The following is a 144,179-nucleotide window of genomic DNA, read 5'->3' on the forward strand; positions in this document are numbered from 1 at the left end:
GATGTAAGTGTAAACTATAATATGTGTGGCGCCCCTGAGGTCCGGTCGCCACCGAGGTACTGCACCTCGGACGAGGTGTGGTTCTTCGCTGTCGGGTAAAGATGGGGCATTGGCCAAGAACCCACACACTTACATCCAACACCAGACCTCTCAAGGCCAGGGAGGAACTAGGTAGAGGGTGTGTGGAGAAAGTAGAGTTGTCATAGAAACAAGAGGGAGGAGTTAGTTAGTGAGAGTCAGAGACAGTTGGAGCTGGGGACTTGAGCAGTGAGGAGCTTGTCTCAGCAGAGAGAGAAGTTCCAGAGAGTGAGAGAGGAAGAAGGGGGCACGGTTAGTGAGCAATCCACCTGTGGGGCCCATATCCACGCCAACTATAGTTGGGTGGAGGGATCAGGTTGCATTGGGGAACCAGCCCCCAAGACTAGTGGAGAACTACAAGGCTCAGCTAGCCAGCCAGAGGCTGTGGTATCTGTATGTATCACAGCGACATCCACACATATTCGCTGAAAAGGCTGCCATATAGGATCAAGGGGACCAAGAGGACATCGCCTGACAAGATCCGGGGCTGCTGGCTTGGGACACTGTGTGTGAAGGCGCAGTGCAGGAAAGGTGGGAGCAAGCACAGCAAGACGGCCAGGATAGGAACATAAGAAGGGGGTTCTAGCAAAGTGTACCCCGAATTACCTGAGAGCGGACTGGACCACAGACACGGAGGACACAGCACCTGGCTGGGGGTTGCATAAAGAACTGTGAGTAAAGTGTGGAAACTGCACCTTGCTGTGTCCTCTGAATTTTTGCTGCACCACCTGCCCTGCACCACAACATCCACCATCACATTTAACACCATAACTGCCCTGGGGCCTAGCTCTACCTGTGGAGAGCTGTAACAACTCTGCTGCGTCACCAACTACCCCAGTATATCTGCACTGCAGCGTCAGCCATCCATTGCCGAACACCACGGGTGGCATCATGAACAATCTCCCCATAAACTTTATTCCTCTTTAATTTCAATTGACTAATATTGGATGCCCAGGGCCATGGACCGGATCACTGCTGTCATGACACATCCCTTTAAGAACCGCCCGCTACCGAGTATCCCCATGGCACTGGCGGGGGCTCCATATGAAGTTCACACCACACACAGACTTAATATATGGATTAAAGCGTAATATCACAAGTTGTAATAGATCTTGTAATATCTGTTCTTTATTACTCTTTAAATGGTATTTTATTTTCATATTCAACTTCTTGGGCATTGCCTTTAATCAATAACATTTATGTGATATCTAAAAATCAGATTTCCAATTTATCCCTTAAAATATTGAGTTTAATGCATTAGCCTTGTAACTCCTGTCCACAGGCAAGATCAGTGTTCTCTGGCCATGGACAGGAGCTGCGCAAAATTTCCTGAGCTTCTAGGTACCCCCAGTGCGGCATTTGATTTGCTGGCCTAATGCATGTGGTGCACAGGTGGGGACTCGCCAGCCTGGTTAATCATTAGCTGTTCTTGGGATTCCGTACTGTAATGAAATTTGTGTAGCTCCTGTCCTAGCCAGTAATTGAGTGCCCATTTACATTTATGTTTTCTTTATATATTAATCGTTTTTAATTATATAATATTTCAGTTTGTCAAGGTTCAATAAACTTTGTTTATAATGGAGAAAAAAATTGCATACTAATGACATCCCAGTCATATTTCAGATCTGTTGTACCATTGTCCAAATTGGACAGAAAACACTTTAACCTAAATTCTTGAATCACTGAATATTGTTGTAATAATAATAATAGTTGAACAAAAAGGAGATGAGATTAAGCTAGTTTCAGTATAGTATAACCATAGGCAGAATGTCCTGGCAGTCTTGTTAGAATTATTTTCCATACATCACAGATCCAGTGCCAAAAACTCAAGCTTCCTAGTAATAGCATAATGAACCCTGGTGTCGATGATACATGTGTTATGGCATACTGGCACTACACTCTTAACAAACACCATCTGTGGAGCTTGAAATGTAAAGCCGATCTCAGGCCAGGTTTGACAATGACCTAATTTGAAGTGGCCATTCTTCTCAATTATAATCCCTCCAACATGAAATATTCTATGCTACATGGCTCATTTTACCATGGCAAAATGTTACAAACTCATTTTTGTAATAATGTGGAACATATAGGTAGGTCAAATATAGTGAAAGGCTGTCTAATACAAAATATATAATTTACCATTCATCTTTATTTCTATGATGGAAAATCACAATTTAAATAAGTACAGATTATATCGTAGCTGGCAATATAATTCACTAAAGTTAATGGGTTATTATGATATTTTTAAATTGCTTTAGTTAGACAGCATAGAAATAGGCACATTTGCAATTGATTTGCTTTTTCTATCTGCTTTCAATCTCCTACTGTAGGATCTTTTATCTTACATAGCATGCACAATAGTTATATTCCAGAACAGGAGTTAACTCCTAACATCCCAGTCAGCTATTTGTAAACCACTGATTTCTATACTGCAGTTAGCTGCTCTTTTCATACTCCCTCCCTCTGAGGTTCTTCGCTTTTGCAAATTTTGCAAAACCACCAGCCACACTATAACCAGCTTCCAGAGCAACTCTTCTAATCATAGCTCTAATATTCCTAGTGCTTTTTCAAGTGCACTGTTATCTCTGTAGATGATAAATTTACACTACAGAACAAACCACTGGTGTCTGAATTTGTTACAGTAGAACTATAAAGCTCAGTTAATGCTACAACTCTGCTTCTGACAAGAAATGTCAATCAAGGAGGAGTGACCACCACCCAGAAACTAGGAAATAAGGAGACTGCAGTACTGTATGATATATGTTATATACAAAACATTTACATAAATTGCCTGAGAAATTATTAACAGAGAACCTGTCAGCACATTTTTACATATGGACGCAGATGTATAACTGTATAGGCACTAGTCGCCCACTAAAAATGATACAATTTGTAGCGATCTGATTTGTCAGTCATGAGAAATATAGGTTAGAAGCCATATGCAAACCAAGCTGGAAGTACATTGGGGGCTTGTCAATGCACTTGGAGACAGCAGTCCTAGTGTACCGTCATGCCCCAAATGCATTTTCAGGCTGATTTGCTTATAGCTTTTAAAATAGATTTCTCATGACTTAAACATCAGACCTCAACAAAATAGGCATTATATTGTTGAGGGGGAGGGGAGGACAAATACCTATAAAGTTATAGCTCTACAGTCAAATGTAAAATGTGCCAAAAGGTTCCCTTTAAAAGGAATTTGTCAGGAGAATCAAGCTGACTAAACAGGCTTTTTCCTATGCGAAATTATGGAGAATTAGGGAGACACTAGTAATCACATAGAAAAAGAGAAGCTGCTCTGTGATTCTTCTCCCTGTACACAACTATGGGCCCTTTTCATCAAAGCTTTCACTGCAGAATTCTGATATGAAAGCTTTGAAAAGTCAAAAAAATGTAGGCGCAACTCTGAGTTGCACCTACATTTTTTTACTTTTGCCATCTTCACGCCAGTTTCTCCCAGCTCTGCACTAACATATTAATAACAGAAAATCATGTCCAAAACACATTTTTTTAAATAAAGTGCACAACTTCAACTTATGCAGTAACATTTCATGACATTTTATGTACCTAAATAGCTGCCATGTTTATCAAATTGGATTGATATGCCTATTGGTACCTACCTGTTATATTTGTTTCATGTGGCTGATTGTCTTCTTCTGGCATGCTGTAACTGATGGCTTAGTTAGGGATTTTTTATCCTATTCTTTTTCCCTTTTCCTTTTTTCCTTTAATTTTTTATTTTAATTTTTATTTCATTTATTTTTTCACTACACACCCTTTTTCTTTTTTTATTTGTATTTTTTCATATCACCTGTCATTGTCATTCTAAATAAGGACACATCGTATCTCATAATTGTTTTAATGCCTTTTTGTTTATTATAGCATGTTGTTATACACTGCTCAAAAAATAAAGGGAACACTTAAACAACAGAATATAACTCCAAGTAAATCAAACTTCTGTGAAATCAAGCTGTCCACTTAGGAAGCAACACTGTTTGACAATCAATTTCACATGCTGTTGTGCAAATGGAATAGACAACAGATGGAAAATGTTGGCAGTTATCAAGACACCCTCAATAAAGGAGTGGTTCTGTAGGTGGGGACCACAGACCACATCTCAGTACCAATGCTTTCTGGCTGATGTTTTGGTCATTTTTGAATGTTGGTTGTGCCTTCACACTCAAGGCAGCATGAGACGGACTCTACAACCCACACAAGTGGCTCAGGTAATGCAGCTCATCCAGGATGGAACATCATTGCAAGCTGTGGCAAGAAGGTTTGCTATGTCTATCAGCGTAGTGTCCAGAGGCTGGAGGCACTACCAGGAGACAGGCCAGTACACCAGGAGACGTGGAGGGGGCTGTAGGAGGGCAACAACCCAGCAGCAGGACCACTACCTGAGCCTTTGTGCAAGGAAGAACAGGAGGAGCACTGCCAGAGCCCTGCTAAATGACCTCCAGCAGGCCACAAATGTGCATGTGTCTGCACAAATGGTTACAAACTGACTCCATGAGGATGGTCTGAGTGCCCGTGTCCACAGATGGGGGTTGTGCTCACAGTCCAGCAACATGCAAGATGGTTGGCATTTGCCACAGAACACCAGGATTGGCAAATTCGTCATTGGCGCCCTGTGCTCTTCACAGATGAAAGCAGGTTCACACTGAGCACATGTGACAGACGTGACAGAGTCTGGAGACGCCCTGGAGAGCGATCTGCTGCCTGCAACATCCTTCAGCATGACCGGTTTGGCAGTGGATCAGTAATGGTGTGGGGTGACATTTATCTAGCGAGCCGCACAGCCCTCCATGTGCTCACCAGAGGTAGCCTGACTGCCATTAGGTACCATGATGAGATCCTCAGTAACCTTGTGAAAACATAATATGCTGGTGCGGTTGGCACTGGGTTCCTCCTAATGCAGGACAATGTCAGACCTCATGTGGCTGGAATGTGTCAGCAGTTCCTTCAAGATGAAGGCATTGAAGCTATGGACTGGCCCGCTCATTCCCCAGACCTGAATCAGATTGAACACATCTGGGACATCATGTCTCACACCATCCACCAACATCACGTTGCACCACAGAGTGTCCAGGAGTTGGCGGATGCTTTAGTCCAGGTCTGGGAGGAGATCCTTCAAGAGAACATCCGCCGCCTCATCAGGAGCAGGCCAAGGCATTGTAGGGATGTCATACAGGCACGTGGAGGCCACACACACACAACAGAACATCATTTCCTTGTCTTGAGGCATTTCCACTGAAGTTGGATCAGCCTGTAATTTGATTTTCCACTTTGATTCTGAGTATCATTCCAAATGCAGACCTCTATGGGATATTAATTTTGCTTTACATTTGATCATTTTTATGTTTTATTTTTCTCAACTCATTCCACTATGTAATGAATAAAGATTTGCAACTGAAATATTTTATTCAGTGATATCTAGGATGTGGTATTTTAGTGTTCCCGTTATTTTTTTGAGCAGTGTATTATGATTCACCTATTTGCATAGCACTTCACAAGCTAAATTGATGCACTTTGGTGCTTGTCAGCTGCATTCAATCTGCCATTTGTTGCCCTCCCCCCCTGCCCATTGTGAAACTTCAAAGACGGCTGTGTTCTTCGGACGCCATGTTGCTTCCCTCAGAATATCTATATAGTGTGTGGATGTAGATGGCATCAGGTTTTTTTTACACACCATGCGTGCGATGTGATGATGGCTTGTGGCGGAAGCACATTATTTGGCACAGTCTTCGGTGCTCATACGCTGATTAATTGTCAGCATTTAGTCAAACTATATATAACTAAAACAGAACATGGTACTGTGCACTTCCCTTTGAGAAAGGAACACGCGAAACGCACGTTAGGGCAGTGTGGAGGGCTCATCTGTCCTGTGGTCACTATGGGTAAGCTATATACTGGATAATAATTTATGCACCTTCATCATGATATATGTGGACATATATGATATGTCATTATAGGATTTCCTGTCTTATGTCCACAAAAGCACTTTTATGAAATTGTATGCAATCTGTTTGTTACCTTGATGTACCATGAACTTTTGAAATGGCTATTGCACTTTTTTTCTCCTGAGTAGACTATTTTAACATTTTAACCTTTATAATATGTGTATACGTGTAATTTTAAAAAAAATTCTACATGTACTTTAGCGGAGGTTTTGTGGTTACTCCAATAGCAGTTCTTTGTCTCTTTGTTATACAATGATATAGGAGTACTCCATCTTTCAGCAAAATGATTTTATTGATTAATATGTTCCTAGCCTGGATATATAATTGGTGCTATATGATTTTTTTGTTGTTAATAGTATAATTTAGCATCACAAATTGATGAGAAAATTGTATCAACTTTTTAGTCTATCAGTTATTTTGCCTAATTAAATTATTATTTTATACAAAAATACAAAAATAAAATTAAATGGATTCAGAAACTAAGCCCTGCCTATGTATCTACCTGTGTCTCAGTAGTTAATCTTATATCTAACTATATGACTGAAGGGCAGGGGCATAACGACCACATTTGGTGAGGGGCCCTCTGACATCAGCAGAAAATTCAACTGGATGTGTGTCCTTGAACGACTATCTGTCAGGACTCTGAACATTTTTTACCTTTTGTGCATTACTGCCCTTTTCCAAGATGGCGTCTTTGGTCTCATGTGCACTGTGTCTTCCTGCTATAAAACTCCACCCCAGCCTTCAGTCTGTGCTAAAGTATTCTGCCTTGCATCCAGCTCCTGATCTCTGATTACTCCCTGGCTATACACCTGCTCCTGTGAACCTGTGTGGTGATCCTGCTACTCTGCTCTGAGTTCCTGCTGCATACACCAGTTTCCAGTAATCCTCCTTCATCTGTTGCTCGTGTTTACTTCCACCTGCATTTGCTGGACATGTAAGCTGTTTCTGCTTTGCATTAACCTGAGACTATTAACCAGGCCTCACTGGTTGAGCTAAGATATGATTTGAACTGCCTATAAGCACATCTATCTGTGTCTGGACTAAGACAAGGATTTATTCGTGTCAAGTATCCTCAAGAATAACTGTGCTTCATAGACTTTCTGCTTGATTGCATTTTGCTCTGAAGTTTCCTATAGACTGCTAAGTTGCATTTATTATTTGCACCAAGTGTTGTGGACTTGAGTTTCTCTCTGCACCTGTTTGAATCACCGTATGATAATATAGACTTTACCACTTACAAAACTGTGTCCTGTAGTTGTCTTGTTCCACGCAAAGAGTCTCCTGAGTTATCCCCTATAATTATTACACTATCCAATTGAAGTGTATTGCTGTGCAAAGATCCATAAGTTCCATGGGGGCAATACATGCTGCTGGCCAATCATAGGCCAGCAGTTGATGTCATCATGGATGTGACAGGGCATGTACCTGCTTCAGAAGAGGACACCGTGCGTCGGAGGAGCGAGAGAAGGTGAGTATAATGGTTTATTTTTTTTCTATGCGTTAAAGAACAGCAGCAGAACGGGGGACACATACCAGCATGAGGCACAGCATAATGGACATATTACCAGCATGGGGCTTATGATAAGGGACATATTACCAGCATTGGGCTTAGGATGAGGGACATATTGATAGAATGGAGCCGAGGATAAGGGACATATTACCAGGATTGGGCCCAGGATAAGGTACAAATACCAGGAGAGGTGATATATTCCATGGAGCTCCGGATAAGTAAGGAGGACATATACAGCTCTGGCAAAAAAGTAAGAGACCACTGCAAAATTTTCAGTTTGTCTGATTTTTCTCTTTATAGGTATATTTTTGAGTAAAATGTAAATTGTTCTTTTATTCTATAAACTACTGACAACATGTCTCCAAAGTTCCAAACAATACATTTATTTTCTGAAAATGAGAAATGGTCAAAATAACAAAAAAAATGCATTGCTTCCAGACCTCAAATAATGCAAAAAAACAAAAAACAAACAAGTTCATAATCATTTAGAAACAACAATACTAATGTTTTAACTCAGGAAGAGTTCAGAAATTAATGTTTTAATGGAATAACCATGATTTTTATTCACAGCTTTAATGCGTCTTGGCATGCGTTCCACCAGTCTTTCACAATGATTTTGGGTGACCTTATGCCACTCCTGGTACAAAAATGTAAGCAATTCTTCTTTGTTTGATGGCTTGTGACTATCCATCTTCCTCTTGATTACATTCCAGAGGTTTTCAGTGAGGTTCAGGTCTGGAGATTGGGCTGGCCATGAAAGGGATTTGATGTGGTGGTCCTTTATCCACACCTTGATTGACCTAGCTGTGTGGCATGGCGCATTGTCCTGCTGGAAAAAAAAAGTTGGGGAACATTGCCTGAGCAGAAGAAATCAACTGTTTTTCCAGGATAACCTTGTATGTGGCTTGATTAATATGTCCTTCGCAGAGAACAACCTGCAAAATTCCCGCCTCTTGAATGACACCAAACTACACAAAATTGAACTTATCACTAAACAATATCCATGTCCTAAATAGTGATGATTAATAACTTAGCAAGATAACAAGAGAAAGAATAGGATGAATTGAAATAAAAAAGACAGAAGCATAAAAACAGAAGAAGCAGAATAAAACAACAAGAAGAGGTTATGGTAATAGCTAGATGGTTAAGGAAGATATTAGACTACAAGTGGGTAAAGGTATTATGAAAATATCCATGGAAGTATACAGCATCAGTATGGCCATGATCATTAGGAGGCACGGTGGCTCAGTGGTTAGCACTGTTGCTTTGCAGAGCTGCGATTCTAGATTCAATTCTAACTATGGATAACATCTGCAAGGAGCTGATATGTACTCCCGAAGTTTATGTGGGTTTCCTCTGGGAACTATGGTTCCCTCCCAAAGACATACTGAAAGGGAATTTAGGTTGTGAGTCCCCAATAGGCACAGAGATAATTATGTCTGTAGCATATGATGCTGCTATAATAAGCAAAGCATAACATTTTTTTTTACTAACTAAATTAGTAATAAGATAAAGACATACATAGTTATGTCAATGTGTTGAAAGGGATTAAATGTATCCTTGGATTATTCAAGTAAAGTAGTTAAACAGTTAAACTCTCTTGATTCTTAGCAGGCTCCTTCCCATCTCCTTGCCATTATTATTGATTCAAGGAATCTATCAACACGTTGTTATGAATGGTTAAGAAGGGCTGACCTTTCCCTGGAAGGTACAAATAAGTAGTACTTCAGGGGCTAGAACTGCATGACAAGATAATTCTACCCATTTAATATTGAGCTGATGTTGATGGTATCATTCTTCTAATGTCTGAAGCCGAAAAGTACAGAAGGCCCTTCTGCCGGCTTCTTATTTCACTCCGCTGCAGCGTCTATGATGGATCTTCCGGCTGACTAATCGCTGTCACATTAACTTCCACTATTTCATTCTTTAGCGCTGTCAAGATAATGGTCATAATCAAAGTGGCTCATTGTAGGTAAAGGAAATTATAACAGCAAAGTAATATCATAAAACAGTGTTTAAATATGTGTAATTTCATTTGTCAGTGGTGCCCCAACACTTCATTACACATATAACCATCTCTCATCAGTAGAATTAGTGCATTATTCATTACTGTTAATTATTTTCACATAATGGCTGCCCTGATATATTTAACCTCCACATTATATCTCAGATAATAGGCCTGTAAAATTGAATTGTGTGTAGAGTGGAGTTCTGCAGCTCATTTACTGAGCATCAAAGAACAAAGAATAAAAAAAAAGATTTCTAAATTGTATATTTGGGCCAGCTGGCGCCAAACATTTATTCCTGCCTAATTTGCATAAGGCGTAGTATGAAGTAATGAGGGGCTGGTATCATGTATGATTCCTGCTTACATTAGAAACCAATTAGATTGTGGTAATAAGAGCAGGCTGCTCCGCTACTGTACAGAACTGACTGGAAGAAAATGGACAAAACTACTGAACACATCGAAATCTAATGTAGATTATTCGGCAAATAAACATATGCAAAACTTATCAAAAATATACTGTAGAGTTTATAGCTCCAGCCAAAGAAATGCAAGTGATCATGGTTCCAATTATGGCTCAGAGTTTATATTACTGTATGTACTGTCTAGTCATCCGTCAGTAGTGTCAGCTCTGGGATATGTTTGTGTTTGTTATAATGTCACCCAAAATAGTGGCATCCATAACATTTATCATGGGGCACTTCATCAATCTGAATTGTAGAAGAGGATGCTGGTATGACCTAGCCTGTTATTTGTATCTGACACTGGCTTGTAGAAATGACTGAGATGGCAAAGATGTTGTCTTAAGTACAATGAAAGACTAATAAAAATACTACTTTCAAATTAGTTACTAAACATATTGTATGTCTTGAGCCTGATATATTCATTGTACCCTTTATAATTATATACATTTATACTGTTTTCAATGTCAGGTTGATTTCAACATTATACTGGCTCATTTGCATTGACCATTAAGGAAAATGGTGCATATACATATATATATATATATATATATATATATATAATTGTCTAAGAGTTTTTCTGTCTGTCTGTCCTGGAAATCCCGCATCTCTGATTGGTCGAGGCCGCCTGGGCCTGGCGGCCTCGAACAATCAGAGACGGGCACAGTATCGACGTAGATGTCATAATGGAAATCCCGCGTCTCTGATTGGTCGAGGCCGCCTGGGCCTGGCGGCCTCGACCAATCAGCGACGGGCACAGTATCGACGTAGATGTCATAATGGTTGCCATGGCGACGATGATGTCATAAAAGGTTGCCTTGACCAATCAGCGATGGGCACAGTCTGCCGCGAATTCTGGAATCATCATTGTCCATATACTACGGGGACATGCATATTCTAGAATATGGCCTGGGCCTCGACCAATCAGCTACGGGCACAGTATCGACGTAGATGTCATAATGGAAATCCCGCGTCTCTGATTGGTCGATGCCGCCAGGCCTCGACCAATCAGCGACGGGCACAGCATGGCGACGATGATGTCATAAAGGTTGCCTCGACCAATCAGCGACGGGCACAGTCTGCTGCGAATTTGCCTCGACCAATCAGCGACGGGCACAGTATCGACGTAGATGTCATAATGGTTGCCATGGCGACGATGATGTCATAAAGGTTGCCTCGACCAATCAGTGACGGGCACAGTCTGCCGCGAATTCTGGAATCATCATTGTCCATATACTACAGGGACATGCATATTCTAGAATACCCGATGCGTTAGAATCGGGCCACAATCTAGTATATATATATATATATATATATATATATATATATATATATATATATATATATATAGTACGTATGCACCACTTATTATGCAAATTATATTTTTCCCTGATTTTCCTAAATGGTCGATGCTAATGAGCCAGTATAATGTTGAAATCATCAACCTGCCTTTGAAAACAGTATTTTTATCAAAACTCAAAATGCACTTTTCCAAGTTATTATGCACAACAGGGTTTCAAAACATTTTATATGCCATAAAGAATTGAAAACAGTTATGGTATTTGTTGAATTTGCAGCATTAATAGGTCACATTTATGGAAAGGTTTTCCAATTTAAAACATCTTAACAGGCCAAGATACATGTTAACATAGGTCCTCTTGTTTGATATCAGCTCCATAATTCTTGCATCCATTTAATTTTTGGATAGTTTTTCCCTGAAAACCTATGCATGATGTCAGAATAGCCTCCCAGAGCTGCTGTTTTGATGTGACCTGCCTCCCACCCTCAGATCTTTTGTTGGTGATACTCCAAAAGTTCTCAATAGGGTTGAGGTCAGGACAGCAAGGTGACCACATCATGAGTTTCTATCCTTTTATTCCCATAGAAGCCAATGACTCACAGGTATTATTTGCCATATGAAATGGTGCATTTTCATGTATGAAGATGATTTTGCTACGGATGGCACAATTCTTCTTTTTGAACCATGGAAGAAAGTGGTCAGTCAGCAACTCTATATACTTTTCCAGGTTCATTTTCACACCTTCAGGGACTCTAATAGGGGCCTACCAGTTCTCTCCTTGTGATTTTGGCCCCAAAACATGAATCCGCCCCGTCCTTGCTGATTTCACAGCCTTGTTGGGACATGGTGGCCATACGCTACTCCATCCATCTGGGCCATTCAAGGTTGCACGGCACTCATCAATAAACAAGACTGTTTTAAAATAAGTTTTCATATATGTCTTGGCCCATTGCAACAGTTGCTGGTAAGCAATGTTTAGAGGTTTATGCACAACTTTAGGCCTCTGGAGAATCCTACACCTTGAGGTTCACAATGCTCCATAGTCACCAGCAGTATCAAATACCTGTTTGCTGGTTTGTAATAATCTAAAGATTCAAGTTAAGAAGTTTTGCAAAGTGAATATATTGTACCTGATTTAATGCTTCTACCAGATAAATACACTATAGTACTTATGAATGTTTCTTAAGATAGTTGTTTGCATGCTTACTTCGCTAAAAGGGAGCAAAACTTATATAACTAATGTAAACATTCTAAAAGGGATGAGAAAAAAAGTTTTAGAAATATTTTAGTAAAGGTATTTAAAAATATTTCCCATGAATGCATGGAGAATATTTCCCCAAGATGTAGCATTAACTCCTCTATAAAGTCACAAATATCCCAGAGATTATCTTTAACCCTACAACATTCCTAATGTACACTAAGATCAATGTTCATGACTTCAATCTAAGAAAGCTACAGAAAATATTATGTATGAGGGAGGATCAACCATTAATTTAAAAAGGTACCACCACCAACAACAACACAGAAAGCAACTAAAGGCACCCATATATTTTAGGCAAATAACATCCGTCCCTCTTGATATCAGTGGGACTGGCCAAAAGTTTAATGTGTAGGGAGGCATGATGACTCTTTCTGACATGTGATGTTGAAAAGAGAAGTGTGATGGTGGTGAGGATATCCTTCTGTGGCTGCAGTTCCTGTTGCAGGAAAGACAGGATTAACTGTAAGGCTGGCCCATAGTGGGGAGGAGGATTGGGTTCGGTATTGTGGGTTAGTTACAATAAGAAAAAGTCAGTGAAATGTTAGCACGAAAAGAAGTAGGACACCTTCCAATCAAGGTGAATTCACTTGGCTGTGTGTGTGTATGTGTTTGTGTAAGAAGTCAGCAGAGGACTGACACAATACAAATATATCATTCATCATCCTCATGAACAGCACAATTATACTATCAGATGCGGTGGAGATGGGGAGATGGTATGCTGATACTTTCTTCTCTTTGAACTTGGAAAACGTGACATTGGTGATGAGTTCTACACTATAGAATTCTCCATTAGCATGTACACTCATCTGATGTTAAAGAAAACACTCCCACCCAATCTGACATTGAGTGTGCAGGGATGTAATGATCCTGTACTGGTTCCATCAATTAGAATAGTGCACAATACTTTCTGGCATGGCATGGTGGATTTGGAAAATGTTCTGCCTTGCATGCATCTGGACTTCTTCATGTCCAATGTCAGAAAGAGCAGATGAGTAGGAGGTAGACTTTAAACTTAAGATGAACTGTCATAGAAGTACCCAGCTATACAATTATGGAAAAAACAAAAGTATGACTAAGACAAAACCATATTTAAAAGATGTTAAACTTTTTTTTTTTTACTTGAAAGCATGTTGCATATGTCACAGTCCACTAGTTAAAAAAATAGTAATAACTTAAACATATACTACACGTTTTAAGCATGGAAGCTTATAGATAACGGATAGCTGACAGGTGTCCGATGAAGACGCCACCAGGTGTATACTTTTTTCATGTTTGTTTACGATCTCCTACCATACATATTGAGGCACATCTGTATATATGTTAGGGCTCTGTTGTATTCTTTTTCTAATAAATTACCCCACATGAACCTATGTAATATAACTATCAGTGCCAAAGTAGCTGAAGTACAGTAAAAGCAAACAATTGTTTTTCTTTCTATCATTTATTGAACTTGTCATGTACAATACTTTTATCATTATTGTATTTACTTTTGAACCTTTTAGAGTGCCAATTTTTAACAGTTCAGACAGACCATTAAGCTTTAATCTAAGCCCTACTACTATACACAAATCTATTCCACAATCTTTCTGACATTGCAATTCAAAATATCACCATTTTCCCGGTAATTGGCTTTCAAGAAAGAAAGAAATTAGTTATTTTATTGACCAATACTGTAAGTATAACAGCAGATTCCAGCAAGACGCACTATGTATTTGACATAAACAAATGTAATTGTGTCAAACAGACTATTTTTCAAACCACTCAATACTGTATTCAGGTTAACTGTACACTGGGTAGACTTGGAAACTGTTGATAAATTAACATTTGGTTAACATATAACCCCTGGTGGATAGAAAATCTTCAGTCAGCCCATCCACCTTGTTCACATTAGCATAAGCATGTACCTGTGAATTCAAGCCTGCTGTTGTAATGCAGGTATGTACAAATGCATTGGGAAATTGCCATGGGAGGCTTTAATGTGTAATTTATTTATAAACATTACATTCCTTTTCATGTAAAATTAAAGTCTTTAACTTGTATTTGGCCTAGTTACTTCCTCACTGGTCTCTTTGGACTCTTATCAGGTTTGTTACAAGAACAGAACAGTGTAACACACATATACATAACTGCAGGCGAATACTTTTGGCTTCAGTTTTCTATTTGGAAGGCTTGTTGATTTAACTACCTCGCTTTATTGATTTCTCAGCTTTGATAAGCCCATAAAACACAGACAATGTGCTATTCATTAAGCCTGTATACTTGGTATATCTACCAAAAAGTTTTGTGTTTTCTTGCGGTCTTTACAGACTACATGTACAATCACTTGAGCAGTTTCCACTATGCGGCATTGTGTTATATGTATGTATTGATTAAGTGTAATAGGTGTTTGTGAATTGATTCTTTTGTGCTGTTTCCAGTATCTGATTTCTACGTAAAATTTAGCAGAAAATGGTTCTTATTATTTTCTCGGAAATAGCAATATGGGAATTATTTTTCCAGGTACAAGATTTGCAAGCTTATGCTGAGCTCATGATTAAATGCCTTGCATTATATAGTATATAGACAAAAGTATAAAGACACCAACACAATACCCATACAAAAGCTTTTATCACGTCCCATCCTAAAGTTATAGACATTACATTGGAGATAGTCTTCCTTTGGAGTTATTATCCCCCCATGCTTCTTAAAAGACTTTGTACAAGATTTTCGAATGTGTATGTCGGAATTTTTCCTATGCAACCAGAAGAGCAATTGGGAGGTCAGACACTGATGATGAGAGCCTGGACATTCTATTTCATCTCAAAGCTTTTTAATGGCAGTTGAGGTCAGGATTCATTCAAGCTGTGGCCAGTCAAGTTCTTCCACACCAAAGTTGCCCAATCATGTCTTTATGGATCTTGCTTTGTGCACTGCGGAATAGTCATTCTGGAACAAAAAAGGACTTTTCCTAGACTGTACCCACAAAGTTGGAAGAATGCAATTGCTCAAGATGTCTATACTAAGCCATTAAGATTTCCCTTCACTGGAATTAAGGGGCCTAGGCAGACCCCTAAAAAAAAGCTTCATGGTATTTTTCCTTCTGCACTACATTTTACAGTTGGCACAAAGCATTCATGCTGCCAGATAAAAAAATGCATGATTCGTCACTCCTCAGAATGTTTCCAGAGTCCAGAGGTGGTGTGCTTTACACCAGTCAATCCAGTATTCTGCTAGCTCATGTAAGGTTTGCAAGGCAACTGCTTGACCAAGGAAAGACTCAGCCCACGAGACTCATGATGCAGCTTTTGTGCTGATTCTAGTTCCAGAGGAGGTTTGGAAATCTACAGTTTTTGAGTTAGCAGAGCGCTGATGGGTTTGATCATAGAATATTTAGGAAGAAAGAAATGGTGGTATTCTATTACAGGAATTCTCTTAAATTCAGCAAACTGTTTAGGATGGCCCATTAAAGGGTTGATAGTGACTTGTAGGATTGCTGCCAGGAGGAGCTAGAGGCTGAGCTTCTCCCTCTATTATCTACATAGAAACTTATCGGCAGCAGTTGCCATCTCCTATCTCAGTAATGGGAATGTCTGTCTTCACTGAATACAAATTTTACCTCAGAATTAAGATTTTTGATAATGACTGATCAATTTTGCCAGAGAAAGAAGATTTTTACTGATAAGATATATTACAAAGATATTTATTTCATGTGTACTATTGATTTATGAAATAAAAATTAAAATGAAGGTTACTCTTTAAAGGGCGTCACTCACATCTTCTTGGTCTTTCTGCGCCGCCCCCTCAGCGCTGTTTACGTTTTCAAACCGGCGCCTGCACTGTGTAGTGCTGTGCTGCGCAGGCGCAGTAAGCTCTGGCCGTCTGCCATCCAAGTCAGGCTTGCACACTGCGCCTGCACGGCAGTGCGGCCACCCACCTTTGGAATCCCAGCCCCGCACTGTGTTATGCATTATGCAGCACAGTACTACACAGCGCAGGCGCCGGTTTGAAAACGTAAACAGCTCTGAGGGGGCGGCGCAGAAAGACCAAGAAGATGTGAGTGCTGGCAGAGGAGCGTTTCGAGCTGGGGAGTGAGGAGCCGCCTCCCTGGCTAGAGACAGCAATGGTGGCTAAGTATCAAATAGCTTTTTTGGGGGTATACTTGAACCTAAAACTAAAAGAGCCACCTTGTTAGAATGCAGCATTACTGCTGCACAAGGTGACTCTTTTAGTTTATAACGGCTGGAGGGGGGTGACAGTGGCCCTTTAAGGCCTGTTCATGGCCATATTTTAGCACCTGCAGCACCCTCACAAACCACAGTAGTCATTAACCACTGCAGTTTTCTGATGTTAAACAATTAACTGCTTAACTTTGCAAGGTAAAAAATGTTTCACCCACAAATTGCATGGCTATTATATTTGACTATTACATTTAGCTGGACAGTTGTACAGGGGAAACAGCTGTTACCCCAAAATCAATGATTGTGTAAAAGCTCTGCTTGGCTGTACCCTTAATATATGTCATTGTAAAAGTTTAAGTTCTGCTCTGGACAATTAGACATCGGAGGCATTGGTTTCAAAGGGTTAATATTATTTAATGTAATATTCTGTATTTTCTATTAAGAAAAATAAAGTATATAGAGATACATGAAGTGCATGCATAAGGTTTGTTAATTGATTAATCATATTTAACAGGAAATATTGGGAAATTGGGTTACTCAATTTGGGGTTAGAGCGAGCTATACTTAGCAGAAACACTGGCACTAAGCCAGCAATGTTCTGTGACATTAAATATTCCACCTTGTGATAATTTTGTAACTTTTGTTCTACGCTCTCTGCTTACACCAAAAATTATCATAAAAATTTCAAAAATGTCCTCTGTGTAGAATATGTCCATAAAATATTAAATATTCAATTTTCTTCTATCATGCCTTGAAAAATTCATAATTACATGATGATCCACATAATAAGTCATTCTGAAAAGTCATATATGGCACTCCCCCTGTGACTGAGTTAATAATTTATGGCTGTGTGGGATTTTCACTGCACTGTTAGTCTTGGGAACATTTATTAAGCAAATGTTCATTTGCAAAGATCAGAATGTGAATGAAGAGGTAAGAATTTAATGAGAAGTGACAGACAGGTGGACGAAATCCATATTGAACTTTAATACCGGGGACAGACAGATATAGCCTGATCTTTCATTGCCTCTGCAGCCATATAAAATGAAATATAGCAGGCTGGTGGAAGCAGATGAGAGTTTCCTGAAAGGTCTAAAAGAAAAGACAAATCATAAGTCATGAATCAGGGGGAAGGACTCACAGAAATGTTCTTGTAAGTGACCATTACTAATTTAGTGTTGCTAACCTTTTAGATGCCAAGATTGGTTTAATTATTGGTTTATTAATATTGCTATATTGATTATCAGTTTAATCATAATATAACATAATATAATTAAAAGACAGTCTAATGACAATTATGATTTGTAAGAACCCCATCTATTCATTTCTATGGGATAATGTTTGAAATAGATTAGAAAAACATCCCCTTTATTGTCCATATGTGGCGCCCTGCAAAGACAGGCGTCACAAATGTCTGTGAACTCTGATGATGTGAGAAACCAGCTCTTCAGCCAGTTTTACACACACACGTAATTAGTGTAAGGGCTACTGTGGAGTCTGGCGGGTAGCAGCCCCTACAGGAGAACTTTCGAGCCCAGGAGGAGCAACCCTGCGCTCCTGGTATTGGGTGGTGCTAGAGATCAAGGAGGCCAGCCAGTTCCTTTGCTATGATTGTTGCCAGGACTCCAGTGAAATAAATGAATAAAATATAAATACATATCTTTATATAGTGCTAACATATTCCGCAGCGCTTTACAGTTTGCACTCATTATGATCCCTGTCCCCAATGGGGCACACAATCAAAATTCCCTATCAGTATGTCTTTGGAATGTGGGAGGAAACCGGAGCACCCGGAGGAAACTCACACAAACATGGGGAGAACATACACACAAACATGGGGAGAACATACACACTCCTTGCAGATGTTGTCCTTGGTGGGATTTGAACCCAGGACTTCAGCACTGCAAGGCTGCAGTGCTATCCACTAAGCCACCGTACTGCCCAATCTGCAAAATCTGTGCAATCACATGGGACAGTGGCTTGCGTGGCTCAAAAAGTGTCCAAATGCCAGACAATGTAAGATAGGGATCAGACGAAGGATGTCTTAATGCGATACTTAGTTGTCAGCAGTGGGAAGAAAGCTGAGGTATTTCTTGTAAGCCTGAGGTGCCGTGGATGTTAAGGTCCAGGCTGAGAGGAGATGTTTTGGTGCATGTATAGTGCTATATGCAGCGGGAGTGAGGAGCTGCTACACATTGCCAGAAAAGAGATGGGTTCATCACACCATGAGGTGTATCAGTGTACTGAATAACTGTGGATAGATGTAATCATCATCAACTACCCAAGTAAAAGCGAGTTTTTTTCCAATTGCACTTAAGGTTACTCTTTACATTTCTTATTGAGATCGGCTGATCCTGCATCCCTTCCACCACTTTCCCCTTTTTATTGGCAGGTGAGACTACTGTGACATATATTCTATATATGGCATTGGAGCTCGTCATCATTCACATCATTCTCAAGACAAAACAAACATTTATTTTTATCCATTTCTGTAGAATATAAGAAGATCAAATTGTTTAATTTCACTCACTCCTTGTACAGTGAGATGACGTACATATAAGTGAAGTCTGCTTCATCGTATAAACAGTCCATAAAGGACAAGCCAAAGATTCCTCTTCAAAGTTTCTCTCCTCAATGCCCTATGTAATGTTGAAATTTACTTTCCAAGCAGTCTGGGCTGGATCCTCTAGTGCTACTCCAACAGCTAGTTTATGAAACATTCCAGATGGATAAAATATACATTGACACCCCATAACAACATTTTCAGTACATTTTGTACAATGTGAATGAAATGGTAATCAAGCATGCACTCCACTCAAAAAGGGTACTGTGGAGCCCCCTCACTCTTCTGAATGGTGATTGTTTTCAGCAAGCATATATTCATCACTCATCCTGTGGATAGACAAGAAATGTATATAGTGGGAAAAACGCCTTAAACTGTAGTGATGTCTTTATGTATGACCATGGCATGAAGAAACAGATGGATGGACTGAACATCTTTTAGCATTCCATCATATGAAGTCTCTGCAAAAGGTCCTATGCATGACCAGCGGTCACCACAATTAAAGAGCTTCACAGATAACAGCTGGGGGAATCATGCAGACCCCAGCGCTGACACCAGTTTGTCAGGGGAACGCAACTCTGCCTCCAATCATCAGTAAAATTATGCAATTGACTGATAAATGATGCTTCCACTACTAGGCCATTTATGAGGGAACTCACTGTGAGCAGATGTATATACACTTATTTCAGCTCTTATAATATATACATTACATACACATATGTATACACCCCGGTACTTTCACTGCCAACACCACAATAACAAAAGGGAACTTCTAGATGCTATAGCAATTGTTTATACAGGCTGATTGAACACCCATAAGAAGCTAGCCTATTGCTTCCGGGGTGCGGTTTACATTGCAAAAGGAACATAGGTTTCAAATTTTAGATATTTAATTTGGAAAGGTAGGCACTTTTTATAAAAAAAAAATTACAAAGATGATAAAAAATGGAAACAAAAGAATACAATATATTATTACATATAAAAAGGATAACACATCAAAATTGCTTAGCCTGATGTCACGGAAATGGCCCAGGGCTTAGCAGAGGGAGGTTCTCCTTAGGAAAACATACAGAACCCACAGCAAGATGTACCTTCTAGGACTGACAAAATTCAAAAAACCCAAATTCTGCTAATTATTAGATCAATGTCACTCCCACATATCTCCCCTTGGTGAGCTCAAATGGGGGCCGGTAAATGGATGTGCTTCAGCAGTTTATGAAATCCCCAATTTTCAAGACATATTCGTACCTCAAGGTCCTAGGTAGTAGATTTTGTTGTCATGTTTCCAATTGCAATTTTATCTTTCTCTAGAGATAAAACTTGGCATGCATAGCATTATCCATTGGCTCAATATTAAGTTGGAGGGAGGTGTTAGAATGGTCTTACGGTGATATGAATGAATGCGATATGTTTGTCCCTTTGCTACAACGCCAAAAATATCTCCCATAAATATCAGATCAATGTAAACCCCAATATTCATCACTGACCAAAGTGTCTCAGACAAACCCTTTTACCAGGGGAAGCTCTTGCCTCAGAAGTCTACTTCTCCTCCTCTGAGTAAAAGAATCTCAGCCTTGGTGGCTGGTTCCAAGAGCAGATCTCTGCTGTTGTGATTACCTGGTCACTGCAGGAGGTCCCAAGTTCAATGAAAGTTAAAGTGTCAGCTCTCTCTCACTTCTCCAGTTCTAATTAAATTCTCACTATCCGAGTTATAATTAATACCATATGTTCAATGTGAGGGTGATATGTTGCCTCTCTGGAGATGCCTTTATTTATTTTTAATTTTTATCTACGGCAAAGAGGTTGTTCACTACTTTAACATTAATGACCTATCCTTTAGAAAGATCATCAATGTCTGATCATGGGGGTGCAACCCTGGTCACCCCTCTGATCAGCTTTTCTAGGTGCCAGCGACTGCTGGAAGTACTCAGTTTATGTAGCTGCTCCTTCTACTGAAAGTGGCCATGGCCAGGTACTGCACTTCCACCCTCTATTCAAATCAATAAGGCACATCTGTGCCCAGTGGACAACCTCTTTAACTATTTGCTGTTTAAGAAACTTCTAAATTGGAGAAGGTTATTTCAGAACATGTCATAATATATTTAGAAGGCCTGAAATGAAAGAAATCATTCTAATCTAGTGTTAGGATACTAATGGGAGGAGAGACAAAGAGGTCTATTTAACAAAATCATCAACGTATATGCTAAAAAAGCCTGCAATGTACAATTTTATAGCGAAATAATGCATAGAGCGAACTGTAATGAGTTAAATCTTGTTTGCAGACCAACCTTAACTGATATTTTCTTTGACGTGTTTAGATTAATTTTAGCTGCACAGATTGAGCTAAATATGAGACATATTAAAATCAGTCTCCTTTTATTAAAACATTCCACTGATTTGCAGATGGGAAGTGAATAAATTGCAAAGTTGGGCAAATGGCAGCGAGCCCTGCTTTGAATTGCTTAAGCATTATTTGGTTAAAGGGTAAATACACCTTGTACATAGTAATGAAAATTATATAGGTATGAATGAAGATTAACACTGCAGGCTATCTCCCGAATATTAATAAAATTCAATATATTTTCTAAAAGGTATCATTTATATTTGTGGAAATGAAAGCCTTTCTAATAAAAATCCCTCTGTCCTTCATTCTGTTCATATAATTTTGCTATAAATCATCCTGTACGATTTTTTTTTCTAAATATTCATACTGAGGAGATCCTATTTAAATAACCCCTTTTAGCAACACATTTTAGAATTAAAATTTCACCTAAAGCAATATTTCTTCCAATAAACCTGCTTCTATAGAATATTCTTGTGACTAAAACAATATTTTGTTGAAATATATTATGCTAAATGGTTCAACTAAGGTGAAATCTGAACTACGGTATATTAACAAGTGCTGAAACCTGTGAATTTTAACAAATCTTCTGTCTATATCAATTACAACCATTTTTATGTTTCCATGAATATTATTAAGTTAGACATGGTAAAAAAACAAAAATGTACATATTAGTGTAAACCTGATTTTTTTTTTTACAATAAATATGAATATTTAGAAGTAAATATTATAGTAATAAATACAAACTCAAAGGTGACAGCTAACAATGTAAAGAATATTAACATCAATAGTCTACAATGAACATAGAAATGTGAGTAAAATCATAAAAATAGTTTGTGGCTTTTTACTTTTGCATCAATACTAATATTTTCCAACAAATGTTATTAAAATTATTGCAACTCTTACAGTTGCAAACATAGGAATTTTACACGGGGTGCTAGGCAGAGGCGTTGCTAGCATCAAATATCCGGGGCTCCTGCCTCAAATGTTTTGCCTAGAGCCCAGAATCTTCTGACAAACTGCAGTGGGGGCAACAGCGAGACAGGTGAAAGTTACTCTGCCTGTGCACTGACTGCTGCCACCCCATTGCTGTAATCCCTGCCTATTAACTTCCCTCGATTTGGTGGTGCACCATATTATGGGTGTCATGTCCGAGCATTCCTATATGAACAGTTTCCTGGAAAGTGGATTGGTCGTCGTGGGCCAGTTGTATAGCCACCAAGGTCTCCCAATCTAACCCCCTTAGACTTTTATCTTTGGGGTCATCTGAAAGCAATTGTCTATGCTCTGAAGATACGAGATGTGCAGCATCTGAAACAACAGATACTGGAAGCCTGTGCTAGCATTTCTTCTGCAGTATTGCTATCAGTGTGTCAAGAGTGGGAGAAGAGGGTTGCATTGACAATCCAACACAATGGGCAGCACTTTGAACACTTTTTATAAGTGGTCATAAACATAAATAAATAAATAACTCATGACAGAATAAAGTTACATGAAAAACAAGCACACCATTGTCTTTCCTGTGAAATTCTCAATACGTTTGATGTGTCACATGACCCTCTTTCCATTGGAAAAAAATAAAGTTGGATTCAAAATGGCTGACTTCAAAATGGTCACCATCGTAACCACCCATCTTGAAAAGTTTTCCCTCTCCCATATACTAATGTACCACAAACAAGAAGTTGATATCACCAACCATTCCTATTTTATTTAGGAGTATCCATATAAATGGCCCACCCTGTATATATATATATATATATATATATATATATATATATATATATATATATGCCATATATACTCGAGTATAAGCCGAGATTTTCAGCCCAAATTTTTGGGCTGAAAGTGCCCCTCTCGGCTTATACTCGAGTCACGGTCGGTGGTGGGGTCGGCGGGTGAGGGGGAGAGGGCGCTGAGGCATACTCACCTAGTCCCGGTGATCCTGACGCTCCCCCTGCCTGTCACACTGTCTTCGGGTGCCGCAGCTCTTCCCCTGTTCAGCGGTCACGTGGGACCGCTCATTATAGAAATGATTATGGACTCCACTCCCATAGGGGTGGAGCCGCATATTCATTTCTCTAATCAGTGGTGCCGGTGACCGCTGTACAGGTGAAGAGCTGCGGCACCCGAAGACAGTGTGACAGGCAGGGGGAGCGCCAGGATCACCGGGACTAGGTGAGTATTTTATATTCACCTGTGCACGATCCACGCGCCGGGCGCCACTCTGTCTTCGCGTCCTCTTGTTCTGACTGTGCAGGTCAGAGGGCGCGATGATGCATATAGTGTGCGCGCCGCCCTCTGCCTGATCAGTCAGTGCGGAGAGAAGCCGGGACGGGACGCTGAGGAGCTGCAAGCAAGAGAGGTGAGTATGTGTTTTTTTTTTTCTTGCAGCAGCAGCGTTATATATGGCACAGATTTATGTGGAGTATCTATGGGGCAACGGTGCAGAGCACTATATATGGCACAGATTTATATGGCACATCTATGGGGCAACAATGAACAGTGCAGAGCATATATGGCACAGCTTAATAAGGAGCATCTATGGGGCAATAATGAACAGTGCAGAGCATATAAGGCACAGCTTTATATGGAGCATCTATGGGGCCATAATGAACAGTGCAGAGCATATATGGCACTGCTTTATATGGAGCATCTATGGGGCCATAATGAACAGTGCAGAGCATATATGGCACTGCTTTATATGGAGCATCTATGGGGCCATAATGAACGGTGCAGAGCGTTATATATGGCACAGCTTTATAAGGAGCATCTATGGGGCCATAATGAACGGTGCAGAGCATTCTATATGGCACAGCTATATATGGAGCATCTATGGGGCAATAATCAACGGTATGGAGCATCTATTTTTATTTTTGAAATTCACCGGTAGCTGCTGTATTTTCCACCCTAGGCTTATACTTGAGTCAATAAGTTTTCCCAGTTTTTTGTGGCAAAATTAGGGGGGGTCGGCTTATACTCGGGTCGGCTTATACTCGAGTATATACGGTATATACTCTACTCAAAAAAATAGAGGGAGCACTTAAACAAATCAAACTGTCCACTTAGGAAGCAGCACTGTTTGACAATCAATTTCACATGGTGTTGTGCAAATGGAACAGACAACAGATGGTAATTATTGGCAATTATCAAGACAAACTCAACAAAGGAATGGTTCTGCAGGTGGGGACCACAGACCACATCTCAGTACCAATGCTTTCTGGCTGATGTTTTGGTCACTTTTGAATGTTGGTTGTGCTTTCACACTCGTGGGAGCATGAGACGGACTCTACAACCCACACAAGTGTTTCAGGTAGTGCAACTCATCCAGAATGGCGCATAAATGTGAGCTGTGGCAAGAAGGTTTGCTGTGTCTGTCAGCGTAGTGTCCAGAGGCTGGAGACACTACCAGGAGACAGGCCAGTACACCAGGAGATGTGGAGGGGGCTGTAGGAGGGCAACAATCCAGCAGCAGGACCGCTACCTGAGCCTTTTTGCAAGGAGGAACAGGAGGAGCACTGCCAGAGCCCTGCAAAATGACCTCCAGCGTGCCACAAATGTGCATGTTTTTGCACAAACAGTTAGAAGCTGACTCCATGAGGATGGTCCGAGTGCCCGACGTCCACAGATGGGGGTTGTGCTCACAGCCCATGACCATGCAGGATGCTTGCCATTTGCCACAAAACACCAGGATTGGCAAATTCGCCACTGTCGCCCTGTGCTCTTCACAGATGAAAGCAGGTGGGACTATCTTACAGTGTATAGGGGATACTCAAAGGGTGCTTCTACTCAGTACTGAGCAAAGGGTCTGAATACTTATGACCATGTGATATTTCAGTTTTTCTTTTTTAATACATTTGCAAAAATTACTACATTTCTATGTTTTTCATTCAAGATAGGGTGCAGAGTGTGCACTAATGAGAAAAAAAATGAACTTTTTTGAATTTACCAAATGACTAAGGATAGACTGATGCCATGCAGCAATGCATCCAGCCCAGTTCCGCATGATCCATATTGGGTTTTGAGTCCTGTTTTTCCTGGTCTGGTCATTGCAAGAGTTAATCTTTCTAAGCCTCTGTCTGGGTTCAGGTTGGCTATCTATCGCTGCTGCTCCCTGCAGGCGATGTCAGTTATAGTTCTTGCCTAATGCTGCTGTACCTGACTCTGATTGTTCTGATTTGTCCTGCTGCGTTTGCTGTCTGAACCCCTTCTCTGTTTTCTTCTATATCTGTCTTGACTCTGTGTTGCCCTTTAGTGTGCTGACTCCCTGGTTTTGACTTGGCTTGTATCCTGACCTGCTTCTGTCTTTTGTCTTTTGGCTTATCCACTCCTGACCTTTACTGACTTCCTCGCTTGTCTCTGACCGTGAGTTTGCTTATTCCTTTGATACTGCACTACAGTTTAGGATTTGACCCGGCTTGTTTGACTATTCTGCTGCCACCTGTGGTGGTCTCACTGCTGCACTGCAGGTCAGCTCTGTTTAGTTGCAGTCCTGCTTTCACTCTTCTGCCAACTAGTGGAGCCTGCACCTACCTGCATTGCAGCAGCGTGACAGCGTCACAATTTCAACGGTATCTGCATCAGATCATATTGAATACAATGATAGAACAGGGACCCATCAGTTTCCTCTCCCATTATCCCATCTAAGCATCTGAGCTTTGAGTCTCAGTGCAGCAGATGTGATGATGTCACTACATTGTGCCCACTGTGCAGAGCCACAGTCTTTAACTGACAGTGACCTTAGCAGTGGGGGAACTGTGGTGGGTATTTGTTTTTTTAATTTTGACAATCAAAAGTAAAATACTGTGGGGCATCATAGCATGTGGTTGGCTGTAGGGGCCATCATACATAATGTTGGGGCTGTGGGTGCCATCAAACCTTTTGAGGGAATTGTAGGAGCCATTACTGTATACTGTATAAGGAACTGTGGGGGTCATTATACAGGTGTTTGTTGGTTACTGAAAAGGTAATACCCCTAAGTGGAAAAAGCATACAATGCCCTCCTGTGTTCCCTTAGCATGCCTAGCCTGTGAAATATATAAGCTGGGGATGCCTTTAATGTTTTCTAGGGTTTCGTACAGTCAAGTTTTACTTTTTTTTCAAAAACCTAATCCAATAATGCTAATTCCTTAAAGCTTGTTACATTTGGCCTGTATCTCGGCAGAGCAGGATGACTTTCTTTTTAACTCTCCAGTGATAATTAAGTGTTATTGTTGTCCTCTTTAAAAGAAAATAACAGTCAATCAGGGTAATAAAGCGGATGGAGTTGGGACTGGTTCATTAGACATATATTCGGCCCTTTTGCAAAGCCGCATGTCTATAACTAAGATGTTCAGTGTTTGCTGTGCTAAATTAAATTCTCCATCCTCCACAATGACCAAAGCAAATAAATTATGACCTACAAACGAGTTATTTGCATTCTCTAAAGAATTGCATGTTTTTCTTCCTTGGGGTCATACATCTTTGAACCTCTCTTCTCCATAACAACCTTCTGTTGCTCATTAGCATGCTGATCACCATTAACGCAGCTATAATGTAGCAATTTTCTTGTTCTATACTGAGAGGAAATGTTCATTTGAATTTTGTCGAGGGAAAAAAATTAAGTGCATAAATCTACAACATAAACTGGCGACCATCCAACTTCAGATGAGCCATTTCTTATTGACGACATCATAATCTCTCCTTCCTCTAATAGCTACAGAATGGAAACATCTTTGGTTTTATGTAAAAACAGGTTTACAGGAACTAAAAGCAGGAACTTGTCTTGATTTCAGCACCTCTATTATAGCAGCCGTCATGTTTATTGTGTTTCCTCTTTATACGCCTTTAATTCGCTCTTGTACTACGTAAGTAAATTACATTTGTAAGCATTAAATTGTACCATGGCAAATGAAAGGCGGCATTTATTGGTCAACATGATATAGTGGCCAGTCATTTTCACAGATGTTTGTAGATGTAATTACAAGGAAATAAATGTCTTATTTTATTTAGTTTTGAAAGGGTGTATAATAAGAATAGTCTACATTTTAATGATGCAAAATGATGACTTCCATTAACATTCTCCTGCAACATTGTAAAAGTGCTCAAAATTAAAAAAAGAGGGTTCTGTGCTGTCATATGTACTATCAAACACTCACCAGAATAGGATTACTACAGATTCTGGTATCAGTGTGGAGTTCTGTGAAAAATGAAATATTAGGCAAAATTGCTTTCACTGAATAACCATGAATAATAGGGGTGCATCGAGAAATTATATGGCATCCTACCATTTAGTTAAAGCACCACTCTAGTGAGGTTTTTTATCTCACCGCTGGAGTGGTGCAGCAAATCTAAGTTCTCTAACCTTAATATTATACTCACTATAGCCACCATTCTTCATTTGTTCTTGGCACCACTCCGGTCTTCTTCTGCAGGTTGTGACCTGATGGATTATTCCGGTGTTTGCTGGGTTAGCAGGAAGTCAGTACTTAATGTAAGTCAATGAGAGCCAGAACAAGACCACAACAAGGCTAACATAGACTTACACTAAGAGCTTGTGACCATTAACTCAGACTTTTAGTCAGTCAGAAGTTTTGGTCACAGGATGGCCGGTCAGGACTGAAGTGGTGCTGATAAGAATAAGACCAAGGTCAGGGAAAATGAATTAGTTGCATCACTCCAGAAGTTAAATAATAATTACACACCACACCACTGGGCTCTGGGCTACCACCCAGATTGACCCTATTATAATCCGCCCATGATCGGGCTATTCTGAACGCAGCGATACCAAATATGTGTAGGCTTGATTTTTTTTTTTGAATGGGGCGAAAGGGGGGTGATTTAAACTTTTATATTTTTTTTATTTTTTTCACTTTTTTTGAAAGGCTAGAAGCTGGCACAACTCGATCGCCTCTGCTACATAGCAGCGATCATCAGATCGTTGCTATGCAGCAGAACTGCAGGTGTGCTATGAGCGCCGACCACAGGGTGGCGCTCACAGCAAACCGGCATTAGTAACCATGGAGGTCTCAAGGACCTCTATGGTTACTCTGCAGAAGCATCGCTGACCCCCGATCATGTGACGGGGGTCGGCGATGCGCTCATTTCCGGCTGCCTGGCCTGAAGCGCCGGTTAAATACCACTGTCAGAGTTTGACAGCGGCATTTAACTAGTTAATAGCAGCGGGTAAATCGCGATTTCACCCGCCGCTATTGCGGGCACATGTCAGCTGTTCAAAACAGCTGACATGTCCCGGCTTTGATGCCGGCTCACCGCCGGAGCCCTGCATCAAAGCACGGTATCTGACCTCGGACGTACTATCCCGTCCGAGGTCAGAAATAGGTTAACCGCTTAATGACCCGGTGTATTTTCATTTTTTCGTTTTCGTTATTCGCTCCCCTCCTTCCGAGAGCCATAACTTTTATATTTTTACGTCAGTATGGCCATGTGAGGGATTATTTTTTGTGGGACAAGCTGTACTTTTGAACGACATCATTGGTTTTAGCATGTCATGTAACAGAAAACAGGAAAAAAATTCCAAGTGCAGTGAAATTGCAAAAAAAAGTGCAGTCCAACACTGGTTTTTTGCTTGTTTTTTTTGCTAAGTTCATCAACTGCTAAAACTGACCTCCTATTTTGATTCTCCACGTCATTACGAGTTCATAGACGCCAAACATGTCTAGGTTATTTTTTATCCAAGTGGTGAAAATTCCAAACTTTGCTGAAAAAAAAAAAAAAAGCCGCCATTTTCCGTTACCCGTAGCGTTTCTATTTTTCGTGATCTGGGATTGGGTGAGGGCTTATTTTTTGCGTGCTGAGCTGATGTTTTTAATGATAAGATTTTGGTGCAGATATGTTTTAATGCAATATCGCGGCGACCAAAAAAGCGTAATTCTGGCGTTTTGATTTTTTTTATCGCCACGCCGTTTAGCGGTCAAGTTAATCCTTTTTTTTATTAATTATTGATTCTGAATGCGGTAATACCAAATATGTGTATGTTTGATTTTTTTTTATACTTTTATTTTGAATGGGGCGAAAGGGAGGTGATTTAAACTTTTATATTTTTTTATCTTTTTCATTTTTTTAAACATTTTTTTTACTTTTGTCATGCTTCAATAGCTTCCATGGGAGGCTAGAAGCTGGCACAACTAGATCGGCTTTGCTACAAAGGAGCAAAGCTCAGATCGCTCCTACAGTTGTGGCCAAAAGTATTGACACCCCTGCAATTCTGTCAGATAATACTCAGTTTCTTCCTGAAAATGATTGCAAACACAAATTCTTCGGTATTATTATCTTCATTTAATTTGTCTTAAATGAAAAAAACACAAAAGAGAATGAAGCAAAAAGCAAAACATTGATCATTTCACACAAAACTCCAAAAATGGGCCAGACAAAAGTATTGGCACCCTCAGCCTAATAATTGGTTGCACAACCTTTAGCCAAAATAACTGCGACCAACCGCTTCCGGTAACCATCAATGAGTTTCTTACAATGCTCTGGTAGAATTTTAGACCATTCTTCTTTGGCAAACTGCTCCAGGTCCCTGATATTTGAAGGGTGCCTTCTCCAAACTGCCATTTTTAGATCTCTCTACAGGTGTTCTATGGGATTCAGGTCTGGACTCATTGCTGGCCACCTTAGAAGTCTCCAGTGCTTTCTCTCAAACCATTTTCTAGTGCTTTTTGAAGTGTATTTTGGGTCATTGTCCTGCTGGAAGACCCATGACCTCTGAGGGAGACCCAGCTTTCTCACACTGGGCCCTACATTATGCTGCAAAATTTGTTGGTAGTCTTCAGACTTCATAATGCCATGCACAAGGTCAAGCAGTCCAGTGCCAGAGGCAGCAAAGCAACCCGAAAAAATCAGGGAACCTCCACCATGTTTGACTGTAGGGACCGTGTTCTTTTCTTTGAATGCCTCTTTTTTTCTCCTGTAAACTCTATGTTGATGCCTTTGCCCAAAAAACTCTACTTTTGTCTCATCTGACCAGAGAACATTCTTCCAAAACGTTTTAGGCTTTTTCAGGTAAGTTTTGGCAAACTCCAGCCTGGCTTTTTCATGTGGGGTCTTCCTGGGTCTCCTACCATAAAGTCCCTTTTCATTCAGACACTGATGGATAGTACGGGTTGACACTGTTGTACCCTCGGACTGCAGGGCAGCTTCAAATTGTTTGGATGTTAGTCGAGGTTCTTTATCCAACATCCGCACAATCTTGCGTTGAAATCTCTTGTCAATTTTTCTTTTCCTTCCACATCTAGGGAGGTTAGCCACAGTGCCAGGGGCTTTAAACTTCTTGATGACACTGAGCATGGTAGACACAGGAACATTCAGGGCTTTGGAGATGGACTTGCAGCCTTGAGATTGCTCATACTTCCTCACAATTTGGTTTCTCAAGTCCTCAGACAGTTCTTTGGTCTTTTTTTTTTTCTCCATGCTCAATGTGGTACCTACATGGACACAGGACAGAGGTTGAGTCAACTTTAATCCATGTCAACTGGCTGCAAGTGTGATTTAGTTATTGCCAACACCTGTTAGGTGCCACAGGTAAGTTACATGTGCTGTTAATTACACAAATTAGAGAAGCATCACATGATTTTTCAAACAGTGCCAATACTTTTGTCCACCCCTTTTTATGTTTGGTGTGGAATTATATCCAATTTGGCTTTAGGACAATTCTTTTTGTGTTTTTTCATTTAAGAAAATTAAAGGAAGATAATAATAACAAAGAATTTGTGTTTGCAATCATTTTCAGGAAGAAACTGATTATTATCTGACAGAATTGCAGGGGTGTCAATACTTTTGGCCACAACTGTATGTAGTAGCTTTACTGCATTGCTATGAGCGCCGACCAGAGGGTGGCACTGATAGCAATCTTGCATCAACAACCATAGAGGTCTCAAGGAGACCTCTGGTTGTTATGCCGACAATTCGCTGACCTCCGATCATGTGACGGGGGTCAGCGATAAGCGCATTTCCGTCCGGATGGCCGGAAGCGCTAGTTAAATGCCGTTGTCAGAGTTTGACAGCAGCATTTAACTAGTTAATAGCAGCGGATGAATTGCGATTCCACCAGCTACTATTGCGGGCACATGTCAGCTGTTCAAAACAGCTGACATGTCCCGGCTTTGATGCGGGCTCACCACCGGAGTCTGCATCAAAGCAGGGGATCTGACCTTGGACGTACTATCCCATCCAAGGTCAGAAAGGGGTCAACTTCACTGGTCCATAGGACTTGTTTCCAAAATGCATCAGGCTTGTTTAGATGTTCTTTTGCATACTTCTGATGCTGAATTTCATGGTGAGGACATGGGAGAAGGGTTCTTCTGATGACCCATGAAGGTCATATTTCTGCATGTGTGTCTTAACAGTAGAACAAAGTACCACAACTCCAGCGTCTGCTAAGTCTTTCTGAAGGTCTTTTTCAGTCAAGCAGTGGTTCTGTTTTAGCTCTAGCAATCCTACAAGCAGCTTTCACTGACATTTTGCATGGTCTTCCAGACCTTATCTTGAAATCCACTGTTCCTGTTAACTGCCATTTCTCGATTACATTCAAACTGAGAAAAGGGCAACTTGAAAATGCTTTGCTATCTTCTTATAGCCTTCTCCTGCTTGGTGGACCTCCACATTTTTCATTTTCAGAGTGCTAGGCAGTTGCATAGAAGATCCCATAGCTGCTATTTTGTGGCAAATTTAAAAAAACTGACCGTCACATCCGAACATAGACTAGGTGTGAACAGGTACTAACCAAGAGTCACCAACTCATATGCAATCAAATAAATAAGGCAGCACTCTGTAGTGCTATAGCTTGCAAACATGAAATATAAAAATTGAACTGTATTACTGCACTAGAAATATGAACAATTGAGAAAGCTTAGCAGATAAATTGGTCAGTTCATGTGTACCTGGTAGCCATGGTAAGGCGTTTCTCGTTACCAGGACCTAAACAATGCCAGTCCTCTCTTAGAATAAAGTCTTCATCTGTATGGAAACCTGTGAGTACTCTCTTAGACTGAAATCTATATCTCTGTGGAGGGGTAGGGTCCTGTTTTGATTAAAAATTCCTGAAGCTAAGAGGCGGAGTGCTCAGTCAGAAGGCTAATGAATACAAATTTGAAAAAACTAACTATCACACCCAAACATAGACTAGGTGTGAACAGGTGCTAACCTAGAGTCACCAACTCATATACAATCAAATAAATAAGGTAGCACTCTGTAGCGCCATAGATTGCAAACATGAAATATGAAAATTGGATTGCATTACTTGATTGTATGAATGCTATTTTGTGGCAGAAGGATAGAGGAGGTTGGGTTTTTCTAAAGCTAGGAAATTTACATCAACTGGCCTTTCCTAATGATGATAGTGAACATGCTATAACCCTAACAGAATAATTAAGGTCTGAAACCTTGGTCAAAGCTATCTGAGCACACAAATCTCTAAAGGTGCCTAAACTTTTGAATTGGCTCATTTTCCTTTTTGTAATTTTTAAAATGTGAAAAATTACAATATATTTTATCCTTCTAAAATGCAAAATAACTTTAGCCCTTTTAGAGATCATTTCATCTTCAACTTGCCTAACTGTTCACAATAACAGTAATTTTAACCAACCTTTACATGCCACTGTTTGTTGTATCTGTTGTATCTGCTTTTATCATGGATACAACACATACCCATTTTAAGCTATGGTGCTATTTACATATCCGCTTGTCCATGCAAAACACATGGTAACTAGTGATGGGCGAACCCCCCGATGTTTGGGATCGGCGGGTTCGCCCTTGTTTTTGTAATGATCGAGTTTGGGGCCAGAGATTACACAAACTTGCATCCAAACCACGAAATCGGACTTTACATATATCGGATGGGGAGGGGGAGCTATGAAAAAAACAATAAAATGAATAATGAATAATAAACATCTACTATATAATTGTCTAAGGGTCACTTCCATCTGTCTGTCTGTCTTTCTGTTTGTCTTTCTGTCACGGATATTCATTGGTCGCGGCCTCTGTCTGTCATTGAAATCCAAGTTGCTGATTGGTCACGGCAAAACGGCCACGACCAATCAGCGACGGGCACAGTCCGGTGGCAAATGGCTGCTCCTTCCTCCCCGCAGTCAGTGCCCACTCCATAATTCCCTCCAGACAGCGCTCACACAGGGTTAATGGCAGCGGTAACGGACCACGTTATGCCACGGTGTAATGCACTCCGTTACCACTGCTATTAACCCTGTGTGACCAACTTTTGACTATTGATGCTGCCTATGCGGCATCAATAGTTAAAAGATCTAATGTTAAAAATAATTAAAAAAAAAAATCATTATATACTCACCGTCCGTCGGCCCCTCGGATCAGGAACCAGCCTTTCCCACTCCTCGCGACGCCCTGGTGACAGCTCCATGCATTGCAGTCTCGCGAGATGATGATGTAGTGGTCTCGCGAGACCGCAATGCACTCTTGGGACCGGAGCGCGCGAGGAGCATCAGTAAATGCCTCGCTTGTATCCCGGGCCAATGGAAGGTGAGTATATAACTATTTTTTATTTTAATTCTTTTTTTTTAACAGGGATATGATGCCCACATTGCTATATACTGCGTGGGCTGTGCAATATACTACATGGGCTGTGCAATATACTACATGGGCTGTGCAATATACTATGTGGGCTGTGCAATATACTACATGGGCTGTGCAATGCACTACATGGGCTGTGCAATATACTATGTGGGATATGCAATATAATACGTGGGCTGTGCAATATAATATGTGGGCTGTGCAATGTACTACATGGGCTGTGCAATATACTACGTGGGCTGTGCAATATAATATGTGGGCTGTGCAATATAATATGTGGGCTGTGCAATATACTACGTGGGCTGTGCAATATAATACGTGGGCTGTGCAATGTACTACATGGGCTGTGCAATATAATACGTGGGCTGTGCAATGTACTACATGGGCTGTGCAATATACTACGTGGGCTGTGCAATGTACTACATGGGCTGTGCAATATAATACGTGGGCTGTGCAATATAATACGTGGGCTGTGCAATATACTTCGTGGGCTGTGCAATATAATACATGGGCTGTGCAATATACTATGTGGGCTGTGCAATATAATACGTGGGCTGTGCAATGTACTACATGGGCTGTGCAATGTAGTACGTGGACTGTGCAATATAATACGTGGGCTGTGCAATACAATACGTGGGCTGTGCAATATAATACGTGGGCTGTGCAATATACTATGTGGGCTGTGCAATGTACTACGTGGGCTGTGCAATGTATTGCATGGGCTGTGCAATATACTACGTGGGCTGTGCAATGTACTATGTGGGCTGTGCAATGTACTGCGCGGGCTGTGCAATGTACTGCATGGGCTCTGCAATGTACTGCATGGGCTGTGCAATATACTACGTGGGCTGTGCAATATACTACGTGGGCTGTGCAATATACTACGTGGGCTGTGCAATGTACTACATGGGCTGTGCAATGTACTGCGTGGGCTGTGCAATATACTATGTGGGCTGTGCAATATAATACGTGGGCTGTGCAATATACTACGTGGGCTGTGCAATGTACTATGTGCGTTGTGCTATATACTACGTGGGCTGTGCAATATACTATGTGGGCTGTGCAATATACTGCATGGGTTGTACTGTATACTACGTGGGCTGTGCAACATACTACATGGGCTGTGCAATGTATATGTGGGCTGTGCAATGTACTACATGGGCTGTGCAATGTACTATGTGGGCTGCGCAATATAATATGTGGGCTGTGCAATGTAATACGAGGGCTGTACAATATACTATGTGCACTGTGCAATGTACTACGTGGGCTGTACAATGTACTGTGTGGGCTGTGTAATATACTACGTGGGCTGTGCAATATACTACGTGGGCTGTGCAATATAATACATGGGCTGTGCAATATACTATGTGCACTGTGCAATGTACTACGTGGGCTGTGCAATGTACTACGCGGGCTGTGCAATGTACTGCATGGGCTCTGCAATGTACTGCGTGGGCTGTACAATATACTACGTGGGCTGTGCAATATACTACGTGGGCTGTGCAATGTACTACATGGGCTGTGCAATGTACTACATGGGCTGTGCAATGTACTGCATGGGCTGTGCAATATACTATGTGGGCTGTGCAATATAATACGTGGGCTGTGCAATCTACTACGTGGGCTGTGCAATGTACTATGTGCGTTGTGCTATAAACTATGTGGGCTGTGCAATATACTATGTGGGCTGTGCAATATACTGCATGGGTTGTGCTGTATACTACGTGGGCTGTGAAACATACTACATGGGCTGTGCAATGTATATGTGGGCTGTGCAATATAATACGTGGGCTGTGCAATGTACTACATGGGCTGTGCAATGTACTATGTGGGCTGTGCAATATAATATGTGGGCTGTGCAATGTAATACGAGGGCTGTACAATATACTATGTGCACTGTGCAATGTACTACGTGGGCTGTACAATGTACTGTGTGGGCTGTGTAATATACTACGTGTGCTGTGCAATATACTATGTGGGCTGTGCAATATAATACATGGGCTGTGCAATATACTATGTGCACTGTGCAATGTACTACGTGGGCTGTACAATGTACTGTGTGGGCTGTGTAATATACTACGTGGGCTTTGCAATGTACTACGTGGGCTGTGCAATATACTACATGGGCTGTGCAATATACTACATGTGCTGTGCAATATACTACATGGGCTGTGCAATATACTACGTGGGCTGTGCAATGTACTACGTGGGCTGTGCAATGTACTGCATGTGCTCTACTATATACTACGTGGGCTGTGCAATATATAATGTGGGCTGTGCAATATACTACATGGGCTGTGCAATATACTGCATGGGCTGTGCAATATAATACATGGGCTGTGCAATATACTACGTGGGCTGTGCCATATAATACATAGGCTGTGCAATGTACTACATGGGCTGTGCAATATAATACGTGGGCTGTGCAATATAATACGTGGGCTGTGCAATATACTTCGTGGGCTGTGCAATATAATACATGGGCTGTGCAATATACTACGTGGGCTGTGCAATATAATACGTGGGCTGTGCAATGTACTACATGGGCTGTGCAATGTACTACGTGGACTGTGCAATATAATATGTGGGCTGTGCAATATAATATGTGGGCTGTACAATATACTACATGGGCTGTGCAATACAATACGTGGGCTGTGCAATATAATACGTGGGCTGTGCAATATACTATGTGGGCTGTGCAATATACTACGTGGGCTGTGCAATGTACAACGTGGGCTGTGCTATATACTACGTGGGCTGTGCAATATACTACGTGGGCTGTGCAATATACTGCATGGGTTGTGCTGTATACTACGTGGGCTGTGCTGTATACTACGTGGGCTGTGCAATATACTACATGGGCTGTGCAATGTAATATGTTGGCTGTGCAATATAATATGTGGGCTGTGCAATGTACTACATGGGCTGTGCAATGTAATATGTTGGCTGTGCAATATAATATGTGGGCTGTGCAATATAATACATGGGCTGTGCAATATACTATGTGCACTGTGCAATGTACTACGTGGGCTGTACAATGTACTGTGTGGGCTGTGTAATATACTACGTGGGCTGTGCAATGTACTATGTGGGCTGTGCAATATACTACATGGGCTGTGCAATATACTACATGGGCTGTGCAATATACTACATGTGCTGTGCAATATACTACATGGGCTGTGCAATATACTACGTGGGCTGTGCAATGTACTACGTGGGCTGTGCAATGTACTGCATGTGCTCTACTATATACTATGTGGGCTGTGCAATATACTACGTGGGCTGTGCAATATACTACGTGGGCTTTGCAATGTACTATGTGGACTGTGCAATATACTGCATGGGCTGTGCAATATAATACATGGGCTGTGCAATATACTACGTGGGCAGTGCCATATAATACGTGGGCTGTGCAATGTACTACATGGGCTGTGCAATATAATACGTGGGCTGTGCAATATAATACGTGGGCTGTGCAATATACTTCGTGGGCTGTGCAATATAATACATGGGCTGTGCAATATACTACTTGGGCTGTGCAATATAATACGTGGGCTGTGCAATGTACTACATGGGCTGTGCAATGTACTACGTGGACTGTGCAATATAATACGTGGGCTGTGCAATATAATATGTGGGCTGTACAATATACTACATGGGCTGTGCAATACAATACGTGGGCTTTGCAATATAATACGTGGGCTGTGCAATATACTATGTGGGCTGTGCAATATACTACGTGGGCTGTGCAATGTACAACGTGGGCTGTGCTATATACTACGTGGGCTGTGCAATATACTACGTGGGCTGTGCAATGTACTACATGGGCTGTGCAATGTACTATGTGGGCTGTGCAATATAATATGTGGGCTGTGCAATGTAATACGAGGGCTGTACAATATACTATGTGCACTGTGCAATGTACTACGTGGGCTGTACAATGTACTGTGTGGGCTGTGTAATATACTACGTGGGCTGTGCAATATACTACGTGGGCTGTGCAATATAATACATGGGCTGTGCAATATACTATGTGCACTGTGCAATGTACTACGTGGGCTGTGCAATGTACTACGCGGGCTGTGCAATGTACTGCATGGGCTCTGCAATGTACTGCGTGGGCTGTACAATATACTACGTGGGCTGTGCAATATACTACGTGGGCTGTGCAATGTACTACATGGGCTGTGCAATGTACTACATGGGCTGTGCAATGTACTGCATGGGCTGTGCAATATACTATGTGGGCTGTGCAATATAATACGTGGGCTGTGCAATCTACTACGTGGGCTGTGCAATGTACTATGTGCGTTGTGCTATAAACTATGTGGGCTGTGCAATATACTATGTGGGCTGTGCAATATACTGCATGGGTTGTGCTGTATACTACGTGGGCTGTGAAACATACTACATGGGCTGTGCAATGTATATGTGGGCTGTGCAATATAATACGTGGGCTGTGCAATGTACTACATGGGCTGTGCAATGTACTATGTGGGCTGTGCAATATAATATGTGGGCTGTGCAATGTAATACGAGGGCTGTACAATATACTATGTGCACTGTGCAATGTACTACGTGGGCTGTACAATGTACTGTGTGGGCTGTGTAATATACTACGTGTGCTGTGCAATATACTATGTGGGCTGTGCAATATAATACATGGGCTGTGCAATATACTATGTGCACTGTGCAATGTACTACGTGGGCTGTACAATGTACTGTGTGGGCTGTGTAATATACTACGTGGGCTTTGCAATGTACTACGTGGGCTGTGCAATATACTACATGGGCTGTGCAATATACTACATGTGCTGTGCAATATACTACATGGGCTGTGCAATATACTACGTGGGCTGTGCAATGTACTACGTGGGCTGTGCAATGTACTGCATGTGCTCTACTATATACTACGTGGGCTGTGCAATATATAATGTGGGCTGTGCAATATACTACATGGGCTGTGCAATATACTGCATGGGCTGTGCAATATAATACATGGGCTGTGCAATATACTACGTGGGCTGTGCCATATAATACATAGGCTGTGCAATGTACTACATGGGCTGTGCAATATAATACGTGGGCTGTGCAATATAATACGTGGGCTGTGCAATATACTTCGTGGGCTGTGCAATATAATACATGGGCTGTGCAATATACTACGTGGGCTGTGCAATATAATACGTGGGCTGTGCAATGTACTACATGGGCTGTGCAATGTACTACGTGGACTGTGCAATATAATATGTGGGCTGTGCAATATAATATGTGGGCTGTACAATATACTACATGGGCTGTGCAATACAATACGTGGGCTGTGCAATATAATACGTGGGCTGTGCAATATACTATGTGGGCTGTGCAATATACTACGTGGGCTGTGCAATGTACAACGTGGGCTGTGCTATATACTACGTGGGCTGTGCAATATACTACGTGGGCTGTGCAATATACTGCATGGGTTGTGCTGTATACTACGTGGGCTGTGCTGTATACTACGTGGGCTGTGCAATATACTACATGGGCTGTGCAATGTAATATGTTGGCTGTGCAATATAATATGTGGGCTGTGCAATGTACTACATGGGCTGTGCAATGTAATATGTTGGCTGTGCAATATAATATGTGGGCTGTGCAATATAATACATGGGCTGTGCAATATACTATGTGCACTGTGCAATGTACTACGTGGGCTGTACAATGTACTGTGTGGGCTGTGTAATATACTACGTGGGCTGTGCAATGTACTATGTGGGCTGTGCAATATACTACATGGGCTGTGCAATATACTACATGGGCTGTGCAATATACTACATGTGCTGTGCAATATACTACATGGGCTGTGCAATATACTACGTGGGCTGTGCAATGTACTACGTGGGCTGTGCAATGTACTGCATGTGCTCTACTATATACTATGTGGGCTGTGCAATATACTACGTGGGCTGTGCAATATACTACGTGGGCTTTGCAATGTACTATGTGGACTGTGCAATATACTGCATGGGCTGTGCAATATAATACATGGGCTGTGCAATATACTACGTGGGCAGTGCCATATAATACGTGGGCTGTGCAATGTACTACATGGGCTGTGCAATATAATACGTGGGCTGTGCAATATAATACGTGGGCTGTGCAATATACTTCGTGGGCTGTGCAATATAATACATGGGCTGTGCAATATACTACTTGGGCTGTGCAATATAATACGTGGGCTGTGCAATGTACTACATGGGCTGTGCAATGTACTACGTGGACTGTGCAATATAATACGTGGGCTGTGCAATATAATATGTGGGCTGTACAATATACTACATGGGCTGTGCAATACAATACGTGGGCTTTGCAATATAATACGTGGGCTGTGCAATATACTATGTGGGCTGTGCAATATACTACGTGGGCTGTGCAATGTACAACGTGGGCTGTGCTATATACTACGTGGGCTGTGCAATATACTACGTGGGCTGTGCAATATACTGCATGGGTTGTGCTGTATACTACGTGGGCTGTGCTGTATACTACGTGGGCTGTGCAATATACTACATGGGCTGTGCAATGTAATATGTTGGCTGTGCAATATAATATGTGGGCTGTGCAATGTACTACATGGGCTGTGCAATGTACTACGTGGGCTGTGCAATATAATATGTGGGCTGTGCAATGTAATATGTGGGCTGTACAATATACTACGTGGGCTGTGCAATATACTTCGTGGGCTGTGCAATATACTATGTGGGCTTTGCAATGTACTATGTGGGCTGTGCAATATAATACGTGGGCTGTGCAATGTACTACATGGGCTGTGCAATGTAATATGTGGGCTGTGCAATATAATATGTGGGCTGTGCAATGTACTACATGGGCTGTGCAATGTACTACGTGGGCTGTGCAATATAATATGTGGGCTGTGCAATGTAATATGTGGGCTGTACAATATACTACGTGGGCTGTGCAATATACTTCGTGGCCTGTGCAATATACTATGTGGGCTTTGCAATGTACTATGTGGGCTGTGCAATATAATACGTGGGCTGTGCAATGTACTACATGGGCTGTGCAATGTACTACATGGGCTGTGCAATGTAATATGTGGGCTGTGCAATATAATATGTGGGCTGTGCAATGTACTACATGGGCTGTGCAATGTACTACGTGGGCTGTGCAATATAATATGTGGGCTGTGCAATGTAATATGTGGGCTGTACAATATACTACGTGGGCTGTGCAATATACTTCGTGGCCTGTGCAATATACTATGTGGGCTTTGCAATGTACTATGTGGGCTGTGCAATATAATACGTGGGCTGTGCAATGTACTACATGGGCTGTGCAATGTACTACGTGGGCTGTGCAATATAATATGTGGGCTGTGCAATGTAATATGTGGGCTGTACAATATACTACGTGGGCTGTGCAATATACTTCGTGGGCTGTGCAATATACTACGTGGGCTTTGCAATGTACTATGTGGACTGTGCAATATACTGCGTGGGCTGTGCAATATACTACATGGGCTGTGCAATATAATACGTGGGCTGTGCAATGTACTACATGGGCTGTGCAATATAATACGTGGGCTGTGCAATATAATACGTGGGCTGTGCAATATACTTCGTGGGCTCTGCAATATAATACATGGGCTGTGCAATATACTACGTGGGCTGTGCAATATAATACGTGGGCTGTGCAATGTACTACATGGGCTGTACAATGTACTATGTGGACTGTGCAATATAATACATGGGCTGTGCAATATAATATGTGGGCTGTACAATATACTACATGGGCTGTGCAATATACTACATGGGCTTTGCAATATACTACATGGGCTTTGCAATATACTACATGGGCTGTGCAATATACTGCGTGGGCTGTGCTGTATACTACGTGGGCTGTGCAATATACTACGCGGGCTGTGCAATGCACTACGTGGGCTATGCAATGTACTGCATGTGCTGTACTATATACTACGTGGGCTGTGCAATATACTACGTGGGCTGTGCAATATACTGCATGGGCTGTGCTATATACTATGTGGGCTGTGCAATATACTACGTGGGCTGCGCAATATACTACATGGGCTGTGCAATATACAGTACTACGTGGGCTTTGCAATGTACTAAGTGGACTGTGCAATATACTGCGTGGGCTGTGCTATACACTACGTGGGCTGTGTTATACACTACATGGCCTGTGTTATACACTATGTGGGCTGTTTTATACACTACATGGCCTGTGTTATACACTACGTGGGCTATGTTATATACTACGTGGGCTGTGTTATATACTGCATGCGTGGGCTGTTATTTACTACGTGACTGTGTTATATGCTATGTGGGCTGTTATACACTCCGTGGGCTGTGCTATATACTATGTGGCTGTGCTATATACTCCGTGGGCTGTGTTAAATACTACGTGGCTGTGCTATATACTCTGTGGGCTGTGCTATATACTCTGTGGGCTGTGCTATATACTACGTTGCTGTGCTATATACTATGTGGCTGTGCAATATACTACGTGACATCTGTGTGCTGTCCATGTTTAGCATTGCAAAGTATAGGAGAAACTTTGTATTTTATTTCTTTATTTATTTGTCCATGCCGGAAAAGCATTGATGGCACCAATGGTAAAAACAGACACTGATGGTAAAAACATACACATGGATGACATATTGATGGTAAAAATGGACACAGGGATGTCTCTAATGACATATTGATCCAAAACAGTTGTGACACATTGATAGTAAAAGCGGGCACACGGATGACACACTGATGGTAAAAATGACACATGGATGACACACTGATGGTACAAATGGACACACTGATGCAAAACACTGATTATACCAGTACCATTTTTTCACTTACGTGTATAAATATGGACGTGTGAATGAGGCCTAAGAGAGAGAATTATTTTACATTATTTTGACATGCAGATTAACAGAATAGCAGACATATGGAATCAGAGAATAAACACCTCTATATGGTGGATACATTATTTTTTGGCTATATCATGCTGAGTTTTGTCACCGGGTATTGATGATATTGTGTTTAATTAATATTCTCATTTCTGTGTACACACATTATATCCATTAGCGTCCATTTACTATGCCCCATAGTATATTGCAATTCTTACCAATTCAAGCATCTGCACAGAAGTCAGTATCTGGGAAAGACATGTGATCACTGGCACACAGTGCTGAGCGCTGGAGGCACTGCTATGATGGATGGCTGCCTTTGACTAAGTGAGATTTCCAGGCGAGGAGACACTATAGAGAAGAATAAAGTAGTATCTTTGTTATAGTAAATGAAATATATATTCCTCATTTTTGCAATTCTCTTCTGTTCATTAATATATAACTGCACATTTTCTCGACTCTCAAATTAGATAGTAGAAAGCAGACATAGATATATTCCTGCGTGGAGATTATTTGTCAGGTAAGGCGCACTCATTTGTTAGCAACAATTTAACTTATTAACATTTTGTTCCCGGAGTGATTTTACATTTAGAGTCCTACAGCCACAATCAGAATTAGAACTAGCTGAGAGGAAAATAAGTACTCTCCAAAATTCCTTTATGATATAAATGTATTTAATTCCTCTCAGTAACAGGGTGCCATGATAATGCTCAATTAAAACCGTTAGAATATCCATCCAGTATTACCTTGTCTTGTGTTATAGAATGCAAAGTGCCCCCATAAATAAACATAATGATGCTCGCTGAGCCCCTACTCATTCCATATCTGCTAAATATTCCCACACTCGAACATATACTAAGAGTGAGGGGATGATTTACCACCAGCTTGGCTTTTCCAAATGTTATAAAAAAGAGGCTAAATTCATTAAGACTGGTGTTTATCATGCCGGTCGTGACAGGGAGCAGTGCAGTGCGAGACGTCTGATTCATTATGAGGCACATGCTTCTTAATTAGTGATGAGCGAACTATTCTTAATAAATCTGCTGAGGCTCGAAATAGTGAGCGCCTCCATGTGAGCCTCGCCACTAATCTTACTTCAGTCAGGGACTAGAGTAAGATTTGTGACAGAAGAAATGCTGCCACTCATCATGAGTTTGATGATACGGGGCTACCTCACCACATCATGTCCTTGTCTTGACCTTGTTTTCCCCCAGGTTCACCCACTTTGTCAGACCTGGGCAAAAATGTAAAAATGCCAAAAGATGCACCATTTTTGAGCAGCCCTGTGTTACGTAAAAATGTGTGACTTTTCCAAGCTTTTTGTGCCAGGTCTCTAAAAAGTGATGATGAATCAGGACCAATATCTTTCTTTTTCTTTAGAGTTAAGAGTCCAATGAGGATTCCAGATTCTTTATCCACCTGCACATTTTTGGGAAAACAAACTTTTATTATGTACAAGCTATTCAAAGAGTTTTTTTTTTTTAAATGAACAATTTTTGGCATAAACTGTAGATACCTTAAATGGGTTGTCCAGGAAAAATGAAACTTTGCCAAGGAGATGTAAAAGTAACAAACTCTATCATACTCACAGACTAGCAACCACCTGGCTGCTACGTGGCCTGCGCAGAGAAAGGTGATGTCATCGTTCTACCAGCCGCCAGACTGCTGCAACTTGTGTTTGGCTGCAGCAAGTCATCGGATGTTTTATGATGAATTACTGCTCAATGTCATCTGACCCCTGCAGCCAATCACAGGCCACAGCAGCCCAATGATAGAACAACATCCCATGTCCCAACGATGTTTATCTGGTGGGTATAATAAGATGTTTATGCAATGAAAAAAAATAAGTCCTGACTTATCATTTGCATTTTTTATGACTTTTTTTTATTTTGTGGCATTCATTGCTGTTTCTTTGTGCCGTATTCTCCAAAATGGTTTTTCCTGAATTTTGTGAAAAGACAAAAGTGATTTTTATTTTTGTCTTTAGCCTTTTTTGACCAAAAGTCACATGTTCAGCAAACTGGTGCAAATCCTTTAATGAATTTGTCCCAAATCAAAGAGTCACTAATTATTAAATCAATAATTATTCACACCAAAAAAATAGTGACATTATGAATTGGGCCCATAGACTACTGACAATGTAGTGTAATCCTTTCTACATATTACTCAATGACTGTCTGCTTGTAGCTCCACCATCTGCAGAAGTTGGGTACACTTAGTTCCTCAGACAGTCACTAACCTTTTTAGCCAACCTTTGACATAATGAGTGTCTCTCCACTGATATAGCTGGAGATTGTTTGTAATAAGCATCTTTGCACAATGCCACCGGAAAGAAGGGGCCAATAAAGCGAGAAAATTCTTTCATATAATACTAACAGAATTCTCTTAGGACAAAAGCATATGTGGCAAGCTACAGTATATTCTAACCCACTTTGGAAGGCTTTTATGGATAATATACACCTGTGTTGCTCAGTGTTATTAGGCTATTTGTAATATGTTCTAATGCCCCAGAGTCCTAAGGCGTCTACATAGGTAGGATTTCTCAATGGTAGCGTTCAGATATCTTCCCCTCTATCTGAATTAATCTTCAAGCAGAAGTTGTTATTTGAGACACTAATAGGTAATAACTAGTAAATTGTTGGAAGTCTGACCACTTAGGCACCCACTAATTGCTATAATAGCGGACTTTTGTTCCCCATTGAATATTGAAGAACTTGCTTCTGTATACTGTTGCTTTTTGGAATGGGTCTGCTAGAGATAGCCAAGAACTCTACTTGACATAGTCAATGATTGTTGCAGAAAAGCATAGGCATGACCACTATTCCTTTCAAGTTTTGAACTTTAGTGTCTGCTAGTGTCTACACCATTCAGTTTAATGTTGAAAAGCTGGAGAGGACATGCCTTTGCTATGGAATATCATACATTCTAGTTATGCCCTGCTTGTAACTATGTAACCATCAAATGCATCATTCAATAACATTGCTAAAAAAAAAATGAAACAAAAGGTGAAAATGTACTGGCTCAATATTTTACTGCCCCTTGGATTGGACGACTGCCCGCACAGGTGACAAATTTAATTTATATGACTAACCACAAGGCAGGTGGGTCGTACATCTCCATTACATGAATAGTTTTTTTCTGTTGGTTTGCATTTAAATGCCACTTAAATTATAAAAGGGGCCATTGCACTGAATAATCTTAGCTTGTGATGTATTAATTAATTACTTAGACATTACAATAGTAATATAAGATGCTCTTGGCATGGTTTTACTTGCCCAACACGGTCGTCTAGGCATGGTTGTTCTATTTTAGTAGATTTTCATAGTATGATAATTATTTTGAAGACTTCAGAATAATATAATTTTATACTGTAATGTGATCTTGTCATATGCCATATTTTTTTCATCACTTGTATGTATGTTTAGTAACAAATGCCTATACAGGAGCTCTTAATAAAAAGTTATTTAACTCTGCTGCTTCTGTTATATCAACTTTACGCTCCAATAAGCAAGACAATAATGACAAATTATCAAATCAAGCCTCAGATGTGACCCTCAATTGGGAGAGCAGCAATTTAATGAAGACAAAAGCTACGTGAAGGCTGCTAATATCATTTACTGATAAACAGGTTTTCTCAAGAGGACCCTAGCTCAATCCCTGGAGGGCCTATAAGCCTGCATAATTTCATTTAAAATATTGTGCAATTCACTAAATTAGTCTTTGAACATCCTTACTATCCAATTACGAGGCTCCGGCAAGGACAGAATAATGACATTTAGCAAATGGTGAAAAGCATGTGGTCTTAACAAACTTATGACAAACTCGAAAATTGGCTTTCAGTTTTGGAGCTGTAGTGACGTCCTGGTAATTCCTCTAGCAAGAGGCAATGATATTAACCCAGCACCAGGGCAATAAGCGAGAACCAGAAGAGTAAATCTTAGGCTCGAAAACATTTCTTCTCACTGCTACCTTCAGAAGTAAGAATTTCATATGCCTGAATGATGTTTTTGCATTTGCAAGCTATTTGGACCACTTAAAATCTAGTGAAAGCTTTTCTGAATAACGGGTACAGAATACCTCTCGGACAGTTTTATCTTCGAGGCAGGCAGAAAAGCTTAGAGTTTTAGGAAGTGAGATTCATCTCTGTTAACGCACTGCAAGCCACATTATTAAAGTCGTTTGTCATGGTTTGAATATTTCTGCTTGATTCACCATTAAATCGCTATTCTAATTACCAACTTTGTCATGAAAAGTAGTCAGGCTGCTGTATACACAGGAAAACTTAATTTTTTTAATAATGGTTTGGCTCGTGCAAAGAAACATTTCAAGAGCGATATGTATTTAATTGATGAGAGAATGCCTGGTAAATTGTAAGTCACTACATGTAAAATAACCATGACAGCAAATAAAAACATCCTCCAGTAATTTTCTCACAGGAAATCATTTTTTGATGATGCCGGTTAATCATTTTGCTATATGTTGTTAATGGTTTATGTATCAGTCCGTTACTGGGATGGTTAAAATGATTTATAAATTATATCAATAACATGGTTCTAGAAAATGCTTGGGTCACACTTTACATTTTTATATACATCCTATTCATAAAATGTCTTCAAATTCTGTTTGTTTTTTTATTGACGATGAAAAATTTTTGAGGAAATATTTTAATTTAACTCTTGCTATCTCTAAGAAATTTTACTTCATAATAGCACCTTTCTCGTAATCCAATACTTGGGTAGTCCTACTAGTTTTCCATAAGGAGGTCTTCTCTGCTAGTGCTTTGGGCAATGATCATAGTAAAGACTGTGTCTTGTAATTAGTTAACACAATTCATATATGCAGTACCTAGAATGAGGGGTCAGTTCTTGTCATGGACATTAATACCAGGGATGCAGTCTACTTGACTGCTTTTTGTATCTTGAATAGAGGGACCCAATGCATTATTTACTTTGTCCACTTTGCGATGAGATGCTAAGAACATACTAGTAATCTCATCTCTAAAGGAACTGCATTGTTCTCAAACAATCGGTGAGGATTTGGTTAAACAGTCACGGTGAATGGATAGTCAAAAACAAATACTTGGTCCTTCTGTTCTAGCAAAATGTGGTATCCTAGTTAAACCTTTGTTATGGCCAGTCATTTACACAATTGACACTTAGAATAGAACTGGCTATATATATTATCTTCCAGTTCTCCCATATACAGCTCTGGCAAAAATTAAGAGACCACTGCAAAATATTCAGTTTGTCTGATTTTTCTCTTTATAGGTATATTTTTGAGTAAAATGTAAATTGTTCTTTTATTCCATAAACTACTGACAACATGTCTCCTAAGTCCTAATACATTTTGTATTTATTTTCTGAAAATGAGAAATGGTCAACATAACAAAAAAATGCATTGCCTGCGGACCTCAAATAATGCAAAAAAACAAGTTAATAATCATTTAGAAACAACAATACTAATGTTTTAACTCAGGAAGAGTTCAGAAATCAATATTTTGTGGAATATCTATGATTTTTAATCACAGCTTTCATGCGTCTTGGCATGCTTTCCACCAGTCTTTTACACTGATTTTGGATGACCTTATGCCACTCCTGGTAAAAAAATTTAAGCAGTTCTTCTTTGATTGCTTGACACTATCCACCTTCCTCTTTTATTACATTCCAGAGGTTTTCAATGGGGTTCAGGTCTGGAGATTAGGCTGGCCATGACAGGGATTTAATATGGTGGTCCTTCATACCTACCTTGATTGACTTAGCTGTGTGGCATGGCGCCTTGACCTGCTGGATAAATGAGTCCTCAGAGTTGGGGAACGTTGCCTGAGCAGAAGGAACCAACTGTTTTTCCAGGATAATCTTGCATGTGGCTTGATTCATACGTCCTTGCAAAGAACAACCTGCCCAATCCCAGCCTTGCTGAAGCATCCCCAGATCATCACTGATCCTCCACCAAATTTCACAGTGGGTGCAAGACACTGGTTTGTACGCCTCTCCAGGTCTCCATCTAACCATTAGACAACCAGGTGTTGAGCAAAGCTGAAAATTAAACTAATCAGAAAAGACTACCTTACTCCAGTCCTCTATGGTCCAATCCTTATTGTTTTTAGCAAACTTCAGCCTGGCTCTCCTCTGCTTGTCATTGATGAAAGGCTTTTTTTAGCTTTGCATGACTTGAGTCCTGCCTCTAGCAGCCTGTTATGAACTGTTCTTGTCATGCACTTCACCCCAGCTGCCATTTGCCATTCCTTTTGTAGGTCACTTGATGTCATCCTGCGGTTGCTGAGTGACATTCGAATAAGACGATGGTCATCAGGTCAGTGGAGAGTCATTTTCGCCCTCTGCTGGTCTGTAGCTTTGTTGTCCCCAATGTCTGCTGCTTGACCTTGTTGTAATGGACTGCCATCTTAGAAATTTTAAGGATGGAGGCAACATCACGCTCACTGTGTCCCTCTGCTAGTAAAGCCAGAATCGAGCCCTTCTTTTCCTCACTCAAAACTTTTCTTTTCAACTCCTTTAGCATGGTTAAAAGTTATTTTTTCATTCCTATTACTTTTGGGATTTTACTAGCACTTGTTTTACCATCCAGCTTGTCCTATTGCAAGATGATTATGAACACCACAGTAGTGGTTTTTATACTTCCCTTTGTTAAATAAGATTTGGTTCAGGTGAACACCTAATCAGAAGCACATTAAGTAGAATTAGGTGTCCTCTGGTTAGAATTCAACTGACACTGGAATGGAATGGCTGATTTTTTTAAACTGTGCAATGGTCTCTTAATTCTCGCCAGAGCTGTATAATCATTCAGTCGAGCTCTATTGTCTGGAGATGGCTTATTTTTAGGAGAATACAGAGATCAGCAGTCTAACAATCAGTTGATTCTTAAATGCAAATAAAGACAAGTAGAACTGCACTACAGTGTATCACCGCTCACCACTATGTCGGCCCCCTAATTTCACTGAAATGTAGCAGCCAATTTCAGCAAACCAAAGTGGTGCTTAGCTTGAAAAATACATTGTTTCCATATAGTAAGATTGGAAGAAAAACCACAGCACTCACCGAGTTGAAAGCAAGTGTTTAGTCCTTTAATTTCACCATTTCACCCTTCGAGAGACAGGTGGACTATGGCCGTTTTGCGAGTGTTCTCTTCAACGGGTCCAGGGGACCATTCGTAATGCGAATGGGTTGAGTGACTGAACGATGTGTCCAAAAAAGCTTTTTCATCATGCAGGAAATCGATTCTGCAAGCGAAAAAATTCTCATTCAGTGTTCAAGAATTGTGTAGCATAAATGGAGATTGCTTGCTCCTTCAGCCATTATACCAGCAAAATGGAGGAGTAAAAATTAAAATCTTAAATCGGTATGGCCTTCAGTGTTTAGTTAATTGTTTTCTGAGGCAATTAGTTAGTAGCAGTTGGAGAATTGGAATGGGTACACATTCATGTCAAATTGTTCACTGTTATTATTGCAAATGTTTTAGTTCATATAAAACTATGAAATTGATTGTTAATCATTTCAATTACATTTTCTTTCTTCAGTGGCAACAGAAATATTTGTACAATGATTTATGAATTCATATACTGGAAATAATTAATATCACTCATGGGATTTGAATGTTAAACTCACCTACTTTAGATTATTCGTATATGTGACCACAGTACATGACATTCAATGGTACGATGTAACAACCACTATTCAACCATTTCATTCACGATTTTCATCTTATATAAACACTTGTCTAATATAGTTTTTAGTCGTGACTATGCTCACATTGTTTACACTATTATCTGCTCGGGTAAATGATCTCTTTGTCTTGGAATATAATTGAAAGGTGTTCAGACACAAGGTAGCCATCATCTTTGTGAAGTTAATACACAGAGAATTAACTGAAATATTACACAGGTCAACAAAAAAAAAATTTTTTTCTGGTGTCCAAAATATTTTAATGAATTTGGGGTATTTTTGGGGTGCTGATTCTGAATATGCTATCAGTTTTGCCAGATTGGCTCAAGTTTTTGAGATTTTTGGTATCTTATTTATAGCACTTGTTGGTAAATGCGACGCATCATCTCATTAATTTCTTTGGATTAGTACTTGAACTGAGCAGTTCTCAATATAGTTTTGTGTTAATTAGTGTTCTAAAAGTTTGTTCATAGCTTGATTTTTGCACTAACTTTATGTTGTTGTCTGTTTTCCAGTGAAAAGCATGAACTCATCAAGAAGAAGTTGTCTTAACGATCCAGACTCATTCTGTTACATTTGTGGTGAATACACACTGCCAAAACATAGAAGAAACATAACAGACTTCGTAAAAAAAGTGTATTTTGCCTATTTTGGGGTTATGCTTGGGGACCAAGACAAGTTTTGGGCACCACACATAGTGTGCAAAGCATGTATCGAATTATTACGAAAATGGAGCAAAGGACAAAGAAAAAGCTTCAAATTTGGTGTTCCAATGGTGTGGAGAGAGCCAAAAAATCATCATGATGACTGTTATTTCTGTGCAGTGCAAGTGCAAGGATTCAATAAGCATAAGAAACGAAAATGGGAGTAACATGGAATCTGCAAGAAGGCCTGTCCCTCATTGTGAAGATGTGCCTGTACCTGTGTTTACCATAAATAACAGTCATCATGATGATTTTTTGGCTCTCTCCACACCATTGGAACACCAAATTTGAAGCTTTTTCTTTGTCCTTTGCTCCATTTTCGTAATAATTCGATACATGCTTTGCACACTATGTGTGGTGCCCAAAACTTGTCTTGGTCCCCAAGCATAACCCCAAAATAGGCAAAATACACTTTTTTTACGAAGTCTGTTATGTTTCTTCTATGTTTTGGCAGTGTGTATTCACCACAAATGTAACAGAATGAGTCTGGATCGTTAAGACAACTTCTTCTTGATGAGTTCATGCTTTTCACTGGAAAACAGACAACAACATAAAGTTAGTGCAAAAATCAAGCTATGAACAAACTTTTAGAACACTAATTAACACAAAACTATATTGAGAACTGCTCAGTTCAAGTACTAATCCAAAGAAATTAATGAGATGATGCGTCGCATTTACCAACAAGTGCTATAAATAAGATACCAAAAATCTCAAAAACTTGAGCCAATCTGGCAAAACTGATGACATATTCAGAATCAGCACCCCAAAAATACCCTAAATTCGATGAAATATCTTTGGCACCAAAAATGCTGTTGACCAGTGTTATCATCGTGAGAGGACCTTGGAGTCATTTTTAGATAGCGCACAAATACACTTGAATCATTTCATGAGAGGCTGACTCTCTTATTGGCCTTAATGGGGGGGGGGACAGGAGTACCAGTGAAAACCTCTGAGGAAAATATGCAATCTCTTAGCAGATGTTACCATTAAAATTTTTAAACCCATGGCCCCGTGCCACTGTTGTACCCAGTGAGCCATCATGCTGATAAATATATTCCACTGGAGCAAACAATATTGAAATATGGTACATAAGAGAACTGCAGATGATGAACATTTGTAAGACACATTCTATTTGAAGCCTTGTCATAATGTTTCCCTTGTTAAATCTGAGGGATAGTCATTACTGAATATTATACAGAAAGAATCTGTAAAGTATACCTGTTGAATTGCTGAAGATAACCCTCCAAAAGGGAGATGAAAAAAAGTAGTATCTGACCACAGTAGGGAGTATGTAGGTATGGAGTGGAAGGTAGATGAAAAAGCAGAACATCTCTCCGTTACCGGCTAATAATGGGCATAATGCCAGTATATGTTTTTTTGTGAAGTATAGGAGATTGCTGAAAGCCATTGCTATCATCCAATGATGACCTTCCAAGTGGAAGTGGTATTTTGTAGTGAGTTTGGAGAAACTATTTGTTACATTACTTTGTAGTTGTGTTGAGCAATATGCATTGTTCCTGTTTTATTGGTTTATTGCAATTGCAAATAGCACAAAGTTTGTACATTGTGCCAATAAACTTTGTTTTCCTTGAGTTGAATCATTTTTTATAGCACCTGTATATACACTGTATGTAGGATCTACCCATCTCTATTAGCCATAACATTAAGATCACCGAAAACTAAAATTAATAGCACTGATTGTCTCCTGACAAGGTAACCTGTCAAGGGGTTGGACACATTAGGCAGCAAATGAGAAGTTGGTTTTGAAGTTATGTTGAAAGAATAAAAAAGGGAAAGGTGTAAAAATCTCGGCAAGTGTGCCTCAGATCTGAAACATGGAACAATGGAAGATGGTGGTTTGTGCTAAAGAATCATGATTTCTGTTGTGTATGTGACTGAATGTATTTGTCTTACTTAAAAAGAGATGGTATCAGGAGGCACTAGGGAAAGGAGAAAGGTCAGGGATGAGATGCTCTTGATAATAATCTTGGGAAATCTTGCTTTCTTATAGTTATGTTGATGTAAGGGCTCATTCAGACAACCATACAAATCAGTCCAAGATTGGACCCCAGTGCAAGGATTGGCCATGTTTCTCACAACCCGAGCATGGCAGCTTCATAAAAATATATGAAGCTGTCATGATCAGGTCGGGAGAGCCGCGGTCAGTCTGTATACTGACGATTAGCAGTCTGTGCCCAAACTGAATGGCACAGAGGCCTGAGTGAGCCTTTACCTTGATATGCACCAGCTATCTTAACAATGATGAGACTAGAGGCACACTTTCATCACCATTGTATTCCCGATTGGTGTGGACAGCCAAAGTTCAAAATTAGTTCAAAAGTGGCAAGTGGCTTAAGGAATATAAATACATTTCTAAGATTTCAAAGCAATCATGAAACTTTTCGATATTCAGGAAGGAATAGTCATACACATGGGGAAACACCTTGTAACATAGGTGACTAACAGGATCTACAGCTATCTCTAGCATCTATCTTGGTGCCAAATACTAGATTAGACCTTCTGAGCGCATGTGGAATTCATGCAACAATGGGTCTGAGTTTTTTTGATGATACATGAGACTTGTGCAATATTTAGCAGATGGTTTTAGTGTTATGGTTTATCTTTTTTTATCCCTATCCTTCACATGCAAGATAAGGGCCAGTATATGGGCCAGAGGAGGACTTGTTTCTTTGCTGGATATACAGCAGTAGGAAAAAAGTTAAATAATTGTCAGTGTAATCCATTAGAACTGTAAGCTAATGGTAATATAACATTGCTAGTTGTCAAGCAGATAATTTCAGTAAAATGTCTGCCTTATTTATATATTTAGTACTCAATTTTTGTCTTTGAAAGTGTATAATATGTACATAATGCAAATATCCTAAAAACAATTATGGACAATTAAAGATAAAATGACCATTGTTTCTTTTCCACGTGGTCTCATGCTTTTGCTCTATTTTACAATTCTGGCCCTGCCTCCAGAGCAGATGTCATGAGATTAAGTCGTGATTTGGTATTAAGCTCTACACACTCTCTCAGTACATAATCCCCCTAATCAAAATAGATTTTTCTGTAAAGACCCTATTTCTTTGGGTTATCTCAAAGCAAATGGATGAATTATCTCTTATTAGATCAATGGTAGGTCACCAATAAGGGTCATTTGTGAACTGCAAAGTTTGTGAAGAGTATTTGTGAGATATCTGTTTGCTTTAGAACTGCTTATGGTTTCTCATATCTATTCTTTGTGCTTTTGGGATTAAATTAGAGAAATAACATTTTAAAAGTTCAATCTTGTGACATCCAAACTATTCAGTTAAGTGCATCATGATAAAGCACAAAAACAATAAATAACAAGGAAATACCTGCCTTAATATCGTTATCATATCTTTAAAACTACATCACGATACTAATAGGCGCTATTTACTTTGTCCATGTTCATGTGATAAAAACTAGAAGATAATTCATACTTGTGATGAGAGAATCTGTTGGAATTCAAATTCTGCAGTCTGCTCGAATTTGGCCAGAAAAATAGATTTGCAAAGAAGTTCCAATGTTAGGCAGGCTGAAGTACGCATTAAAAAGGGGTCGTGGCACCGCAGCTCCCCGGTAAATCATACTTTATGCAGGACTGCTTTACTATTTCTAATATTCTTTGTACATACCTCAGAACATTGGTGCATTGTTGTCTTCCTTGCTCGGACCAATTAGTACTACTTACTAGTTTATTTATAATAAAATTCAACTAAACTCTGCACACCTACAGTCATATATTATTTTGTTATGTTCGTCCATGTCTTTGCCTTTCTGTAGTTGTGGTGCCACATCTGGCCGTTTTTTTTGTCAGTAATTACTTATACACCTTTTATGTATTTACTATTTTTAAATTTTGACCTAATAAAACTTAGCTTTTCTAACACTACATTCTGGTTCTTGGGTGCATTTTTCTACTATATTTTCTTCTCATGCTATTTGCACTGAACCCCTCTATATAATCCCTGTATATCTACACAGTGGTCACTAGACTGGTTTAATATGGACTGTGTTTAATTGCCCTTATAGGATTTATCCCAAATCTCTTGCATGCGCACTACTATTACTAGTACTACTTATGGCCAAGTCATTGTGCCTGTGTAGACAGGTGTTCAGTTCCCAGGTTCACAGAGGCACTGTACATCTCCGGAAATGAAGAAGCTCTATTCCAGCATCTGATCTACTGGTCCTCTGTGGACGACAATCATGTTCTTTGCTTCCAGACCTGTGCAGCTCTAAAGCCAGAAAATGTGCAACCCAGCTTTAGAGGCGCACTGAAATGCAAGCAAGAAGGTCGAGGGCAAGCTTGAGAGTGCAGGTGATGATGAAGGATCTTGCAAATCATCTTTTCGCGCCTACATGGACGTGATAACATTCTAAGTTGGACAACTAGTCTGGGGTAACAAATGCCCCATCAACTAGTCAAAAAGAAATTGACATATTAAAAACAGACTGTAAAAAGACTTAAAAAAAAAAATCTATTTGTCAAACAGCATACAGGGTCTGTTAGGCACTGTGTTTAGAAAGGAACGTGCATGTGCAGGTGGGCTGGATGGCAAGGGGGACCTGTCAGGTTCCCTTTAAGTACAATTTGGAAATTATCACAGTATTTTTCATTAGACTTTATGTATTGCGCTTCACTTATATTAACCCCTTTGTCATATGCCAACTCCCTGGCTTTGATGCAGGCTTTCACTGGGAGCCAGCATTTTTCCCTGTCCATGACATAGCTCCACCCGCAGCTGTTAATCTGGTAAATCCCATTGTTAGGCTGCCATCACACTAGCAGTATTTGGTCAGTATTTTACATCAGTATTTATAAATACACCTACAAAGAAGGGCACCACACAAACGCAGTTTACTAGTAAAAGATATGTTAATTCATAGCAAAAAGATAAAATAAGACCAAACATGGTCATAAAAAAGCCAAATAGGCACAGGTAAGAAACAACCCCTGAACGAAGAATTTCATTGCGAAACGCGCGTCGGGTGTGGTGGACTCCTGGATTCCCTCTATCTTACTTGGTAAATGAGTGTTCTTTGTGTATTGCATTATACATGTTTATAAGATGGCTGTTCTCAGACGCTATGTATGTTGTTATGTGTGGCACATTTAGCCCCATTTCACTTAATACCACATAGATGTTGGGTGTTTTTGTACTAATTTACAGCATTGCACGGCGAATAAGCCTCCTTACCTTGACAAGCCAGATGGTATGTCACTCTCCATAAGGAGAAACGTTATCCCTTAGACCCCAGTTCAGAGCCTCTCACCTAGCCAAATCAGTTCTCCTGCTTCGCACTGACGAGGGCCAACAGCCCGAATCACCGTGTCTGCGAATTGAGGTATTGATTTGGCTTTTATCCTAAGTCATATTGCACGACTCGTTAAAGGGTTGATTGTGACTTGTAGGATCGCTACTTCCAACAGGTAGCGCTATAGAGTTAAGTCCTCTTTTTCTTAGAAGAGGCAATTTGCATATATAGCACTGACTAATAACTAATAAATAGCGCCATCTTGTGTGTCTTTCTATTTTTACCACTCTATGCCCTAGAGAGAGTTATATTTATACACTGATATTTGTATTATTTTTATCCAGGTCTGTCCATCTTTTTTCTGTGTCTGCTGTTTCTTACCTGTGCCTATTTGGCTTTTTTCTGACCATGTTTAGTCTTATTTTATCTTTTTGCTATGAATAAACATATATTTTATTATTAACTGCGTTTGTGTGGTGCCCTTCTTTGTAGGTGTATTTGTATTGTTTGGCTACCATATAGGATATATTGTAGGTGTTTTTCCCATTTGCATGCCCATAACATGATTTCGGGGCACCGATGGGCTGTCATGTATAGTAAAAGTGATCAGACAATCGTAGCATCAAGTCCCTTAAATGGACTATTGAACACAGTAAAATGTTTTTAAAAATATGAAAAAAAGTTCAATCATCCCTTTATGCCCCATTAAAAAAATTATTTAAAAAATACATATTTGTTATTGCTGCATTCATGAAAGTCAGATCTATAAAAATATTAGATAAAGTAATCAGACTGGTAAATGACATAATGAGAAAAAAAAATCGAAATGCCAGAATTACGGTTTTTTTCCGCTAATACAACAGTGCAATAAAATACAATAAGAGATAATCAAAACATTGTATCTACCCTAAAATAATACCAAGTAAAATGTCTGCTCAGAGTTCAAATATAAACCCTCACACAGCCCCGTATCAAGAAAATATAAAACAAAATACAGGACTCAGAAAATGGTGACAAAAGAAAGTTTTTTTTATTTTTACTAATTTACGATTTTTTGATAAAAAATACACTATGCAAGTTTCGTATCTGAGTACTCATAGTGACTTGGAGAATCATATTCCCAGGTCAGTTTTACTGTACAGTAAACATGGTAAGTAAAAAAATAAAAAGAAATAGCTTCTGCCATCTGTAGAGGGTTTTGTGCACAACTTTGGTAAGTCTTGCCCTTATTTCAAGCCTATTTATCCCATTTTTATGGCTGTACATTTTACTCTATCTACTAGGCTAGACTTACCCTTGTGTATATGTATATATGCTTCCTTATCGTGGGTGCATGATATCCTGACGAATGTTACTATTTTGTGCACATTACCTTGGTGTACATCCTGCAATTGTCTGTCCTGATTGTCAGTTCTATGGTGTTTTTCTAAGTTATAGTAAAATAAAATTTGTACTTTTTCTACTCTTCAATATTTTGTTGCTCCAATTTTTCTCCTATTAGTGAATTGCTTGATGGAGTTTAAAATATTTTGATTGTGGTGGGATACTACTTAGTACCCCCACTATTTGCATATAAGATGCAACTGGATTTATTTCTTTAGCAATTTACAGTAGCTATAGCCAAAAAGATGGGGATTATAAGAAAAACTCATAAAATATACCTTTTATTTCCACAAGTTTAAAATAAAGACACACACACAGGTAACTGATCCAAAAAGGATCACATATAACTGGAGAATAACTTCGAAGCTGAAAGGGAAAGTGTCACTCCCTGTAACCAGTAATTATTCGGCACCAAAACAGTAGGTGAATGAAAAAATAACACCAAAGAGTAGCTCACAATATCCACAAGCACACCAAAACATGAAAGTGCTCCTATATATTGCACATTAACTTACTAGAAAAAGTGTCTATAGTGCAGGTTGGCCCATGTATCTGTAAACAACAAAGATGTGGTATGGAGTCATACTCATATACAGGGTGAATATATATAATTAATTGGAACACACTCACCCACAAGTAGTTTTGACACCCTGAGTTACCAGCCCATCAGGACCTGGAGATAACCTGTACAAATCTCCATTCTTAAGGGCCACATAGGGATATATATTACAGCCAAAGACCACCTCCCGATGCATTTCTTCCCATAGGGGATTCCTCAGGGGAAATGTGCAGTTTATTCATGGAGTTCCGTGCATACTCTCACCTTCTGTAGTGAAGCCAAAAAGATCCGGGCTCCTACATATATTGCCATGCGGTGTCCAGACTCTGGCTACATCATTTCCGTGCGTCACTGCGCATGTCCTCCCTCTCCCTTTACAAAGAATCTTATAAAAAAACAACTGTCATCTCCTATCTCAGCAATATAAAAATGTATCTTTACTGAATACAGATTTTATCAGGGAATTGATCATTTTGAAAATGAATTTTTCAGTCCAAGAAAAGAAAGAAGCAGACGTCTATAGAACAAATGCTACAAAGTTTCTAATGTTCATGTGTTCTATTAATTTATGAAATAATAATTAAATCTGTGGTTACTCTTTAATTCAACAAATAGGAAATGTAAATAATTCACTCATCTTTGCTACCTGCGACATTTAAGTAAAATTTCAGATTTCACTTTGCACCGTGATTTTATCCCCAAATAAACTAATCCCATGAGAGTAACAAAGTTTGAAGAATCTTTTGTCAACCACAAGAAATGACCTAATATCTGCTCTAGTTTTAACCCCAATTCAACAGTTTATTAAGGCTTTTGTTTCTTTTGTGCCGTGTTTAACAAATGCTTCTCATCAGGCCTCGTGGGATGCTGCACTCCGTCTACTGCTTTGTCAATTTTCGTAATTAGCTACCTAACAAATTGAGGAAAATTAGCCTTCTGTTGTTAGATCTATACAGGAGACAAAAGGTAACCCGAGCGTATGACAGACAAACAAGGCGTTTGATAGAGCGTCAAGAACCAATCTGCTGTGACCCAAAGTAGGCCGGCAATTTAATTAAATCTGTCAAATGTTACAAGGTAATTAAAACGTCTGGCAATAGTGGGATCATTATATATGAGAATGTGTAGTTTATAGGCAGTAGTTACTTTTCTTTCAGGTTTGAAGGGCCACAATATAAAACCCGTAAGCACTGGGGTATTTTTATGTGGTATGTGGATCTTTGGACCCACTTAGATTCCAGGGTCCAGGTGGCTCCTACCTCTGCCACTCTACAGCTGTGTTCCTGCCTGTTTGTGTCACCATTATATTAACATTAAGTGGTGCAATGATGAAGTAATAAATATTTCACATTTATTTAAATTTTTCAAAACTTAAACTCAAAGTGTGGTGTGTGCAATCTGAGTAGTATTAGGGAGATGTATCAATTACATAGGCATTTCATTCTTGGGAACCACAAGAAATGGTCTAAAAAGAGAATTTTAAGGTGCGCTCCAACAAAACATAGACACTGTGCAAAGTCTAGTACATAGCACAGTGAGTCGTACTTAGCCAGCCTATGTGCACAATGTGAGGATTTGTAGCATCTTTTGCATCTTTCTGAGCTAAAAATGCATCTTTTGGCAGGAAAAACACAGCATACAAAATGCTCAATTTGCTTTGCGTTTTTACTTGCGTTGTTTTATTCATTCATTTAAATAGGTGGAAAATGCTGAAAACGTATTTAAAGAATAGACCTGCTGCAGATTTGAAATAATGCATTGATGGTTAAAATACACAAGCAAAAAAGCAGCATGTGCACAAGATTTCAGAAGTGTCATTCATTTTGCTGGTACTGTAAAACGAAGTGTATTTTTTGCATGCACAAAAGAACACTGCAAACTCTCAACATTACGGATAAGCAAGCATTAAAATTCTCGGGTGCTCGTTGCTCGAAATGAACAATTCCTAATACTCGCATGCTGATTTCGATTAACGAGTATAATGGAAGTCAAGCAGATTTTTTTTTTCCAGCAGACCATACAAAGAGGTCTGGGGACAGACAAAAAGTTCAAATGGATGGAAAAAGTACTGAGCAGAAGAAGAACAGCATGGGGAAGACCCCTGGAAGCATCTCTGACTCCCAGATCCCTGCTAAGAACAATGGTGTCACACTGTTACTCCACTTTACAATGTGACAATACAATATTACAAACTGACGTAAAATTGCATTTCACGATATAAAAAATGATGGGAATCATTTTTTCCTGTATAATGACTTCTGTATAGGACAAAATTTAAAAAGGACTTAAAAATATATGTAATTCAAGTAAACCAAAATTGATTTTTTTTTAAAGAAATAAGAAATTTCAGTTTAATGATGCAAGAGCTGACAAAAATTAGGGACTCAGAGGGACTCAGAGGGACTCAGATACACCCTGTATTAGACAAAAAAGAGGGTCTCATACATATTCTGTTCAAACTGTCATGTATTGGTACTCCTAGACACATAAAGGCTATGCACTTTTGAGGGTTATATACCAAGGAAATATACTCCAGACAATGGAATAGTCTATGGGTGAGCAATATAATACTGATCAGAGGGTTATATGAGAAAGTAAATGTACCAAAGAACACGTAATAATGTATGACTGAGAAATGTAACGCAGCAAAATGTTTCAAAGTTTTTTTTTAGTCTTATGCATCATAAAAAATGTACCCCAGTACACAGAATAGTGTATGGGTAAGAAATGTGAAGAAACAAGCACATTTTTCAAAAGCTTTTTTTCAACTGTTATATACACAATAATGTGACATAAAGCACGTAATACTGTATGGATGAGTAATCTAATCCTGAACTATGAGATGAGGCTGGGCTGGCTACAATCTCTCTGTGTTATGTCTTCAACCCCACTTGGTCCACATGCAAAGCTTCATGTTTAATTGTGAGCAGCAACTGTTTAGATAGGCACTGAAGCAGGATAGTTGCGCAGACTATGGTGTCATTGCCGCTCACCATCTTTGTAGATATGGCATGTTAGAGCTGGTACTCAACCACTGGCTTCTTCTGCTCACAAAGTTTTGCCAGCATATGCAGTGTGCGTTCCAGCACATGATGGAAATGGGTGCTGATGTGGCGTACCTTGACCAGAAGCACTGGCAAAACTGGGTATGTTTTCAGAAACAGCTGAAATACCAAGTTGAGCACTTGTGACACGAATGGTATTTGTGTGAACTGTACAGCTTCACAGCCATAATCAGGTTATGCCCATTATCACACACGACCATGCCTGGTTGGAGGTTCAGCGGCAAAAAAACATAGATTTGTATGTTATCTTCAGCAGAGCCTGCTGCTGCTTCACTGAGGCAGTGATGCAGAACTTCCACCTTCCGGTTGATGTGGTTGATGTGCTCTGAGATAGCACATCGGAGATGGAGGTTGAAGATGAGCAGGAGGAGGTACCGGAACTGCTGTAGGAGATGGAGGAAACTCTGATAGAAGTAGGGCCTGAAATCCTCGGCGTTGGGTGCACATGCGCCATGCAAGGGTGTGACTTGGCCCCAGCCTCCACAATGTTCATCCAGTGTGCCGTAAGGGAAATGTAGCATCCCTGACCATAAGTGCTTGTCCACGTGTCTGACGTTAAGTGGACCATGACAGTAAGTGCATTGGTGAGAACACAGGTGATATTCCTGGACACGTGCTGGTACAATGAAAAAGTAGAGGCTGCCTCCATGAGTCAGCAGAAATCCTCCTTGTCTACCAGTTTAAATGGCAACATTTCCACGGCGAGCAGTCTGGAAATGTGGCCGTTTAGCATTTGGGCCTGTGGGCATGTGGCTTGGAACTTTCTTTTTTCAAAATCTGAGGTAGGGACAGCTGAATGGTGAGCTGGGACAAGGATTTGGAAGTCCCTGATGATGGCAAGTCAGAATGTGCAAGGATAGGTGCAGGGCAGGAGGCATCTGTTCCAGTGTTTTGGACAAGGGATTGGGAAGCACCTAGCACAGGGGAAGAGGCAGTGGTGTCACTCAATGGCACCAATCGCATACCCAGTTGTTCTACCCACTGAGTCAGGTGCTTAGATGACATGTGCCTGATCATGCTGGTGGTGGTTTGGTTTTAAGTGGTCAGGCCGCTGCTGATCTCTGCATGTCACAGGTTGCAAATGACCATTTTGTTTGTCTCTAAGTGCTCTTTAAAAAAGTTCCAGAATAGGGGACACCTAACTCTTTCATGGAGAAATTCAAGACTGTCGGTGCTCTGCAGGACAGGTGCCTGACGTCTCCATCTGGTCACCCCACTGCCTCTTCCTGTCTTTTTTGATGCTGCCGATCTATCCACCTCAGTGCTGCTGGCCTTGCTCTGCATGCCAGGTTCCCAGGTTGGGTCGGTGAGGTCATCATCCATCACCTCATCTTCCACCACCCCACCTTAGACCTCCTGACTTTGTGACTTAACAACAACAAGACTTAGCGGTTATTGTGTCTCATCATCATCTTCCTTCTGATTATCCCAAATTTGCAATTCCCCACCATCATGTTCTTATGGCTGCTCTAAGTTTTGTGCATCACTAAAGAGCATGTCATCCTGCCCCTCTTTGAGCAAGCAGGTTGAAAGGTCACAACCAAGAAATGTTGTGGTAAACAGCTACCCGGAGTGTCCTAGTGTTGGATCACTAGTCTCCTGGGACTCAATATGGTGTGAGAAAGGTGGATCAGGGTGAGGTTTAAGTGACTCAGACTTTAAACTGGTGAGACTGGACTGTTTGTACACCTGCTGGAAGCATTATCTTCTATCCGATCGACCACCTGCTCGCACTGCTCTGGCTGCAGAAGTGGTGTACCATGCCTCCCTGCAAAGTGGGCAGGAACCTGTGTGTTTTGGATGGGCGTGTTTCTTGTGCTCCAGCAACAGGTGGTAGTCGCACCTGCCCAGCATCCTCGGCATCTGCATGCACCATCAGCATTTCCACTTCCTCATTCCTCAATGCACGTCTAACACATTTTGTAATTGCTAGATCTCTTGAAACCAAGTCTAGTTTTAATAAATGAAAAGAAATTGGTCACCGGCAGCAATCAAAGTATTTTTTGTGAGTTTACTCCACTGTAATGTAGCAGAAAAAAAGCAAAAGTGTATGGATGACAATCAAATTCAATCCAGAAAAAAGTTTTAACGCTTTTTATCAGTTTTAGAGATCACAGAAATGTTTACAGACCCCGAAACAACGTATGTCTGAAAAATAAAAGCCTAATTTTTAAAAAAAGCTTTTGTTCACCTTTAGAGATCACAGAAATGTTCATAGACTATGTAACACTGTTTGTCTGAGAAATAGAGGGCTACAACATTTTTTAAAGCTTTTTAGCAGCTTTACAGATTACATACATATTTACAGACCATGTGAAAATGCATGTCTGAGAAATAGAGGCCTACAAAATTTTTTATAGCTTTTGTTCACTTTTAGAGATCACATAAATGTACTCCACACTACAGAATAGTGTATGGCTAAGAAATGTAGCCCAGGGAAATGTTTCAGCAATTTTTGGGTATGTTATATAACACAAAAAAGATGTTGAAGCACATGTTAATTGATGGATCAAAATATATTCAATTTTTCCAGCACCAGCAAAAAAACTGCAGCTATCTATTTGCCAACAAACTGCACAGGCTGAATCTCTGTCTACAGACTGGATTCTGTCATTCTTCCTGCTCCTGTGACTCTCTCTCCTTCCCTAGGCTAAATGTAGATTGTATGTGTTACAAACGATTAGCACTTAGAAGGGCTGTTAGTATGATAGCTCTGCTTCAGCACCAGTATAAACACTACAGGAGTCTGATTCATTATACTGTGCTCAGAAGCCTTGACAAGCACTCTCTCCCTCGAATATGAAGTGTCACGGAGCTGTGAAATGGCGTCAGTGTACCGAGCTAGGTGACACCTGTCCTTTTAGAATCTCTTATGATTTCTCATGGCCAGCCAATCATAGCAAGGCTACAACCAAGATAGTTACGGCATTACAGTGACTCACAAAGCAATCCCCACATGATTATTGGTTGCAAAGCAGGTGCCAGAAATTCAGGGGCAGGGATTAGAGTTTTACAAGAGGTTTTGAGCACACCCATTACTCACCGAGTAAAAAGCACACCCGAGCACCGTGATACTCAAGTGATAATCAAGTATAACCGAGCACATTTACTCATCCCTACTCAACTTGTGCACAAGTCCTTAAACTTTCATTTACAAACATTCTGCGGAGATCGCTTCTCAATTCCCATCTCATTATATTCACAGGCAGAATTACAGTAAAGGTAAAAACCTAGATGCACAGTACAGACCAAAAGATTGGACACACCTTCTCATTTAAAGATTTTTCTGTATTTTCATGACTATGAAAATTGTACATTCACACTGAAGGCATCAAAACTATGAATTAACACGTGGAATTATATACTTAATAAAAAAGTGTGAAACAACTGAAATTATGTCTTATATTCTAGGTTCTGCAAAGTAGCAACGTTTTGCTTTGATGACTGCTTTGCACACTCTTGGCATTCTCTTGATGAGCTTCAAGAGGTAGTCATCGGGAATGGTTTTCACTTCACAAGTGTGCCCTGTCAGGTTTAATAAGTGGGATTTCTTGCCTTATAAATGGGGTTGGGACCATCGGTTGTGCTGTGCAGAAGTCTGGTGGATACACAGCTGATAGTCCTACTGAATAGACTGTTATAATTTGTATTATGGCAAGAAAAAAACAGCTAAGAAAAATGAGTGGCCATCATTACTTTAAGAAATGAAGGTCAGTCAGTCCAAAAAATTGGGAAAACTTTGAAAGTGTCCCCAAGTGCAGTGGCAAAAACCATCAAGCGCTACAAGACAACTGGCTCACATGAGGACCGCCCCAGGAAAGGAAGACCAAGAGTCACCTCTGTTTCTGAGGATAAGTTTATTTGAGTCACCAGCCCCAGAAATCGCAGGTTAAAAGCAGCTCAGATTAGAGACCAGGTCAATGCCACACAGAGTTCAAGCAGCAGACACATCTCTACAACAACTGTTAAGAGGAGACTTTGTGCAACAGGCCTTCATGGTAAAAAAGCTGCTAGGAAACCACTGCTAAGGACAGGCAACAAGCAGAAGAGACTTGTTTGGGCTAATGAACACAAGGGATGGACATTAGACCAGAGGAAATCTGTGCTTTGGTCTGATGAGTTAAAATTTGAGATCTTTGCTTCCAACCACTGTGTCTTTGTGCGACGCAGAAAAGGTGAATGGATGGACTCTACATGCCTGGTTCCCACCGTGAAGCATGGAGGAGGAGGTCTGATGGTGTGGGGGTGCTTTGCTGGTGACACTGTTGGGGATTTATTCAAAATAGAAGGCATACTGAACCAGCATGGCTACCACAGCATCTTGCAGCGGCATGCTATTCCATCCGGTTTGCGTTTAGTTGGACCATCATTTTTTTCAGGCTTCAGGCTGATTAAGGACTATTTGACCAAGAAGGAGAGTGATGGGGTGCTACGCCTGATGACCTGGCCTCCACAATCACAGACCTGAACCCAATCGAGATGGTTTGGGGTGAGCTGGGTGGCAGAGCAACAAGTGCTAAGCATCACTGGGAACCCCTTCAAGATTGTTGGAAGACCATTCCCGGTGACTACCTCTTGAAGCTCATCAAGAGAATGCCAAGAGTGTGCAAAGCAGTCATCAAAGCAAAAGGTGGCTACTTTGAAGAACCTATAATATAAGACATATTTTCAGTTGTTCCACACTTTTTTGTTAAGTATATAATTCCACATGTTTTGATTCATAGTTTTGTTGCCTTCAGTGTGAATGTACAATTTTCATAGTTATGAAAATACAGAAAAATCTTTAAATGAGAAGGTGTCTCCAAACTTTTGGTCTGTATTGTAGATAACACAGAATCCAGCATTCACAATAGATGATGGTTACAGCACGTCTCCCCTCCTCCCTGCACAGTGACCGCTGCACAAATTATGGAACATGCCTAAATGAAACTCTCACATAGAAGGCAGCAATCACATCCAGCCTTTTATTTACTGCTAGTTTTTATGGTCTTTATCATTGCTCTCAGGACCCTACAGGTCATTTCTTCAGGCAGCTCTGTATTATTATAACTAAAGACACCACCAAAATAAACAAATACCCCAAAATAATACATATACATAACATAGGGTAATTAGTTGGCATTGTTTTGATCAAAAAAAGGGTAAAAGACATCCTACATGACAAGGGGTTTCCTAACTTGTAGTTTTCCTCTCTATGTGTCAGCAGACCTTAAAGTGGTTATCCGGGACTTAATAAAAAAAACTAAAAATGTGCCCAAGCACTAACAGGCAGGTATAGAGTCCATATTTTGCTGGAGTGGTTTGAGGGCGCCCTGTCATATTGGTAGAGGTGACAGAATAGCAGAACCTCCCATAGGTGACTCAATTTTGCAAACTACATCTCTTAATGAATTAATCTGAGTGCAGTGATCATTTTGACACCACAGGTGTGTCACAGAATTTTATATCATTGGGCAGGGAAAAAATAATTACATTTTAACCACCAAAATTTAGTTTCAGCCCCAAATTTTACATTTTGACAAGGAATAATGGGCATAAGTGCCATCAAAATTTGTCCCACAATTTCTGCTGAATCTAGACATGCCCTATATGTGGCTGTACAGTACTACTTGGCCATACGGTGAGACTCAGGACGGATGAAGCACTGTTTGCCTTCTGGAGCGCAGATTTTCCTAGAATAGTTTGTGGACTCCATATACAGAGCCCCTATGTGCTGGAAAAAGCAGAATTCCTCTCAAGTGACCCCATTTTGGAAATTATACCCCTATGGAAATTTATCTACAGGTTTAGTTACGATTTTGACTCCTTGGGTGTTTTCCAGAAAAAAGAAGCAGTGGATGCTGCTGAGTGAACATTGCAAACTGCCATTGAAGTGCCCATATGTTGTAGTCACCAATACATTGTAGTCACCAGAAGCTCATGCTTCTGGAGACAAGCAGCTGTAAATTAGGCCAGCTATCATTGCTACAGAAATGCCAAACATGTGGACACTAAATGTGGTTTAGGCCCGCTGTGGTGCTCAGAAGGGAATTGACATTTGGATGTGGGAGTGCAGAATTTGCTGAATTTTTGGGGGGCATGAGGAGCTATGGCACTTTTCCAGAGCCTTTGTACTACCAGTAATGTCAAAGCCCCCTATATTTCCATTAACAGATGATGTAGCTGAGCAGGGACTTGCTTTTTTTGTGGATTGATTCGAGGCTCTTGTAGGGAACATTTTACATAACATTTGGGATCACATTTTTCTGGTGCTCTTCGCTGAGCATTTACATTGGGGTTTACATCTAAATCTCAGAGTGACGTGATTTAAATGAAACCCCCAAGGGATCTATTTTCCATAATACGGCAGCAGAGTTACTCTGGACTCTGTCTGGCCTATGTTCAGAAATGTCTTTCCTTTCAGAAGTGCACAAATCTGTGGTTGACCATGTTTTTATGAACGCCTAAAAATACGGACACCGCTGGATTACAGGCATCCACACGGCATCCAGAGTGCCTCCATCCACCTCATTATAATGAATCTTTCACCTGAGATTCCGTCTGAATCATGTATTTTGGAGAATTACAAGGTGTAAGCGCTCAGTGTAGTGCGCATGATAAATGTGATCAGATCCTTACTGCGATCTTTGGGAGGCAGAATGAAAAAATCAACAAGTGAAGAATTGGTTTTATTTATTTTTTATGCCATTCTTCGTGCGGTATAAGTGATTAGATGACTTTATTCTTTGTGTTAATGCGATTACAGTAATACCAGATTTATATCTTTTTTTCTTATGTTTGGCTTCTGTCACACACTAATAATGCTTTTTATTGATAGATTTGCAACAGCATCTTTCGATAGCTATAATTTTCCATATTTCTGCCTACAGAGTCATGTGAGTGCTTGTTTTTCGAGGGATGAGTTGATGTTTTTATTGGTATCATTTTTGGGCAGATGACATTGTTTTCTATTCTGATTTTCAGCAGGCAAAATAAAAAACCCACAGCAATTAAGGAATAATATTTTTTTTGTGCCGTTCCGCTTTTGGTAAAATTTACAAGGCAGCTTTATTCTTTGGGTCAGTACAATTACAGCGAAACCACATTTATGTGGGGTTTTTTTTGTTTTGGCGCTTTTACACAATAAAAACTATTTTATAAAAAATAATTACTTTTTGAATAGCTTTATTCTGAGAGCTATAACTGAGCTGCATGTGGACTTGTTTTTTGCAGGACAAGATGACATTTTCAGAGATACAATTTTTATTTAGATTAGTCTTTTTGATCATGTTTTATTCCACTTTTTGTTCAGCGGCATGATGATAAAACATTGCTTTTGCCTCGTTTTTATTTATTTTTTTAATGATGTTCATTGAAGGATTAACTTGTGGGACAGTTTTATAAGTTGGGTTCCTCCCGTTTTGGTGACATCAAATATGTGTATTTTTATTTTATTTTAACATAAATAAATGCATTTATTGGATCATTGTGCTGACGGGAGCACAGAGGGAGCTCCCTCCTTCTGCTATGTACTGCGATGTTGCTATCACTATTGACAGTGGCATCACACGGGATAAATGCCTGTGATCGGTGTTAGCACCAATCATGGGTGTTGCTGCAGGGTGTCTGCTCTCAGTGTGAGCCAGCGTAATCATGGTTCATTATATTTACATGCGATTTGCGGGAATGTATTTCCTGGGATGCTGTATATATACAGCGCATGTCGGGAAGGGGTTAAAATAGGTAGGGCAGAATATGACACAGACCTGACAATTCAAACACCTATGGATGGAAAGCAGTATGGACATGCCAAAAAATGGGGAACCATGCCTGTTTGTACAAAGTACAAAAAATGGAACCAAGCAAATGAGTAGGAACATATGTTGGTATAAGTGCATTGTGTAGGTTAAGATTCACACTGTGGCCATTTAACAGACAGAAGCTAAGATAAGAATAAAGTGAGCAAATACCCTGCTGTAAGTAAATAAATAAATAGTTATAGTACATGTAAATAACATAGTGTACATAGTTAACACTATTTTGATTTTATAAAAGCATAAAAACCATCCAACCGCAATAAGGTGTACGCAATCAGGGTGGACCCTAACTCTTGTAGTTCACATTGCACTTATACCACAATATATTCCGACTCACGCCTTTGGTTTTGCGCTGTATTTGTAACCTGGGACCAACGTCCCCTTGGTAAAGACTAGTGTTGAGCATTCCGATACTGCAAGTATCGGGTATCGGCCGATACTTGCTGTATCGGAATTCCGATACCGAGATCCGATATTTTTGTGATATCGGGTATCGGTATCGAAACAACATTAATGTAAAAATGTGTAAAAGAGAGAATTAAAATAAAAAATATTGCTATACTCACCTCTCCGACGCAGCCTGCACCTTACCGAGGGAAGCGGCAGCGTTCTTTGTTTAAAATTCGCGCATTTCTTTCCTTTACGTGAGTCCCGGCTTGTGATTGGTTGCGTGCCGCCCATGTGACCGGGACGCAACCAATCACAGCAAGCCGTGACGTAATTTCAGGTCCTTCAGGATTTTAAAATTACGTTCCGGCGTTGTGATTGGTTGCGTCGCAGTCACATGGGAGACGCAACCAATCACAGCAAGCCCTGACGTAATTTCAGGTCCTTAAGGATTTTAAAATTACGTCCCGGCTTTGTGATTGGTCCGCGTCCCGGCAACATGGCCGCCATTAACCAATCACAAGCCGTGACGTCACGGGAGGCTGGACACGCGCGCTTTTTAAAATGGGCGCGTGTCCAGCCTCCCGTGACGTCCCGGCTTGTGATTGGTTGCGCCGCGGTCAACCAATCACAAGCCGGGAGGCTGGACACGCGCCCATTTTAAAATTTTAAAATGCGCGCGTGTCCAGCCTCCCGGCTTGTGATTGGTTGACCGCGGCGCAACCAATCACAAGCCGGGACGTCACGGGAGGCTGGACACGCGCCCATTTTAAAAAGCGCGTGTGTCCAGCCTCCCGTGACGTCACGGCTTGTGATTGGTTAATGGCGGCCATGTTGCCGGGATGCGGACCAATCACAGCAAGCCGTGACGTAATTTCATCACGGCTTGCTGTGATTGGTCCGCGTCCCGGCAACATGGCGCCGTGACCAATCATAAGCCGGGACGTCACTGGAGGCTGGACACGCGCGCTTTTTAAAATGGGCGCGTGTCCAGCCTCCCGTGACGTCCCGGCTTGTGATTGGTTAATGGCGGCCATGTTGCCGGGACGCGGACCAATCACGGCAAGCCGTGACGTAATTTCGTCACGGCTTGCTGTGATTGGTCCGCGTCCCGGCAACATGGCCGCCCTGACCAATCACAAGCCGGGACTTCACGTAACCAAGTAAAAGCACGAATTTTAAACAAACAACGCTGCCGGTTCCCTCGCTGAGGTGCAGGCTGCGTCGGAGAGGTGAGGATAGCGATATTTTTTATTTTAATTCTTTCTTTTACACATTTATATGGATCCCAGGGCCTGAAGGAGAGTTTCCTCTCCTTCAGACCCTGGGAACCATCAGGAATACCGTCCGATACTTGAGTCCCATTGACTTGTATTGGTATCGGGTATCGGTATCGGATTGGATCCGATACTTTGCCGGTATCGGCCGATACTTTCCGATACCGATACTTTCAAGTATCGGACGGTATCGCTCAACACTAGTAAAGACCATAAAAGCTACCACTAAAAAAAAAAGCCTATATATCTTGAACTGTATTGGGGTATTTACAAAAAACAAAGACCTAATTAACCAAGGAACAAAGGGAATAAAATAATAGCAAAAACTGCCCATTTTTGACCTGGTGAAAGGTAAAAAAAAATGTGTCTGTCACATTATTCTCAGAGAGGATGAACCTCTCCTAATCAAAATGTTATTGTCTGCCACAATTTTCCAAAATTGGAATGCCTCTTTAATTCAGGAACAAAGTAGCCAATAAACTATTGACAACAAAGCATAGATCTTCAAGTGCTTCTCACTAAATTAGAATATCATCAAAAAATTAATTTATTTCAGTTCTTCTATACAAAAAGTGAAACTCATATATTATATAGAGTCATTACAATCTTAGTGATCTATTTCAATTGTGTATTTTTGTTAATGTTGATGATTATGGCTCACAGCCAATGAAAACCCAAAAGTCATTATCTCAGTAAATTAGAATAATTAACATATAACACCTGCAAAGGATTCCTAAGAGTTTATAAAGGTCCCTTAGTCTTCTTCAGTAGGCTCCACAATCATGGAGAAGACTGCTGACTTGACACATGTTCAGAAGGCAGTCATTGACACACTCCACAAGGAGTGTAAGCCACAAAAGGTCATTGCTAAAGAAGCAGGCCGTTCACAGAGTGCTGTATCCAAGAAAATTAATGGAAAGTTGAGTGGAAGAAAAAAGTGTGGTAGAAAAAAGTGCACAAGCAAGCAGGATAACCGCTGCCTTGAAAGGATTGTTAAGAAAAGGCCATTCAAAATGTGGGGGAGATTCACAAGGAGCGGACTGCTGCTGGAGTCATTGCTTCAAGAGTCACCACACACAGACGTATCCAGGACATGGGCTACAAGTGTCACATTCCTTGTGTCAAGCCACTCATGACCAATAGACAACACCAAAATCGTCTTACCTGGGCCAAGGAGAAAAAGACATGGACTGTTGCTCAGTGGTCCAAGGTGTTGTTTTTCAGATGAAAGTAAATTTTGCCTTTCATTTGGATATCAAGGTCCCAGAGTCTGGAGGAAGAGTGGAGAGGCACAGAATCCAAGCTGCTTGAAGTCTAGTGTGAAGTTTCCACAATCAGTGATGGTCTGGGGAGCCATGTCATCTGCTGGTGTAGGTCCACTGTGTTTTATAAAGACCAAAGTCAGTGCAGTCATCTACCAGGAAATTTTAGGGGACTTCAGGCTTCCCTCTGCCGACAAGCCTTTTGGAGATGGAAATTTCATTCTCCAGCAGGACTTTGCACCTGTCCACACGGCCAAAAGTACCAATACCTGGTTTAAAAACAACAGTATCACTGTGCTTGATTGGCCAGAAAACTTGTCTGACCTTAACCCCATAGAACATTAGCAGAAATAAGCACTTGAAATAGAACACTCTGTTTATAATGACTCTGTATAATATGAGTTTCACTTTTTGTATTGAAGAACTAAAATAAATTAACTTTTTGATATTCTAATTTAGTGAGAAACACTTGTTTATAACCTAATACATGTATAAAATGCCAGGGACATTAATATGTTTGTCATAATAGACAATAATAATATACAAAAGTGCTGTAATCTTTTTTATTAACTTCTTCAGGAGAGACCAGAGATGTCTGATTCATAAGAAATTGTAGTTCCTACATTCATTTCTAGCATTTGAAAAAGACATCATAACTTAGTGAGTATACAGTATATAATAATGAGGTAACATAAATATTACATTTCCAAATTAAACAGTAAATCTTCACCAATTCACAATTTTACAATGCTATACCATGCACCAATTTTTTTATAGAGACTGCATTACCTGCTTGGAACCAGATGTAACTGCTTATTAACGAAAGCTGTTCTTTATGTTCTTCTATAATGACTTCATAAATGCCGTGATCACATTATATGTCTTATACTCCTGGATCACATCACACAATGGAAGCTTATCAGGCCTCTACAATTCGCAAAAAAAAATGAGTTATATGCATCCTGCCTTCTAGTATAGGAAAATGTATTTCTGCTATCACAATAAAAACACGATAATAAAGTATATACAGTGGGTACGGTAAGTATTTAGACCCCTTTATATTTTCAAAATGCAGCGATATAGTAGAAAGAAAAAGGCAGCACTCACCCGTTGATACTTCCGTTATTAAAGTTGCTTTTAATCCATAAAGATTACACTTGTACAACCAAATGCGGTATTGGCTAAGGCATAGGAGTAAAGAGGGAGCGGTGAAGACAAAAACAGACGACGGCCGTTTCGCTCTTACGAGCTTCTACGGGTCCATGTGTGCTGTGCCGACAGCGTCATTTCCTTTATCAGGTGAGAGACGCCACACGTGTTAAGTGATTACATACATAATTAAAATCAACAACACAAATTTCTGACTATTTCTTTCGGATTTAAATGAAAATGGCCATATCTAATTTGTCGTTTAATCCCCAGGGCCCCTGGGCATTAGTTTTTAAAATCCACCTTGCTTCGCACTGAAGGAGCAATTTGTTGTGATCTCCTCCGTGCTGCGGCAGGTTAATAACTTCTAGCCCCGCAAATGTTAACTGGTTGGGATCCCCTCCGTGCATTTCTTGAATGTGCTTGATTAAACGGACGCGTCCCTTCCCTGTGAGCACTGAGTTATAGTGCTCGCGGAAGCGAACCATTAGAGGCCTGATAGTTTTCCCTATGTAGAACTTATTGCATGGGCAGAGAATCACGTACACGACGAATTTAGTTTTACATGTAACGAAGTCTTTTACGGAATGGGTTACAGTACCTATTTTTAGGGGATTTTTTGTACAGTGCAAGTGGCACATGCTACAGTTCCCACATTTAAAATTTCCCTGCGGGCGTGACTTTTTTATCCAATCAGAGTTACCTGTTGTTATTTTATTGTGCACTACTAGGTCACCGATATTCTTTGTGCGTTTATAAGCGAATCGCGGGCGACAATCCGATAGACTCCTAAAATCTGAGTCATTTTTTATAATGTGCCAATTTTTTCGTATTATCGAATAAATTTCGTTGTCTAGCGGACTGTATTTAAAGATGAAGGTAAAAATTCCTTCTTTCTTCCCGTTACCAATTCCCTTGGCTTTTTTTCCTTTTTTCCCTTTTTTTAACAGATCTATTTGGGAAAGATTTGCTGCTCGTGATTCAGCTTTTTGTAAAATATAATTGGGATACCCTCTATTAATGAAACGCGACTTTAATTCCTGTACTTGATTAACATAGCTTTCATCATTACTATTTAATTTTCTCAGTCGTACCATCTGGCTGTACGGTATGCTGTTTTTTGTGTGATGGGGATGCGCACTTTGAAAGTGTAGTACATTATTAGTAGCTGTTTCTTTTCTATGGGCTTTGGTGGTAATTATCCCCTCCTGTATTTCAATTTTTACGTCTAAGAATTCTAGGGAATTACCTCCATAGACGGCTGTCAATAACATATTATCCTCATTATTGTTGTTTAGAAATGTTACAAATTCGTTGAAGCCCGATTCCTCGCCGTCCCACACCATAAATACATCATCTGCGAATCGCAGGTACATTCGTATGTGATTCAGAAAGGGGTTTTGGGGTCCGGTGACGTGCCTCTCCTCAAACGCTGCGAGAAACAGGTTCGCGAAGACGCACGCCACCGGAGTACCCATCGCGGTACCAACCCGCTGGGAATACCATTTGTTTGAGAATTTAAAGGTGTTATTGGTTAGTACGAAATCTAACCCTTCCAAAATAAATGAAATAAAATTCTCATCCTTTTCTGTATTTTTTAAGATATTTTTTATGGCATCTAAACCTCTTTGATGTGGTATGCGAGTATATAAATTGACAATGTCTATCGAAACTAATGAAAAAGTGGGCTGCCAAGTCAGATCTTTAAGTGCCAATAAAAAGTCCCCCGAATCTTTGATAAAGGAGGGTATCTCCATTAATAATGGCTTGAGAAGCCAATCTAGAAATTGGGACAGAGGTTTGGTAATGGAATTTTTTCCGGACACTATTGGGCGGCCCGGAGGCTGTCTCGCGTTTTTGTGGATTTTTGGGATGCTGTACCAATTGGCATAATGAGGGAATTCCGGAATTAATTTTTCTGCCCTTGCTCTTGTTATTGTGCCCATTTCTACATATCTGCGCAGGAACGTTCTCAATTTTATTTTAATATCGTTTGTAGGATTTCGTTCCAATGCTGTATATGTATTGGAATCATTAAGCTGAGACAATGCCTCTTCAATAGAATACTTTTTATCAAGGACAACGACGTTGCCGCCTTTGTCCGCTCTGCGGATGACAACGTCGTTCCATTTTTGTATGTCTCTTAAAGCTTTAAGTTCCTGCGGAGGTATGTTTTGGTGGGCCTGTTGGTATATTAGGGCTTCTATGTCTTTAATGACCATATCTTGGAATAGATCTATATTGTTTCCAGGAGATATTGGAGGCATCCAATTGGATTTTACTCCACCTACAAACGGACCCGAAATGTATTGGGTCTTAACATTTTGGCTTTTTTCTGGTTCCTCTCGATTTGAATTATCCAAATTGGCCAGTAAATTAGTTACATCGATATCTCTTTGATCCCATATTGAGTCCACCATAAATCCGAGAGGCCCCACTCCCACCGGGATGTCAGTAGTGGCCGGTATGACACTGCTCTCTTTGCTTTTAATAAAGAATTTATGGAGATGCAATTTCCTGACACCTCTAAACAAATCAATTTTGAAATCACTTAAATCAAAATTCTCGGGTAAACAAAAATTGATTCCCCGTGATAAGACCCTGGTCTCATTTTCCGTTAACGTTCTGCTAGACAAGTTCAATATCTGCAACGAATTGTCGTCTTGGAGTTTATTCGTAGAAGCAGTTACCGCCTCCAGGACACCTGCTTGCGTTTTCTTTGCAAGTTTCCTTCTCCCCCCCCCCGCCTTGTTTTCTTCCCCCTAAAGGGATTTGTGACTCTGGGGGTGCTGTAGTTCCTGTATTAATGGGAGGAATTCCTGGGCGGTCTTCGCTGGTATCTTCAGTGGCACTGGAATCAGAGTCTGTGATCCACCCATCGCGATAATTTCTTTGATATTTAGTAGGTTTTCGTGACCGATTTCTCGCAAAAGATTTTCTCATGTGATTTTTATTCCATGTGAAGATTTGACCTTGGTCAAAGTCTCGTTTATCCCTAAGGAATTTTTCTTTCTTTTTTTCTTTTGTGTCCATTTGCACTATAACCAATTTCTTTTCTAGTTTTTTCTCAAAGTTTTTATATGCCTCTCCATTAATTCGTGAGGACAATTCACATTTTGATTTCTCTAGTTGCTCACACAGTTGTGCATAATCTTTTTCGTTTTGAAAAATAACTAATTTTAGTAACTCTTGGGAGCATTGCAGATGTATTTGTTCCCATGCTTTTTGAAAAGCCGCATCGTCTTTAAACTGTGAAATGTCTTTGAAGACTCTCAATCCTCGTGGTACTCGATTGCATTCCATATAGGACTTTAAAGACTTGATAGTCCAAAACAGTCGAATTTCTTTCTCTGCCAACATTTGAACTTTCATTTCCAGAGATTTAGTACTTATAAGTTCTAGTTCATCTTTGTGATTACAATCCGAAAAAAATTCTCCTGCTCCCTCTCTGCCTGCCATTAATCCGCTAAGCAAATCCCCATTTGATGAAGATTCCTCCATTATATCGGACTGCATTGTGCAGTGTACCGTATATTTAAGACAAGACTTTCGTGCTCAAACCTTTGAAAAATACATATATTTCGTAAGCTCATGTGAAAAGAAAAAGGGTTGGTTGGCACTGAAAGTACTACAATTGTCCGTATAAAACTATTGCAACTATGGAGTAACAATATCCGGGGAATAATGCTTCTATCGGGAGTTCAGGTGGTGCTCAGCCATAGGAGACAACACATCCAAAATGCAGCGATATAGTAGAAAGAAAAAGGCAGCACTCACCCGTTGATACTTCCGTTATTAAAGTTGCTTTTAATCCATAAAGATTACACTTGTACAACCAAATGCGGTATTGGCTAAGGCATAGGAGTAAAGAGGGAGCGGTGAAGACAAAAACAGACGACGGCCGTTTCGCTCTTACGAGCTTCTACGGGTCCATGTGTGCTGTGCCGACAGCGTCATTTCCTTTATCAGGTGAGAGACGCCACACGTGTTAAGTGATTACATACATAATTAAAATCAACAACACAAATTTCTGACTATTTCTTTCGGATTTAAATGAAAATGGCCATATCTAATTTGTCGTTTAATCCCCAGGGCCCCTGGGCATTAGTTTTTAAAATCCACCTTGCTTCGCACTGAAGGAGCAATTTGTTGTGATCTCCTCTGTGCTGCGGCAGGTTAATAACTTCTAGCCCCGCAAATGTTAACTGGTTGGGATCCCCTCCGTGCATTTCTTGAATGTGCTTGATTAAACGGACGCGTCCCTTCCCTGTGAGCACTGAGTTATAGTTATAGCGGAAAAAAGCCAAAATGTTAAGACCCAATACATTTCGGGTCCGTTTGTAGGTGGAGTAAAATCCAATTGGATGCCTCCAATATCTCCTGGAAACAATATAGATCTATTCCAAGATATGGTCATTAAAGACATAGAAGCCCTAATATACCAACAGGCCCACCAAAACATACCTCCGCAGGAACTTAAAGCTTTAAGAGACATACAAAAATGGAACGACGTTGTCATCCGCAGAGCGGACAAAGGCGGCAACGTCGTTGTCCTTGATAAAAAGTATTATATTGAAGAGGCATTGTCTCAGCTTAATGATTCCAATACATATACAGCATTGGAACGAAATCCTACAAACGATATTAAAATAAAATTGAGAACGTTCCTGCGCAGATATGTAGAAATGGGCACAATAACAAGAGCAAGGGCAGAAAAATTAATTCCGGAATTCCCTCATTATGCCAATTGGTACAGCATCCCAAAAATCCACAAAAACGCGAGACAGCCTCCGGGCCGCCCAATAGTGTCCGGAAAAAATTCCATTACCGAACCTCTGTCCCAATTTCTAGATTGGCTTCTCAAGCCATTATTAATGGAGATACCCTCCTTTATCAAAGATTCGGGGGACTTTTTATTGGCACTTAAAGATCTGACTTGGCAGCCCACTTTTTCATTAGTTTCGATAGACATTGTCAATTTATATACTCGCATACCACATCAAAGAGGTTTAGATGCCATAAAAAATATCTTAAAAAATACAGAAAAGGATGAGAATTTTATTTCATTTATTTTGGAAGGGTTAGATTTCGTACTAACCAATAACACCTTTAAATTCTCAAACAAATGGTATTCCCAGCGGGTTGGTACCGCGATGGGTACTCCGGTGGCGTGCGTCTTCGCGAACCTGTTTCTCGCAGCGTTTGAGGAGAGGCACGTCACCGGACCCCAAAACCCCTTTCTGAATCACATACGAATGTACCTGCGATTCGCAGATGATGTATTTATGGTGTGGGACGGCGAGGAATCGGGCTTCAACGAATTTGTAACATTTCTAAACAACAATAATGAGGATAATATGTTATTGACAGCCGTCTATGGAGGTAATTCCCTAGAATTCTTAGACGTAAAAATTGAAATACAGGAGGGGATAATTACCACCAAAGCCCATAGAAAAGAAACAGCTACTAATAATGTACTACACTTTCAAAGTGCGCATCCCCATCACACAAAAAACAGCATACCGTACAGCCAGATGGTACGACTGAGAAAATTAAATAGTAATGATGAAAGCTATGTTAATCAAGTACAGGAATTAAAGTCGCGTTTCATTAATAGAGGGTATCCCAATTATATTTTACAAAAAGCTGAATCACGAGCAGCAAATCTTTCCCAAATAGATCTGTTAAAAAAAGGGAAAAAAGGAAAAAAAGCCAAGGGAATTGGTAACGGGAAGAAAGAAGGAATTTTTACCTTCATCTTTAAACACAGTCCGCTAGACAACGAAATTTATTCGATAATACGAAAAAATTGGCACATTATAAAAAATGACTCAGATTTTAGGAGTCTATCGGATTGTCGCCCGCGATTCGCTTATAAACGCACAAAGAATATCGGTGACCTAGTAGTGCACATTAAAATAACAACAGGTAACTCTGATTGGATAAAAAAGTCACGCCCGCAGGGAAATTTTAAATGTGGGAACTGTAGCATGTGCCACTTGCACTGTACAAAAAATCCCCTAAAAATAGGTACTGTAACCCATTCCGTAAAAGACTTCGTTACATGTAAAACTAAATTCGTCGTGTACGTGATTCTCTGCCCATGCAATAAGTTCTACATAGGGAAAACTATCAGGCCTCTAATGGTTCGCTTCCGCGAGCACTATAACTCAGTGCTCACAGGGAAGGGACGCGTCCGTTTAATCAAGCACATTCAAGAAATGCACGGAGGGGATCCCAACCAGTTAACATTTGCGGGGCTAGAAGTTATTAACCTGCCGCAGCACGGAGGAGATCACAACAAATTGCTCCTTCAGTGCGAAGCAAGGTGGATTTTAAAAACTAATGCCCAGGGGCCCTGGGGATTAAACGACAAATTAGATATGGCCATTTTCATTTATATCCGAAAGAAATAGTCAGAAATTTGTGTTGTTGATTTTAATTATGTATGTAATCACTTAACACGTGTGGCGTCTCTCACCTGATAAAGGAAATGACGCTGTCGGCACAGCACACATGGACCCGTAGAAGCTCGTAAGAGCGAAACGGCCGTCGTCTGTTTTTGTCTTCACCGCTCCCTCTTTACTCCTATGCCTTAGCCAATACCGCATTTGGTTGTACAAGTGTAATCTTTATGGATTAAAAGCAACTTTAATAACGGAAGTATCAACGGGTGAGTGCTGCCTTTTTCTGTCTACTATATCGCTGCATTTTGGATGTGTTGTCTCCTATGGCTGAGCACCACCTGAACTCCCGATAGAAGCATTATTCCCCGGATATTGTTACTCCATAGTTGCAATAGTTTTATACGGACAATTGTAGTACTTTCAGTGCCAACCAACCCTTTTTCTTTTCACATGACCCTTTATATTTTCACTCTTTGTTTCATTGCAGCCATTTGGTAAATTCAAAAAAGTTCATTTTTTTCACATTAATGTACACTCTGCACCCCATCTTGACTGAAAAAAACAGAAATGTAGACATTTTTGCAAACTTAATAAAAAAGAAAAACTGAAATATCACATGGTCATAAGTATTCAGACCCTTTGCTCAGACACTCATATTTAAGTCACATGCTGTCCATTTCCTTGTGATACTCCTTGAGATGGTTCTACTCCTTCATTGGAGTCCAGCTGTGTTTAATTAAACTGATAGGACTTGATTTGGAAAGGCACACACCTGTATATATATAAGACCTCACAGATCACAGTGCATGTCAGACCAAATGAGAATCATGAGGTCAAAGTAACTGGCCAAGGAGCTCAGGGACAGAATTGTGACGTCACAGATCTGACCAAGATCAACAAGAATTTCTGCAGTATTCAAGGATCTTAAGAGCATAGTAGCCTCCATAATCCTTTAATGGAAGAAGTTTGGGACCACAGAAGTCTTCCTAGACCTGGCCGTCCAGCCAAACTTAGCAATCATGGGGGAAGAGCCTTGGTGAGAGAGGTAAAGAACCTCAAGATCCCTGTGGCTGAGCTCCAAAGATGTAGTAGGGAGAGGGGAGAAAGTCCCACAAAGTCAACTATCATTGCCGCTCTCCACCAGCCTCTCCTCAGTACAAGACATATGAAAGCCCACTTAGAGTTTGCTAAAAACCACATGAACGACTCCCAGACTATGAGAAATAAGATTCTCTGGTCTGATGAGATGAAGATAGACCTTTTTGGTGATAATTCGAAGTGGTATGTGTGTAGAAAACCAGGCACTGCTCATCACCTGCCCAATACAATCCCAACAGTGAAACATGGTGGTGGCAGCATCATGCTATGGGGGGTGTTTTTCAGCTGCAGGGACAGGATGACGGGTTGTCATTTAAGGAAACATGAATGCGGCCAAGTACATATCCTGAATGAAAACCTCTTCCAGAGTGCTCTAGACCTCAGACTTGTCCGAAGGTTCACCTTCCAACAAGACAGTGACCCTAAGCACACAGATAAAATAACGGAGGAGTGGTTTCAGAACAACTCTGTGACCATTCTTGACTGGCCCAGCCAGAGCCTTGACCTACACCCAACCAAGCATCTCTGGAGAGACCTGAAAATGACGTCCATTAACGTTCACCATCCAACCTCACGGAACTGGAGAGGATCTGCAAGGAAGAATGGCAGAGGATCCCTTAATCCAGGTGTGGAAAACTTGTTGCATCATTCCCAAGAAGACTCATAGCCGTACTAGCTCAAAAGGGTGCTTCTACTCAATACTGAGCAAAGAGTCTGAATATTTATAACCATGTGATATTTCAGTTTTTCTTTTTCAATACATTTGCAAAAATTTCTACATTTCTGTTTTTTTGCAGTCAAGATGGGGAGCAGAGTGTACATTAATGAGAAAAAAATGAACTTTTTTGAATTACCAAATGGCTGCAATGAATCAACGAGTGAAAAATGTAAAGGGGTCTCAATACTTTCTGTACCCACTGTACACCTGTGAAGTCATTGGACCTAAATTGTCATTTTCTTAGGGTATGTGCACAAGGTGCCTTTTTCAGGATTCTTCATGGAACCCGACTAAAAAAGCACTCAATAAATGTTAAAAATAATCCTTTCTCATCCTGGCAGGGCCCTAAAAGGGGTTGTTCCGTCTCGACCTCTATACCATGCTCCATAATCAAATGTGGCCATAGTGAAAGGGAACAGAGCATGGTATAGAGGTCGAGACAGAACAACCCCTTTTAGGGCTCTGCCAGGATGAGAAAGCAAATTCTTAGCATGAAATATTTAAAGCAAGATTTGAGCATTAATGTCCTTTTTGGGAACCCAGCATCTTTTCTTGGGACCAAATCTGTTCCTCTCAATTAAAAGGATCGTCCTGTGACCAAAGTACATTATAATTAATAGCTCTTGGAATAATAAGTTTAACTTCCAAAATGTGATGTATTTTTTTCCTGTGATGAGATATTTTTATAAATATGTCCCTGCTATGTATGCACATGCTATGTATGCACATGCCACAGCTCCACCCATTGGGTGATGGGGCGGGAAAGCATAAGTCACCTATGAGTATATGGATGAAACAGCAGGGGCTCAAAGCTGCTACTTTCTGGGGTAAGACATTTCCCTGTCTGTTTTATCACAGGAGTGTTTCTGCTGCCTCATCTGTAAGCTCATCATAAATCAAGTCAGTGAAATGTAAACTCTCGGTGGCTGCTGTTCCTCCTATGTAAGAGGATTCCTATGCAATTTGCTAACTAGTCTTGTCTGGTCTCTCTCAATTGATGGCTTCTACATTTTTTTTAATCAAAATTATGTTAACTAAGTAAGTACGCTATATTATTTTCATGCACTATTGCTGTTTTTTATTTAATACTAGTGTTGAACGATACCTTCCGATATTCAAAAGTATCGGTATCGGATTGGATCTGCCGATATCCAAAAAATATCGGATATCACCGATACCGATACCCGATACCAATACAAGTCAATGGGACACAAATATCGGAAGCGATCCTGGATGGTTCCCAGGGTCTGAAGGAGAGGACACTCTCCTTCAGGCCCTGGGATCCATATTCATGTAAAAAATAAAGAATAAAAAAAAAATATGGATATACTCACCCCTCCGACGGACCCTGGACCTCAGCGGTGCAAGCGTCTGCCTCCGTTCCTAAGAATGCAGTGAGTGAAGGACCTGCGATGATGTCGCGGTCACGCGACCAGTCACGCGACCAGTCACAAGACCACGACGTCATCGCAGGTCCTACACTCACTGCATTCTTAGGAATGGAGGCTGCCGGTTGCACCGCTGAGAGCCAGGGGCCGTTGGAGGGGTGAGTATATCCATATTTTTTATTTTTATTCTTTAATTTTTACATGAATATGGATCCCAGGGCCTGAAGGAGAGTCTCCTCTCCTCCAGACCCTGGGAACCATACGCACCGCAAACGCCGAAGAACTTATATGAACTTCCGATTCCGATTTCCGATATCACAAAAATATCGGAACTCGGTATCGGAATTCCGATACAGCGAATATCGGCCGATACCCGATATTTGCAGTATCGGAATGCTCAACACTATTTAATACAGGGTATTTTCTCATTCTGTTTCTATCTTAGGTTTTCTCTGTTTAGTGGCCATTGTGAACATGCACCTACATGTTGCATGCATACCAACTTATATTACCAACTTATATTCCAATTCATTTGTTTAAGTTTTTGAATCTACAGTGTGTACAATCTGTTGCGCTCAACAGTGGCGCATGTGGATTGGGAACCCACTGTGCCACAGGGCCGGGCCTGCCTAGGAAGGGGATGAGGCTAAGCGGATACACAGCGTTCACTGGAGCTCATGATGGTGGAGACAAACTGGGCCACAGGTAGCTGCCAGGTACCACTTCTAGGCAGAACCCGATACTGCAGCTTGTTGCACCCATGGGTCAAGTTCGCTGACACTAATTAGGGATATGTTCAGACCTTGGATCAGGGAATTGCTACACATGGACCAGGAAACAATGTTCAGGCACTGGCAGCACTGGGACCACGGGACTTTGGATTAAGGAAGGGCAACTTCATGACCAGGGGATAACCTTCAGGCATTGGCTGAACTGGGACCAGGGGACTTCAGGAACAGGACTTTCTGCACTGGGACCAAGGAAAACTGTTCAGGCACTGGCCACACCGGGACCAGGGATTTGGGTTCAGGACCCTAGCCACACCAGGACCAGGTATTCGAGTTCACTACACTGGCCGCACTGGGATCAGGGATTAAGGATCAGGATACTGGCCAACTAGGGACCAGATGACCTCACAACTACACTGGCATAACACCTACCTAATGACTAAACTTGTAGCTTGGTGAATCCTTAAGGGACAGGAAGTCTTTTATACAGGATGAATTCCAGCAATTGACTGGGACCCATCTTGCAGGTGCTCACATTTATACTAAGTGCCTCACAGTTACAAGCTGAGGGAATTTACTACTGTAAACGCGCTCTGCTCCTTTAAGAGCAGGGGATCATGTGCCGAGTGCACTAGGCGTGCTGCCAGGAACTGCAGCGTGTACATAGAACAGGAAGCAGGAAGCTCGTAGGGGGTCGGAAGCGGTGAGTAAGCCGGCGTCCCAGCATGGAGGGAGATGGGGACACCATGCAGGGGCTCCAGCAATAATGCTACACATTCCAATAAGAACAATGAAAACCATTGCATGATCAGGTGTGTCCAAACTTTTGACTGGTATTGTATGCAATTTGCTAACTAGTCTCACCTGGCCTCCCTCAATTGATGAGAATTGAGTGAAGCACAGTATGTAAATCATACGTGACATATGTTCACGTAACCTCCCACACACACAGGAATACAGGGGAATCATGACAGTGTGCACATTACAGGCTGTCATGATTCAGCAGTCTGCAGTTATATAGAATAATTGAATACTTTTATTCTAAGACCCAATAACCCTGTAAAGACAGGATAAATATTTGCTGCACTCTTTCTACATCTGCGACATTTTTCATTCTTCCAACCAGTTACTGAAATCATATCTTAACACCAAACATACAAATATTTGATCTCCCACACTATTCATAATTTCAGCTACATTTAAAATGAATTACAACATACTGTATATATTATTAATATTAAAGCCGAGGCAGAATGGAGCCACTTCCTGAATCATTCTTTACTACCTTTGTTTTTACATAGATAATTAGTCTAAACAACATCATGAATTAATATTTCTTAGAAGTTAATTTTTCAAGTGTACTAAACTAAATGCATGATAAATGGAAACAAATTAGACATATTACTTTTTACAGGAGACATTATTGACCTATTCTAAAATGCATTATAAGACCAATTTAAAGGTAGAAGATTCACAGTCATTGATCAGCAGGAACACTAATGTTTTCAACATCAATAAGTGTGTTCATTCCTTCACTGATAATATTAAGGCGTTTTAGCTTAGTAAAACATGATCACAAACCAGTCAGAATAAAATTACCTAAGAAAATAAATGTGACATAGCTTAAAAGTCAAGGACATTTTTATTGCTAAGGTTTGAGCACGAAATATTTCATCTTATTTTATAGCCTAATAATACATGCTGTTATATTTTCCTTCCTGGGTATCTTTGTTTTCAACCTTCACTATTGGGTTTTCAGGTACATTTACTACATAAAAGGCTATTTTTGTAGTATTGAACTTGGCAAATGTGAATTATTTGGAAATGAATTGTCATTGATAATGGAAAACATACATATAGCAGTTCCTCCAATAAGCTTGTTGCTTAGTATAATTAACAATTGTTTTCAAGCATATTTGTGGAACCACTGTATGGTTTTTATAAAGGATCTATCTTTCTGTAGGAGCAGTTTCTAGCAGGTAATGGAGTTGTGAAAGTCAGAATCCCTCATGGTGGTTATCTTTATCTAACTTACTAAAACTATTAAATAAGGCTGGTTTCACACTTGCGTTTTTGTAAGCGCTAAAAAACACAAAAAAAGCATGCGTTTTTTCCCTATACTTAACAATAAAAACGCATGCGTTTTGACGCGTTTTCGGCAACGCATGCGTTTTTTGACGCGTACGTTCATTTGCAGAAATGCAACCTGTAGTAATTTCTAGCGGCGTTTTTTTTCCGCAAAAAAAGCATGCGTTTTTTCGCGGCAAAAAAATGCATTGCTGTCTATGTAAACACATGCGTTTTTAAGCACATGCGTTTGTTTGCGTTAAAAACGCATGCGTTTTTATAGAAAAACACAAGAAAACACAAAAAAAACAAGAAAACCCTAACCCTAACCATAGGGATCCAAACCCTAACCCTAACCCTAACCCTAAGGTTAGGATCCCTAGTAACCCTAGGGATCCTAACCCTAACCCTAACCCTAGGGATCCTAACCCTAACCCTTAGGGTTAGGGTTAGGATCCTAACCCTTAGGGTTAGGGTTAGGGTTTGGATCCCTATGGTTAGGGTTATGGTTAGGGGTAGGGGTAGGGGTAGGGTTATGGTTAGGGGTAGGGTTAGGGTTAGGGGTAGGGTTAGGGTTAGGGTTTGGATCCCTATGGTTAGGGTTATGGTTAGGGGTAGGGGTAGGGTTAGGGGTAGGGTTAGGATCCCAAGGGTTATGGTTAGGGTTATGGTTAGGGTTAGGGGTAGGGTTAGGGTTATGGTTAGGGGTAGGGTTAGGGTTAGGGTTAGGGGTAGGGTTAGGGTTAGGGTTTGGATCCCTTTGGTTAGGGTTAGGGTTATGGTTAGGGTTAGGGTTTGGATCCCTTTATCACCTTGATGGTGGGGGGTGTTATGATCCTGGTGGTAAGGAACACATGAACTGACCTGATGGGTAAACCAAAAATAAGGACAAGCTCTGGGAATGTGGGAACTTTACTGACCGCAATCCTGATCCTATCAACACACACTATAGGCAGCCGTGGAGCGTTCCTAACTCGGCCTAGACGCCTCGTTCACAGACTGAGAAACTAGCTACCCCTAGAGAGAAACAAAGCCTTACTTGCCTCAGAGAAATTTTCCCCAAAGAGTAAGCAGCCCCCCACAAATAATAACGGTGAGTTTAAGGGGAAAACACAAACATAGAAATGAAAATAGGTTTTAGCAAATGAGGCCCGCTAAAAACTAAATAGTCAGAAGATAGCAAGGAATCTGTGCGGTCAGTATAAAATACTACAAAAGTATCCACGCAGAGAATACAAAAAGACCCCCACACCGACTCACGATGTGAGGGACGCAACTCCGCACCCCAGAGCTTCCAGCTAGCAATCAAATAGCATATAAGCAAGCTGGACTGAACTCATAACATACTGAGAAACATTTTCAAATAGCAATGAGCTAAAATGGACTAGCATGAACTTAGCTTCTCCACAAGGAGACAGGTCACAAGGGAAGTCCCAGAGAGATCTGAACCAGTACTGAATACAACGACAGCAGGCAACAAGTAAAGGTCCAGATGGAGTTAAATAGGCAGCAAGCCTAGCAGGAAACGAGGCAGCTGGAGTCCAGCTACAGACCAGCCGTAACACTAAAAGCCACCAGAGGGAGCCCATGAACAGAACTCACAAAGTACCACTCATGACCACAGGAGGGAGCCTGAGAACGGAATTCACAACAGGGGGTGGCTTATCAGTGACCTGGTGACCAGGACATTCTAATAAAAAGCTACTCCTAACCCTAACCCTAGGGATCCTAACCCTAACCCTAACCCCAACCCTAACCATAGCTAATTCTATTACCGTATTTTCCGGCGTATAAGACGACTTTTTAACCCCCGAAAATCTTCTTAAAAGTCGGGGGTCGTCTTATACGCCGGGAATCGTCTTGTACGCCGGTGTATATGGTGGGTGGGGAGGGGGAGTGATCCTGATGACGAGGGGGCGTCTCACAGGAAAGTGAGTAATCCCCATTACCTTATCCTAGCGGTGCAGCGTGGGGGTGTCAGTGCTGGGAGCGGCGGCGGCTGCTGTGTTCTGGTGCGGCGGCTCCTCTTCTGTGTGGGGCCTCTGTGCTGTGAGGTGGCGGTGGCGGCGGCATATCTTTATCCAGTTGGGGCTCCTCCGGCATCTCCTTAGCCCTGGAGGCCCCGCCGCAACTCCATCGGTGCAATGTGGTGGCCTCCGGGAAAATGGCCGCTGCTCAGATTCAGATCTCGTGTCCCGAGATTTCGGGACGAGATCTGAATCTGAGCAGCGGCCATTTTCCCGGAGGCCACCGCATCGCACCTATTGAGCTGCCTCCGGGAAAATGGCCGCTGCATTGCACCGATGGAGTTGCGGCGGGGCCTCCAGGGCTAAGGAGATGCCGGAGGAGCCCCAACTGGATAAAGATATGCCGCCGCCACCGCCACCTCACAGCACAGAGGCCCCACACAGAAGAGGAGCCGCCGCACCAGAGCACAGCAGCCGCCGCACCAGAGCACAGCAGCCGCCGCCGCCACTCCCAGCACTGAGACCCCCACGCTGCACCGCTACGATAAGGTAATGGGGGATACTCACTTTCCTGTGAGACGCCCCCTCGTCATCAGGATCACTCCCCCCCCCCCCAAAAGGCACATATTCACCGGCCCTATAAGACGACATAGGGTGTATAAGAAGACCCCCGACTTTTAAGAAGATTTTATATTTTAACTGGTAAAGTTGGGGGGTCGTCTTATACGCCCAGTCGTCTTATACGCCGGAAAATACGGTAATCTTATTATTAAGAAAGTTTTCTAGTTGATTTTGATGTTTGGCAGCTGTCACACACTTCTCAGCATGTGTTTCAAAAACGCAAACGCGGGAAAAAACGCATGTAAACGCGGGAAAACGCAGCGTTTTGACGCTATTTTTTTTGGTGCAAAAACGCATGCGTCAAAAAAACACACCGTTTGCATGCGTTTTCATGCATTTTTTCACCACATGCGTTTTTTTAAAAAACGCTGCAGATCAAAACGCAAGTGTGAAACCAGCCTTAATCAGGGGTTCATATGAATGTAATTTGTGATTCTTGGCCCAAGGCATTATCAAAACCCTTAATCTACTATGTGCCATTTATACTGTTGCTTTGTTATGTAGACCACCCATGTAGCACTTCCTGAGTGCTCCTGTTAATTCTGCACCCAATATAGTTATTCACCTATGTACGGTGTACAGAAAAATTACTGCAATTATACATTACTAGATGGTGGCCCGATTTTAACGCATCGGGTATTCTAGAATATGCATGTCCACGTAGTATATTGCACAGCCCACGTGTTTATTGCCCAGCCACGTAGTATATTGCCCAGCTACGTAGTATATTGCCCAGTGACGTAGTGTATTGGCCAGCAACGTAGTATATTGCCCAGCCACAAAGTATATTGCCCAACCACATAGTATATTGCCGAGCGACATAGTATATTGCCCAGTGACGTAGTATATTGCCCAGCCACGTAGTATATTGCCCAGTAACGTAGTATATTGCCCAGCCACATAGTATATTGCCCAGTCACATAGTATATTGCCCAGTGATGTAGTATATTGCCCAGCCACATAGTATATTGCCCAGTGATGTAGTATATTGCCCAGTGATGTAGTATATTGCCCAGCCACGTAGTATATTGCCCAGCCACGTAGCATATTGCCCAGCCACGTAGTATATTGCCCAGTCACGTAGTATATTGCTCAGTCACGTAGTATATTGCCCAGCCACGTAGTATATTGCCCAGCCACATAGTATATTGCCCAGCCTCGTAGTATATTGCCCAGCCACGTAGTATATTGCCCAGCCATGTAGTATAATGCCCAGCGACATAGTATATTGCCCAGTGACGTAGTATATTGCCCAGCCACGTAGTATATTGCCCAGCCACGTAGTATATTGCACAGCCCATGTAGTATATTGCCCAGTCACGTAGTATATTGCACAGCCCACGTAGTATATTGCCCAGCGACGTAGTATATTGCCCAGTGACGTAGTATATTGCCCAGCCACGTAGTATATTGCCCAGCCACGTAGTATATTGCTCAGCCCACATAGTATATTGCCCAGTCATGTAGTATATTGCACAGCCCACGTAGTATATTGCCCAGCCACGTAATATATTGCCCAGCCACATAGTATATTGCCCAGCGACGTAGTATATTGCCCAGTGAAGTAGTATATTGCCCAGCCACGTAGTATATTGCCCAGTGACATAGTATATTGCCCAGCCACGTAGTATATTGCCCAGTCACGTAGTATATTGCCCAGCGACGTAGTATATTGCCCAGCGATGTAGTATATTGCCCAGCCACGGTGTATATTGCCCAGCCACTTAGTATATTGCACAGTCAAGTAGTATATTGGTTAGCCACATAGTATATTGCCCAGCCACGTAGTATATTGCCCAGTAACGTAGTATATTGCCCAGTGACGTAAAATAAAAAATAAACATATACTCACCTCCCGAAGTGCCGTTGAAGTCCTGGCGCCTGTGTATGGTGCACGCGGCAGCTTCCGGTCCCAAGGTTGGTATGAGTGCAGGACCTGTGATTACATCGCGGTCACATGACCGTGACGTCATGGCAGATCCTTCTCGCATAGCATCCTTGGCACCGGAACCTGCTGCTTGCACTGCCGAGGACACAGCGCCACGTCCGAGGGTGAGAATAACCTTCTTTGTATTATTATTTGTAACAGATCTTTTTACTATTGATGCTGCACAGGCAGCATCAATAGTAAAAAATTGGTCACACAGGGTTAATAGCTGCGTTAATGGAGTGCGTTACACCGCAGTCCATTAACGCTGGCATTAACCCTGTGTGAGTGCTGACTGGAGGGGAGTATGGAGCGGGCACTGACTGTGGGGAGGAATGAGCGGCCATGTTGCCGCCGGACTGTGCCCATCACTGATTGGTCGTGGTAATCATCGTGGTTTTTTTTGCCACAACCAATCAGCGACTTGGATTCCATGACAGACAGAGGCCGCGACCAATGAATATCCGTGACAGACAGACAGAAGGACAGACAGACAGACAGATGGAAGTGACCCTTAGACAATTATATAGAAGATAATGTATGAACACTAATTGTATTGTGGAAATCTAGTGATGTCTTCATAGGACATACTTCTAAATAAAATCCAGTATCTCAACAAATGTATTCCAAAGGCTACTCTTTTAAAGAAGTTGTCCACCGATTACCGATCAGACCTAAGGATAGGTTATTAATTTTAAAGTAATGGACAACTTCCTTAAAATTCATTTGGACTAGTCAATGTAAATAAATAGAAAAAGAGTCAGCTTACCCATATGAAGATCCAGTGCACGGAAACTTGTGGTGCGGCAAGAAAATATACTGGAAAATGGAGGAAAATCCAACATCAAAATTCTTCTGTTGAAAAGCTAAAATTCTATTAGTGTAAAAAGGAAGAAGTCACATCTTCAATACTGTAAAAACTTTAAAATATTATCCAAATGCCTTTACGCCTTGCATGCTAGGTGTAAACCCAGCCATCTGAAACACGTATGCATAATATTTTTATATTTTTCAAGGTGTTGAAGTTGCGACTCCTTCCTTTTTGCACTAATAGAATTATGGCTTTTTAGCAGAAGAGTTTTGATGCTGGATTTTTCTCCATTTTATTAGTCAATGTATATGTTGGGAGATTTTCCAAACATATACATTAATAGAATACCACCCAACATGCAGTGAAGCAAGCCAAGAGAGTCAGCTAGCAGTCAGCCACTGTCTTATACTCAAAAAGTCAGATAGAAACAGATTATCATTTTTTACCAAACATAAAAGCATCCTATTACGTTGCTTGGTTGATATTTCACTGAGACACAAATATGGCTGTTTTGCCTTCTTTTTCATTGATGTCCTACATATATTAGCTTATTTCTTTTTCCATGAGTGCTAAATAATAACAAGAACCACATACTAAAGGAATACCTATACTGAAGCAATGTCAGTGAAAGCCCCTGGATAATAGGTGGTATAGTGCACAGCATGTAACATTTGGAGTTGACATATTGTGTCCTCATTACTGAACTCGTAATCTGGATTATTACATTTTTAGTTTATCTCTTACAGGGGGTTTATTCTTTTCTGTAGTTTAGTATTCAGCCTCAGGTTCTATTATCCTATCTGAACAATGGGTTGGCTAATATTCCTCCATAAACACAGCTGTGGATAAATGTAATCTTAATACTTTGTATGCAGTTATTCACAAGAAAGTTAACTAATATTCACTCCTGAACATCCAATTAGCTCCCTATTGCAGTAACATTGATTCAATTATCTGATGGTGAAATATTTTCCTTTCTTAATTAAATCGGCTCATGTAACTGTACTGTTAATTATGAAAGAAGATCTATATAGAAGGAAAGGTTGTTCTGTTAGCTCTTAATGAATACATATTTTACAGTGGCATTGGTATTCTGTCGTTCTGGGGAATTGGGTCACCACTCACCACAGCTGTTCAATGTTATGTTTACATCTTTCTAGGGTCTTTCTAAGTGTAGTGTGGGTTCCCAGCAAGTATTTTTTACCCCTTAATCCATTGACCTAAATTCAGAACAACTCAACTGCAAGCACATGCATTGCATATAATGTATTGTAATCTTGGTTCACTACTCCTCTTGTGTGGTGTGCAGAGTGCAGCAGCTGAGGTGACTTTGTTATTGCTGTGCTCTGAAAATCATTCAATACTCCTTCATACCGTGATAGCTTTTAAACAACCTGAAAATCACCTTAAATGCATAAAAAAATTGCATAAAACATAAAGATTTCAGTATGGTCAAAATTAATTGTTCACTCCTTGATATAGCAGACATGAAGCAAACTGATAAGTAAATAAGTTATATTACTTGTCACTATTTGCTTCAAATTGATCTGAATTTGTTAGAGCTGAATATTGTAGACTTTGGGTCTTGATCTTTACTGAAAAGAGTCAACAAGCTCTTCGTCAGTTAATATCTAACATCTGAACTCACATAAAGTGATGAGAGTTTTTTATGTTTCAGATTAGAGTACAGATCCTGGTGTAAAGGCTTTTTTAAAATGTATATCACAAGACTAAGTTTTGTACAGATATTGAGTACTTGTCTACTACTTGTATAACTCCTTCTTAAACACTACAGAGTGGGCCACTTATATGGATACACATAAATAAAATGGGAATGGTTGGTGATATCAACTTCCTGTTTGTCGCACATTAGTATATGGGAGGGGGGAAACTTTTCAAGATGGGTGGTGACCATGGTGGCCATTTTGAAGTAGGCCATTTGGGATCCAACTTTATTTTTCCAGTCGGAAGAGGGTCATGTGACACATCAAACTTATTGAAAATTTCACAAGAAAAACAATGGTGTGCTTGGTTTTAACGTATCTTAATTCTTTCATGAGTTATTTACAAGTTTATGACCACTTATAAAATGTGTTCAAAGTGCTGCCCATTGTGTTGGATTGTCAATGCAACCCCCTTATTCCACTCTTGACACATTGATAGCAACACCGCAGAAGAAATGATAGTGTAAGGGGGTCAGACTTCTTGTAGGAATGCTTGGACCTGACACCCATAATGGTGTGGTGCACCATCTTGCTGGAAAAACTCAGGGAATGTGCCATCTTCAGTGCATAAAGAGGGCAACACATCACCATGTAGCAATTTCAGATATCCAGTGGCATTGAGGTATCCATTGATGAAGAAATGCCCCACTATCTTTGTACCCGATATACCACACCATACCATCAATTATGAGTGTCAGGTCTGAGCATTCCTACGTGAACAGTTTCCTGGAAAATGGATTGGTCGTCGTGGGCCAGTTGATTGGCCACCAAGGTCTCCCAATGTGACCCCCTTAGACTTTTATCTTTGGGGTCATCTGAAGGCAATTGTCTATGCTGTGAAGATACGAGATGTGCAGCATCTGCAACAATGGATACTGGAAGCCTGTGCTAGCATTTCTTCTCCGGTGTTGGTGTTGCTATCAGTGTGTCAAGAGTGGGAGAAGAGAGTTGCATTGACAATCCAACACCAACAATGGGTAGAACTTTGAACACATTTTATAAAATGTTCATAAACTTGTAAATAACTCATGAAAAAATAAAGTTACGTTAAAACCAAGCACACCATTGTTTTTCTTGTGAAATTCTCAATAAGTATGATGTGTCACATGACCCTCTTCCCATTGGAAAAAATAAAGTTGGATCCAAAATGGCCGACTTCAAAATGGCCACCATGGTCACCACCCATCTTGAAAAGTTTCCCCCCTCCCATACTAATGTGCCACAAACAGGAAGTTGATATCACCAACCATTCCCATTTTATTTAGGTGTATCCGTATAAATGGCCCACCCTGTATATTGCCCAGTGTAATATAAAAATAACAGGTACTTCCCTCCCACATTGGTGCTGTTCTAGCAACGTTGGCCCTGGGTCTCCCAAGGCTCACATGACATTATTATTCATGTGATCACTTCAGCCAATCAGAGGCCACTAATGAGCTGCAGTCCTCACATTTCCTGCAGACATCTGATGTTCACATGTACTGAAGTGTGAGTATAGCAGCCTATATGTATCTGCAAAAGCTTATATGGCATAACAATGTCAAGCAAACCTCGGGAGACAGGGTGCTGACATTGCTGTTATGGCACAGTTGCAGGAGGTGATTATTATTTTCATTTTACGCTTGGGAATATAGCATTTAAGAAACAGGTATAAAAGTAATTTGCAACTCCTTTAATTCTAAAACTTGTAGAACTGTGAATGCAGCTCTGGTCTCTCTTTAAAAAAACCTGTCACCAGAAAAAAATGTTTTTAACCTGCAGATATGAGGTTAATCTGCAGGTTCGTAGCATTACCAACCTGCCCGCTGCTTGCACAAGCCAACCGGTGGAGGTAGAAAATTAACTTTATTCTCCCCAGCAGCATTTGGTTTCAGTCACAGGAGCGGCACCAGTGCAGTTCAATCACCACTATGAGAATACATACAATACTGTACCGGCCCTGACTGACAACTGACCCAATGCAGATCCAGTCAGGGCCGGGAGCGCAGTTAGAGTGGCCACTTTTTAGACTCAGCGATGACTCAACCAGTGCCGCTGCCGCCTCCGTGACTGAAACCGAATGCTGCCGAGGGAAAAAAAAGTTCATTTTCTCCCTGCAACATTCTGCTAACTGCAGGCACCGGGCAAGTTAATAATGCTATTAACCCCATATCTGCATGTTAATAGCATTTTTTCTGGTGACAGGTTCCCTCCAAAGGTGGCCATCTGGACAAGACAAGTAAATCCGTCTGTAAAAAACACTGGCCAAGATTAGTTAACCTAACTAAAATTACTAAACTTCTTAAGCAAATACCTTTTTTAGGTTGATCATAAAATTGGAATAAAGGTAAATAAGTAAATACACACAGTAAATGGTAATCATACATTTTTTGTCTCCCTCTCAACTGTCTGAACTATTGTTAAAAGCGTATTCTGAATTTTACAACTAGGCAACAAATTGTTTTTTTTTTATATAAGTTTACACCAAGATCGTAAAACATCTACTTACCCTTTCATGTGAAATAGTTCTGAAAAGCTAAAAAGCAAAACAAAATGATAAGTACAACATGTTAATGAGAAATAAATTTGATATAACATAAAAATAACAAATATTGTGAGGCGTAATTCTATTTATTATGAGGATTGGATGGAGAAACCCTTCCTGACCAACTGTTAGAAGACGAGATGCCAAGTACAAACATTTCCCGCTGTTCCATAAATAATGCTGCAGCTCTTAGCTGTACATAATCACAGTTACCAGTGATCTGTGAATGGGGCCAAGTCTGTTTTACTGTACTCCTTCTGTATTAAGTGTACACAAATACAGCTCATTTGTAACAAGTGTATATAGGTTAATTAACAAGAAGGAGCCTTTTTGTGTTGAAACAAGACTCCCCAATGCTGTTCACGCAGGTGCCGTTAAGAGCCTATTGAGCTCCGCTGTATAATTATCAAATACCTTTGTGCTCTCAATTTGTTAACAAAGCATTGCCTGCAATTTGCCTAAACCTATAAACCATCATCTGTGATCCACAGCAGCAATTAAGTGACAAGCCCCATTTCAGTGGAGACTTGGCACTGCATAAGAGGCAGGATGTGAATTTTAGGAGCCAGATGGATAATTTAAAAAGTCAACTTTGACAGCCTCTTTTCAATAATACTTTGGTAAAATGAGTATTGAATACTCATTAATTACATTAATATCCAGTGAGAATGCCTATCCCCACATCACCTGACACAGGCTCACCACAACTCCGCTAGACTGAAAGGTTAAACACTCATTTAGAAGTGTTTGCCCATCTTCTCCGGGAATTATCTACTAGCGATGGCTTCGAGAAGGATACTGTATACAAAAGCATGTCATCCAAAGGAGAGAAAAATGGAAAATAGGAAATAAGCCTCATCGTGTGATGTATAGTTGCTTGCTTCTTAATAGTGCAGCAAGGACCCAAGTCTGTTGACCATCTGATGCATTTGAAAAAAGGAGAGAAAAAAGGATCCATAAATACATTTTGCTTTTTCTTTTATTCCATTAACCCCTTCACCCCGAAGCCTGTTTTCAACTTCCTGACCAGGCCATTTTTTTCAATTCTGACCACTGTCACTTTATGAGGTCATAACTCTAAAACGCTTCAACGGATCCTGGTGATTCTGAGATTGTTTTCTCGTGACATATTGTACTTTAGGACAGTGGTAAAATTTCTTCGATATGACGTACACTTATTTGTGAAAAAAATGGAAATTTTGAGAAAATTTTGAAGTGACTTTGAGGGGCCTATATGACAGAAAATGCCCAAAAGTGACACCATTCTAAAAAATGCACTCCTCATGGTACTCAAAACCACATTCAAGAAGTTTATTAACCCTTCAGGTGCTTCACAGGAATTTTTTGAATATTTAAAAAAAATTGAACATTTAACTTTTTTTCACAAATTATTTACTTCAGATCAAATTTGTTTTATTTTACCAAGGGTAACAGGAGAAATTGGACCACAAAAGTTGTTTTGCAATTTGTCCTGAGTACGCTGATACCCCATATGTGGCGGTAAACCACTGTTTGGGCGCATGGCAGAGCTCAGAAGGGAGGGAGTGCCGTTTGACTTTTCAATGCAAAATTGGCTGGAATCGAGATCGGACAACATGTCACATTTAGAGAGCCCCTGTTGTGCCTAAACAGTGGAAACTCTCCACAAATGACACCATTTTGAAAAGTAGACCCCCTAAGGAACTAATCTAGATGTTTGGTGAGCACTTTGAACTCCCAAGTGCTTCACAGAAGTTTATAATGTAGAGCCATAATAAAAATCATATTTTTTTCACAAAAATTATAATTTCGCCCCAAATATTTCATTTTCCCAAGGGTAACAGGAAAAATTGGACCACAATAGTTATTGTACAAATTGTCCTGAGTATGCTGATACCCCATATGTGGCGGTAAACCACTGTTTGGGCGCATGGCAGAGCTTGGAAGGGAGGGAGCGCCGTTTGACTTTTCAATGCAAAATTGGCTGGAATTGAGATCGGACAATATGTCGCATTTGGAGGGCCTCTGATGTGCCTAAACAGTAGAAAGTCCCCACAATGACACCATTTTGGAAAGTAGACCCCCTAAGGAACTAATCTAGATGTGTGGTGAGCACTTTGAACCCCCAAGTGCTTCACAGCAGTTTATAATGTAGAGCCGTAAAAAAATCATATTTTTTCACAAAAATGATCTTTTTGCCCCAAATTTTTCATTTTCCCAAGGGTAACAGGAGAAATTGGACCCTAAAAGTTGTTGTCCAATTTGTCCTGAGTACGCTGATAGCTGATACCCCACAAGCGGGGGGAACCACCATTTGGGTGCATGGCAGAGCTCAGAAGTGAAGGAGCGCTGTTTTTGCTGTTTTTGAATGCAGACTTTGATAGAATGGTCTGCGGGCATCACGTTGCATTTGCAGAGCCAACGATGTACCTTAGCAGCAGAAACCCCCACAAGTGACCCCATATTGGAAACTAGACCCCCCAAGGAACTTATCTATATGTGTTGTGAGAACTTTGAACCCCCAAGTGTTTTGCTAAAGTTTATAACGCAGAGCCGTGAAAATAAAAAATATATTTTTTTCAACGAATATGATATTTTAGCTCCCAAATTTTTATTTTCACAAGGGTAACAGGAGAAATTGGACTGAAAAAGTTGTTGTTCAATTTGTCCTGAGTACGCTGATACCCCATATGTTGGGGGGAACCACTGTTTGGTCACACGGCAGAGCTCAGAATGGAAGGAGCACCATTATACTTTTTCAACGCAGAATTGGCTGGAATTGAGATCAGAGAGCCCCTGATGTGCCTAAACAGTGGAAACCCCCCAATTCTAACTCCAACCCTAACTCCAACGAACCCCTAAGCCTAATCCCAACCATAACCATAACCACACCCCTAACCTGAACACACCTCTAACCCTAATCCCAATCTTAACCATAACCCTGACAACACACCTAACCCCAATACACCCCTAACCCTAATACCAGCCCTAATCTCAACCCTAACTATAACCCTAACCACACCCCTAACCCTGACACACCCCTAACCAAATTCCAACCCTAACCCCAACAGTAAACATAATCCAAACCCTAACTTTAGCCCCAACCCTAACCCTAACTTTAGCCCCAACCCTAACTTTAGCCCCAATCCTAACCTTAACTTTAGCCCCAACCCTAACTTTAGCCCCAATACAAACCTTAACTTTAGCCCCAACCCTAACCCTAACGTTAGCCCCAACCCTAACCCTAACCCTAATAGGAAAATGGAAATAAATAATTTTTTTTAATTTTATTATTTTTTTCCAACTAACGGGGTGATAAAGGGGGTTTTTATTTACTATTTATAGTGGATTTTAATAGCGGGTTTTTGTTTGGCAGCTGCCACATGCTAAGAGACGCTTTTTATTGCAAAAAATAGTTTTTGCATTACCACATTTTGAGAGCTATAATTTATCCATATTTTGGCCCAGAGAGTCATGTGAGGTCTTATTGGTACCATTTTCGGGCACATGCCCTTTTTATGATCTCTTTTTATTCTGATTTTTGGGAGGCAGAATGAACAAAAAACAGCAGTTCCTGAATTTCTTTTAGGGGGGACATTTATATCGTTCTATGTGTGGTAAAATTGATAAAGCAGCTTTATTCTTCAGGTCAGTACGATTACAGCGATACCTCATTTATATCATTTTTTTATGTTTTTGCGCTTTTACACAATAAAAACAATTTTATATAAAAAATAATTGGTTTTGCATCGCTTTATTCTGAGAGCTATAACTTTTTAATTTTTCTGCTGATGATGCTGTATGGAGGCTTTTTTTTGCGGGACAAGATGATGTTTTCAGCGGTACCATGTTTATTTATATTCATCTTTTATATCACATTTTATTGCACTTTTTGTTGTGCAGGATGATGATAAAGCATTGTTTTTTGCCTCGTTTTCTATTTATTTTTTGTGGTGTTCACTGAAGGGTTAACTAGTGGGATAGTTTTATAGAGCGGGTCGTTACAGACGCAGCAATGTCACATATGTGTACTTTTATTGTGTTTTTTTATTTAAGTAAATAAATGGATTTATTGGAAAATATGTATTTATTTATTTAATTATTTATTTGGGGATTAGTTTTTTTTTATACATTCTATTTTTTTTTTAACTTTATAACATTGTCCCAGGGTGGGACATCACTATATTACATCAGATCACTGATCTGACATTTTGCATAGCACTGTATCAGATCAGCGATCTGACAGACAGTGCAGGAGGTTTTCCAGCGCCTGTTCTCAGCAGGTGCCGGGAAGCCATCTCACTTCAGGACCCGGAAGGAGCCTCGTGGCCATTTTGGATCCGGTCACTCCTTCGAGAGCGATCGCATCGCATTGTTCCGGTGGGAGAGCGCAGGGAGCCCCCGTCCCTGCGCGATGCCCCTCTGTCGCTGTCACTGCTGACAGCGGCATCAGAGGGGTTAAATGCCCATGATCAGTGCTAGCGCCGATCGTGGGCATTGCTGCATGGTGTCAGCTGTCACATACAGCTGACACCCACACGCAATCGCCGCGGTGGTCACCATGAGACTGCGCGATCGTGCTGCCGTACTAGTACTGCGGTTTGCGGGAACTCAGCTCCTGCAGAGCAGTACTAGTACGGCGCATGTCGGGAAGGGGTTAAAAAGGAAAAAAGTGTTGTTCAGACAGATTAGAAAGAATCCAACATTCTAACGTGTTTCTGGCCATAGCCTTTAGTCGTAGAATATGGTGACGGCTCCGAGAAGGATACTGTATAAAAGAGCATGTTATCCTTTGTCATTGAATGTGTCTTGAAAATATTGAAATATTTTTATTTTATTTTATTCTATTCCTTCCATTTGAAATTGGACTGTGTTTATTTTCTTTTTGTTATATTTTGGCACATACATTGGCAATGTATGAAATATTCCATTCAGTGCAGTCACTAAATGCTACTTTGCCACTAGTAAAGGATCTTGTAAGGCAAATCTCCTGGTCTATATTAACTACTTGTAGTACAGCATTGAGCCTATGTAGTTCCACTAATGGCGAACTAAAGTTCCGAGCAATCAGCAGCCTTCTCTTTAATGGCCAATTAGAATGTTACTAGTGCATAAGGTGGAGAATGATAATAAAGGGTGGAGGATTATTATCATCATATTTTCAACAGGATATATTAATAATGTTTTGTAATATGTTAAGTTTCACAAAGCTAGAAATTCCCTTTGAAGCTTATGACACTATTATTAGAGACAGTTAATAAGATTTTTATTAAGCTTACTTCTATCAGTGTAGCTGAGCTCCTCTAGGTTATTAAGAAGGATTTTCTATCTTTCTAGACGGTTAATGGTATAATACAGACCATTACTGTCATGTTGAAATATATGATTTTTTAAGAAAATTAGTAAACGTTTTAGTGAGGTTCCTTTTATAATATAACTTTTATAGAAACTTATATAGCAGTATAAACTCTAAACAAACCAAAATGTTCAGTTCATACTGCTGAACCAATAAGAAAGGCAAAAAAAAGTCAGTTAACGACATGCCAAGTCATATGGCCTAAAATTGGAGGGTGAAGCAACAAGATATTCTAGGAAAGGGGAGGTGTATTCTATAACATAGATATTGGTTCCAAAGTTAATCAACTTCTTAGGGAGATTAATTCCGGCCAAAAATGATGTCTAGGGGTGGATATAGTATTTATTCAGTGCCTAAAAGATGTACATGAGAATAGTGAATCACTTATTATACTAGAACATAGGAATGCAATATGCTTAGAATGATTTAATTAGACATTGTTTCATTACAAGGATTGTCCAACCTTGATGTACAAGTCTGCAGTCACTCTATGTGAATGCAGACTCCTGAAACCTCACAACCTGTGCACTGTGTGCTGGGAGGATTCTCCGCTGCCGGTGCCAGGAGAGGTCATCTTATGACCACAAGTATGCAATTTGCATACTTCCGGACACATTCCAACTAGACAGGCATGGCATTGAGCAATTCACTTGTATTGAGTAAGGCTGCGCACGTCTAGTTGGCATGTGACCTAATGTACGCAATTCACATACTTGCGGTCACATGCCCACCTTTCCTGGCACCAGAGAATCCTTACAACATGCACACTGCGTGCTGTGAGGATTCACTAGTCTGCAGCCGCACAAACTACTTGCAGACTTGTACCCTAAGGTCGGACAACCCTACTAAGTGGATGGCATGTTAATGAGAATGGAATCAACTTGAAATTGACAACAATGGTATAAATAAATGTGAAGAAGTCAGCACTTATGATTGACAGCCCTGATTTGTTTTCTACCATTCCTTTCTTTTTAGCAGGGGGTGTGATATTATACATATGTGGCAGAATGGTTACATTGAAGCACTGTAACTCATGAGAACAAATTAAAACCCTTTCAAGTCATTTTATTATTTAAATACTATTCACAAATTCTCTGGGACTGCTCTCGCCACAGTGGATGTCGCTATACTGCTAGGACAACAAGTCTTTATATATTAAAACAACCCAGGGCAAAGCAATCCAAGGAGCTTAATGAAGTATTCCAGGAGAGGCAACAACCTTGTGGATAGCAAGAACTGATATGACCCTTCCCTTTGTACTTTAATGGCTGATTGTGTACCTTTGCTACTTTCCCCTGGATTTATGTTTTTTCTTCCATGAATTATTTAAATACTGCAATTTCCAATCTACAATTACTTTTCAAAGAAGCCGAGATGGGAGAAAATAATCACAATTTAAACTACTAAAACTGCATGACACCAGCAGAAAGCAACACTTCAGACCCGTAGTTAATTCTTTCAAATGTTTCATTCTGTGACTACCTCATTAGTTTTTTCTCTTCTTTTTCTTCTTAATTTGTGCAGTACATTGGCCGTATGCACCTAACAATGATCAAATAATGACTTTCTTATGTTTAGTAAGCATACTGTTCTATTTTCAACAATTTGTCATTATTTTTATAGCACCAACATGTTCAGTGGTTATAACTTGGGAGTGGGGGTTCCATCAGAATTGCTTTTCTAGCACATCCCATAGAAAGTGAATTTGATTGCTATATGGGAAATTTGGGGGTCACGTAACTCCTTGAAATTTTCATTATAAACTTTAACCATTTCTTAACAATTTTTTCAGTGGGACAGGAGGCATTACCCTGCTGATAGAGCCAACTGCATGGAATCCCATTACAAAGAAGTGTACTTTGTCTGCCATAACAATGTTTAGTCAAGAAGTATATGTCAAAGTAACATTCACATGAATGCTAGGACCTAAGATTTCTAGCAGAACATTGCCCAGATCACACAGCCTCTGCCTGCTTGTCTTCTTCTCTTAGAGCACCCTGGTGCCATCTCTTCCCTAGGTAAGTGATGCAAAACCATCTGTATGATCTAGAAGAAGAGATGATTAACCCCATTACCCTCGAGGGTGGCTTGCATCTTAATAACTGGGCTAATTTTTACAATTCTGACCACTGTCCATTTATGAGGTAATAACTCTGGAACACTTCAACCGATCCCACTGATTCTGACATTGTTTTCTCGAGACATATTTTACTTCATGATAGTGGTAACATTTCTTTGATAATACCTGCATTTATTTGTGAAAAAAATGGAAATTTGGCAAAAATTTTGAAAATGTCACAATTTTCCAACTTTTTCATGCCCTTAAATCACAGAGATATGTCACAAAAATTACTATGTTAATATGTAAAATATTTAGAATTGAGAGTCCTCAGTGGTTGATACCTTTTAATGGCTAACTGAAAAGATGGTAACAGATTGCAAGCTTACGAGACTACTCAGGTCTCTTCATCAGGCATAGACTAAAGCAAATTCTGAAGAATCACATATTTATACACAACACAGCGCAGAAGTGTTATCATGGGAGAGTGATAAGTGATAAAGAGTTGTGTCCTTAAATATTGGAAAGTTCCTAGATTAGGAGTGAATGTTTTGTTATCTTCTGATTGGGGTCTGATGACACCACATGGTCTGAAGTGCAAATTCCTTAATTGATGTAAAAAGACATAAATCCATGTGACACATTCATTCCTGCACTAAGTGTGTCAAAGGTTGTCATAAGTTTATACTCCCAGATTCTCCTGTCTTTCTGAGATTTGAAGCTACCTTTCAATACAAGTAATTTCTACTGGCTAACACAGTACCAAGATATTTATCTTTCCTGTATGTTAATATGTAACATTTCCCACATGTCTACTTTACATCAGCACAATTTTACAACCAAATTTTTTTTTTGTTAGGAAGTTATAAGGGTTTAGGTTAAACAGCGATTTCTCATTTTTTTTAGGGACCACATCGCATTTGAAGTCACTTTGAGGGGTCTATATGATACAAAAAATGCCCAAAAGTGACACCAGTCTAAAAACTACACCCCTCACGGTGCTAAAAACCACATTCAAGAAGTTTATTAACCCTTCAGGTGCGTCACAGGAATTTTGAGAATGTTTAAAAAAAATGAACATTTAACTTTTTTCCAAAATAATTTACTTCAGATCCAATTATTTTTATTTTACTAAGGGTAACAGGAGAAATTGGACTCCAAAAGTTGTTGTGAAATTTGTCCAGAGTACCCTAATACCCATATGTGGGGGTAAACCACCGTTTGGGCGCCTGGCAGAGCTCGAAAGGGAAGGAGCAGCGTTTGACTTATTCAACCCAAAATTGTCTGTAATTGAGATCGGATGATGTGTCGCATTTGGAGAGCCGCATTTGGAGAGCCCCCGATGTGCCTAAGCAGTGGAAACCCCCCACAAGTGACTCCCTTTTCTAAACTAGACCCGCCAAGGAACTTATCTAGATGTGTGGTGAGCACTAGTGTTGAGCATTCCGATACTGCAAGTATCGGGTATCGGCCGATATTTGCTGTATCGGAATTCCGATACCGAGTTCTGATATTTTTGCGATATCGGAAATCGGAATTGGAAGTGTGCGGTGCGTATGGTTCCCAGGGTCTGGAGGAGAGGAGACTCTCCTTCAGGCCCTGGGATCCATATTCATGTAAAAAATAAATAATAAAAATAAAAAATATTGATATATTCACCCCTCCTGCGGACCCTGGCGCTTAGCGGTGCCTCCGTTCCTAAGAATGCAGGGAGTGAATGACCTTCGATGACTTTGCGGCTTGTGATTGGTCGCGTGAGCGGTCACATGAGTGGTCACGCGACCAATCACAAGCCGCGACATCATCGAAGGTCCTTCACTCTGCATTCTTAGGAACGGAGGCAGACGCTTGGACCGGTGAGAGCCGGGGCTGTCAGAGGGGTGAGTATATCAATATTTTTTTTTTTAATTCTTTATTTTATACATGAAGATGGATCCCAGGGCCTGAAGGAGAGTTTCCTCTCCTTCAGACCCTGGGAACCATTCCGATATTTTGTGTCCCATTGATATGCATTGGTATTGGGTATCGGTATTGGCGATATCCGATATTTTTTTGGATATCGGCCGATCCAATCCGATACCGATACCTTTGCATATCGGAAGGTATCGCTCAACACTAGTGAGCACTTTAAACCCCCAAGTGCTTCACAGAAGTTTATAACTTAGAGCCATGAAAATGAAAAATCATATTTTTTTCCACAAAAATGTTGCAGTATTGTATTATATGATGATGTCTCAGTTGTTGCTGTATTATGTGATGATGTCTCAGTTGTCACTGTATTATATGATGATGTCACAGTTGTTGCTGTGTTATATGATGATATCATAGTTGACACTATTATGTGATGATGTCTTTTAGGTGCCAGGGTCTCCCGCTGCACAGGGTAGATCCCAAGCCTTGTCTGCTTCTGCAGTCTCCCATTCAGCTTTAGCCACTGTGGGTGCTGCTGAGCAAAGATGTTGGTCCCAGCGTCTTGCTCAGGCTCGTGTTGTTCATTTGGTTACTGTTGGCTTTCCAGCCAAGTCTATGGTAACCAGTGATAGGCAGCGGCAAATGGGTGCTCTGGAGGCTAAGTCCAGAAATCACCCTACTGAGCATGCTCGTGATGTGGCGACGTCTCATTGGTGGTTGGTTGTCAGCTGCTCTGGTGATGCGGCAGCTCTGGATTGGTCCACAATCAAGGGCCTGTCCAACTGGACATGACCTGAACATATAAAAGGTCCCCTGAGGCGCACACCGGCACACTAGTATCATTCACGTTTCGTGTGTGTATGGGACATTGCTTCAGCATGGTCTTTGCCAGCATGTGCTCAGGGTTGGCGGAAAGCCATTAGAATTCCCATACTCTGGAGAGGAGTTTTTCTGTATGGATTCAGGGCTGGTGTCTATCCATTAGAATTCCGGCACCTCCGGAGAGGATTTTGTTGAATGCTTTTACTGAATGTGTGACCGCTGTTTTCCTTTTATCTCATGAGTGGGCTTTGTTCCCCTGTGAGGTTAACAGGGGTCATATCTGGTGCCAGACCTCTTTCGTTACTGTGTGCAAGTGACACAGCTCTATAACAGAGCATCTATTCCGTTTCTGTGTGTGAGTGACACAGCTTCATGTGCTGTTCACTGAGTGGTGTTTACCTCAGTGTGTGCAAGCAATCGTTCGCTGTGTGTTCCATCATTGTTCACACTAGCTGCAGTTTTACATCTCTGCATGGTGGACCCCAGGTTGCGATTGCACTTTACTATCAAATTTATTAAGTGCAATCCGCCAACCCGAACAATGTCACTGTTGCCACTGTATTATATAGTGATTAGGGTTGAGCGACTTTTATTTTTATAGGATCGGGTCAGGTTTCACGAAACCCGACTTTCTCAAAAGTCGGGTCGAGTGAAATCAGCCGATCCTATAAAAAAGTCGGGGTCGGGGTCGGCCGAAACACGAAACCCAATGCAGTGCAATGGGATACTATGGTTCCCAGGGTCTGAAGGAGAGGAAACTCTCCTTCAGGCCCTGGGATCCATATTTAAGTGTAAAATAAAGAATAAAAATAAAAAATATTGATATACTCACCTCTTCGACACAGCCCGATGTAACCGGCAGCTTCGGTACCTCAGAATGAGCGCTTGAAAGACCTTAGATGACGTCGCGGCCTGTGATTGGTCGCGTGGCAGTCACGTGACCGCCACGCGACCAATCGCAGGCCGCGACGTCATCTAAGGTCTTTCAAGCGCTCATTCTGAGGTACCGAAGCTGCCGGTTACATAGGGCTGCGTCGGAGAGGTGAGTATATCAATATTTTTTATTTTTATTCTTTATTTTACACTTAAATATGGATTCCGATACCGATTCCCGATATCGCAAACATATCGGAACTCGGTATCGGAATTCCGATACCAGATTCAGAAGATCGCCGACCTCATGGCCGACCCCACACAGGGGTCGGGTCGGGTTTCATGAAACCCGACTTTGCCAAAAGTCGGCGACTTCTGAAAATGGCCGACCCGTTTCGCTCAACCCTAATAGTGATGTCACAGTTGTCACTGTATTATATGATGATGTCACAGTTGTCACTATTATATGGTGATGTCACAATTGTCACTCTATTATATGATGATGTTACAGTTATCACTGTATTATATGATTTCACAGTTGTCGCTGTATTAAGATGATGTCACAGTGGTCACTGTATTATAAGATGATGTCACAGTTGTCACTAATACATGGTGATGTCACAATTGTCACTGTGTTATATGATGATGTCACAGTTATCACTGTATTATATGATTTCACAGTTATTGCTGTATTATATGATGTCACAGTTGTCACTGTATTATATGGTGATGTCACAGTTGTCACTGTATTATGTGATGATGTCACAGTTATCACTGTATTATATGATAATGTCACAGTTATCACTGTATTATATGATGTCACAGTTGTTGCTATATTATATGATGATTCACAGTTGTCGCTGTATTATATGGTGATGTCACAGTTGTCACTGTTATATGATGATGTCACAGTTGTTTTAATTTTATTTTTGATTCTATAGATTTAGAACTGTCATCAACAAACTCTGCAGTTTTCAGAAGAAGTCATCATAGCGATGTGAGCAGGAAGGAGAAGAAAAGAAATGAGAATGTCTACCCCTTCTGACATGTCTGTTATGGCAATTCATAATTTTACCTATAAAATACAAAATCTGGAAGAATGCTCTGTTTTGTCATGTTTCTCTGTTATTCCACCTGGAAATGTATGAAATAGATAATGCCTACAAGGAAACTTTATGTAATGCAACTAATTTTAACTATGGAGTTACAGTAGATGGTTAAAATCAATAAGTATTGCTACAGATAGTCTTTGTGTAGTCCTAATTTTTGATAACTGTGTGTAACCTTTCACTATACAGTCTGATACTGTCAGGACAGCTTGTACAGTCACCTACAGGGCCTTAGTGATTGACAAGAGGAATTATATCAACAGTTGGCAATTGATTTATACGATTCCAGGAGGAATAACAGAAGCAACACAATGCAGGGTTCTGAGACTAAAAGCTCTGATTTCTCAGTGGGGGTATTATTAATCCATTTTTATGTATCTTCTTGGGTTAAAGGTTTGGTTTCATATTGAAATGAGTCACAATGTTACAACTACATAATGTAGTTGATGATCAATTACACTCCTTCTACTATTGAATAGTATTTCCTAATGGCAGTTGCCCCTTTTAACAGATAATGCACCCTGCCAAACGGCAAACATCAGTTTAAGAATAGTTTGAGGATCATTACAAAGAGTCAAAAGTCAATAAAGAGCGTTGACTTGACTGCTAAGTTCCTTAATATCAACCCAAACAAGCATTTGTTAAATGTCCTGGAGAGACCGGTCCAATCTATGTCATGTCCAGCGTTCATCTTACAGAACTTAAAGGGGTTATTACCTACTTTATCACTGAAAAGCTATTCTCAGGATAAGCCACCAATATCTGATAGGTCGGGGTCCGTCGGCCAGAGTTTCTCAATTGCGGAGCTGTGCTGTCTTCTGATAGTGGCAGCCACCAGGTACTGCATATCCGCCTCCTATTCAAATCAATAGTAGGCAGATGTTTAGTTACTGGCCGTGTCCACTATAAGAAGATGGAGCAGCTCTGCAATAGAGCACCTTCGGCCGGTGGCCCCTCTGTCACTGAGAACAGCTGACTGGAGCGGGTGCTGGGTGTTGGACCCTGACCAATCAGACATTGGTCAGATATATCCTTAGGATAGGTCATTGATAATAAAGTAGTGGACAACCTCTTTAAAATATCTGCTGTTGTCTCAGTTCCAGATACCACTTTCAAGAAATCCAAGAGAGATGTAGACATTATTATGCGGGTGATTTTAATGTTATGGTTATTTCCTGGATATATAAATATATATCACAGACCATCATCATAATCTCTGGCACTGTACAATAAACAATAAAGTAAAAGAACTGAATAAAAATAATTATAAAATTTAGAACATTATTCAATGTGCTAACAAACATGAAAATTTCATGACAGAGCTTACAATAAAAAAAATACATTTCTAATATTTATTTTTTAATAGTTTGATAATTTATGAAAGTATTCTAAAATCTAGGCTTTAAATGTCAACTTTTCATGTGGAAACGTATTAAAATAATATTTCCCAAGATTTGCTTTTCCTTTTTTGTAAACCAGAATAGAAATGTTATGATTATATTTATAAGTATCCAACAGAAAAAATATATCAATTTTGTATGATAGATAGATGGATAGATATAACAAGAGAATAGATAATAGATAATGGAGAAATAGAGAGAATAAATAGATAATATATCTATAGATAGATAGATAGATAACTAAATAATCAATCATTGACCACATTTTTTTAACTATGTAACTATGTAAATTTTTTTAATTATCTGCAATCATTATTATTCCTTACTTTTCTGTAAGGTTACTTAAATGTGTGAAATTCAGTGTGTGCATGGGTCTACTCAGTAAAATGAGCAACCATTAATAATTAATTGTCCTAATGTGCTTATGTGAATAAACCTTTCAGCCATGAAATGGACATTCACATTTGGTTCTTTTCCAACTAAACATGAAACATTTAATGAAACCAATAGCATCTAATGGAACCATAATATCTGGCTATTATAATATATCATAATTGTTTTATAAATATATATGCTAATTAATTACATTATTACAATCTGGCAAACAACTTTATTTTTGAGAAAATGAATAAGCTAAAAATTGAATAATGTAAAATTATTAATTTGATGGCTATAGAGTTCAGATCAAAGCACTGTTTATCAGGCATCACAATAGTATTAACTGCTATCAGAAATCCAAGCAATCACAGTAGAAATAAAATATACAAGAGCTGTTGGTGAATATATTAATATTTATGATTGGGAGCGGAGCCTTGAGATATTTTACCTGCGCTCATTCGCTGGACACACGGTAGAAATAAAAACACAATATTTCGGATGAAACCCTTCAGCATTTCTAGAAAAGCCCTCTTCACATAATATACTATTACTCGTGATCAGAGGCTTCAATGTCAAGCTGAAAATTTGTAGTGGTTAAGGCACAAATGGAGAAATGAATTCTTGTCTCCCCTCAATCCCCCAGGAAACCATGCATGGCACAAGTAACAAGTCTGTTATTTCCTTTCCAAACAGTTTATATAGAAAAATGTGATGTGTGCTGTGTCGAAGCTGTGCAGGTATCTGTTAGATCGAGGATGCCCTGCTTTTTACAGAACAGCCAGAAGATGGCATGCTCTCTACATTGATTGAGTTGTGTCATGACATTTATAAAGTCCATTTTCAAGCTTCAAATTAAATACGAAAAGTGAAAAAAAACTCCTAAGTTTCTTTGGTTCTATTATTTGCTGAGTTAAAACCTGTTACGAAATAAAATACGCAATGGTATTCTGATATTACAACACATAAAACATTGATAAATGATGGCATGATCTAATCAAGAATCCCATAATAGATCTCAGGCAATGACAAGATTTCTCTAATTACTGATACGTCACTCGTTTAGTAGAGGCACATTTCTCCATTATGGAATTTCATGATGGACGCTTTCTATGTAATTGGGTTAAAGAGGTTTCCACCAATTTTTGCTTTAAAAGATGTCCTAGCATAGTCTTAAATTATATAATATTTGCAGCTATCAATCCCCTGTCACCCCTCTCGTACCATTTCTCAGGTCCCTCAACAGAGGGTGGGATGACCAGCGGGTAACCAGTCAGTAGCATAAGAGGACTGGTAGGATATCGGTAGCTGAGTAGTCTGAATTTTTTATTTTTAAACCATGATGGACCTTTTTTAATACATAAAAGTGTTGGACAATTCATTAAAATTAGTTTATAAATCCGATTTTCAATTACTATGGAGTAAAGCTCTAATCCATATTAATATAATTATAAATCACAAAGGGAGAAAAATGATGTGGGAAAGATATGTTGTCTATTCTAAAAAGGACTAAAGGGGCAAAGCCCCAGTAGAAATGGCCCCTCTCTTACAAGTCATTAGAACTTAATGTTTATTGTACTATATTCACAATACTGTACCATACACTTGTGAAGTCGAGGCTTTGGTGAAACATATTGGGGGACGTGCTGCATGTTTAAAAATGTTATATGTCCTATATTTGCCTACTGTTGATGACACCCCGAGGTGGTAGAAAATAAGCAATAGCTACTGTATTGCGAATATATTGAACAATCTAATTTACTTATGGCAAATAAGGTTACTCATTTTTATTTAATACCTCATAAAATAACTATTCTCATGTAGTAGAACAAAAGTTAAACTTTATTGGTATGTTAGAGAGGAGGTCATTGCTATTGGGACTTTACCCCATTAGGCTTTTATAATCACTTCCATAAACCACCAATTGGAATAAAAGCCATATTTATTATTGAAACACATAAACAATTTACGTACCATATATAAGTAAGGTCTCTTACAGGAGGAAAAAAGGGGGGACCTATCCATATAAAGTATAACCCATGGGAACATGATAAGTTGGGCACTATGTATAGAACAACATGTGTATACAGGGTATAATCAACTATTGCAAAATAATAGACCGCAATGTTGTTGGAAATACAGTATGTATGTTACCTCAATATCACATATTGTGCAGAATATAATAAAGACAAAAGTTAGAGAAAGAGAAACACATGAAGTATCTCCATCAATACCCATGACTAGACCCATACAAGTAGAAAATAGGTGAAAGTCACAGCACAATGCTGAACCTTTCCATGCTATGTAAGATAGGGATGGGGACTGCCCCAACACGCGCTTCACTTTTGCTTTTTGAAGGGGAGGTGCTCAAATGTAGCGTCCTGCCAGGATATAAATGTCCCTGCTGGTGGAGCCAATTAAGTGGTGCATGGTCAGTGTGAGCCGTACTACAGTAATGAGACTGCACCTCGCCATCATTATTTTGCACGCATGTCGGGTGCAATATGACCCTGTGACGTCAATGACATGGCCGCTGATGTGCCCATGCACAGTGTGTCAAAGCGCCGATGTATTCCGCATCAGCCATCTATGATTATTATTATGCATTGCTTGCACAGCGCTATCATATTCCGTCACGCACATGTCATTGACATCACAGGGTCTTATTGCACCCAACATGTGAGTGGTGTAATGATGGCAGCGGGTGGACTCACTATTATGGCATTGCTCACACTGACCGTGCACTGCTTGATTGACGCTATCAGCAGGGACATATATATTCTGTTAGGACATTACATTTCAGCACCTCGCCTTGAGAAAGTGAAAATGAATCGCACGTCGGGGCAATGTGGGAAGTCCCTATCTTACACACCATGAGTAAGTTCAGCATTGTCCTCTAACTTTCATCAGTTTTCTTTTTGTATTGGTCCACTCATGAGTATTGCTGGAGATACTTCATGTGTTTCTCTAACTTAAGTCTTTAATATATTCTGCACATTATATGATATTAATGTGACATGCAAATATCCAACAACATTACTGTCTATTATTTTGCAATTGTTGATTATACCCTGTATACACATGTTGTTCTATAAATAAAGCCCAACTATTCATGTTCCTATGGGTGATGCTTTATATGGATAGGGCCCCCACTTTTTTCCTCCTGTAAGAGACCTCACTTATATATGTTATGTAACTTTTTAAATGTGTTGTAATAATAAATAGGATTTTATTACAATTGGTGGTTTATTACTTCTCCATTTCTAGCTTTTTGTTCTCAGATTATAGTACTCAACCCCTGTATTAATTCTTTTCCTACTATTCACATTTTTCATAGTTCCTAGCCACATTAATTGATATGTTATTTGAATATTAACTTTTTAATCACTTCACCTTGAAGCTTGTTTTCACTTTCCTGAACAGGCCAAATGTTACAATTCTGACTAGTGTCACTTTATGTGGTGACAACTCTGGAATGCTTCAGTGAATCCCATGTTATCCATGTTTTTTTCTGTTTTTTTTTCTGTGATGTGTTGTGCTTAAATATGTGATTCTCCAGAATTTCTTTTAGTTTATGCCTGATGAAGAGACCTGTGTAGTCTCGAAAGCTTGCAATTTGTTACCATCTTTTCAGTTAGCCATTAAAAGGTATCAACCACTGAGGACTCTCAATTCTAAATATTTTTCAATGAATCCCAGTGATTCTGAGAAGTGTTTTCGTGACAAATTGTACTTTATGTTAATGGTAAATTTAGGTTGAAATATTTGGTGTTTATTTGTAAAAAAAAATCTGATTTTTGGAGAAAAATTTTAAAAATTAGCAATTTAAATTTTTCAATCCTTAAACCAATTACCGTATGTACTCGAGTATAAGCCGACCTGAGTATAAGCCGAGGCACCTACTTTTGCCACGGAAAACTGGGTAAGCTTATTGACTCGAGTAAAAGCCGGGTATGTATTGTCCCCTCATTCCTGTCCTGCTATGCATGGCTCCTCCTTCCCTGTCCTGGTATGAATGCCTCCCAGTTCTGTCCCTGTATGCATGCCTCCCCGTTCCCCTATCCCTGTGTGCATTTTTCCTATTGAAAAAAAAAACACAAAACCTCATACTGACCTACCTTCGCACCCTGGGTGTTGGCACTGCATCTTGTTCTGGCCACCGGCGCCTGGCTGCAGCTCTTTCTGTGCTCAGTGGTTATGTGGTACCGCTCATTAAGGTGATGAATATGCACTCCATGCCTATGGGAGTGGCGATGTGTCCATATTCATCACCTTCATGAGCGGTACCACGTGACCGCTGAGCACAGGAAGAGCTGCCGGCGGCTGGAACGAGATGCAGTGCCAGCACCCAGGATGCGCAGGTAGGTGAGTATGATGTGTGCACCGGCTCCTGGCACCTGCTGCTCCACCGCCCCCTCAACTGGCTTTCTATATAAGCCAAGGGGGGCATTTTTCGCACAAAAAAATGTGCTGAAAACCTTGGCTTATACACGAGTATATACAGTAGTCAATCTGCACAAAATAATTTATAAATAAGTCCCAATATAGAAAAAATATGAAAAGCACCCACCGTTCTTAAAAAATCCTATCCTTTATTGAGACATACAAATCTTCAGCAGGGGAGAATGTGAGCAATAAACGGATGATGGCCGTTTTGCGCTGCCATGCTTCCACGAGTCCTAGAAAGTACGGCAGTGCGAAACGGCCATCGTCCGTTCATTGCTCACATTCTCCTGCTGAAGATTTGTATGTCTCAATAAAGGATTGGATTTTTTAAGAACAGTGAGTGCTTTTCATATTTTTTCTATATTGGGACTTTGCATACTGTTTTCTGGAACAAGCACCCGTTCTTGTTTTGGATGGTATAAGGATGCGGCTGTGTATGGCGTAAGGTGTATTGGTCTGGATGGTACTGTTGTGCGGATAACTTGTTTCTCTCATTAATTTATAAATAACATTTCCCTTATGTTTACTTTAACTCAGCATCATTTTTATAACATAATATTTTTTTGTTAGGAAGTTAGAAGGGTTTAAATTTATCATCAATTTCTCATTGTTCCAACAAAAATTACAAAACATTTTTTAAGGACCACATCAAGATTGAAGTGATTTTGAAGAGACATAAAATAACCCAAAGTGACACCATTTAAAAAAATGCACCCCTCAAAGTGCTAAAAACCACATTCAAGAAGTTGTTTAACCCTTTATATGCTTCACAGAAATTAAAATAACGTAGAAAGAAAAAATGAAAATTTTATTTTTTTTCCCACAAAAATTTACATTTTACCCAAATTTTTTCATTTTCACAAGGCTAACAGGAGAAAATGGACCATAAAGTTTGTTGTGCAAATTCTATTGAGTGCACAGATACCCGATATGTGGTGGAAAACTACTGTTAGGCACAAGGCAGAGAAGGGAGCGCAAATTGAATTATGGAGCGCACTCTTGGCTGCAAAAGGTTGCAGATGCCATTTGAAGAGCCCGTGACATGTCAAAACAGCAGGAACCCTCACAAATGACCCCATTTTGGAAACTACACCTCTTGAGGAATTCATCTGGCAGTGCAGTGAGCATTTTTAACCCTCAGGCAATTCCCGTAAATTAGATGGACTTTCATCGCTTCAGAAAAGCCAAAAGTGGATGCTAAGTATGGTTTAGACACACTGTAGGGCCCAGAAGGGAGCAGGGCATTTTGATTTGGGAGCACAGAATTTGCTGGATTTCTTTTGGGGGGTAAGAAGCCATTTCACTTTTCCAGAGCCTTTGTGTTACCAGTAACATGGAATCCAGCTATCTTTCTTTTGACAGATGATGGGCCTGAGTGGGAAGTTGTGGATTGAGTTTAAGTTTTTATTGGGAACATTTTGCATCACATTTATCCTCTGCTCTACGCTGAGCACCTACAGTGAGGATTCCATCTAAGTATCTGAATTACATGATGACGGACATGAGTGAGGGCTTGCTTTTGTGTGGATTGAGTTGAAGCTTTTATAGGGAACACTTTACATAATGTTTTGGATCACATTTACATCAGGGTTTCCACCTAAATCTCTGAGTGACATGACAGATGAAACCCCCGAGGGATCCATTTACTATAATGAGTCGGCAGAGTTCCTCTGTTCTCCATCTGGCCTCTGTTCTGCGGTGTCCTTCTTTTCAGAGGTGCACATGGGGTTCCATCTGAATCACGTATTTCAGAGATTGGCACAGCAACCCCGATGTAAGCGCTCAATGTAGAGCACAGAATATATGTGAGCAGAGCCTTACTGCAATCTTTGTAAGGTAGAATGAACAAAAGAACAGCAAGTGAAAAATTATTTTTTTATGCAGTTCCTCATGTGTTAAAAGTTATAGATGACTTTATTCTTTGGATTGGTGCGATTACAGCTAAATCAAATTTATATTGTTTTTGTAGGTTTTGCTGCTATCACACACTAAAAGCCCTTTGTTTTGCAAAACAAAGTTTTTGCATTACCATATTTTGAGATCTATTAATTTTTCTATATTTCTGCCGAGAGTCATGCGAGAGTATGTTTTTTTGCAGGACAAGCTGACGTTTTTAATGGTACCATTTTCGATCACAACATTTTTTCATCGCTTTCTTATCCGGTTTTTGGGAGGCAAAGTGAACAAACAACAGCAATTCAGGAACTGTTTTATGGGATTTTTCTTATGTCGTTCACTGTTTGGTGAAAGTGATAAGCCAACTTATTTGTTTGGATCAGTATGCTTGATTACAGTGATACCACATTTATAAAAAAAAATCTGTTTTGTCACTTTCTCACAATAAAATCTATTTTATAGAAAAAGTAATGGTTTTCTATTCTGAGAGCTATAGCTTTTTCTGCAGCTGTATGGTGGCTTGCTTTTTGCGGGACAAGATGACATTTTCAGGGATGCCATTTTATTTACCTTTTACATTTGACTTTTTAATTGCATTTTATTCCACTATTTGTTCAGCAGTATGCTGAAAAAACAGTTTTTTGACTTTTTTTTACAGTGTTCAGGGAAGGGGTTAACTAGTGGGACAGTCTTATAGGTCAGGTCGTTCCAGACTCAGCGATACCAAATATGTCTGCTTTGTATATTTTTACTAAAATATACGTAGTTATGGGATTAATATATTTTTTTCTTTATTATTTATTATTGTCCTTTGTTATATATTATTATTATTTATTTTGTATTTTTTATATATATCTAATTTTTTTGAATTTTTAAAAACTCTTTTCTTTAACTTTTTTTACCTTGTGTCAGGATGGGACATCAACTTTCCATGCCCTGATCGCTGATCTCCCACTGATTAACCCATAGAAAGCAGCCACACAGAACGTCTTGTCATCATATCTTACATGGACGGCAAATTTATTTCTGTGATAACTGTTGTGACAGTCACTGAGGAAGTGATAGAGGGGAGATACGTGTCACTGCGCATGATGGCATCAGTGATGTAAAACCAGAGTTGTTTCCTCCAGCACACTAAGTGTTGGGAGGATTAAATGAAAGTTATATTATGGGCTGGTTTTAGTGGACAATCATAGAGCAGATGGGAGAAGGTCCACCGTATCTCCACATGCAGTGTCCTGATAGGACCTGTGTGATGTCAAGATCATGTGATCAGTCACATGAAGGAGGAGTCACAAGTTCTGGGGTTAAATTGCTGAAGGCCAGAGCTTTTAGCGTTCAGTGGGTGCCTGGAGAGGGAGCATTCCAGGAAAGTGTGTGCTAAACCTGAACAGTGGGCATTGATGTCTGTGAGCAGGCTGATCTCCTCTAAGAAAGGGACTGTGTTTTTTTTTTGTTTCTTTGCTTTGATGTTTTTGCCCAGATGACTGTTTTTTTTCTCAAGCTTGGTTTATGCTATACACAATAAACCAAGCCTTTTCTTAAAGAGACAGTGTTCCAGTTATACCTCTGTGTCCAGCCGAGTAAGCAGCTCCATCACAATGTGTAATACTTTATTTGTCCAGTGGTGGCACTGCAGAAAAAAATATTTGTTGCCTAGTTTCTCCACAGATTACAGCTGATTTTTGGAGGTCCCAGCAGGTAGAATAACACCTAAAAATCACCTTATGAGACTCTTCTAACAAACTTAGGCTCTATTATCTGTGTTTTGCATAAGTATGCAAGTAACCTCACTATGGTGCCTTTTTATCTTTAACCCCTTCCTGACCAGGGAATTTTCTGTTCTTGAGCTTTGAAAAAATACAATTTGATTACTTTTTATTTCCTTTTTTTGTGCTGAGGGCAGCAAATGAAAAAAATGTTGATTTTGTATTTTGGCTCTTTTTTTATTTTTTTATGTTATAAAAAGGATTTGTCACTGTCTCAAAAGTGTAGTTAATCCCAGAAATTCCCTGATTTTGCTGCTCTTTTATATTTTGTGCCGTGTCACTCCACAGGCAGAAATATTCACATTTGTGTCTTCAAGAGCGCAATATGTGAAATTTCTGCTTTGCAGTCCAACTAAGCATTTTTTCTGATCTGGGGATATGGACTTTCAGCCAACCCTCCCAGATACTACCAATCACAGCTCAGCATCTAATATAGCAGTCTAACAATCACAAATGTTGCTGTGCTCTGATTTTCAGTATCTAGGAGTGGTGAAAACACACTCCCCTGGAGGAAAGTCTGAAGATACTCCCTGTTGGACTGCAGAGCAGAAATTTCACATGCTGCACTCCAAAAGAAACAAATATGAATATCTATGCAATAGAAAGACAGTTATGATTAGGTTCACACACTCACACAGAAGAGGGTAACAGAGGAGGGAAGAACTATCAAAGAGAGAAGACACTCCTGTAACCAACTAGTCCCTGTAAAAACTAGAAAAGGCCCTAGACAAAAAAACTAAATACACCTAAAAGACCATCAAGTGGTTTCTCATACCTTCTGAAGAACCAGAGGGAAGACCGCAACACAAATCCAACAAAGTTAGAGGAAAGTGTGTAGAGAGACAAGAACTCATGGTAAGAAACTAAAACACTTTCACAAAGAATAGACAAGGATAAATAAGGAGAACAAAAAAACCCGAAAAGAATAAATGAAACCTCCCAAACCCAAAATGTAAAGAAGAATGGAAAGGTGCTGGGTAGAAAAACTCACGGATTTGCAGCAGGAAGAATAACTGGGACTTACCGTACAAGGTAAATGGCTACTTGAGGAGCTGGAACTCCAAACAACAATCTATATAGAAGTATAGCCAGCAAGTGAGTAAGTGAAAGGTGAATTTATAAAGCCCATACCAAAATGCGGTAGCACCAAACCAAAAGGGAAAATTGAATAAACTTGCAGAGAAGCTAACCCAAAAATGAAAACGAACACAAAAGAAACCATCATCAATTGGACAGAGACAAAAGGGCTGTAGCCCAGCAGAGAGGGAGACCAACCATGCAGCAAATGATCAAATCCTGATACTAAGCCATGACAGTTGCTCAGCACAAAAAGGAAAAGAGTTGCTGAATTAGAGAAGATCAAGGATTTTATAATGTATTTAGCTTAATTTTTTTGAGCATGTGACAGGTCCTTTTAAATTACATGGGCAGTAAAAATATATTTCCTGTCCTGATGAGAAGCTGCAAACTATCAGTGGAGGCAAAAGGTATCAATGCATGTGTAGGTTTTGCTTGATTATACTCGATATTGCAGGGGCTAAAGTGCGACAAATCCAATCAGTGAGTTTGTCACTTTTTACTCTTAAACATTTTTTTACTCTTCTCTTTAGTGTCTGAGAGTGACATGACAAGACAAGTGTATTATGGATATATGGTAAAATGGACAATCTTTTATAATGTGTATAGTATATATAAAGATAGATAAAGCGATAGCTATGTCTTTACTTATACTGTATACACTGTATAGGTAATATATAATTAGAAGATGAAAATATGTATGAACCTATATCTATCCACACAGTAAGTTATGAAAATGTCTTTATATTTACTGAAGCACAAATCAATAAGACAATGACTTCAGAGTCCTTATTGTTATGTGTTCTGCACGCTAAGGTTAAAGCAGTGATACAAAGGGTAAACTTCAAAGTCTTAAAAAGAGGCTTGAATTAAGTAGCAGGTCGTATACATCTTCATGGAATGCACTGTATGGTAGTCTGTTATCTAAATGCCAAAACCGCTTTCAAAATGTCACCGTTGAAAATACCAAGAAAAGACTGTAAATGATTTCCCATTTCAAGGAAGCTGGTTCATATAGTTGTTAAATTATCTGGATTTACATATTACAAAAAATTATAAAAGTTAAACATAATAGCAGATTATAGTTGAATAGCATATCAAATACCAGCATTATGAAGTGTTAAAAAATAGGGATCTAAGCTATAATAATCTACACAATTATTACTAGCAGAGTTTCGACAAGTAGCAAAACTGATATTTTATCATTTTTAATATAACTAACTGTAGTAATGTAATGAAGTAAATATACAACAAAAATATGATGTCACACTTATATTCTGCAACTATAGGTGTGGTGGTTTCTTACACATTACTAGATCCCTATCAATAGTTCACTTTACTACATGGTTCTGTAGACTTTCAAGTTTTGACAGATGAAAAATTGTACTCTGCCATATCAAACACTTTAAGAATACCTCTAAACTGTAATACAGATATGTATGGCGTATTATGCTGCTAGAAAAAAACTCTTTATAGGCCACGGAGGGACTGTTTGTGCCTCCTTACAAGCTCAGAGCACATGACTTTGCTAAGAGAACATGCCTGACTATTCAAGACCACAAAAGAAATGGAAAGGCACTGAATCCAGTCTCGAAATAATCACACAATTAGGTACATTACTCAACAATCACTGCTCTAAATTAAACGAGAACAAGAAATGGTGCCATAAATGGGTCACAATCAAAATTTATCATAAAAAATAATTTTATTAGATTGAAAACCACTGCTGATTTTTACAACAAAGAGGAATATAAAAAAGCAGCATGAAATCCACCAACAAACAGAAGGTGAGGAGGACTATATTTAGTAGGACTATCAGCTGTGTATCCACCAGACTTCTGCACAACACAACTGATGGTCCCACCCCCATTTATAAGGCAATAAATCCCACTTATTAAACCTGACAGGGCACACCTGTGAAGTGAAAACCATTCCCGGTGACTGCCTCTTGAAGCTTATCAAGAGAATGCCAAGAGTGTGCAAAGCAGTCATCAAAGTAAAAGGTGAAAAAAAGTTGCCACGCTGCAAGGCACTTACTGGTTCACGCAGAGTCCTGAGTAGTGCCACTTGTGCACCGAAAACTTCTCCACCGTCCGGTGGTCTCCACTGAAGGGAGCGTCCTCCCCAAGGATGCAGATCCCCTGTGAAAAACTCGTCGCCGCAGCTCAGCGGAAGCCTCGGCCGATGGCGCCGCTGCCAGCGACGCGAGGTGTACAGGGGGCGTGGTTGGATGGTGACGTCACCTAGCCGTGTGTAACAGACGTGAGTGGGGGCCAATCCCTCACGTCTGTTACACACGGCTAGGTGACGTCACCATCCAACCACGCCCCCTGTACACCTCGCGTCGCTGGCAGCGGCGCCATCGGCCGAGGCTTCCGCTGAGCTGCGGCGACGAGTTTTTCACAGGGGATCTGCATCCTTGGGGAGGACGCTCCCTTCAGTGGAGACCACCGGACGGTGGAGAAGTTTTCGGTGCACAAGTGGCAATACTCAGGACTCTGCGTGAACCAGTAAGTGCCTTGCAGCGCGGCAACTTTTTTTCATTTCTTTTTTTTTCATTTCTGATTTATTTTCGGGCAGTTTCACACACCTACTGGCTTGTTTGCCTGCTGCTGCTTCATTCAGGCACGCGTGTCTAGCGCCCCTGTGATCCATTATTACAATATTTAAAGTAAAAGGTGGCTACCTTGAAGAACCTAGAATATAAGACATAATTTCAGTTATTTCACACTTTTTTGTAAAGTATATAATTCCACATGTGTTAATTCATAGTTTTGATGCCTTTAGTGTGAATGTACAATTTTCATAGTCATGAAAATACAGAAAAATCTTTAAATGCAAAAGTGTGTCCAAACCTTTGCTCTGTACTGTACATATATATATATATATATATATATATATATATATATATATATATATATATATATATATATATGCATTACAGGTTCTCCTTATGGATTTGTTAAGGAAGTCTTCTTCATCGACTGCACAGCTCTCCTCTTTTCAAACTGGCGCTCATTGAGGCTGTGACCAGACCTGTCCATCAGCTTTCTTTTGTGATCATTCACAGATAAGATGTTAAAAGCTTAATGATGTGACGTACCTTTCAATTGATGTAGATGAAAATTCATAACTACTCAGAAGTTGGCTGTCGTCATGTTGTCGCTGTTTTCTACTGAGAAATGATACAGTGGAATTATATACAAATAATTTGCTACCTGTACTATTATAGAAATGTACAATAACAGCAAAGATCACAGACAGGTTTATGTCTCCTAAGAGGAACATTCATTATAGATGCTCTAAACAGAAAAAAGAATGATATTGGAAAGTATAATGGAACTTTGTAGTACTTTCTGTGATACAAAAAAATTATAATGATAATTTGCTGAAACTAGAGTTGTCATTTGCATTTCTTGCTTACATTACAAAGTAGAGAAATTAGGACTAAGAAAAATACTTAATTTCTGCTTCAACACCAGAAAATTGTCATATTTGGTAACATATGGTTGATCAAAAATGTTGCAATATTTGGTGCCTGTGCTGCATTTCTAAAAAGTGGGTGGGGCTTAGTGGGTTAGAAATGGCCAACCACTGCTCGGCAATTTAAGTCTAATTTACCCTTAATTTACCCTAGAAAGTGGTATAAATTCAAGCAGAAATCTATTCCAGCTCATTATTGTAGTGAATTTCCAATTCTGGTGCATGGATGACCGAAAGATGTGACAAATTATTAAGAGGCATGCCCTTTTTAACCCCTTCACCCCCAAGGGTGGTTTGCATGTTAATGACCGGGCCAATTTTTACAATTCTGACCACTGTCCCTTTATGAGGCTATAACTCTGGAACGCTTTGACGGATCTTGGCGATTCTGACATTGTTTTCTCGTGACATATTGTACTTCATGTTAGTGGTAAAATTTATTCGATATAACTTGCGTTTATTTGTGAAAAAAATGGAAATTTGGCGAAAATTTTGAAAATTTCGCAATTTTCCAACTTTGAATTTTTATGCCCTTAAATCACAGACATATGTCACACAAAATACTTAATAAATAACATTTCCCACATGTCTACTTTACATCAGCACAATTTTGGAACCAAAATTTTTTTTTGTGACGGAGTTATAAGGGTTAAAAGTTGACCAGCAATTTCTCATTTTTACAACACCATTTTTTTTTAGGGACCACATCTCATTTGAAGTCATTTTGACGGGTCTATATGATAGAAAATACCCAAGTGTGACACCATTCTAAAAACTGCACCCCTCAAGGTACTCAAAACCACTTTCAAGAAGTTTATTAACCCTTCAGGTGTTTCACAGGAATTTTTGGAATGTTTAAATAAAAATGAACATTTAACTTTTTTTCACACAAAATTTATTTCAGCTCCAATTTGTTTTATTTTACCAAGGGTAACAGGAGAAAATAGACCCCAAAAGTTGTTGTACAATTTGTCCTGAGTACGCTGATACCCCATATGTGGGGGTAAACCACAGTTTGGGCGCATGGCAGAGCTTGGAAGCAAAGGAGCGCCATTTGACTTTTCAATGCAAAATTGACTGGAATTGAGATGGGACGCCATGTTGCATTTGGAGAGCCCCTGATGTGCCTAAACATTGAAACCCCTAACAAGTGACACCATTTTGGAAAGTAGACCCCCTAAGGAACTTATCTAGATGTGTGGTGAGCACTTTGACCCAACAAGTGCTTTACAGAAGTTTATAATGCAGAGCCGTAAAAATAAAAAATCATATTTTTTCACAAAAATGATCTTTTCACCCCCAATTTTTTAATTTTCCCAAGGGTGAGAGAAGAAATTGGACCCCAAAAATTGTTGTGCAATTTGTCCTGAGTACGCTGATACCCCATATGTGGGTGTAAACCATTGTTTGGGCGCAGGGCAGAGCTCGGAAGGGAAGGAGCGCCATTTGACTTTTCAATGCAAAATTGACTGGAATTGAGATGGGACGCCATGTTGCATTTAGAGAGCCCTTGATGTGCCTAAACATTGAAACCCCTAACAAGTGACACCATTTTGGAAAGTAGACCCCCTAAGGAACTTATCTAGATGTGTGGTGAGCACTTTGACCCACCAAGTGCTTCACAGAAGTTTATAATGCAGAGCCGTAAAAATAAAAAATCATATTTTTTCACAAAAATGATCTTTTCACCCCCAATTTTTTATTTTCCCAAGGGTAAGAGAAGAAATTGGACCCCAAAAATTGTTGTGAAATTTGTCCTGAGTACACTGATACCCCATATGTGGGTGTAAACCATTGTTTGGGCGCAGGGCAGAGCTCAGAAGGGAAGGAGCGCCATTTGACTTTTCAATGCAAAATTGACTGGAATTGAGATGGGACGCCATGTTGCGTTTGGAGAGCCCCTAATGTGCCTAAACATTGAAACCCCCCACGAGTGACACCATTTTGGAAAGTAGACCCCCCATGGAACTTATCTAGATGTGTGTTGAGCACTTTGACCCAACAAGTGCTTCACAGAAGTTTATAATGCAGAGCCGTAAAAATAAAAAATCATATTTTTTCACAAAAATGATCTTTTAACCCCCATTTTTTTATTTCCCCAAGGGTAAGAGAAGAAATTAGACCACAAAAGTTGTTGTGCAATTTGTCCTGAGTACGACGATACCCCATATGTGGGTGTAAACCATTGTTTGGGCGCATAGCAGAGCTCAGAAGGGAAGAAGCGCTATTTTACTTTTCAATGCAAAATTGACTGGAATTAAGATGGGATGCCATGTTGCGTTTGGAGAGCCCCTGATGTGCCTAAACATTAAACCCCCCCACAAGTGACACCATTTTGGAAAGTAGACCCCCTAAGGAACTTATCTAGATGTGTGGTGAGCACTTTGACCCACCAAGTGCTTCACAGAAGTTTATAATGCAGAGCCGTAAAAATAAAAAATCATATTTTTTCACAAAAATGATCTTTTAACCCCCATTTTTTTATTTCCCCAAGGGTAAGAGAAGAAATTAGACCACAAAAGTTGTTGTGCAATTTGTCCTGAGTACGACGATACCCCATATGTGGGTGTAAACCATTGTTTGGGCGCATAGCAGAGCTCAGAAGGGAAGAAGCGCTATTTTACTTTTCAATGCAAAATTGACTGGAATTAAGATGGGATGCCATGTTGCGTTTGGAGAGCCCCTGATGTGCCTAAACATTAAACCCCCCCACAAGTGACACCATTTTGGAAAGTAGACCCCCTAAGGAACTTATCTAGATGTGTTTTGAGAGCTTTGAACCCCCAAGTGTTTCACTACAGTTTATAACGCAGAGCCGTGAAAATAAAAATTATTTTTTTTTTTCACACAAATGATTTTTTAGCCCCCAGTTTTGTATTTTCACAAGGGTATCAGGATAAATTGGACCCTAAACGTTGTTGTCCAATTTGTCCTGAGTACGCTGATACCCCCTATGTGGGGGGGAACCACTGTTTGGGCGCATGACAGAGCTCGGAAGGGAAGGAGCGCCATTTGGAATGCAGACTTAAATGGATTGGTCTGCAGGCGTCACGTTGCATTTGCAGAGCCCCTGATGTACCCAAATAGTACAAACCCCCCACAAGTGACCCCATATTGGAAACTAGACCTCCCAATGAACTTATCTAGATGTGTTGTGAGAACTTTGAACCCCCAAGTGTTTCACTACAGTTTACAACGCAGAGCCGTGAAAATAAAACATTTTTTTTTTCCCACAAAAATGATTTTTAGCCCCCCAAATTTTTATTTTCCCAAGGATAACAAGAGAACTTGGACCCCAGAAGTTGTTGTTCAATTTGTCCCTAGTACGCTGATAACCCATATGTTGGGGTAAACCCCTGTTTGGGCACACGGGAGAGCTCGGAAGGGAAGGAGCACTGTTTTACTTTTTCAACGCAGAATTGGCTGGAATTGAGATTGGACGCCATGTCGCGTTTGGAGAGCCCCTGATGTGCCTGAACAGTGGAATCTCCCCAATTCTACCTGAAACCCTACCCCTAACCTCACCCCTAACCGTTTACTGAACATTTTCTGACAGTCATAAGTGCCACGTATATAAGTGCCACGTATATAAGTGCCACGTATTTAAGAGCCACGTATTTAAGTGCCACGTATTTAAGTGCCACGTATTTAAGTGCCACGATATTTCAGTGCCACGATATTTCAGTGCCACGTATTTCAGTGCCACGTATTTCAGTGCCACGTATTTCAGGCACTGAAAAATACGTGGCACGTAAATACGTGGCACGTAAATACGTGGCACTGAAATACGTGGCACTGAAATACGTGGCACTTAAATACGTGGCACTTAAATACGTGGCACTTAAATACGTGGCACTTAAATACGTGGCACTTAAATACGTGGCACTTAAATACGTGGCCACTGAAATATCGTGGCACTTATATACGTATATACGTATATAAACGTATATTTCAGTGCCACGTATTTCAGTGCCACGTATTTCAGGTTAGGGGTAGGGTTAGGGGTAGGGTTAGGGTTTTTTGTTTTTTTCTTGTTTTCTTGTGTTTTTCTATAAAAACGCATGCGTTTTACCGCGTTTACATGCATTTTTTCACACATGTGGTTTTTTTAAAAAACGCATGCAGATAAAAACGCAAGTGTGAAACCAGACTAAAAGACGCTTTTTATAGCAAAAAAGTTTTTGTGTCTCCACATTTTGAGACCTATAATTTTTCCACATTTTGGTCCACAGAGTCATGTGAGGTTTTTTTTTTTTTGCGGGACGAGTTGACGTTTTTATTGGTAACATTTTCGGACACGTGACCATTTTTTATCACTTTTTATTCCGATTTTTGTGAGGCAGAATAACCAAAAACCAGCTATTCATGAATTTCTTTTGGGAGAGGCGTTTATACCGTTCTGCGCTTGGTAAAATTGATAAAGCAGTTTTATTCGTCGGGTCAGTACGATTACAGCGATACCTCATTTATATCATTTTTTTATGTTTTGACGCTTTTATACGATAAAAACTATTTTATAGAAAAAATAATTATTTTGGCATCGCTTTATTCTGAGGACTATAACTTTTTTATTTTTTTGCTGATGATGCTGTATGGCGGCTCGTTTTTTGTGGGACAAGATGACGTTTTCAGCGGTAACATGGTTATTTATATCCGTCTTTTTGATCGCGTGTTATTCCACTTTTTGTTCGGCGGTATGGTAATAAAGCGTTGTTTTTTGCCTCGTTTTTTTTTCTTTTTCTTACGGTGTTTACTGAAGGGGTTAACTAGTGGGCCAGTTTTATAGGTTGGGTCGTTACGGACGCGGCGATACTAAATATGTGTACTTTTATTGTTTTTGTTTGTTTTTTTTAGATAAAGAAATGTATTTATGGGAATAATATTTTTTTTTTTATTATTATTTATTTAGGAATTTTTTTTTTTTTTTTTTTTTTTTACACATGTGGAAATTTTTTTTTTTACTTTTTTACTTTGTCCCAGGGGGGGACATCACAGATCGCAGATCTGATAGTGTGCACAGCACTCTATCAGATCCGCGATCATACTTTCATCGGAGCAGGCTGCAGCTTTCATCTGCAGCCTGCTCCGACCCGGAAGTGCTCCCTGCAGGACCCGGATACAGCCCCTCGGCCATTTTGGATCCGGGGCCTGCAGGGAGAAGACGTTCGGTACGAGGTGAGTACATCACCTTGTACCGATCGTCTCAGGGAAGCCCGCAGGGAGCCCCCTCCCTACGCGATGCTTCCCTGTACCGCCGGTACACCGCGATCATGTTTGATCGCGGTGTGCCGGGGGTTAATGTGCCGGGGGCGGTCCGTGACCACTCCTGGCACATAGTGCCGGATGTCAGCTGCGATATGCAGCTGACACCCGGCCGCGATCGGCCGCGCTCCCCCCGTGAGCGCGGCCGATCGCGTATGACGTACTATCCCGTCGGCGGTCATGGGGGCCCACCCCACCTCGACGGGATAGTACGTCAAATGTCGGGAAGGGGTTAATATTTTATTCTGCATGACTTTTTGATCATCATTAGTATGAAATAAACTTGAAATGGCAGTCTTTATTCATGTTGTTCCAATTATTTGCTGTTAAACTAACCCAAAGCAATGATCAACCCAAGAATAAAGTGGATTGACAGTGGATCTGTCTATGCAGAACTTTATAGGACATAACTTTCCAATTTTGTTCCACCAGTGCATCCTTCTCTAGCACATTCCAGTCCTAATTATAATATGTGATAGGTTTATCTTTATAATGTGCCATTCCAAACTTACAGATGTTTAGGTACCTAAAGAGCAATTTTTTGTCAAACATTGTGATATTGACCATGTAACGGGAGCCAGGGTGGTAGTCGTGCCGAGGGACTTCTGTATTTCCCTCACACCCCAGCGCCCCGCTGCATTAATAAAAGAATGTCCATTTTGTGGTGTGCTGTGTGTGTCATGTACTTCACCCGCCTGGGGGTCAGGGATTTATTCAGCATACAGAGCTTCAGTCCTTTTCAGACACACACAAATATAATCAGAGTCCTTGTTCTTTTCCAAGGAAACTTTACTGAACTCAGGCTTTTTCATGACAGTTACAGTCCATCCATTTTCACAATACATGGGAACTCCATCTTCTTTGCTTTCCCTGGTCTGCTCCTTCAGCCTATCTTCTTGCACCATGGTTTCCAGGCCCACAGTTCCCTGAACCATCCAGCTAGCTGATACTGAGTGCTCCCCGTCCACTTTCCCCATCATGGGCGAAACTATAGGATGCCGCTGCCTATCCTTATTGGACATCACGGGAGGTAACGCACAGACTAGCCACTGATTCTTTCAGGCTTTCTCACTTCTCACGTGCTTCAAGATCTAGCATCTTCAGACCTTCTTCCTTCAATCCCCCTTTCTCAACTGTCACTACTCTGACTGAAACCAAAACAAACATTGTAGTCTGATAATACAGCCATATTGTCCTTTGTCTCCTGATAACCTACAGAATGTATGAAAAAAATTAGGGGAGAGATGTTGAGACTACAGTACAGTGTTTGTTTGTAGGATGTTACCAAGGAGACCCATACGTATGCAGAATTTTTATTTTTCCATTTTTCATAAATTAGCGTAAAATAACAATATACTTCCAATGTATTTGTATTATTTTCTGCCCAGATATGGACAATGAAATCATTTTTGATAGGATGTCTTGGTTTCTTGCAGATTCGAACCTAAACGTAAATCTAATAATCATTAGTGATGAGCGAGTGTACTCGTTGCTCATGTTTTCCCAAGCACGCTCGGATAGTCTCCGAGTATTTGTTAGTGCTCGGACATTTAGTTTTCGTCCCCCGCAGCTGCATGATTTACGGCTGCTAGACAGGCTGAATACATGTGAGGAATGCCTGTTTCTCAGTGAATTCCCACATGTTTTCAGACTGTCCAGTAGCCGTAAATCATGCAGCTGAGGGGACAAAAACTAAATCTCTGAGCACTAACAAATTCTCGGAGATCACCAGAGAGTGCTCGGGGAGACCCGAGCAACAATGCTATTCGCTCATTACTAATAATCATCCATCCATCAGAGTTCAATGATAAATGATAAAGAATAAAATATTGTATTTAGGAATTTAGGAAAGATTCCTTTGGGACCCTGCTGTGTTTGGTAGACTCCCATAGAACAGAGTCAGCTTTGCCTCTGTTATATGGGAGGAGAACAGGGACGGCTGGATCCAGCAATACACACAGCTTCATAGCAGCACTTACAAGCTACATAGCAAACAGCTTGCGATCATACACTCACTTGCCTAGGAGACCAGCCACCTCTGAGGTGGCACGTACCCTTAGCAATGAGCAGTACACTACACAACTAAAAATCCATCTGTTCTTGAGAAGATTTTTTAATAAGAGCAAAGTTGCTTCTTTTTTACAATCGCTTCGCAATTTTACCAATTTAATAAGATGAGACAATCTTGTATCTTTACATTCAGAATCAATGTAGCTTTGAAGGACATGTGATTTATTTCCTTGAAAGTGTGAAAGCATTAATACTGTAGTTTTACTATGTAATTAGGGTTGATAGAATATCTGTCCAGTGAGAACATGCCATACAACAGATTACATTTAGGGTTGATGGAATAGCTTTGGATAAGAGCTTATCCGAATAGCTATATCGCTACTGAATAGCTGCCTCGGTAACCCGGATACTTGAAGCGCTCCAGATAATCAGCTGTTTGGCTCCACAGCTGCATATGGCGCGCTGTGTGACAGTCACAACAAACAGGCTCTCCATACATGTGCTGTGACTGTCACACATCCGCAACACATGCAACTGTGAAGCCGAACAGCTGATTATCAGGAGCGCTCCAGGTATCCGGGTTACCGAGACAGCTATTTGGGAAGTGCTATAGCTATTCGGATAAGGAGTTATCCCAAGCTATTCAATCAACCCTAAATGTAATCTGTTGTATGGCATGTTCACACAGGACAGATATTCTGAGGATTTTCTTTTCAGAACTGGAAGAATATTCAAAGAATTTGACAGATGGAGTTAGTATTATATCTGCAGCATGTGAATGGATGTTGGGGACTAGGCCTTGCAAATTTAGAAGACCTGCCTTCTATACGCGTCTTTCCTGGAGCTTCAGTAGCTCCCTTGCTTGGCCCACCACCAGTCTCTGTACAATCTGACCACCTGGGATGACATTTCATCCTGACTGACTGTATTGGCTTCAGCAGCACATCTGAAGAGATGTCTGTGTAGGGGGCCAGGTTGTACAAAAGTTGGCAGAGGACCAGCAAGGCAACCATAGCCAGAGATGGAGGTAAACATAGTGTTCTTTTTTAATTTCATTTTATCAGATTCCCAGCAGCAAAGCAGCATTTTAGGTGTGTATTTGCTTCTCCGGTTGTTCTTGAGGATTTTTAAAGTATTGCTAAGGGAATTTTCCTCAACAATTCCACTACATGTGAACATAGCTGTAGGAAGACATGCAGATAGATAATATTGAAAAATATGCAAATTAAAATTCCATGTTTGTCTACCGAAGTACTAGTTTACTGGTTTTCCACAATTTGTGTTTATCTTTACAACTGGGACACTACTTTAACAAGTACATAGTTTTTTGCACTCTGCGTAGCAAGACCTACTTTATGAGAACTAATGTGAGAAAAAATGCTTTCTGTACAACACTGAAATATGTTTTTTCTTTTTGCAGAACATGAATATTGCAACATGCTAATGGAGTTCTATGTAAAGGATAATATGTGATGGAAAGTGTGTAGGACTGAAACATGTGGAGTAATAAAGTCACTTCTAATAGAAAAAATGAAATGCAGAATTAGGAAATAATGTCCTCGTGTGAAGCAACTGGGTACGGTATGTCATACTGTTGGCCACTTTGAAGTGTAGATGGTCATATATGTGATTTTATAAGTTTGCTAGTAGCTTATTGGACTCCTTGAATCCTAAGATTTGGAAATTATTCCCACACAGGTTCATGTCATGACTGTTACTTTTATACTTACTAAATTCATAACTAAAATGTGTCCTATACAGTTAGATCACATTGACATAGTAATACATTCTTTTCTTACCTGCAAAGTTTTTTTTACCAGGACTGTACAAAATTGGCAATAATGTAGGGAATGTTATGAAATAAAAAGTAATTACTTATCCTTTGAATCTCCCTTGTCTCCAGCATATTGGCTCTGGGGGTGGCCTCTAGTCGTGAAAGAGTTTTTTTCTGTATTTGGAAATGACTGTTCTCTGTGAACACGTGCATACTGGTGGGCACCAACTGAGCATTGGTAAGATACGGCAGCGGGTTTCAAGAGGTACCACAAAGTAATTGTTATTTCTTTATTGTATAACATTAGAGTCAATTTTGTTTAACCCCTTAGTGATGGAGCCAATTTTTTAAAATCTGACATGTGTCACTTTATGTAGTAATAACTCTGGAATGCTTGAATATATCCCATTGATTTTGGGATTGCTTTTTCGTGACACATTATACCTCATGATAATGGTAAATTTAAGTTAATATGTTTATCGTTTATTTATAAAAATATCAGAAATTTGCCAATTCTTTTTTAAGTTGCAAATTTCGAAATTTGAATGACTATCCCTTTAATCCAGATAGTTATACCACACAAAAACATTAATAAATAACATTTCCCACATGTCTATTTTATATCAGCAGGGAGACCCCACACTCTGTTAACCATCCAGATGCCATAGTCACTATTGACAGCAGCATTTAAGGGGTTAAAGGGAATCTGTCACCCCAAAATTCCCCTATTAACTAAGGCCACCGCCATCAGGGGCTTATCTACAGCATTCTGTAATGCTGTAGATAAGCCTCCGATGTAACCTGAAAGATAAGAAAAACAAGTTATATTATACTCACCCAGGGCGGTCCCGTTGATGAGCAGGCGTACATTGTCTGCCCTGTTGAGGGCAGAGCAAAGTACTGCAATGTGCAGGCGATGGGCCCCTCTGACCTTTCCCTGCGCCTGCATACTGCAGTACTTTGCAGTATGCCTTTGCAGGAGCCGCGGCAGGAAGAAAAGAAGAGGACGTCATCGAATGAAGATGTGAGGTGCTGGACCCGGACCGCGACGCCCATCGGACCCGAACAGAACCGGGACCGCCCCTGGGTGAGTATAATATAACCTGTTTTTCTTATCTTGCTGGTTACATCGGGGGCTTATCTACAGCATTCTGTGATGCTGTAGATAAGCCCCTGATGGCGGTGGCCTTAGCTTATAGGTGAATTTTGGGGTGACAGATTCCCTTTAAACGACTACAGTCAGTGAAAACACTGATTGTTGCTGATACAGCAAGTTGGCAGCTATAATGTACAGCTGATAACTTCAGAATTGTCATCCGTAGGGGGATTCTTATCTCTTATATCACACATCAGTAAAAAGACATATTGGTGGTCACTAAGGAGTTAACTCCCCTCCCAAAATTTTTTTTTTAAAAACATAGACCTTGCGCTTTTAGAATTGCCTTGATTTGAAAAATGAACTTTCTGGTTACAATCCAGAACATCCAATGAAACATTAGAGAAGATTTCAATATGTTCCACATATCTATGGATTTAATTGTACTTGAACTTGTACTAATAAATTCTTGCCTGAAATCTGAGCCATGGATTCTTTAAAAAAATGTTTTACCAGTTAGAGCATGATAAACTTTCCACAACATGGAAAAGTGGTTGCAAATCTGAATAAAGCATATTTTATAGTAGAGAAGGCCTGGACTGTCTATCATTACATTAGAAGAAAGAACCTGGCACTCAACTTAATGCTTGTGAGATTTTAATCGTAGTAGCCAAAAACGTTTCGGTCCTATATCTGGACCTTCATCAGTTACTACAAACGTGAACATAAAGAAAAATGCTATTTACAAATATGTACAAAAAGAAAAGAAAACATAATGTGCAAAGAAAATATGTACATAGTTCAGAGAACCACAAAGTTACACAATACAAAATGTCACATCCATGACAAGAGGTACTTAGGTCATCTAGATAAAAAACTGGGATAGACAAGCAAGTGTCAGGCTGAGTGAGACCGCTGGATATCTAGCATAGGGGCGTGAGATAAAGAGAATGAGGGTGGAACATACCGTACTATGATGAAAAAAGTAAATGACTTTAGTGTCATATAAGGCACAGCATGGTCTACGTCTGTAGTAATATAGAGGAGATTAGAATGGCATAGGTACGTGTGAACGTATTGTGGAAAGGGGAGGGGGAGAAGTAGGACAAAGATCACGCCGTCCACGTAGAAGGCCACGAGGAGGGGCCATGGACGCAGGACGAATCCCAGATCAAATGAGGATAACCAGATCTCAGGTACGAACCCTCTGGTGATCAATATCTCTGACAGAACATTAGGGGTGGCAGAATATAGGGTATTACAAAAAGGATTGTCATTTTGCCCTACCTACCGTTGCCGGACCTTCGATATGGAGATGGATCTCCAACGGTTCTTTCGGTCACTTAGACTGAAAGCCTATTTCTCTAAATCCCCTGACATAACCCCTGCCCAACCCCATACAACATCTTCCTCTAATGTCCTTTCATCACGGGACCTGGGATTACATAAAAAAGTCTTTTTAGATCCCCACAGGCCTCTCATGCTATAGAGACCTTTATTGGATTTTTCCAAGATGCATTTCATACACTGCGGGATGACATTAATAGGGGTAGGCTGTTTTATCCCCCAAATCTTACTATAACTGAGCGCCAGGCCCTCCGGGGCTTACAGGAAGATAATAGCCTGATAATCAAACCTGCTGATAAAGGTGGGGCCCTCGTTCTAATGAATAAAACGGACTACCTAAGTGAGATCTTATGCCAATTCGGCGATACTACTATCTACCAAAGATTACAGAGGGATCCCACGGCCAACATATGTCAAAAAATCACGGATACTCTCCATAAATACACCCAATTGGAGATCTTAGATGCCAAAACCTGTGATTTCCTTACCAACTCTAACCCGGTAATCCCGGTATTTTATACCCTTCCTAAGGTACACAAGAATTTGGAGAAACCTCCTGGAAGACCAATCGTGGCTTCCACGGACTCAATACTTTCTCCCATCGCCATATATCTAGAAAAAATCCTCACCCCGTTGATGCAAAAATCCAAGTCTTTCATACTGGATACAGGGGCCTTTCTCAATGTACTCAAGGGCTTAGGTAATATTCCTCCAAATGCGGTCCTGGTCACTTTAGATGTAAAGGATTTATATACATCCATCCCACACATTGAAGGCATTAATTCTGTTCACAGGCTACTTACACATTCCAGGATGCACGAGGACCAGATTAACCTATGTGTGGAACTACTAACTATTATTCTAACTATGAACCATTTTATGTTCCAGGATGATTTTTACCTCCAGATCTGCTGCACCGCAATGGGCTCCAAAGTAGCGCCCCCCTATGCAAATTGCTATATGGCTGAATTCGAGGAGAGCCTCATCTACAATAACCCACTCTACCTCGCCAACGTCCTCCTTTGGAGACGTTATATAGATGATGTCTTCTGCATCTGGGGGGGCTCATTGGAGTCCCTAGCCTCTTTCTTTGAATGGCTTAATGCATCATGGCCAGGTATCTCTTTTACAATGTCGCATGATCCACATAGGATCAGTTTCTTAGACACCATGGTCATACTGAATCCGGATGGTTCACTCTCCACTGACCTGTACACGAAGAACACAGACCGCAATAGTCTACTATACTACACAAGCCTCCACCCCCCCTCTACTAAACGATCCATACCAAAATCCCAGTTGCACCGGGTTTCGAACATCGTCTCAGACATAGACCTCCGCTCTCAAAGGCTGAAAGAGATGACCTCTAAATTCTTAGACCGTGGTTATCCGACGGAGGTGCTCAACAATGCCTCGGCCCGTGTTCCGTTCATACACTCTTTCCATCCGTTTGCCTACATTATACATAAAACAATACGTCGACACTGGCCTCTATTAGCCAGGGCACATCCGGATATCCCGGACTTCCAAGAACCCTTTTTGCCCTGTTTTAGACGGGCCCCCAACCTGAAAGACTCGCTGATAAAAGCGGACATTGGTACAAACAAATCGACACCTCGCCAACGATTTCTCCAAAATCCCAAAACAGGGACCTTTCCTTGCCTCCATTGTTCCCAGTGTAATAATGTCCTTAAGGGTACATCCTTCCATCATCCCCACTCGGGTAAGACTTTCAAGATTCCTGACTTCTTCACCTGTGAAATCTCCTGGGTCGTATACCTCATAAAATGCCCCTGTGGCCTGATGTACGTGGGGGAAACCACACAGCCCATCCGCGATAGAATTTCTAAGCACAAATCCACCATATGGTGCAGAAATCTACTTTTGCCAATCCCTCTACATTTTATAACTCAGGACCACAATCTCACCCAGCTTAAATTTCAGGTGATCAAACACATACCAGCACCCAGACGTGGGGGTAATAGGATTGCCATATTAAAACGTCGCGAGGCCTTCTGGATACACACCTTAGAAACCCTCCATCCCAGAGGCCTCAACAGAGACTATGATCTGGCATCCTTCATATAATCCAGCCCGGTCTCTGGACACTAAATTAGTGACCTCTCATGTGGTCCCCCTGCTCTCGATTACAGAAGCTTAGACAATATGATATGGGTCCTGGGTATTGTTGGGTGATTTCCTCTTTATTCCATTTACTAAAACCTCTGTGTTATGTTATACTATGTGGTGTCATATTATAAGCCTCAATATGATGGGTGTTCCTGTATTCTCTGCTATATTAATCAGTTTCCGGTTGTACTAGCTTTTCTAATATATTTTCCCAATGGTTATGTGTGTATTTATTTGTTGTTTAAGCCCCATTTCTAATTTCCTCCCTTTTCTTCCATAGAGCCGATTGTCCTGATGTTATTGGGGTCTTCATATGTTCGCCACCACCCCTCCCTCCGGGGCTAGCACCTTTGGATCGCTCCACCTCCACGCGCTGTACTATAGATTCACCATCTGACAGCCGCACTGCTGTTAAAATCATCACAGCACTTGGACACCACAAGCACCTCCCTCTCTTCCAGCCGTACTGCTGTGAAAATCACCACAGCACTTGGACGTCACTAGCACCTCCCTCTCCTAGGAACCTCTCATCACATACCATCCTCCTACACTGTGACACGCAGACTGCAGCACAGCTGACACGCACAGCCATCTTACTTCCGGCCACCTCATCTCTGGCTTCTCTGTGCGCCCCTCGGTTGCCAAGTGACGGAGTCCCGGCACCGCCCCCTGTCCATTTAAGGCGCGCATTTTCACTACACACCAAACAAGCGGGGATACCGTGTCTGGACACAAGCACAGCACCTATCAGCGTGAATAAGGTAATTCCATAGTCCCTGGCATGTCTCCACTTATAGTATGCCACTGGCAGCATCCTCTGCGCATGTATACCTAATGGTATACTATAGTTATTTTTATCTTCCTTCATCCACAGTCCATTCTGTGTGCCTAAACCTATCTGCGCAAATACCAGGTATGCTACTTCACCCCCTCCCCTCTCTACAATACGTTCACACGTACCTATGCCATTGTAATCTCCTCTATATTACTACAGACGCAGACCATGCTATGCCTTATATGACACTACAGTCATTTACTTTTTTCATCATAGTACGGTATGTTCCACCCTCATTCTCTTTATCTCACGCCCCTATGCTAGATATCCAGCGGTCTCACTCAGCCTGACACTTGCTTGTCTATCCCAGTTTTTTATCTAGATGACCTAAGTACCTCTTGTCATGGATGTGACATTTTGCATTGTGTAACTTTGTGGTTCTCTGAACTATGTACATATTTTCTTTGCACATTATGTTTTCTTTTCTTTTTGTATATATTTGTAAATAGCATTTTTCTTTATGTTCACGTTTGTAGTAACTGATGAAGGTCCAGATATAGGACCGAAACGTTTTTGGCTACTACGATTAAAATCTCACAAGCATTAAGTTGAGTGCCAGGTTCTTTCTTCCAATATTACATGGTGTGGGAACCTACCTGGGCACCACTAGTAGTAGTGCACACGGCTTTATCTTTGTCTATCATTACATATCTCACAGGTGAAAGTCTGTTCCAAGCATTTTGGGGTGTTCTTTTACCCCAATTATGACATCTCATACTTATGATTGGGCAATATCATGCAGGGGAAAAAGAACACCCCATAGAGTTGAATCTGAATACCCCCTTTGTCTTAGTTGAAATTAGAATATGGACTTTACAAGCTAATAACTCAGAGAAACATAAATAAAAACTTTTAAAAAATGTATTCCGTTCTGAAGGCTTTATGTTCATGTACTGTTTTGTTTTTACAAGGTCAGTTCACAATTTTTCTACAAGGTTCAAGTCAAGACTTTAAATGACTATATAGAAGAAAGACATTTTTTAACTGACAAACTCACTGACTATGTCAGTATGTGACTCCCTAGAAAATAATCAAATCACCTGAGATATAATAAAACAACTCAACATCAAATGTGTAAAAAGAGGAAAATTGATGCGTGGTGAATATAAAGATGTTAAAAAGGTGAGGAAGATGTGTCTGAAAAGAACTATAACAAAGGAGCACTCCCATGAAGATTTTTATTTGACTAAATCTTTGTATATACTGTATGTGTTAAGCGCCTGGATTCTCCCGCTGCACAGGGTAGATCCCAAGCCTTGCCTGCAACTACGGTCTACCATCCAGCTTTGGCCACTGCGGGTGCTGCTGAGCATAGACTTTGGTCCCTGCATCTTGCTCAGGCTCATGCTATTCGTCTGGTTACTGCTGGCTCTTCAGCCAAGCCTATGGTAACCAGCAGTAGGCAGCGATGAGCAAACGCTCTGGAGAAAATGTGCAGAAATCACCCTACTGAGTATGCTCGTGATGTGGCAACATCTCATTGGTGGTCGGTCGTCAGCTGCTCTACTGATGTGGCAGCTCCGGATTGGTCCACGGGCAAGGTCCTGTCCAACTGGACTTGAGCTTTACATATAAAAGGCTCTCGGAGGCGCACGCCGGTGCGATAGTATCAACCATTTTACAAGTGCGTATGACACACTGATACCGTGTGGTCTATGTCAGCATGTGCTCAGGGTCGGTGGTAAACCGTTAGAATTCTGGCACCTCCGGAGAAGAATTGGCTGAGTGTTTTTGCTGGTTGTGTGACCACTGTTTGCTATTTACCCCATGTGTGGGCTTCGATTCCCTGTGACGTTAACAGGGATCTTATCTAGCATCATTTCTATTCCATTACTGTGTGCAAGTGACACAGCTTTGCAGCAGAGCATCTAATCCGTTACTGTGTGCGAGTGACACAGCTCTATTGCAGAGCATCTATTTTGTTTTTGTGTGCAAGTGACACAACTTCGTGTGTAGTTCACTGAGTGATGTTTAACTCAGTGTGTGCTAGCAATCGGTTGCTGTGTGTTCCGTCATTGTTCACACTAGCAACAGTTTCACACCTCTGCACAGTGGACCCCGGGTTGCGATTGCACTTCTCTATTACATTTATTTAGTGCAATCCACCAACCCTAACAGTATGTAAGTAGTGTAATAATAATAATAATAAAAATCTTTATATAGCATCAACCTGTGAGTGTGTTAATATACTCACCTTACGGACGCTTTTTATGGAATCCAGCACCGCTCTCATCTTCTTTTCAGTGACATCACTGCTATTTAGACTATTTCACGACAGCACCAAAAGATAAATGTTGCAATATGTTGCCAACTTGTTCATTCTATGCCAAGGAGACTTGATGTTGTCTTTAAAATCATGGAGGACATAGAAAATAGTAGGATGTTATTATTTTTGCAAAAATTAATTTGAGTAAAATTTAAGATTTTGTAATGAAAAATATTATTATCATTATTAATACCGCATCTTATTCGGTAAGTGCTATAGCTTGCCGAATAAGGAGGGAGCTGAACATATTTGCTCATCTCTATTTACTGCAAAGTCAAAAGTTTACATACATTTCATTAGCATTTGGTATAATTGCCCTTAAACAGAATGACTTGGGTCCAACATTCAGGATATAAAATGTTTGTTGTATGTAAACTTTTGACTTTGCAGTAAGTTATAAAAACTGTTGATTTCTCAAGTTGTCTCACCTACAAGGAATGGAGAAGTCTGTAATTTTTATCATAGGTACACTTCAACTGTGAGAGACAGAATCTAAAAATAAAAAACAAAAAATAACATTGTATGAATTTTAAGTAGTTAACCCCTTAGTGACAGAGCCAATTTGGTACTTAATGACCGAGCCAATTGTTATAATTATGACCACTGTCACTTTTTGAGGTTATAACTCTGGAACGTTTTAATGGATCCCGCTGATTCTGAGAATGTTTTTTCTTCACAGAAGTTTGACGCAGAGCCATGAAAATAAAAAATCATTTTTTTCCCACCAAAATGATTTTTTAGCCCCCAATTTTTTTTTATTTTCGCAAGGGTAACAGGAGAAACTGGATCACAAAAGTTGTTGTCGAATCAGTCCTGAGTACGCTGATACCCCATATGTTCGGGTAAACCACTATTTGGGTGCACAGCAGAGCTCAGAAGGGAGGGAGCACCATTTGACTTTTCGAATGCAAAATTGGCTGTCGCGTTTGGAGATCCCCTGATGTACCTAAACAGTGGAACCCCCCAATTATAACTCCCACCGTAACCCCAACTCACCCCTAATACTAATCCCAACCCAATCCATAACCCTAATCAAAACCCTAACCCCAAAACACCCCTAACCCTAATCCCAACCCTAACCATAATCAAATCCCTAAGCCCAACACCTCTAATCATAATCTCAACCCTATCCTCAAACCTAACCCTAACTACAACCTTAACCCTAATCCCAAACCTAACGCTGATCCCAAACGTAACCCTAATGCCAACCCTAACCCTAATCCCAACTCTAACCCTAATCCAAACCTTAACCTCAACCCTAACCCTAATCCCAACTCTAACCCTAACTTTAGCCCCAACCCTAATCCTAAGTTTAGCCCCAACCCTAACCCTAACTTTAGCCACAACCTTACCCTAACTTTAGCTCGAACCCTAGCCCTAAACCTAGCCCTACCCCTAACTTTAGCCCCAACCCTAACTTTAGCGCCAACCCTAACCCTAACTTTAGCACAACCCTAACCCTAACTTTAGCCCCAACCCTAAACCTAACTTTAGCACCAACCCTAACCCTAGCCCTAACCCTAACTTTAACCCCAACCCTAACCCTAACTTTAGCCCCAACCCTAACCCTAACTTTAGCCACAACCTTACCCTAACTTTAGCTCAAACCCTAGCCCTAAACCTAGCCCTAACCCTAACTTTAGCCCCAACCCTAACTTTAGCGCCAACCCTAACCATAACTTTAGCACAACCCTAACCCTAACTTTAGCCCCAACCCTAAACCTAACTTTAGCACTGACCCTAACCCTAGCCCTAACCCTAACTTTAACCCCAACCCTAACCCTAACTTTAGCCCCAACCCTAACCCTAGGCCTAACCCTAACTTTAGCCCCAACCCTAACCCAACTTTAGCCCCGACCCTAACTTTAGCACCAACCCTAACCCTAGTTCTAACCCTAACTTTAGCCCCAACCCTAACCCTAACTTTAGCCCCAACCCTAACCCTAGCCCTAACCCTAGCCCTAACCCTAACCCTAATTGGAGGGGACGCAGGAGGACCCAGGAACACAGGTAAGTATAACAGGGTCCCCGAATCCCCCTATTTCTCTGTCCTCTGATGTGCGATCATATCAGAGGACAGAGAATGACACGCTGCTTTTTTTTTTTCTTTTTGCGGTTTCCGGTAAACTGTTAATTACCGGCGATCGCAAAACAGGAGTCGGTAAAAACCGACTCCGATCATGTTCTTTGGGGTCTCGGCTACCCCTGGCAGCTGAGACCCCAAAGATCTGCTGGGTGCCAGCCGGCCGGCGGGCGCACTGCGCATGCGCCCACCATTTTGTTCCCAGAAAAAGATGGCGGCATCCATTGGGAGCCACGAGGAGAATCGGGGGGAGACGGGTGAGTATCGGGGGGGCTATCGGGGACCCCATTTCTGTCCTCTGATGTGCGATCACATTGGAGGACAGTGAAATTAAATGGGAAATCGCGTTTTGTTTTTTTTTGCAGCCGCCGGTAAACGGTTATTTACCGGGATCGCAACCCGGGGGTCAGTAAAAATCAACTCGAATCATGTTCTCTGGGGTCTCATCTACCCCCAGCAACTGAGACCCCAGAGAAAATCCGACTCTGGGGGGTGCTATACACTTTTTTCACAGCAAGGTTAATTAACGGGGCTCTGATTTAAGTACCCTTAACTGCCGCCGCTAAAAGGCGTATCGGCAGTCATTAAGGGGTTACATTGCATTTTATTGCATGAAATTAGTATTTGGTCACCTGCCAACCAGCAAGAATCTTGGCTCTTACAGACCTGTTAGTTTTTCTTTTAGAAGCCCTCCTTCACTGCACTCATTACCTGTATTAATTGCAACTGTTTGAACTCGTTACCTGTATAAAATACACCTGTCCACACACTCAATCAATCACACTCTAAACTCTCCACTATGGCCAAGACCAAAGAGGGGGAAACATCATACTTTGGAGGTGCTTTTCTGCAAATTGGACAGGACGACTGCATCTTATTGAAGGGAGGATGGATTGGGTCATGTATAGCAAGATTTTGTCTAACAACCTCCTTCCCTCAGTAAGAGCATTGAAGATGGGCCATGTCTAGGTCTACCAGCATGACAATGACTCGAAACCCAAAGCTAAGACAACTAAGATGGAGGTCCTGGAGATGTCTTCAGTGCTGAATCCAAAAGAAAATATTTGGAGGGAGCTGAAGCTCATTATTGCCCAATGACAGCCCTGAAATCTGAAAGATCTGGAGAAGATCTGCATGGAGGAGTGAGCCCAAACCTTTGCTGCACTGTGTGCAAAATTGGTCAAAAACTACAGGAATTCGGGATAACCGCAGCCTTGATAGGATTGTGAAGAAAAGTCCATTCAAAAATTTGAGGGAAATTGACAAGGAGTGGACTGCTGCTGGACTCATTGCTTCAAGAGCCACCACACACAGATGTATCCAGGACATGAGCTACAAGTGTCGCATTCCTTGTGTCAAGCCACTCATGGCCAATAGACAATGCCAGAAGTGACCAAAGTCAGTGCAGTAAAGTTAATGTGAGAATTTGCGTGAACCACAAATGATTGATGGCTAATGTGGCTATTTGTGTGTCTATAAGGACTATAAATATTATGAGGAATCTTCTGCAAGGAGATTTGTGTATCCATATTTAATGAATGAAATAAATAGGATATTGAACTGCAAAATGTTTCTTCAGAGCAGCCAAGTGTCATCATTACAGAAATCCGCTCATCACTCTCTTCATCAGCAATTGTATATTAGTGTTTACAGCAAACTACTAATACCAGTCAGTTGTAGAAACTGTTGGCAGCTGAACCTTATTTTAATTTCTGGACATTAGTTCATGAGCGGCTCAGTACTGACTCAGCGGTGCCTTGCTTTCTCTTGGGGTCCAGGTCTCCGCAGCTGCTGTTGCTCTACATTTGCCGAAAGCAATGTGCCAGCTGTCTCCGACTGTATTAGAGCACAATGATATGAACAACTGGAAGCAATAATGCATCTCCCCATTTGCCTAACAATACCAACATGAACAATAATTCAGGAGACTGAAGATTTGTGCTGTAATTTAATAAACCCCATGCACAGTTCTACAATTGAGCATCACATCTGTGCAATGGATCCTAGATGTATAATATTCTTTTATAAGAGGCTATTAACCAATCTTAAGTTTATAGGTTTCCTTAAATCTTTTTCATCAGCTGTTAAACTACGGTAAAGACAAAATTACCTCTTATGAGGCAAGGGACAGTAAAACACAAAGACTGTGATTAAATGTCAATCAATTAAGGATTACTTCACAATAAAGCACTGGCTGAAGATTAAAAAAATTGCACAAAATTACACTAACAAATTTATGAATTGTTTTCCAGGTTAATAAAATATGCAGTATTTTGGTTAGATGTGGATATAGTTCATTACGCTGCTGCAGTGATGACAAGTAGAAACACTAGTTTATGACAGAGGTGGCATCCGTCTCATTTTCCCTTGTTTGGCATCGTGAATTGGAACCAATAGGCTTTAAGAACAAATTATATAATAGGTATAAAGATTAAACTATTGTGTAAATACACAAAACGGCTATGCTACTATATTAAACATTTAGATAAGGCATTAAATGTAAAAAATCTATAACATTGATTTGGTCCATGACAAGCTTCAGTTTTTCAAATGAAGTCAAACTAATAACAAAGTATTAAAGTTTATTTCTTACACCCAAAGATAGGACTTGACCCCAATGGAAAATCATTAGCAGAGCTGCACAAATATTTTATTCTATGCATTGTACATACAAAGTATATTAGCTTTGGGAATTATCAAGTACCACAGCTGCTTTTTCCTCTACAGGCAGTATTGTTACTAGAGTCTGATGTGCCCCAGTGCAAAATTTGGACCTGGGCTCCACCAGCATGCTGTTCAGGTGTATGGACCCCTGTAGATCATAAAAAGACATATATGTTTGTCCCCTCCTCCCATAAAAATAAAAGGACTAGAGATAAAATATATTAATCTGATAGAAAACGCAACAATGATCTCAATTACTAAGTAATACTTCTAAAAAATAGACACACTGTTTCCAAATAAAGCATATCACCATGTTGTTAATGCACAGGTCTGATATACCAAAACTAATGTAAAAGTAATAAACCACATCCCCCCTTGGCATTTTTCCTGTTTTGCTACCTAACAACCAGAAATATCTTTTTTTTGGTGATTTGCATCAGTTTGTGTAAATAACATGCCTATAGCTGTGAACAATTCGTTTTCTTTTTATTGTGAAGCAAACAGCAAATAGGACAAAATAACTAAAACTTCGGT

General features: G+C 40.4%; 1 long non-coding RNA gene across 1 annotated transcript; it reads right to left on the reverse strand.

The window, feature by feature from the left end:
- Positions 1-43,020: 43,020 nt before the first annotated feature.
- LOC143818394 (uncharacterized) lies at positions 43,021-95,690 on the reverse strand. The gene is made up of 5 exons (XR_013224512.1): positions 95,588-95,690; positions 73,284-73,421; positions 50,152-50,333; positions 43,315-43,447; positions 43,021-43,075 (listed from the first exon to the last, which is right to left on the reverse strand). It is a non-coding gene; the product is annotated as an uncharacterized LOC143818394 (long non-coding RNA).
- Between the last annotated feature and the right edge of the window lie 48,489 nt (positions 95,691-144,179).

The sequence above is a fragment of the Ranitomeya variabilis genome, chromosome 3, assembly GCF_051348905.1.
Source record: "Ranitomeya variabilis isolate aRanVar5 chromosome 3, aRanVar5.hap1, whole genome shotgun sequence".
NCBI lineage: Eukaryota > Metazoa > Chordata > Amphibia > Anura > Dendrobatidae > Ranitomeya > Ranitomeya variabilis.